Genomic DNA, 118088 nt, shown 5'->3' on the forward strand with positions numbered 1-118088 from the left:
AAATATAGACCGGAAGTCAAAAGACAACGAGCGCAGCGCTGAAAAGGGGCGGGGCTACATAAGGTCGGCCTACTACAACTACAGTTACTACCCTATTTTTTACAGTCTATGGTTACTACACAGACTGTCAACATACTCTCATCAGGTAAATTATTTCTTTCTTAAAATGTCTATTAATTATAACTTTAAAAATTGTAACAATCATTTCCTAACAATTATGTATTTTTCTCTTTTTAATTTAACAGAACATGTAAGTGTGAGCAGCTCTGTTCAGTTAAAGGATAGCTACTCATCTTCTCTTCTCCACAAAGTAAGTAACAAAGATATGGATTTTTTTTAATTATGACTTTATGCCTAAACATACCCAGTCACAAAAACAAAACAATAAAGCTATACCATGAGTTTATATCACTTTTTCCTTTTAACATGGTAAGGGGCTAATACTGTCCATTTTTGCAAATTCTGGCCTTCATGAACAAGTGGAAGAGACACGATGTAACTCTAAACTCAACTGTTTATTTCAGATGCTGTTACGTATCATAACCTCATCATCTGCAGAGAGAAACTGCCCACTCAGAATAATACACATAATGAAGGACGTAAAGACAAGCGGATTGTGAAGATATTTCACTGGAACTTGGTCTTCATTACATCTAAATCGTGTTCAATGTCAATTTTTATTTATTAATGTATTCAGCTAACCTCTGTTGTTAGAGCACTGTCATTTTTGCTATGCCAATAAAAAATAACAGTAACCTACCTATTTGACACAACATGCTGTTTTTTTTTTTTTTTTATGTAAAACCCAACAAGATATAAGACCAGGCAAATAGAGGGCTAAAAAACAATATTAATACATAATTTATATTAAAAATAATATGAAGATACTAATATACTAATAATATTAATACAAATAAATATAATTGAAAAGGTTTATTATAACACCATTAAGGTCCTATATAGCACTTTCAAAGCATGGTTCTTTATGAAACCTTATAAAAAGGGTTCTATTTAGCACCAAAAAGGGTTCTGCTATTGTTACAAGTCGAAGAACCCTAATTTGGTACTGTTTAGAACCATTTTTTATGATCCCATGTCACCCATATACCAGTTAGTCTCAAACAAAACTGTTGCTGCTTGTCATGCTGTCTTTATGTCCATTTTGTTGTATTGGTGTTGTAATATATATGCCCCTCATATTTTTAATGTTATTTTGTCACTCGCTGTCCTGTGTGTTAGGCCTAGGCTATATTTAAAATGGTTTTATGTAAATTATCACCAAGACTTGTTGAGAAACGCAATTAGTACAAAAATGGTCGAATGACAAATGTAGGCTACTTGACTTTTTTGTGGTGTAGTAGGCTATGAAAGCGCTAAATGCCTCATTCGTAGTTACAGACGCCTTTGCGAATCAGTTCGAATAAATAATTTAAAAGAACCGGTTCAAAAGAACAATTCGCGAATCGGACATCAGATAACGGAGAGGCGGATCCTTGAGAGAGCAGGGCTTCATAAACCTCCTCTCGCTGTTTTTCCAATGGGGTACGAGTCAGCCTTGTGACTGAGCTACAGGTCGTTCTCTCCGCTATCCTGGACTGTGTGTGAAACAATAACTGCATTCACTATGTTATGCCACATAACTCGTCCGGACTCGGTGGTTCTGGAAGTGGAGGTGGACCCAAAAGCAAACGGAGAGGACATTCTCAATAAGGTGAGTGTCTAGAATTAACGAGTTTAGGTTGCGATAGTTATTCAATCATTACATAAATACATTTGTACTAGGACTCATTAGCATCATATAGCGTATAGAAAGAAAAAGTAATCATTGCCATGGCAAATTAGCCTACTGTATAAAACTCTTCTTCTTTTTTTGCTTTATCAATGTTTCATCAGTTGTTTAAAAAAATAATTACGTTTATTGTTTTAAATAGTTATTTTCCATTATAAATTATTTGAACTACTGGAATATTTTGGCTGTTATTACTATAGTATTTAGTATTTTAGAAAACTCTATACACAATTTTTTTTTAGTTACTTATAACCTAACTACACAACTTTTTGTCATTCTTATGTTTCAGCAAATTACTATAAAAGCAGGTGTTCTCTCATACCACATTACCACTTCAAAAGTCCCTCTTATGTAATACTTTTGTCTTTCTAAAGGAGGAGGGGTGCAAAGAGCCCAAGTCCCAGCATTCTTCGGTTAAAAGCACACACTTATGCATGACAAAAAAAAAAAATGACCATGGTTTTGTTTTTAATTTACAGATATGCCGGAAAATGGGAATCATAGAGGTGGATTATTTTGGACTTCAGTTCACCGGTGCAAAGGGAGAGATTTTATGGATGAATCTCAGAAACAGGATTTCTCAACAAGTGGACTGCCTGTCTCCCTGCAGACTGAGGCTGCGAGTGAAGTTCTTTGTGGAGCCGCATCTAATCCTGCAAGAGCAAACCAGGTGAAACTCCTCCTAAGTGAATATAAGTTGCAATATTTTATCATAGTGCTCAGAGTTTGTGCAAATCTGCGCAAAACAGTATTTTTCCTTTTTTGAAAAAACAGGATCCCTCTGTGGCTGCAGAATCTTTGAGGTTTCACATTTTTGCTCAGTCTGGAGAACTTGAGGCACGTGGATAACAGTTCTGTTTTTTTAGTTGTTTTTCTCATGAGCTCAAACAGGAAGCAGCTGCTTAAAGTGACAGCATATCAAAATTCTGTTTGCCTCTGCGGTTTTGTGCTATTACCTTTGTCCCATATCTCCATACATCTTTTTATATATCTTTCTGGCTCTGTGGCAGGGAGTTGCCAGTGTTCATGTTTGCACTTGAAACTGGCACTCTTTCAGTTAGGGAGTGCCTCATGTAGGCCTGCTGAGATAAATAATATTTCTCTGGAGGGTTTTTACAGATGTTTCTTAAAGTTTAAGAAAAGTGAAGCTGTTCGGTCATGTCTGACGTCTGACACGTCTGTTGGTGGGGGTGGGGAGGTGTCAGTTTGTCTGATTCTGAGTTGAAACATGTTGTAATGTGATTCTGCCTCTTACATAATCTTATACAATGGTGGGACAAGATCCAGCGCCCTCTCCATCAGCCTTTGTTAGTCTTTCTCAGTCTTTAAATCCATGATAATGACAACAGATTATGGTGGAGGCTGTGTGCTTGATTGTTTTATATTGAAATACATATTGGCTAATATACTATTTGTCTTTTTGTGATGCAATATCCATTGTAGTAAATACACCAATTGCCAATAGGTTTGATCTGCATTAGTGCCAGAAATGAATTACTAAATCAAGAATAAATTACAAAATGTATACTATTTCTACAAGTGATTTATATCAAGTTGTAAAAAATATGTGCCAGAAATCCCAACTCTGCTTTTGTTACCTCAGTTCACTGGGTTTAGACCGCTGAGTAAACCTGGCTCCAAGCCAGCTCATTTTTTAGATAATATCAGTGGGCTGACAGTGCATGAAAGTTAGAGAGATACAACTAGGCTGTATATTATAGTGTGACGATTGAAAAACGGTTCAATATTCATGGTATTTACACAAACAAGTATCTCAGTTAACCATGTAAAGCCTAAATAATAGTGGATGGAACAGTTTATTGAAACTTTAGACAAAATATAAAACAAAAAAAGTTATGTTTTGTATCATATTTGATAAAGCAGGCTTTTGTGGCCCATATAGTATATGGCATAGTGAGAATATGGTGCTCATACCCGAGGAGGAAAAAACATCAGTTTTATTCAGAGGTCCAAACTGACCAAAAATGTGAGCAGATGATATTATTTAAATGGCCAAAAAGTCAAATGAAATTCAGATTTCTTGTAATGTAATTCAATGAGATTATTTATTACAGCACAACAGACTACTTCCATAAAATTCATATAAATCCATTTTAACATGATTTTTCAAAAAAAAAAAATTCAAGTTGCTTCAGTCAAGTAAATGTTCATCTTTAATATTATTAACATTATAAAAGTTATCCTTACGAGGCCTTTTACTTGCTAAAAAGTATGAACTATCAAGCAGAGTGCAAAAAAGCACATAGAATATTGTATAAAATGTTTTTTTCAGCAAAGTTTTGATCATGTTGATAATTTAGAGGCCTTAGAAATTCAGGCACTTAAAAAGTGCACTAAAGAAAACTGTACCGATGATTCATGATTCAGCACATTTCAGTCAGAAGCTGTTGCTTGCTTTATGATTATGTCCACATTTCTAGGGTTTCAGCCAAATTGGACAATTTTTGCCTTTTTTCTTGCCTTTTTGTCTCTATTCTATACATCATTTATCATATGAAAACAATTTAGGTAAATAATATACATTCGTGTGCAAGACTTGATTAATGTGCTTCTGGTTCCTCATTCAATAGACTTCAGTGTTTTGTTGCAAAATGTAGATTTATTCAATGTTTTAATGTATTTTTCTGTTACTTTGCAGACATTTGTTTCTGATGCATGTGAAGGAGGAGCTTTTCAAAGGAAGCTTGCGATTGGACGCAGAGCAGGCGATCAAGCTCTGTGCACTACTGGCTCAGGCAGAGTTTGGAGATTACAACCAAAACACAGCCAAATACTGCTACTCACAGATCTATGGTCAAGAACCCAGCCATGACACCATCAACAAGTAAGAACACTGGGAAGTGAATATTCTCAGTCAGAATAACATTTGTTCTTCCTCCAAACAACACTAGTTCTTTCTCTGAATGCAGTAGAAAAAAAAGGAAGTGATTCAGATAGTTTTGTGTAATAACAGTGCTGTCTTTCATGTTTTTACAGTATTTGTTTGAGGCATAAGGCATTGGAGGGTGTAAGTCAGGCTTCAGCAGAATATCAAGCCCTGCAGCTGGTTTCCTCCCTCAACTACTATGGCGTGGAGTGGCACTCCGCGCGTGACTCTGAGGGACAGGAGCTGCTCATCGGGGTCGGACCAGAGGGCCTGTTTGTCTGCAAAACAGATTTCACCACTATTGAAAGGTACGACAAATATAAGAAATATTAGTTAAGTATAGGTCATTTAAAGATTTAAAATAAATGTTTCTATACCATGATTTCTGATTCAAAATCTGAATCGAATCTTTTTTCCCCAGAATCGTATACCCAGTCATTCAAATGGCCACTCAGTCTGGAAGGAATGTGTATGTGACCATCACAAAGGACAGTGGGGACAGTATGGTTCTCCTTTTTAAGTTCATCAGTCCTTGTGCCGCCAATGGACTATATCGCGCTATCACGGAGATTCATTCCTTCTATAGGTGAATACTGTTATAATTCTATTAGACTTGCTAGAGTAAAGGGATTTTCATTTTTGGATGAAATAAACCTTTAAGCGTTTAATGTTTCTGTTCATTCTGTTCAACCAGGGTTGTTCTAGTTTTGAATTTCGAATTTTTTTCTATTTTGTTTTTAAATTAGCATTTTCACTTTAGTTTTTGTTGGTATTCACTCTGTGAAAGTTTATTCTAGTTTTATTTTATTTATTTTAAATTAAGTTTTAGCATTTTTGTTGTAGCATGTTTTTTTTTTTTTTTGAGTCATAGAAAACAGAAAAATTTCCCAGTTAAGCTACTTTTTAATTTTATTTCAATAAACAAAAATATTTTAATGTTATTTAATTTTAGTTATTGCTAACAATAATTCAACTGTGTTTAATTACTGAATTTGCTTCAATTTTGAACTTGATGTAAGGAAGCAATACCTAAACTTTATGGGCTCCGTTAATGATCAATACATATTGTACATTTTTAGAACAATAAAACAACATTAAAACAATTTAATACCCATGTTTTATTTAACACATTTTGAACTTAACTCTTCAGGTGTGACACTGTAATGAGCACGGTGAAGATGCAATATAGCCGTGACTTCAAGGGTCACCTGGCCTCCCTCTTCCTCAATGAAAGCATTGACCTTGGTAAAAGGTACATCTTTGACATTCAGCGCACATCCAAAGAAGTGTATGACCGTGCCCGGCGAGCCCTGTTCAATGCAGGGATGGCTGTGAATGGATGTGGGAGCCCAAGAGACAGTTACAGTCACTCGCCGCTGAGACAGATAAAAGTTGAAAGGGAAAAGCGAATGTGTGTCGGCTGCAGAGAAACTCACATTCTCAAGGAGAAGCTCCAAATGCTACAAGATGCCCTGACCTGCGCTCTGTGCTGCGAACAGGAGATCAATGCTGCTTTCTGTCCTTGTGGACACATGTTCTGCTGCTATAAGTGTGCCAGCCAACTTCAGGTGATTATTGCATCATTACTATATATATATATATATATATATATAGCATATTCAACAGTCATGACAATATAAAATCAAAGTGTGATTTTCTCATGCTTAGGAATCGTCATCTAAATTGACCAGTTAAGTTAATGATTAAGAGAACTTGCACTATTAGGTTTACATAACCTCTGGTTACCCTCTTGGCATATTTCTCGACATGTGTCATCGACCATTAGCGGCTGTTCAGGCTGAAGATCTTGATAATCAGACATTTTCGTTACGCAGCAGTCCTATGACCTTTTGAATTTGACATTCTGACATCACAGAAGTGTTATATCAGTTCAGTAAAACTGGCACATCACCCAACTGCATAATTAACAAGAACAATAAAGAAAATATATAGAGGTGACATTCGTGATATTTTACCTTCTTTCCTCTCTTATCAGTGTTGCCCAGTTTGCCGCTCAGAAGTGGACCGTGTTCAGCATGTCTATTTACCCACCTGTGCCAGTCTACTTGGCCTGGCAGAGGCAAAAACCACTACCTTCAGTGTGCCCAGCGGGACTGCCATCTCAGAGGATTGTGCCAATAAAGAACACACCTGCCAGCTGTAGGATGGAGAACATCTACACATGGACACTATTGGCCACAGACTATTTTAAAAATACAGAAGAAATGTTAGGAGAAACTATTTAGTGGTTCTATTAAGTAAGCTGAACTGCACAGAGTGAGGCTTGCTATCCAGAAGTACCTCAAAAAATTCTGACTACTGCTAATCATACTGTTATTTTTCATAGTGTGCACATTACAGGCCTAAAAATGAATAAACCGTTTACACTGGAGGCAACTGTTGTGCACGGTACACAGTAACATTTCCTATGATTGTTTTATGTACTGTATCAGAATGCACAAGTCAATACAAATGTAGTTGTTAACACTCCACATCATCAACTATATTCTTTATCAGAAAGGATTTTTAAAGGTTTATTTTATATTTGTCTTTGTTTGTGTTTGTGTATGCAGTTTTATTGTACAAATATTTCGAACAATATATTTCATTTAATTACATGAAATGGGTTTCTTTCTAGTGCTACTGCAGTATTCACAAAATAAGCCTTTAATGCACTATATTACAAAAAGGTCTAAATAACAAAGAGTTATGTCCTCTTTTATACTGCATGTATTTCATCCGTATCCAAATAGAATAAAGAGCTTTTACACACCTTTTAATACCTGCCTGGTATTATTATATTTGTTTTGTTTAATTAATTCTAGTATAGATTAATTCTCCAGTATACAGTAATATATTACACCTTTCCATGTGTACCCCTTGGTCATGCAAACTGTAATACTATAGTCAAACTCACAAACTCAGACTTTTTCTCTTGATCCACTCACTCATATTTAGCTGTATTATATTTTTTTGTAAATATAAAAATGTTGAACAAGCAAACATTGATGAAACTTAACATTATCTAACCAGGCAATATCAACAAAACTCTCCAACAGTGGTCCAGTCTATGAACCATGCTGTACTGTACAGTCCCATTGTAAAGTTATGAGACTCACGTTTTGCACGTATAACTTGTATGTGCAACTAGCGATATATACTGTATGTGTTACAGAACTGATATGTACAGTGGCTGACGTGTCAGAATTGATGGCAAAGGTTATAACTAATATAATGTTATCATGATTCTGAAGTGGCAGTACAGTAGAGTACAGTAAAGACAACTATTGAATATCAGTAAAGCAAATACCTGACAGTGTTATGCTTCTTTTTACAGAGCATGGCCAGTTAAATACAATGTTGTGTTAGAAGGGAGGCCCCACTGTCTTAGACTTTGAAAACCCCTGCCATAGAGGCTTTTAGTCTGTCCATCAGAGGTGGTTTAAAGGGATAGTTCACCCAAAAATTTGAATTCTGTCATTAATTACTCACCCTCACGTCGTTGAATTGTCGTTCCATATGAACTGATTAGTTTAGTCCAAATTTTCTGAAAAGACTCAATTGCTTTATATGATTAACAGATTGAATGTAAGCTTTTATTCAAATACAAATTTCAAATATTTAACAAAATCCATTGTGTTAAAGCATGTTCACTTGACGTACAAGAACCAATGAGGTTCATTCTCGTGTGTTACGCAGCACATTTAAGCTTCCACTAGAACCAGTGAGGTTTGTTCTCACATGTCAAGCAGGTTCGGTTGAGCTTCTGTTTGTGTTTGCTTATTAATGTTTAAATGTGAATAAAAGCCTAAATTGAATCTGTTCAGCATACAAAGTGATCAAGTCTCTTCAGAAAATTTGGAATAAACTGCTCAATTCATATGGATTCGTTTTACAATCTCTTTTTGAACTTTTTGAAGTGTCAAAGTGGTAGTTGTGTAGCTGTCAATGGAGGGACAGAAAGCTATCCCTTGATGATGAATGAAAAGTCTTACGATGAATGAAAGACTTATGGGTTTGGAACAATATATGGGTGAGTTATTAATGACAGAATTTTCATTTTTGGGATCCTATCCCTTTAACTCTTTCTGCAGATTACATCAATACACCAATAGGTGGCGAAAAGTCTTTATGAGTGAGTGATTGAATCATTCACTTAACCGATTCGTTTAAAAATAATGATTCATTCAGGAATGAAAGTGAACAGCATACTTGCATACTAGTACTTTTACTTTTTTCTGCCATATGAAGATGGCACAAATAAAATGCTAAAATGCAGTTCCTTAGTCATTCACAATCTTTATGAGGGAGTCATTTTATCAACCGATTAGTTTAAACACACCGCTTTATTTAGAATCAAAACAGTGACTGATTGTTGCTCTGAGATACTGAGCGGTTACTTCTGACATGGCTTCATTTGGAACAATTTTTTTGTGGAGAAAAAATTAATTAATTGTCAATATTGTGTCTCAATATTACTCAATATTTAGGCTACATTTTGTTCATAGAAATGTTGTAAATCGTTCATACATTGCTAAACAACAGAACTCGTGTGATATTGCTTATAGTAGATTGTTGCCTATGCGAAATAAGAATCTTATTTTGTTGAGAAAGACTATTATATAAGGTAGTAGTAAATGTTCAGGAAATACAAAATCTCCTCAATGCCCTGTCTCTGCTGCCCCAGATTTGGAGGGTCTGTCAGCTGCAGGCCTGGAACAAGGTACAGAATGTTCTGCTACGTAAAGAAAACTGCTATGTATTAACTATATATGCTTACAGACAAACCTATAGCCCAAAGTTCATAACTCTTGCACAATTTTCATGTCAAGCTATACTTCTGGTTCAAGCTTGACATCACTATTGAGAACGGGTGTTCACATGTGTTATGTACTGGGTGGCTGGAGTTTTATGTAAAGTAGGTCTGTCACATACCAGAAGCTTAGTGTCTTAGGAGAGTTCATATAAGCTGTGACACAGGGTCCCTCTTTCATAGTTTTATTGAAAGTCATAGTTTTATATTGAAAATAACATAGTTTTATTGAAAGTCAATCCTCTTCAGTTAAATTCTGAGTCCTGTGTCAATCTTTTAGCATCTTTTCCCACACCATGTGCGTGTATGAGGAATTTATGTAGTCAGAATGCCAATATCTGAGGCTTTCGTGGTCAAGCACAACCTTGTCTTTGCCATTGAATAATTCAAGGCATCTATATGAATGTGGCCTGACCGTCAAAACTCGTCACTTACAGAACTTACCTGTTTCAGTTTCAATTTCAGGTTTATTGTCTCAAATAAAATATCAGTTCATCAAAGGAAAGAGGCAAGTAAAATTGGCACAGTATTTTATTAGAGTGATTATACTGATACAATAGATTTGTACTATACAGGAAGTTATTGACATATTCGCCAAAAGTCGAGTCCGATGTTTCTTTCCATTTCACAAAAATCAAAACAGCTACAAAAACTTGCAAGCACCACTAAATAAATGATCACTGACTTCACTGAACAGTCTTGGATGCTCTGTTCACATAAACACACTACAGTTAGAAAAGTTGAGGTTGACTTCTGTCTTAATTGCTTTTTGTCAGTTTGTAGAAAAGGAGCTTTTCAAAGAATGAGAAAAATATCACAGGTACAACGAATCACACAAATATAGTCATTTACATCAAATATATAAGAAAGTGAGAAATCAGTTATGTGCTTTTTTTTTCTTCTTTTTTTAAAGATAAGTGTCACTCTGAGGTTTAACGGGAGGTAAAATATCTAGAACTTCCTTTAAAATAATATTTAAAAAAAACAATGGGATCAGTGACTGTGTATTTTATAGGTCAATCTCTAGATGTCAGGTTTGGTCTTCCAACCCTTAATGAGGCCTTGTGGTATTGCTAGAGCTAATCCTGGCTATGGACCATTGAGGCGTATGCATACAACAAATTCTGACTGTCTTTGGACAGCCATATAAAGCCATATTGTTGATGCCCAACCTTGTACATTACACCAGACTGTTTTATTTTCTCATATGAACACATTTTCAATAGCAAACATGTGAGCTACACTCACAACACATCATCATGCTAGCTAAAGTTAGCCTTCTTTATACATTGGGTGCATGTACAGTGATGGGCTGTAGAGGGCGCAATAGTCAGCCAGTGACTTCCCATGAGTCATAGCACTGGAGCTAAAATAAACTCAGTTTTAGTTGTAACGTTGTTACTGTGTGTATACAACAGAGTGTTTTTGCAAAAAGTAATACAGGAAACAGAAACAGTCTTCGGGCCAGTTTCTCAACCTGAGAATTCAGTTTCACTATAAATCGCTATAACGCTTTTATGCCTTCAAGTGGTTGACAGCCTTCTTTTTTTAACAACAAGAAAAAGGTTTTTATTTTATGCAGATGATAATAAATCACTATTGTTAGATTGAAACAGAAAAGCACACGCTGGATAAAAGAACATTGCCAAAAACCTGACTGACTTCAAAGAAGTTATCCACACAGTGCGCACACACACACACACAAACGCACACACACACACACACACACACACACACACACACACACACACACACACACACACACACACACACACACACACACACACTGAGGTTTAAATGTACATAGCTACACAGGGAAAAAGAGAGAAAAGAGAGAACAACGATACATATGAAACAAACAACAGTCCAGAAACATTGACAATTTCGTAATGGTTTCTATTGTCATAGCACTAAGTCTTCTACTGCCTTACCAAGATCACCATTACAATAGACTGTATTGAACAAATTGTAGCTATGTGAGGCTACTAATCAACCATCCCTTTCATTGTCCTCTCTCTTCAAAAGTGCATAAATTCCAAATCCAAATTGGACTGAATGTGCAATCAAGCATTACGTCTATAATATGAGGTCTATTGTGATTCCATCTGAATATAACCCTCGACACAACAATACCTTTACTTAAGTCAGTCAACAAACTCACGCTCATGACCACACATATCCAAATGTATAGGTTTAGGTGACCTACAGAGCTGGCAATATGAAGTGTTAACTATAACACTCCATACATACTTGACTTTTCTCTTTAACATGTCTGTTTGTGCAAATAGCAAAATTCTTATATGTATTCCAAGATTTTTTTCTGAATTTATAACAGCAGTTAATGGAGTTAGATAAGAATTATTTTGTGACTGTTTTGCACAAAAAATAAAATAAAATCTGAAGACAATCCCATGTGGCTTTTATTTATGGGATATAGCAGTTATATTTGTCATATAAAAAAACTTTGTCTTATTACCTTATCTCTGTAATTTGTCATTGCAGTGTACTAAATTAATTTCTTTAAATTTGTTTAGCTTGTCTAGCACATCAAAAATAAAGACACAGAGAAAATAGATAAGGTGGATACTAAAATCTAAATTAGTGTCTCAATATTCATCATTTTCTTTCTTTTTTTCTCTGCAGAAAACATACAAAGACTGTCCATGTTTAGGCCACTAGTGGCATACTGCTAATTATGATGAAATCAAAATTTTAAAAGAGATCCACAGTGGCTGACATACATTAGTCTGAGAACTATATAAATTTGATGCAAACAAAAATTAGCCTGTGAGGGATTGAGGCATAGTCCATTAAAAATATCCAAGATCATGTCTAATTTTCACAAACCATATTTTCCCATTTTTTGCCTTCTGGAAAATGTGATTTTCAATAGCAGAACAGATTGAACAAAGCACAGCATCCTCCTTTGACTCACTGATTCTTGCTAATTAAATTATTATATCTGGATACATTTTATCTACATAATTTTGTTAACTTCATTAGATGATGACTTTCTTGTATAAACATGTTTTGATACAAAAAGGCCATTTCTATTAGGATAAACCTGTGAAACGTCGCTTGTTTTGAACATCAAGAATGCGGAGTCGATTTAGTTTTCAATGTATGACGATTATATTGTGTCTTTAACAAAGAGTTCATTATTGCAGATGGACTGAGAAAGGCCCACATTACTTAAAATAGTGTAAAGAAGACATCAGCAATTTAAAAATACTAAATGAGAGGTGCTTTGCACATAAAATGGATGGTAATGCACAAAATGACTAACAGAACTCAAAACTGTCTGTTGTTGTTGTAACAAAACAGAAGTGGGAATGGTTCCAACCTTTCATTAATTCGACTTCCCTTAACCTTTCTTTAAAGTGCTAATTCTGACTTGAGCGGAGACCTTTCTATAGCCAGTTTGACAATGTGAAGATTTCTTCAACGCTTTCTCACTCACAGATTCGATGAGGCAATCTGATTGGGTTATTTGCTAAATGCACATATGAGGTATGTGAAAGCTCAGTATTGCATATCTAGAAGACTATCAGCAATTTAATTAAAATATAAGGATAAAACATTCAATGTATCTTGATGCTATACTTGACTAGATATGATTCAAAGTAGTCACTTGAGCAAAGCCTGTCATTCTCAGCTGACATTATATAAGCACAGGATTATGGGGGCAGTAACAAGTAGAAGGTGGCTTCTGTCAAGATAAACGTGCTCGCACAACTCCTCGAAATCTCTTGTAATAATACTCACACAAATTTCATATCTCACTGTTCACCTTTTGCCATCACTCCTTGTAACGGTCCTTATCCAGTCAAGGCCCTGATTATGAACGAATTCAGTAAACACAACAGTAGACTAAATTAGACACTAAATGTGTAACAAGCTAATTGTAGCAACAAAAAAATAAATGGTCAGGCATTGCAATATACAACCCAAAATTGTCATGTCCAGCTGATTTAAAAGGAAAGTCTCAAGATTAATATTACATATGAGACGACTCAAATGATCACACACATTCTTGTGTAAAAAGATATAACATTACAGTAACCTGGATATGAATGTCATAGGAAAGCAACACAAAGTAACAAAAAGCAAAGTAACAAAAAGAAAATCTGCTCTTCCTTGTTCCTCTTTGAGTTCATGGCAGTGATGGGGAAAGTTTTGTGAGTCTTTGTGGTTGAAGCAAAAGCATTGGACACCAAGCAAAAACAAATTTTATTCAGTTGATCAACTTTATGTGATTTCTCAAATTAATTAAGTAAGGCTAATTGATGTATTTCTTGGAAAGAAATCAACTCCCTATCACTGCTCTATGGTGTTCAGAAGGCCCTCAGCAACCTGTGCTGGAGCGGCCCTCAATGCTGACCTTCAGCTGATGTGGGAGGAAGGAAAATTTGGGTAAAATCTGAGGGTCCTGTTGTGACCTCCACATTTCTCCTCTCTCTGGGGCAGACCATCTCCTCTTGCGGCTAACTGCTCTCTCTGCACTAGATGTGTATGTTTTTTCTGCCTGGTTGTTTTGGTTGACCATTGTCTGAGGATTTATGCCCCCGTTCTCTGAGAGGGTCAACAAATTTCTTTGGTTGGAAGTCTCAACCACTGTTCCTTCGACACTATTCTCCACTCTTGATGTAATTTTGTGTCCTTTCTTAAGATCCTCCATTTGGGTTGGTCTTTCCTCAATGGACCCATTGTTTTTGGCTGATTTCAAAGGGTTGTTGTGTTTCATCGCAGACGCTGAACAATTATTTTTCTTTTGAATGCTATTTTTTAGGCTTTTAAGGGTGAGAGAGATACAAACATCACCCACAGAGAGTTTGGCACAGGATAGAGCTAGCAACTGGGTGGTGCGGTCAGGGAAGCAGGATGACCAACCTTGACCAAACACAAAGAAGGGGTATTCCACCAGGACTTCTACACACACCTAAAATAGAGAAAAAATATATTTATATTTTAGTTCCAAAGGTACATTCAGCACTACCGAAGATTACCGCTAACATAGTAAGTGAGTTTGATTTAAAAAGAAACGGACTAACCTGGGCTTTGTTCTCTCCCACCGAGAACTGTATGATGACAGCATTGGGTGTTCGGCTGCACTCTATGCGCTCTACAGTGCTGGAGTCAATCTTCAGTTCTCCACTCACCTCTGCACTTTGCACAAAGTCCTCTGTTCGCAAATCCTCCACACGCTTCAGCTCACCGTCTGCCAACTGGATAATAGAGCCCTTCATGAAGAATGGTGGTAGACCCGCTGATGGTGATGATGGCGAGCTTTGAGGACTTGTAGATGTTGGAGGTGTTACAGGGACTGGAGATCCCACTACACTGGCTGAAAGAACAGGCAGCTGTATTTGGCTTGGACTTGGCATGGCACAGGGGGCATGACTTCCATCAGACCCTGTGATGTCTTTACCATTGGCTAGGACTGAAACTGCAGGTGGGGATGTATTAATAAAGGTCTGAGGCAGAGCTGTTGATGCATTGGCTACACTAGGGATGACAGAACAGTGGGTGACCTCTGGCTCAGCAGTAGATGGATTGATGTTAGTGGCACTAACCGGAATGAGCAAGGAGGGGTTGCCTGAGATCACCACGTGCTGTGGCAGGTTGCTTTGATAACCAGTTACTGCTTGCTGGGGTCCACCAGAAGCACTAGTGATGTAGCCAATAATTGGGAGCTGTGTGGCAGGATAAAGACTGGTGGAGAGCTCCTGTTGGGGAGTGTTGTGAGGAGCCTGCAGGAGTGTGTGCTGGGAGATGGTGGAGGCCGGAGAAACTTGGCTGTCTGAGGAAGTAAGAGCAGACACTCTGGACATTGGCTTGCCTAGGCAGATACCTCCTCTCTCAGCAAGGTGCAAAGATGAGTGGTCCTTGGCCAAGATATTTTGGAACTCAGAGTTACTGTTTGCTGCAAGGTGGCTACTGGATACCAACATCAGCGATGTCTGCAGTCCTGCTCTGTCATGAGCGCTATAGTCTGCTGGGAGCAAAACCTGAGCTTGGGTCTGGAGGCCCAGGTTATGATTTTGCTTGTGGCTCTGGTCACCTTCTGGTTGGCTAGAGATCCCTTTGGCCATAGTAGTACTGTGCTTGACAACTGTAACCTCTCCTAGTGCACCATTTTGCACCTCTCTGGGATGGGAGTCCAGCTGCTTTGCAATGAAGCCATCGGTGTAATGTAGAACCACTTGAGAGGGGGTGAGAGCCAGGGCATGAGGGGCAAGGACAGTTGAGTGTGGATGGATTTGAAGGGGAAGTTGGACAGAAGGGGAGGAAACTGTCAAACCCAAAGGAGCACTCTCTACCTGAATGCATTGACTGTGGGAAACATTTGATATAGAAGAAATCACATGATGACTCTGTGAATCAATGCTGGATGCTTGGGAGATGACAGCTGTTGTGGCCAAGACGTCTTGTGGTGTCCTCCGTGGCTGTGTTGGACTGGATGTGGATGGTACAATCTGTGAAGAGATATAACTTGTATAGGGCCCTATGAGCTGGAGATTTGGGGGAAGTTGTGTATATTGGACGGAGCCTATGGTTTGAGGAAGGCTTGTGGAGAGAACCGTAGGATTGGCTGTTAGCACGGTAGGCCCGGAGAAGACTCCTCTGTATGTGGAACTATTGGAAGAGAATGAAAAGCCAGCAGATGAAGTAGCTGGAGGATATTCTGTCACCACAGTGAGAGCCTTATTTGATGGTGGGGGGCTGTCAGGATCTGCCCTGTTGCTCTGTAATGGGCCTGCATTGTTGGGGATGTGGGCCATGCTAGCCATGGTAGCAACACTGGCTAGCCAAGCCAAATTCTCTCCACTCTGGCTCTCACTAACAGCAGCTGATACCAGCACCTGCTTCTCTTCCAGAGCTAAAATCTCCCGCTTCTTCGGCGGAAGACACTCATTACAGCGCTCCTGGTTAGACTTCATGGTCTTGGAGTTTTTCTTGTATTTTAACCCACTTGTCTTGATCGGGATTTTTTAGAGTGCAAAATAGAACTCAATTGTCAAGATTTTCATAGTTGTATTACTTTGCTCCGCTTTTACCTTGGTCTTGCGTATTGTCAGGACTCTTGTAATGAAAGGATCCATGTGCTTCATGTGGAATCATCTCTCACTGATGGTCATAAGTCCGTACCTTCATCAGACAGACAAAAAAACAAAAATTAGAAACTGCATCCTTTATGCACTGCCTTTGAGTCATCTGCCTAAAAGTAGCATATTATGTTATTTTTTTTACCTTAACATCCATTCAGTTATGAGTGCCAAATAAAAAATAGCTTGAAATGGCACATACTTGAATTTGATTAGCAACAGAAAATTGAGAGTGGTGAGTGGTGCAGGTATGACATTACTTTGTAGGCCAACCAGCAGTTAGCATCACACTGGTTCCCTCGACAAAAACCCAATAGGATTTTCCTTATTTCAGCCATTTAACCAAAACCCCATTTAAAAAACCCATTGACTTCGGGACGATGGAACCGGAAGTGCTAAAATGCGAATTCGCTTCCGTGTTTTGGCCTACAAAGTGATGTCACACCGGCACCACTCTATAGCTAACTGGCCCATTCTAACCAAGCCATAACTTCAGCATTTCTACTGACAACTCTGACTTCCTTTTCAATTCCATGTGTTAGCAGTGTAAACCACACTTTATCAGTTTAGTGAAAAAGACAACATTAATGTTGAAATTCATTCAGTGAGTAGAATGGTAATACATTTTGAGTAAAATTCAAGTGATAATTTATAGTTCTATCAGGGACTTCAGATAACACATCTCCATCATCAAATCTGAATCCAAATCCTCCTCATGCTTCAAGGGCTCAAGCTCATAATGTTTGCATATACATAATGTCCATCTACATACATCAGTGAGGATAAAGAGAGCACAGGGTTCAAACTTAACATGCAGTGAGAGTGTGTGGACAGGAAAAAGATGAAGGAAGAGAGAGACAGAGAGAGAGAGAGAGAGAGAGAGAGAGAGAGAACACTGGCTCTCCTGACCCACATTGAGCTCTGCCTGCAAGCGAGCAGGGTTATTGAGTTAGAGTGTAACAGCGGAGAAGACAGAGAGAGAGAGAGAGAGAGAGAGAGAGAGAGAGAGAGAGAGAGAGAGAGAGAGAGAGAGAGAGAGAGAGAGAGAGAGAGAGAGAGAGAGTGCAGGAGGGGGGAATAGAGGCAGGGAGGGAGGGTGAGATCCCTTCACCACAGTAGATCTGCACCAATCACTGTCCTACTTTCCCCTGCTACAGCGTACACCACACACAGCCATTAAATGCTTCAGTCTATTGTACACAGCTCACAATACACACACGTACACATCAGCATATCCATTGGACTGATACGCACTTATGCATATGTGATTTGGTGCAGAGTGCTCATGAATCAAAGAACAATAGAATGGTAGTGATCACTAGATCACAGTTTCACACTGTTCAACACATACAACGTAACAAAAATACATAAAAAACATTACATTTAGATATAACTGCAGCATTCCCCTGTACCATTTCATGCAATCACAGGGATCCATAACAAACATTTGTGAGTGACACATCCTAAAACTGGAGGAAAAACACAAAAATTCACAATGCAGGCAGACAATATTGTTTACCATTAACCTCACCAGACAGACAGCCATTCATTGGATTGTACAAATGCTTTAATGAGAGATTGAATCTGTGGATATCAAGCCCAATCGACTAAGAATTATAATAAAATAAGACTAAATATAATAAGAATTCTGAATGCAATATATGAATGGGCTTTGTGTTTCTAAGATGTAGCCTACTACAGCCGTCAGTATACTTGCATGTATTAAATTGCTGGTTCCTTATATATACAAGGAGAAATCATATTTCAGCTTAGATGAGAACTTAAAAGGAAACATTTGTGAGAAAGTTTCAAGAATACGTACATTTCACACATTATTTGTGTGTGTCTGTATGTCTACTTCTCTCTTACTGGGTGTTATATTTGCCTGTCTATTTGCAGGGAGGTTCAAAGAGCACTACTGAAATACACCCACAATTCAAAATAGCTAACTTAAACTAAGCCTGCAAGGCAATACAGCTGCACAGACATAAAAGTAATGCTTAATTTCTGTTTTCTTTCTCCTTTCAGTGCCACAGAGCTGTAGTCCATGACAACAACAGATGGGTTTTTTATTGAAAAAACCTCAATGAGAGTACTAAATTGAACTAAATATATTTTATATCCCTTAAACCTACATTTAACCCTCGGAACCCTTTAGAGCTTTATTAAGACATTGTTTAATTTCTTAAATAAATCATAGTGATTTCAGTTGTAGGTTTTACTATCCCTTATAGGGACATCTAGTGGCTGGCCAAAGAGCTAGATAGATTAACAACTTGCAGAATCCTTCTAGTTCTTTAACAGCAGATCTCATACTCTGCAGGCCCACTGCAGATCAAATGTCATCAACGCAACATATTCACACCAATAAACCCGTGCAAACACATTAACACACTAATAGTAAATAAACCGACACTAATGTAAGATATCTGAATAATTGACACAAAACAAAGACTTCAGAATGTAAATATTCCTATTTCACAAATGATCTGCTATACAAACAAATAGGTAACCAAATGTTGCTATACGTATTGTAACACAAAGTTATTTCTATGCATGCAAAATCTTCAGGAAAACATTACTTGCATGGTGCTGTGACACCTTTTTCAATGATGTCATCTCAGAGATGACTGAGCCCGTGCCAATGATAATGTATACAAATACAAACATAACTTCTCTAAAATGAAATGCTCATATTAACGTCTTTCCTCAAAAAACATGCCCATCTACTAAAACGGCTTTTTACTCATGTCCATTTAAGCGCCCGTAAGCAGCTTCTTTCTGCACTTAACGACCTTTTATATGGGCGCCTGTCCCTTTAAGAGGCAGTCTAGGGAGTCCTAAGCTAGACATGAATCCAAACAGAGCTGTTGCTGCCTTTACAAAGGCTAAAGCCTGTTTCTCTACTCTCACCCTACAAGCAAAAGAGCACAACATGCAGAGTAACACTGAAACATTTGCACAGAATTGCAATTATTTCTGCAAAGCCTATTGGTAATTATACTACACTAATAATATACTATAATAATACAATAATTTCTCAGATACATGCACATTATATCTTCTTCTCTTCTTGGGATTGAAGAATAATCGTGCAATAAGCATGTATGATTGAAAACCAATCAAACATTCCATCTAAGGGTGATGCCTTACCTTTCTTTATAGGGGAGCCTTTAACAACTCTCTCTCTCTCTCTCTCTCTCTTTCTTTCTCTCTGCACTACGAGTGTAACTCACTCTACCCACTGGCAAGCTGTCCTTTGTCCAGGTTTAGCTCTGCTATCAGGTCACACACGCCGTCCTCTGATTTATGTCTTCTTCCATGTCCAATGTTCCCCCTGCCTTCACTCTCTTCCACTTCCTTCGACAATTGCTCGGTGGGCCGAGGGTAAAGGAAGTCCCCTTGTCTGCGCTGTTTCACTAGCCCTACGTGTGAGAGCTACAGCGTATGTTATGCAAGGCACACTGACTGCCAGCTCTCTCTCTCTCTCTCTCTCTCTTGCTCTTCACACATACACACACAGTGCTCTAGAGAACACGGCTCCTCCTCCCCCAGTCAGCCTCAGCAGCCTCATCAGGTATTCATTCAAAAAACACACTCCACTTGGCAGGGCGCCCAGACTACACACACATGGAGAGACAGAGAAAGAGAGCGAGAGAGAGAGGGAAGGACAGGGAGAGAGAAAGGGAGGGAGGGAGGAAGAAAAATTGTGAGCAAGGGACCGAGCATACTAGAAGGAACACGTACCCTCACGTAGACCACTGCACTCGCGAGAAACACAAACACACCACAGACCATGAAATTCTCTTGAGAGAGTCTTAGTGAGGGTTTCTAGGCGTTTTCTCACTTTCTTTCTACAACTAATTAGTTTCTCTCGGTGGAAAACTAATTTAGTGCCTCACCACCATTACGTGTGATCAGAATAAGCACATTTGCATTGAGCTATATAAGTCTGCCCTGAAATAAACCCAGGTTTCCCTAACGTTAGTGTATGCAATGGTTATTTCTTTGGAAACCAATTACTGATGGCACATATACTAACATTGCAGGGAGGTTTTGTGTGATAACATATAGAGAACCATTGTAGCATGTATACTAAACGTTCTCTAATTGGATAAATTCATGTTTAATGTTTCATTATCATTAGCCTAGGCCTACACTTGACTCCCAGAATTGCACAATTACTCACATATTCGACTCAAAAGCCCCCTATATTGTCCAACACAATATTCAAAGGTCCATTATTAAATATTAAGTATAGAAGAATACACCAAAAACAAGCACATTTTATTATAATGCAAATGCACGCACCAAAATAAGCACATACACAAACATATGTCTCTCACATTAAGCATGCAAAGTAGTTGCAATTCACCCTCGGGGGAACCACATGCAAATAGTCACTTGTTCCATCACACACACACACACACTCACATACAAAAATGTTATCTTCACACACAACCTTGAGAAGATCTGAAAACACCCTGTGTTTGAAACATGTGCTGTCAACCAGGAGAAATGCTGGGAACATAGAAAAGCCATCAGCAATATGTAACCTCTAATATTAGCCTGGCCTGGTTTACTCTCTCCGAGCAGATCTTAGCACTGCATTGGGTGTGTTTGCCAAACCACAGACAGAAAGCCATCATATAGTATATAAAAGGAAACTCCTTTTTGGACAGCTCAACACACTAAACTTAGACTTCTTCAAAAATGGACATCTCTCAATGTGTCGTCTTCTTGATCTTTATGAGGAATCCCAATCTTCTTTTGTGTCATCGAGGTTTTAAAATCTTAAACATAAACTTATAAATATTATTAGTTTACATGAGTAAAACACACACATGTAAAATTTAATGGCCATAATAGTTACATATAATATATATACTGTTCAAAGGTTTAATCAGCAAGGATGCAAAATTGATCAAAAGTGACAGTAAATACACGATACAAAATTTTTCTGTTTTAAACAAGTCTGTTCTTTTGAACTTTTTATTCATAAAATGTTTCTGAAGGAAAAAGTATCACAGTTTTCATATAATTATTAAGCATCAACTGTTATAAGACAATTCTATACATTATTTCTATAAAATTTTTCTTGCCAGAGGCAACAGGCGTCCAGCAGCTTCGGCTGAGACTGTTAAGAAGACTCAGAGAATACCTGTACTATTTTCACTCTGGATGGCTCAGTGTCTAAACCCTAAAAAGCCCTACAGAGAGACAGTCTGTGATATATCTCCATTCTTTCTAATAGCAGGAGATTTTGGGAGAGTTGCTATGTTACTGTTTGTTGAGGTATTGCCTTAACCAGTCACTAGGGAGATGAGATGAAAGAGCGATGAAGTGTTCCGTCTTAGTTTCTCTGTTTCTGTTTTCTTCTTATTATTATTCTTATTCTTTTAATAATACAATTACTATTGTTATTGTTAATTTTCCCATGATGCAGCATTTTCCATCTAAAACTGATCGGGCAGACCGAACCATAAGCCGTAGAGACTTTAAGGGCTGGTAGTACTCACACCGCCTACAACGTCACCAAAGGCGCCCCCCGAACTGCCTGACGGGGGCGCTACAGCGGTCAAAAGTACGAAATGGCTCATAACTCCTAACTGTTAGGCGTAGGCTCAAGTGTCTTATATCGTTGGAATCCTTGGCTTAAGGCGGACAAACACCCTGCTCACCCTTTAGGCACCATTTTCAAATTGAGGTTTTTTGAAAAACCTACTTTTGCAAACTACTCCTAGGTTGTTGGCCTGATCGGAAAGGGGATCAGGCCAACGCTAAGGGGAACCAAAATGTTCGATGTGACCGGGGCCACTTTTACTAAAACAGCTATAACTTGTGAACGGAAAGAGATATTTTCGCTAAACTTGGGACACATGTTTATGAGCTCAATATGAGGTCACATGAAAAAAAATTATGACGATTGGCCACTTGGTGGCGCTATAACAGGGAAAAAAAATCATGAAAATGGCTAAAACCGCACCCAACCGTTTGTCCGATGAAAGTTGGCATGCAGTGTCTTTGTCCAGGGTGCCATGATAGTCTATGAGAACATTGGCAATTCTCAAAAAACGTAGTATGCATCATCGGCACAATGCCCTAAAGGAGCCTGAGGAATTTCAAGCCAGCGTTTTTCATGGGAGTGACCTCCTTAGACTTATGGTTTGTGTAACGGTGTTGTTATCCTTAAAAAACATGCGATTATCTTCGAAACCGATCGAGACAAAACTACCAAAGGAAATTTGAAACAATAACCAATGACCCAAATGTCAAAATTATGATAGGAACTGACAAAAAAATCCAATCAATGTCAACCATGGATCATTTTTATGCTCTCATAAATATAATTGTCTAAACTTCAAAACGAAATGAGATATTTACAACAAATTTGACACACATACAGTATGTATGGGCACACTTTGAGGACATCTAATAAAAGTGGTGGAGATCAGGCAAGACATGGTGCTATAACTGTCAAAAAACTTTTTATTTAGTAAATTGCCTGTATTGGCTGTAAATGGTCTTTTCCATCTATGATCTAATTTTATTTTTTTATTTGAATCCCCATTAGCCACTACCTAGGCATTGGCTACTCTTCCTGGGGTCCCAACAAGTCAAAAATACAAAACTACATTTAATCAACAACAATAAAAAGTCAAGTCAATGAAACATACTAACAATTATTCATTCCAAATATCGAAATCAACAATGTTCCTTTAAATATATTTATTTTTTTAACTAATTTATCTTGTTAAATATGTAATATCAATGGTAAATCATTCCATATATTCATTCCTCTGTACATTACAGTCTGTTGTTTTGCAGTTTTTTTCGAAACAGGAAATAAAAAAACATCCCTTTTTATGCATGCCTGCTGTTAAAATTATGACTAGTACTACTATACAAAAGTTGAAAGTACAGGACATTAGGAACTCTAGACACAGAAATATTTCTTATAAAACAAAGCAGAGAGACAATCCTTCACCTGTGCATTTTTATTATATTAGCCCTTCTATTGCAGTTTAAAGTGAGTCGTGTCGCTCTGTTCTGGACTAATTGTAATTTTTCAATTAGTTACATTTTTTGTCTTTACTGATGCACTCGACCACACCACTGGGCAATAATCTAAGCAAGAACCATTGTTTGCACAATTTTAGAAATACAGTGTTGTGGTAAAAAGTTTACACGTCTATTAATAACTGACAAACCTCTTCCCATACCCGTTACCATATTTTATATTTGTTTTGACCACTTCAGCCTACTGTCTAATATAACTCCAAGAAGTCTAATTTCCTCTACTTGTTCAATAGGCACACTCTTTACAGACAGATTTAACTTTTGATGCAATCAACTTTTGATGCAATTTGATGCAAACACAATGCTTTTGGTTTTTATCAAGTTTAGAACCAACTTATTATTCCGTACCTACTTTATGACCAATTGTATTTCCTCATCCACTCTCAGAAAAAAAGGTACAAAAGTTGTCACTGTGGTGGTACCTTTTCAAAAGGTACACCTTTGTACCTAAAGAGTGCATATTAGTCCCTCAAAGGTACATATTGGTACCAAAAGTGTACATATTAGTACCTAAATGGTACATATTAAAACCCTTTTGAAGGGTACTGTCCCAGTGACAGCTTTTGTACCTTTTTTTCTGAGAGTGTCCAAAGCAGTAGACAACTGGTTAATTGATGTTGCAGGTAAATATAATATTTTATCATCTGCATACATGACTGTCCATGCACACTTTAAAACAAGAGGAAGATCATTGGGGCACCTTGAGGCACACCACATTGCAACTTTCACATCTGAATAACTTCCATTATAAAATACACGTTGTCCCATTAGACAGTTAACTTTTAAACCAATGTACAGTATGAGAAGTAAATTTATAACATTTCAGTTTATCCAATTATATCTTTTTACACGTGCTTACAGGCCTTAAACCGCTTGAAACCCGATAAATGCTGCTTGCAGCTTTAATTATTTTTAGTTTTGTCCTCACTCTCAGTTCTCATAAAACTCAGATTAAACAGACATTACTACAGTGAAAGAAAAATGTGATGCCTCGCAAAGAGGAAATGCACTCACAATGGTCCATGATCAGGTCCATTTTCTTCTCAAGGACATCCAGTCACTTTTGCAAACCCCTGGAGCAAAACAATATTGCATAATTCCATAATTACTGTTCTGTTTGCTGTGTTAAGTACTGACACCTGTTCAGTCTTCACACTGAAAGAACATTCACCCTACAGAACCTTCCTGAAATGTCTCAGAGATACTGAGACATGTCCTAACATGTCCAGACATGTATGAGGGGGACAGGACTTTGCAGTGGACACAAGCTAACATAATATTTGATGTAGTAGAGGACCAACTTAAGTTAACAGAATTTAGGTCGCAGAATTTAGAAAATAAATGCATTTAATACATAATATTTAAGACATTTTAAATGATTCTGTATGGTAGGCTATATTTCTAATTCAAAGCCAGCGAAGATAATGATGAGATAGTTATGTCATTTATTCATATAATAGCTGTTCCACTTGGATTAGCAAGACTAGCCATAAAAATACATTTTTTGGCATGAGTTGCTCAGAACTAGCTAAATTTATGATGCCATTGTTATCTAATTTTATTTCTAATTGGAAACATATTAAAATGCAATCTTGACAATCAGTTTTAGAGGTTTCGGTCTCTCCCTATTCATGTAGATAGGAGCTATTTTTGTAGGATGTTGCCAATCTGGCCACTGAGAAAACTGACTTCCCCTAAAGGGACTTTTCCAATGGAAGGCAACCAGTCTGGTGCCATGAGTGTTCTGTCTGTACACACTTCGAACTGGAAAGTCCCTTGATTTAGGACGTACTATGCCATCTCTGAGCATGTGGGAAGATTATGCAAGGACCTGTGTTGCCGAGGTAACAAGGACAGGGTCTACAAATTTCTCAAGGCTTCCACCTTGAGATTTTTTCTCTGAGTCATGCGTTATGTGAAATACGCATGTGAACATAAATGCTTTTATAGAATTCACCTTTTAACACTATACTTGTCCAGCAAAAATTGTTGCACCCTTAAATCAATGGACATTTGACATGAGGTACGGTAAAACTCTATGTAAGGTTTACAAGCTGTCACTTTAGGAATAAATAGCTCTTATATTCGGATGATTAATTGACAATATGTTCAGGACATGTGACATGTTTGTGTGCTTGCAAGGCCCAACTGACTGTAAAACAGATGAGCTGTTAAACTGCTAAGAAATCACATAATCAGTTATTTGTAGTACTATTTTGCAGGTACAATGTTGTTTGGACCCCTGACTTTCAAAACTCTTCAAAAGTCATACAGGTTTGGAAGGGCATTCAGGTGACAGATGATGACAAAACTTTCATTTTAGGGTGAACTATCGCTTTCAAGTACTCTATTGACTTCTTAAACAGAGCCGACCACAACAACAGACAGCCAAACCTTTCTGAAAGTAAAATGTTTTTCCATGTCTTTCAGAGCCAGTATTTCAAACATTAAGCCAAAAATAGCTCTGGCCTACACACTTCTGCTGAGAATACACAAGGAGCAAGGACAAGAATGGTTGAAGGTGCAGCTCAACCACTTTACAAGCACAGACATGATGAACATCATCTTTGTTTTCTTTAACCATTGCCAAGGGGTTAAGGAGGCAACATTCAGTGGTCAGAAGTGCTGAATGCCTAATAAAAGTGAAAACCCATACTGGCCACAAGATATTTGAGGCTTCCAGTAAGGAATGCAATAACATTCTCTTTATCAGACACTCAAAAGGCTTAATACTAAGGGCAAGGGAGGGGCACTGCAGCCTCAATAGTGGTTTTGGCAGCCTAACAGAGAAAGGAAACATAAGAAAACACACAAACAGCAATTAAAAAAACCACGCTATTATAAAGCCATTATTAGAGTATCCATCTCTAATCACGGTCACTGCTTCGCCGCAACAGTACTGGAAAATGGTTAATTCGCAGGAACATGAAATGTAGAATTATAGAGCAAACCATGTGAAAATGGATTTCCTCACTTTTGCTAAACAAATATGACATTTGTAGATTTATACAGTTGCATTTCACTTTTAATGCATAATAAATGTTGTCATTCACTATAAAAAAACATTATCAGGAATGAAAATTGTTCCTGCTCCATTATGTCTTAGAGGCTGGCAAAGATTATTTTGAATATAGTTTATTTCTCTCTTGGTGGAAACACTGAGGTCAACATGTGGTTTGGTCATGTCGCTGTAAATCTGTTTTTCCTTGCGTGGCAACATTATTTCTATAGACCAAAGGTGCTCACTCCCACTTTGTACTTTAAAGGTACACTCTTAAGAAACATGGTTAGGGGCGGCAGTGGCTCAGTGGTTCATGTAGATTGTCTACAAACCAGAAGGTTGGTGGTTCAATCCCCGGTTCCACCTGACCAAGTGTCGAGGTGTCCTTGAGCAAGACACCTAACCCCAGCTGCTCCCGACGAGCTGGATCGCCTTGCATGGCTGACACCGCCGTCGGTGTATGAATGAGTGAGTGAATGGGTGAATGTGAGGCAATATTGTAAAGCGCTTTGGTGGCCATTGGGTCTGTGAAAGCGCTATATAAATGCAGTCCATTTACCATTTACCATGGTTCTAAACAGTACCAAATTAGGGTTCTTTGGCTTGTAACAATAGCAGAACCCTTTTTGGTGCAAAATAGAACCCTTTTTATAAGGTTCCATAAAGAACCATGCTTTGAAAGTGCTATAGGACCTTAATGGTGTTATAAGGTTCAACGATATTTATTTTCATTAATATTAGTATGTTAGTATCTTCATAATTATTATTAATATTACTATGATTAATATTATTTTTTATTTAAAAAAGCCCTCTATCTGCCTGGTCTTATATCTTGTTGCCTCTATTTGGGTTTTACATGTTTTTTAAAAACAGCATGTTGTGTCAATTAGGTACTTTTTTTATCGACATGGCAGATTGTAGCAAAAATTACAGTGCTCTAACAACAGAGGTTAGCTGAATACATTAATAAATAAAAATTGACATTGAGCACGATTTAGATGTAATGAAGACCAAGTTCCAGTGAAATATCTTCACAATCCCCAGTCTTTACGTCCTTCATGTGTGTATTCTGAGAGGCAGTTTCTCTCTGCAGATGATGAGGTTATGATATGTGACAGCATCTGAAATACACAATTGAGTTTAGAGTTACATTGTTTCTCTTCCATTTGTTCATGAAGGCCAAAATTAACAAAAAATGGACAGAATGAGCCCTTTACCATGTTAAAAGGAAAAAGTGACAAAGTCATGGTATAGCTTTAATGTTTTTTTGTGACTGGGTATGTTAAGGCATAAAGTCATAATAAATAAAATCAAACAATATGGATCATAAATTGCATATCTCTGTTACTTACTTTGAGGAGAAGAGAAGATGAGGATCCTTTAACTGAACAGAGCTGCTCACACTTAAATGTTCTATTAAATTAAAAAGAGAAAAAGACATGATTGTTAGGAAATGATTGTTACAATTTTTAAAGTTATAATTTATATACATTTTAAGAAAGAAATCATTTACCTGTTGAGATATGTTGACAGTCTGTGTAGTAACTGTAGTTGTAGCTGAGCTCCAGAAAATCAGTAATGAGGAGGCTTTGACAGTTACAGATTTGAAAAACAAAAAGGCGGGAGTAAAGAACCCTAAACTCTAACACAAAGAACCATTTCAGCAAATAAAGGGTTCTTCAGGACGATTGGATACTAAATAGAACTGTTACTGCGTGTAAAGATCCTTTAAAGAACCTTCTTTTTTTAGAGTGTAGGGTAGGCAATTTGTTTTTTTTTATTAACACTTTTTGCTACACTGGTGAATTTGTTTGCATTTTACCTTAAAGACAGAACTACTTCTGTTAATTTGGGGGGGGGGGGGGGGGGACGTGAATTTGACTTGGTTACATGAGACTCACAGACAGCGGTTATACAAACAAAACTAGACAAGATACAATGGAAACATGAGGGCTATTTATACACCAAGACTAATGACTGTGAACAACCATCTCCGGCACAGACACCGTGTCCGGCATGGTCACCGTATCCGGCAGGGACACCGTCTCTGGCATGGTCACCGTCTCTGGCATGGTCACCGTCTCCGGCACGTACACTGGCATGAACACGGACACCGGCACGGACATCGTCTCCGGCGTGACCACCATCTCCGGCACGGACACCAGAACCGGCCCCGTCTCCGTGAGGGACACCGGCAACTAACCAACTGTGTTTATGTAAACCTTGCATGTATTTGACAGTTTTAACCCAAAAAGACTCGAAAGATAACTTAGTCCAGTAACCAGACGCTGTTTGACAGGCTTTTAAGTGCATGTGCGCTTTGGGTATATGCGCTCAGTGTATGCCGCAAGGCTTTAAAGCACATGCAAATAATGAACTTTTGTGAATTCCAGTATCACATGTATCACATCTTGACCTCTGCATTAACATGTGATGTGAATGTATGTCGCATTGTACAGTATGTTGGGACGGAGGCGCCAGAACTGCAACTGATAGAATACACTGTAACACGATACTACTATATTTCTTCAAAAGCAGATTGTGGAGACATTTTAATCATCCACGATCAAAAAATCGTGATATCGCTCACCCCTATGTATACCTTCTGTGTCTCAGGACCAAAACATTTTCGTCCAATCATTGCATTCAGTCCGAACGCAATGATATGTTGTCCTACCTGCCCATCAACTTATGTATTTCCATACCTCCGTACCTTGCTCATCAGCATGTTGTCGACAGTCACCGATGGGCGCCGGAAACAAACAGCAGTTATCTACAGTTCCTCCTGGACCAAAACAACAAAGCATAAATGCTGCGTTCACGACATGTCGTAACCGTTATTAGAGATGGCAACAGGGGCCCGGGAAGATGTTTTAGGTTGGGGGTGGTGTGTTTTTTTTATTTTGGTGGGGTTTTGATATCCAGAGTGGACGAATTATTCCTATGCACACTGCAACGGTCACAATATGACGTCACACTCTACGCGTATGTTTAAAGTCCCTGTAAAGTCAAAATTAAGTAGCCTATGTGTTCAGAGTTTGTCACACCACAGAAACATGTGTTATTAGCCACCCAGCCAAATTTGAATGATAAAAAAAGCCGGCAAGTACATAAAATAAGCTATCAAAATCTTGAAAAAATGAGCAGTAGTCTCTGCTCTTAAACGCTGGGGGCGTGTCCGCTGGCTGCGCTGAAACCACGCCCACTCGCGGGAAAGCTGCATACAGCCGGAATGGATGCTCCTAAGTTTTACAAAGCCATGTTCATGCCTGGACTAACGTTACCTACTATAATTATAACATAAGCACACAAGGCAACTTACACTCATTGGTGGGCTCGCACTGCCGACGATGGCACCAGTTGTCGGCGCGACGGGAGGATGAAGGCCGAGGCGGGAGATAATCGGTTCGGCCCCATTCACAGCGGATTATCTGTGAATCCCAGTTGTCTCCGACGAAAGTTTATAAAACTATCCCGTGTAAAATGATCACTACAGAGGCGGGTTTTGGCGGTGATCCTCAGCTGTCCATCAAGGTGGCTCTTCACAAAATTAATCCACCTCTTCTTGATGTGATAGTTTTTCGTAAAATTAAATAAGGACACCGATCTGTTTTGTACGTGATCGCATCCAGGTAGTACGCATTTCCGTGACGAAGGCATAGCTAGCTAGCAAACTGTAGTCTGTAGTAACTAATAGTACTGACAGTAACTCGCGATCGGCAAACTGATGTGAATGAATGTGCTATATTGTTAGGGGAGGGGCAGCGTCAGGGGCTCCAGTGCGTCATCAAGTAGGGGCGTGTCCAGGAGCTCAGGGTCTTCAGTGCGTCATCGAGCCCCCGTTTTAGCCCCGCCCCAAAAATCCGTAATACAGCAATGGTGAAAAACTGTTTAACGGTCTAACTCCACAATTCAGTACTTCACAGTTCACAGTCTTTGTTATATGTTTTAGCAATACATTTCTAACATTTATAATGTGTTTAGAATTTTTTTTTAGAATTGCCTTTACAGGGACTTTAAAAAAACATAATTCGATATACACGGGTTTCTTGTATACAAACAATACTGGATGCGCGCGCATCCAGGAGGCAGAAAACCGCTATCTGTTATGCCGAGTTCTGTAAAAGAACATTGTAATTAACGTAGATTTCACATTGTTTGTAATTTCTTGTTGACTCAATAATAAATGGCAATTTCAGAGTTGGATCTGTTTGTTTGTGTTTCATATTAATATAACATTATGTAAAACGTCCAACTGTTTACGAATCAAAATCCGGACATACTGTGATGCATGTATGAATTATCATGTTAGACTAAGTTAGTAATGTAATAGCCAATGTTAGCAGTGCAGCACCTATAGAGCCCGAATTTGCTTTTATATAAATTAACCTTGTTTACGTTACTTTACGACCTGCAACATTTCATGACTGCACACATATAACGTTACTTTACTGTAAATCAAAGATTTGACGATGGATTATGTGGGAAGCCTTAGTACCTCCGACCGTGGTGATTATATAAAAAAACTTACTCTCAGCAATGGTGAGATCTTGCCAGATCCCTTTGGATTGTGGATGACAAGAAGTGGCCAGCAATTGTATGGCCTGATATATATAATTATCTTATTCAGACACCAAGTGTGTATACAAGAGAAATGATTAGAGCATACAAATCCCTTGATGCATACAACTACGTGCTATGTGGTCATGTGCAGCTCATCAAATTATGAATAGAAAGAATATAATATACAACTTCCTCCTTCTGTCCCATTCTTCCATTTGCCTAGATTTGGAATTACTTGCAACATGTATAATTTAAATGAGCAGATAAAACACAACAGATAGGCCTGCATGTAAATAAATTACGCAACAACTCCTTGGCATTTTGACTTAGCGACAACACCACCACTATGCTACTAGCCTAAACCCTCTTTACTCCGGTACGAAGACCGCGGTCTTTCTGCCTCCAGGTTGCGTGCGCAAGCAGTGATGACGTCGCCGAGAAATCCATATGTATATAAATAGGCAATACTTTTTTATTAGCTCACTTAAAGTGTTTATTACAAATAAATTACTAAATGCTAAAAATGAATAAATGTAACGTTATATGAACAAAAATTTGACGTTGCATTAACAATCCGGTGAAAACAGCACCCCTACTTTCCGCGCCCCCGGATGGCAACCCGTGACGTACTGCTCGAGCTGTTTTATGCGGATTCATGCGTTTCTATGTCAACACTATCAGCGCCGACATGAATCTGCAGCAGTCAGGTGGTAGGCCTACAAGTCAGAATTCTGTAAGTTGTTTACGTTCATTATTGTTGTAATGTTATGTGCTTTGAGACATGACATGAGGTTATTATTTAACACCGTCTCTCGTGACGCTTGGCAGAATCTGTTGTGTGCATTCATGTGTTTTGAAGGAGGCGTGGCTTTGAAGCGCACTCTAAAGGGAGGGTGGGATCTCATGCTTAGTTTCAAAGCTAGCTTGCTATTACCTTTCCCTAACTTTAATTCTAAGTTATACTGACATATTAGTAAAATACAATGAATAGTCTACGTTTTTTTGATGCGAAAACAAAAAATCCCTAGTGAAGTGTAAGTGGCCACTCTTTCAGAACAGGAAAATCTCTATTCCTCCCAGTTATTACAGACAGTACCCCCTTCAAAAACATACATTTCCAATACAAGTTCCTGGTTTTGTGAATTTGTCAGAATTGAATTGTTTAGCAAACAATGATACTGTTGCCGGGCAGACACTTTCGCTCTTGTACAGCTTACTATAGTTGAATGAATGTGGACCAGATTCAAGAATGACTCATGTCAACAAATGTCCATTCAAACATGTGGTCATAAATGAGTAAGACTGTAAGGTCAAGGAAATTATCTTGTGGGTCACTTTTTCCAAACCTACAAGCACAACTTTCCAGTGGAATGGACTATTTGAATACATTAATTCAATCGTGCTGTTTAGCCAAGCACTTTATCCCTGTCCCCTATAATCTTGTAACCTATCTTTCACAATACCATAAATGTATTCTGATGAAAAGCATTAAACTTATATGCTTACACTGTTGTATGGCAAAAAATATGTTATGTTTCTTTTTTTGGAGGACTAAATATGCAAAATGCACTGCTTGTTCTAGCTGCAAGCGAAGAGGAAATCTCGAAAGCACTAAACAACCACATTGAGCTACAATATGCTGCAGTCTTGAGGTAATAAAGACAGGATAATAGTGTAGAAGCCCAAAATTCCACTGAGGGTTTTATCGGTTTTTGAGAGCGCTGTTCGTTGCTATTGTTGTTTTGAGCATCGATTTGGAAAAGCAGACTCGTTTTGCGAAAGCTCAGAGTGAACATCAGTCTTGGATGATGAGAAACCCAACCCTATCTTATTTCCAGCTGAATAGCCAATCAGATCACACCAATCACAGTCACCATGGCCTTTGATTGGCTACCGATGACATCATTACTACAGAAAGTAAAACACATCACCAATTAATGACAAAATGCTGTTCAATCAGCCAATCAGCTTGCTGTTTGGAAGCCCCTGACAACATGCCTTCCAGGCTGACTGTCCTTTCTTTCTCTCATCCTTCAGACAACTCAAAAACACAAAATATTACACTAACATGAATACAGCTTTTTGAAAAGACCAGATCAGAGACACACCTGATGAGCTTGACATCCTTCTACATAATGATTCTGGGATCTTTTTTTGTTTTGTTTTTCATATACAAGTCAACATAATTATAATAGTAGCATGAGGCTGACCGGTGTCCCCTACTACACATAGCCATTACTCACAATGACGTTATATATTTGGCACTGCATATTCAATCTGACTTGCGAGATAAAGTCAGGTTGAGCGTGGCTGAGCAATACTCACTGATAACTGCAATGCAACATCAGTTGTACCAGTCTGATATTAAAAGGAGTTTACAAGGTATCAGGGTCAACGAGATAGAAAAGGGAAAACATCTGAGTGAGCGATGAGGGTCTGTGTTGGAGAAAACCATTTGTAAGGTCCTAACACAATCAACCTTTCAAGATCACTGGCAAAGCAAGCCTATGCCCTGACCAGGTTTTTCAAAGGAAATGACAAAAGCAAGGTTTGAACAATATAATCAACAATAGACAATTAACCTATTATTTATTTTCCAACATTGCTGTAATTAACCTATGGATTTCATGGCTAGGACATATTCAAAGGTGTTTTTTGGTCCATATCTAATTCACAAAAACATAGGAAGTTTTACTTTCACTAAAATGCTATTTTATTATGCTAATCCATTAAAGGAATAGTTCTGTCAGAATAAAAAAAAATCTGTCATCATTACTCACCCTCATGCTGTTCCAAACCTTTCTTTCTTCTTTCTTTTTTCACAATATCCTGCTTTGTTCCACAGAATAAAGAAAGTCCTAAAGGTTTGTAATGACGTAAGGGTGAGTAAATGACAACAAAGCTAAATCGATTTTGCACCTGCATTATTGATTTTCAAAATATAAAAATATATTTGTATGTTACACATACAAAAATAAAGTCCTAGAGGTTGGGAACGACGTGAATGTGTGTATAGGATTACAGAATTTTCCTTTTTGGGTGAACTATCCCTTTAAGAGGAATTCTAGAAGAATTTGTTGTTTCCATGCAACAAAAATAACGAAACGCTATGGGAACTGCACAGTGATATAGTGTACAAAAATTCACAGCTGTTCCTATACAGTGTATTTTACCATAGCAAGAAATTCAAGCAACTTAACAGAAGCCATACCATGAGAGATGATTACTTCACTATTTGACACGTTTAGAATCCACAGGCAGTTTACATGGTAATTCAGCAGCTCTCCCACTCCATCTACTGGTGACTCATTTCAACGGATGAGGTGCCAGATACCACAAATCCTTCCTCCATGCAAGACTGTGCATTCTTCTTTTTTTATACACATTATCTGTCTTCAGTTCAAGGATGTGACGAATACAATACAAATGGTAATCGCCCAGCTTCAGTTCATGTAATCTAATACCAAAGTGAGATATTTTAGCTTTTTTTTAAAACCTATTTAAATAAAAATGCACAATTTATTAGTACCATATTGAGTCTTACAGTTTTTCTCAATTGCTAAAACACAATTTCTGAAACCTTGCTCCTTTTTCTGAAAACATTAAACACAAAACCTCATCTTCAAGCACTCTTTACAAAACCTCTGACTCCTCTTGCTTTCGCCTCAAAACAGTTTTACCTGTGTTCAAAATCAAACACTGCTCTCAAATTATAAACAAAGTGATCAAAAATGATATACAGTATCAAGCAGTCAGTAAACAATACACCAAAAAAATAGAAAACACATTGTTTAAAACATATAGTTCTCGAAAGATATCTATGGACTGCTATTCTGTTTGTAGACTTACCCGTGACACCTTACTGTCCCATCAAAAAGTTCATTTGTGACATACTGTATGACTGGACTTAAATAAAAAGAACAGTAAAACAAAAAATCATAGTTCTCAGGGAGAAGTAAATTTTTAATCTCAAAACAAATTTAACATTTTTCGTCATTGTCTTTTGATGAACGAAAACATGTTCTATCATAGTAGCTCAAAATTGATCAGAAATTACTACTCTGCTTTGCTCTTTGCAAATTTTTTTTTGTTCTTCCTCCTCCTTGTACCCCTATTTTTACATCTCACAAAATTGTCCTTTGTCTCCGTGATACTGTAATTCTTGTTCTTTGTTGATATGAGCCTGCAACCAGTCAAAATCTATTGAGCAGTCAGTACTGTTAACAAATGTTCAGGGCCATACAATTTGTTCATTGTACATTATACAGCCTACAATACACTGTACTACAGTATACAATACTGAAAGAGACAAAAATCAAAGGAGTAACCATGTGATCAATGTGCTTCTTCTTGTCTTTGTGCATCATTTGAAACAGGTTAAATCAATTTTGAGTCGTTGTGTTCAATCAATGACATGTGCTCTCTATTTGTATTTGATTGTTGCCACTTGTGTTTACCAGTATGGATGACGTGCATTAGAGCGCAGAATATATTTTGAGAATGAGAATGTGTTTAGAGTTTTGCTGAAAAGTCTAAGTGAGATCTGCAAATTGTGTTTTACCATGTGAAATGGTTTAAGGTATTGACAATAGACTGCACAATTAGCTAAATGAGTTCAGGCAACTGAGAACTTTGTTCAGCCGATGGGTTTTAGTGTTTTAGCAATCGAGAAAAACTGTAATAGATTAGTTTTTTTTTAAATGTTTAGTTGAGTATACGTTTTTTAAATCTGTTATCGGCCAATAAAAATGTAACTATCTTTGTTGGTTATCTTTATATGTCAGCACATATAAAGATCAGCACTGCTCAGAATTTTTAGATTTTGCAGCTCTATGAAAAACAAAACAAAATAAAAGATATTTGCTGACAGTTTGTCCATATTCACCAAATGCACTATATTATCATTTTGCCATTTTTGTGTAATTCAAACACTGACTATGTGGCTTCTTTGGAATCATTACTTTAAAAACGTACATATGAAAGTGTTAATGATTAGAGCTTTTTATAGCGACTCATAGGACTATTTGGAAATTCAATTTATATTCTGTGTATGTAAATGTGATTTAAGAAGATCAATCCCTTTTTCATGTGCTGTAAAACCCTTCTTATAACATGTCTATTAAAAAGATTGTTATTGGTATAAACAGTCAATCCATAAACAGAGACAACACAGAAGGCTTTCTCTGGGACATAAGTGAATTATTTCGATTTGGCCATATCTATACACTCCAAAATGAATAACACACTAACAACAGATTTAGTATGAGACTATTTAAAGTTGAAATAATCAACTCAGCAGCTCAGGATAGTGCAGAATTAGCTGAAAAAGGCATGCAGTGAAAATTACAGTATGCAAAACAGCTCAGCTATACAAATAAAATGTTTTTCCGGCATTTTCAAACTTTTAAAGGCCATAAAATAGAGAAGTAATTGGGAACAAAACATTCATCTGAAATACAAATGCAGCGAGTAAATTAGGATCTATAACCAAACTATATTGCGTTTGGAGAAATAAGTTAATTCGTGCTCAATTTCCATTAGTCAAAGAATATTCTAAGTAATAATATTCCAATCAATATTCCACAGAGAGAGAGAGAGAGAGAGAGAGAGAGAGAGAGAGAGAGGCATGAAATGCATGTACCAGAGGAAGTTCAAGTATTATGTGGCAGCACATTTATAAATTATCTTATTTTGGCACAAGAAAATATATTCAAAGATGTCAACAGAGATGATTAAAAATACTTCTGAGAAAGCAATTCATGTCCAGAGGAGATGGGGGAGAAATACTGGAAATACCGTGTTCAGCTCTTAAAGTGTCAGTTCTTCCAGAGGCCAATAGCTTTAGTTCAGTTCAGTATGTTTTACTGCAGCTGGTTTGCTCTCCTATGAGCTTGTTTTTGCATTACAAAGTCGGGTTGATAATGACTTCAATGACAAAGTCATCTAAGCCTGTTTCTCTTGACCACAATGGTGCCAGCCACAATGTCATACACAGTCCTGTTGTGCTGAAAGAATAGGAGTGTGATGAATGCCGGAAAAAAGAAAGCGATGGAGAAGTTCTTGTTTAACGCTCTCACCGTAGACCTAGAAGAAAATCATAAAACAAGAAGTTTCAATAGAAATTTTGGAAAAAGGTCTAATTTTTTTTTTTTAAATGACAAAGAGTGACATTAACAGCAGCACTGACGCAGAAAGCGTGACGTTTGTCGCTGGTACCACAAGAACTCGGTTTGGCTGAACCAGAACGGAGCTGTCACACGTGACCACTCGTAAGCCAATGAGAAACTTCCCTGGTGTCGCCCCACCAGCTCCCCAAATACATATGATCTGAAAACAATCAAAAACAGTTATGCAGGTCTTCATGAATTATTTCGGCAGATTAATTCAATTGTTTGAACTAACCTCATAAAAGCAAACTAATATCCTGTACACTAGAGCCACAAGCATCATCTTCTGCAATTCCTCCATTGACGTGTCCTCATCAATCTCCTCTACTATGAAGTGCATGGCAAACTTTGAGATGTCCCTAAAATTTGATTTTAAATGGGCAATGATTTGGTTTAATGAAAAACAGCATGAGTGATATGTAAAAAATTGAAATAAAAGATTCCAGACTCACTTCATTCCACTCAAGTGCACAATACTAAGGATAATTGTGGCTTTAATGAAGAAAAGAATGAAGAAATCCACCATTTCCGCCAAGAACCTTTGCAGAGGAGAGGGGATATAATATTCCCTACCTAGACAAAAAATAATACAAACATGAACTGCTTTTGTAAACTGAATCATTCTAATTACGAGGTACAATTTTATGCACCATCTTATATGTCTTAATATATTGGATATAATATTAAACTCACATAAAAAAAAAAAAAGAGATGTAAACAATATTAGTTTCCTTTAATAACAATTAAGTGAACATAGGGGTGATTTCACTACTTTAATATGAGCATAAATTTCCACTTTTGCCATGTCTCATAGATCCATGCACAAACTTAACATAAAACTGGCAATTATAAGGAAGAAATGGTGTTTCTTCATCTCCCCTTTCTCCAATAACAATGTCTCAAACAAAACATTTTCATATGAATTTTGATGTAATTGGTAATCATTTCATAGGTTTTGTTTCACTATAAAACACTATATCCTGTTAGATAAAACTACAGAAATAGGCATAAAAAAAACCCCACACATTAATGTAAATGTCAATGCATCACTGAACAAATTTCAGCTGACTTTCTATCCAATTAGACACCATGTTAATGTCAGTTTTTACATAATGAAGCCATAATAATAGACGTTGAGCACCTGAGCTTGAGAAAATCATATTTCTAAGAGTCTGGCATACCATGTTAAAGAAATGGTATTTAATTTAACTTAGACACTCAATCACATGCATAAACTAAACACAGTCCAAGAAGGCTCGTTTACATCTATACACAAAGTACTGAGCTGTCATATCCAACGCTAGCGATGAATATAATATTGCAGCTGGCAGTTTTAACAACAAAGAAAGTTAATAAAGGATGTATTAATTATTATGTATAATTACCAGGCTGTTGAGCATTTCCATTGGGTTGCTGTTGTTGTTGTTGTGGCGGCAGCTGCGCAGGCGCTGTGGCAGGAGCTCGAGAACTCTGTCCGCTCGCGTCAGCAGCAGCACCCGCCGCGTTCGCACCTGCAGCTGGAAAACCAAACGGGCTGCTAAACCAATTCCGAAGGTCTCCATTAGGCATATCTGTACCCCATGTCATCGCTCCTGGCGTTTCATTTGTTCCTTGTGTTGGGAAACACGGTGGGAAGGAAAACGCAGACATGGCTATCCAGCTCTGCCAGTTCATATAGCTGTAGTAGTACTGCCACATCCACTCTTGTAATTTTTCGCAGTACTCTGTGGTGGTAACAGCGGTGGAGGTGTCTTGTTTGCCCTGGGAACAGGGCTTGTGAATATTTGTTTTCATGTTTTCGCCGTCCCTAGTTCTACTGTTTTTTGCCAACGATTTCTCCTTATCACCAGCGTTTTCGTCTAACTCCGCCATGACACTTTTGTTATGTGACGATTTAATCAACTTCCGGCAATATTTCGTAGTGCATAATAAAAGTAATAGAATAGAGGACATGAGCAAAAGCGCAACCTCTTCTGTTGCCTAGAGGTGTTTCTCTGTGGTATGCAATTGATGGATTTGCAGTTGTTGCTATTTACACTTAATAAGAATATAATCATTTATAAATATATATTTGGGGAGAGCGGGGTAAGATGTGCCATCCCCCTTAAATAGCATTTGTTCTAGCATTTTTAGTGTTCTCAAATGATTAAAAATCATATCAAATGGATAACAGTAGACACTTTAATGAATTTAACTTAAAGTACATTAAAGTGAACATCTATTACAACATATTAGACATGATGGAGTCATGTTTATAAAAAATGGGGGTAAGAATATCTGTCAAAACCCATACCATGTAGGCTACATTGCCCTTCTTTTACTTTGAAAATAACTCAGTCACAGCTATGTAATATCTATTTGACTTAATTCAATGGCTATTTCATTATTAAACTGTTAGCTATTTTACTGATTTAAATGTAATATTTAAATTCTATTATATAATTAATAATTAATTTATAAATATATAATTGGGGATAGCGGGGTAAGATTTGCCACTCCCTTAAAATAGCATTTGTTCTAGGATTTTTAGTGTTCTCAAATTATAAAAAATCATATCAAATGGATAAAAGTAGACACTTTAATGAATTTAACTTAAAGTACAGTGACATGACAGTGAACATTTATTACAACGTTACAGACACGATGGAGTCATGTTTATAAAAATGGGGGTAAGAATATGTCTCAAAAACCATGCCATGTACATCACATTGCCCTTCATTTACTTCTAAAATAACTCACAACTATGCAATATCTATTTTACTTAATTCAATAGCTATTTTATTATTAAACTGTTTGCTATTTTACTGATTTACTGTTTTAAATTCAATAATTAATTTATAATATGGTACAGAGACACAATGGAGTCATGTAAAAAAAAAAAAGAGGGTAATATTGTGTCTCAAAACCCAGAGCCAATGTGAGACAGGTGTCGAGTGGGACAGAAATCATGATGATCCTAAACCGCATCAACGACAAAGTCCAATTAATTGAAGCAATAATAAGAAAATTGTGATAATATCAAGGTACAAGTTCAGAGCAGCAAAGATGTACTCTTCTGGACTGATGCTGTATTTGTGCTTTCCACCCAGTATGAGCTGCGTGTCCATCACCAGGTACTACATATAGATAATGAAAGGGAGAGACAGTAAGATAATGACAGCAGTAAAGTGGTATTATTAAGACAATAACTGATTGTTGGCAGAACATAATATTGATACTGTGCCAGCTTCATTGCACACACTATACGTCCAGTGACTGACTCATAAGGATTATTCATCTTTACACACAAAGCTGCACCGTATAAAGCAAGAAAGAAGTGTATTTACCACAGAGAAGACCAAAGTTCCCAACGATGCATAAAGGATGTACAAATACTGTGGAATATGAAAGTTTGCATGAATGAATATAAACAAGTAAACATTTTTGATAAGAGAAGGAATTTGAGGATTTACCTGCGATCTCAGAATTGCACAAAGCAATGCAAATGAAAACAGCGTCCAGCCCATTGCCCATATGCTTCCTGAAGCAGCTGTGAAATCCCACTAAAAACAAGCAAAGACTGGTTTACGTACTTTTTATAACTTAACAAATCGTTCATTTTAATTATGAAACTTAGTAATACAGTGCATATGGTCTGATGTCACTGCAGTTTTGTAATGAATGTACGTACTTTAGACTGCAATGAAAACAAACTCATTGCAAGAGACACCAAAGCAGTTGCACCCACTGCCCAGAGCACTGCCTCTGCCGAATAGTACCTGAAAAGATATGTCGGTTTCTTACTATAACACTGGCTGTGTAACTAAATTGTTCAATTGTTGAAGTTCAATTTCTTGGAGTAATTGAAGTGCATTTAAATCAGTTCCAATGATGCTTTTCACTCACACTACAACTGATCCAAGGAGAAGGCCCTCTGCAATTGTCTGTGTGAGAAAACAGCACTTAGCATTTACAAAATGATTCCATTTGATGCTCACCACAATTAAATACTACAGTTGTTCTGTGATTTACTTACAAAGAGCCCTAGGAAGATGAAGTTTAAGGGAACTTTCCGACGGATGTCACCACAACAGATGAGCACAATGATTAAAGCAAATGTTACACCCCTTGTGAAATTTAACCAGACATAAGAAGTCAGTGTAACATATTCAGTTAAACACAATTTATGCATATTATTTAGGACACACAAAAGAGAAGTGCTCACATCATAGTGTAGGTAAACCAGTATGTGCCTCTTACCCAGTCACTGAGTGTCTCCCTATAAGAAAAAGGCACGAGTGTATTAATAATAAACACACAACTACTGTCCAAAAAGTTTGGGGCCATACTATTTTTATTTTATTTTAAAATACAAGTCTAAAATGCTTAAGCCTATGAAGTAACACTTAAGTACACTTCATTATCTGTTCTTTGAATTGAAATTAATTGAAGTAGGTGTGGCAAAATAAATACCAGTCTACTTACCAATAAAGAAAAGCACAGATGATTCCAACAGTTATTATTAGTTGAACCATAAGTGTCAAGTACACTTTTCTTATGAAACCTACATGAAGCACATTTGTAGACATGACACAAAAAAATCACAAAAAAACACAATTCTAATTTAGCACATCAAGAAACATTGAGCGTATTATGTTTTTATGTATTAACATAACCAAGAGACGGAAGTAATTTCAAGAGAGCACAGCTGACCTCTTCTTATGGCTGCATCTGAAAAGCAGTTCTCGTTCTCAAAGCCCAGGGTGTACTCTGGGGGTGCGCTGTCCGGAATCCCCATATTGACATGTTCAACAACGGGGGGCATCATGCCAGCGGTGGGCTGCCCAGCATTGTGCTGCGTTGCATTAGGATATTGCGGCGGGTAATAGGGGTTGTACGGAGGGGGAGACTGCTCTGTGTTCATATTGTGTCTTTCAACAAACCTAAGTGTATGTATAGACACACTTAATTTAGAAAATCGAGAGTAAATATATAACAAACTCTGAAACTGATGCTTTTATAATAGATGTAATCCACATAGACAAAGAGGCCTATATGCCAGCATTGTTATCTAATGACATATGACTAAGATTTAAAAATTTAGGGTGCCAAATTCTCCTTATGTAAAATTGTTACAATTTCCATCTAATACACAAATGTGGCATTATGATATTGTTCAATTTTTTACATTAAAACTGCCACTTACCTTTTAGTCTGGCACCACCGCTTCCTGTTGTGAGTTGTGCAGGGCAAAGTCTGTTCTCGATCAGTTTGTCTCCTGGGGGACGGACTTTACCTAGCCCATCAAATCAATACACAAACATTCATGAGAGCCAAGTTCATGTGTGTGTGTGTGTGTGTGTGTGTGTGATTTTTTGTTTTAAAATTCAACAAAGAATGAAAGATATTTCACAATGAAATGTACAATTTACAGTGATGTACCTCTACTGAGTGATTTTTGTTTTTATCATTTTAATTCATTTAAATTCATTTATATCACTTTAACTACATTGTCTCTAAAATAAAATAAAAATGATGCTTTATTTTAGAAGACAACCTCTTTGTGATGTAATTTAAGGGATACTTCACCCCAAAATTATTTTTTTAATTACATGGCTTGGTTGAATTCTAATGTAGAATGCAGTCTGTTATTAACAGACCGCTGCGAAGTATAACACACCGTTGCCATGAAAAACAGAGCATTGCTATGGACGCAGGATTCTAACCGTAGAGACGGAACGGACTATTTTCTTTAGCGGAAGCAATACAATCGTTTTTAAATCAATAAACTCCTTTTTAAATCAATATTTTGTGTCCAATTATTGATTTATTTGGTGGGTAGCCATGTAATAAGCGGGATAATGTAGAGCGAGGCGGTTGTTATAGCGAATACAACCCCGACAGGCTAATCGGGACCCCGACGCGAAGCGGAGGCCATACAACCGCCTCGCTCTACATTATCCCTTACTTATTTACTCACCACCATGTTCTCCAATTCAATACAAGTGAGCAGCTTATGACAAAAGGCACTATAAAGCATCATAAAAATAGTTCAGTTAAATCTGGACATATCCCTCACACAAAGCAATTGTGTAAATCTTTTATCACTTGAAATATAGAGCATAAGTAGTATGCACTACTGTTATGATACAACCCCAAATCAGAGAAAGTTGGGACACTGTACAAATTGTGAATAAAAACAGAATGCAATGATGTGGAAGTTTCAAATTTCAATATTTTATTCAAAATACAACATAGATGACATATCAAATGTTTAAACTGAGAAAATGTATCATTTTAAGGGAAAAATAAGTTGATTTTAAATTTCATGGCATCAACACATCTCAAAGTTGGGACAAGGCCATGTTTACCACTGTGTGGCATCCCCTCTTCTTTTTATAACAGTCTGCAAACGTCTGGGGACTGAGACAAGTTGCTCAAGTTTAGGAATAGGAATGTTGTCCCATTCTTGTCTAATACAGGCTTTTAGTTGCTCAACTGTCTTAGGTCTTTGTTGCATCTTCCTCTTTATGATGCACCAAATGTTTTCTATGGGTGAAAGATCTGGACTGCAGGCTGGCCATTTCAGTTCCCGGATCCTTCTACGCAGCCATGATATTGTAATTGATGCAGTATATGGTCTGGCATTGTCATGTTGGAAAATGCAAGGTCTTCCCTGAAAGAGACGACGTCTGGATGGGAGCATAATGTTGTTCTAGAACTTGGATATACCTTTCAGCATTGATGGTGCCTTTCCAGATGTGTAAGCTGCCCATGCCACACGCACTCATGCAACCCCATACCATCAGAGATGCAGGCTTCTGAACTGAGCGCTGATAACAACTTGGGTTGTCCTTGTCCTCTTTAGTCTGGATGACATGGAGTCCCAGTTTTCCAAAAAGAACTTCAAATTTTGATTCGTCTGACCACAGAACAGTTTTCCACTTTGCCACAGTCCATTTTTAATGAGCCTTGGCCCAGAGAAAACGCCTGCGCTTCTAGATCCTGTTTAGATATGGCTTCTTTTTTTACCTATAGAGTTTTAGCTGGCAACGGCGAATGGCACGGTGGATTGTGTTCACCGACAATGTTTTCTGGAAGTATTCCTGAGGCCATGTTGTGATTTCCATTACAGTAGCATTCCTGTATGTGATGCAGTGCCGTCTAAGGGCCCGAAGATCACGGGCATCCAGTATGGTTTTCCGGCCTTGACCCTTACGCACAGAGATTGTTCCAGATTCTCTGAATCTTTGGATGATATTATGCACTGTAGATGATGACAACTTCAAACTCTTTGCAATTTTTCTCTGAGAAACTCCTTTCTGATATTGCTCCACTATTTTTCACCGCAGCATTGATTGGGGGAATTGGAGATCCTCTGCCCATCTTGACTTCTGAGAGACACTGCCACTCTGAGAGGCTCTTTTTATACCCAATCATGTTGCCAATTGACCTAATAAGTTGCAAATTGGTCCTCCAGCTGTTCCTTATATGTACATTTAACTTTTCCGGCCTCTTATTGCTACCTGTCCCAACTTTTTTGGAATGTGTAGGCTAGCTCTCATGAAATCCAAAACATTTGATGTTATCTATATTCTATTGTGAATAAAATATAAGTTTATGAGATTTGTAAATTATTCCATTCCTTTTTTACTCACAATCTGTACAGTGTCTTTTTGGAGCTTTACCTTTTTAAAAAAAAATGTATTAGGCTACGCATTGTGTTTTAGGGTTAATGGGTTTTTCTCTAAAATTCCTGGATAATGTCCATGGCAGAAAATTACAAGTAGCCTACATTTTCCGTTTTGTCTGTTACAGTGTAACCACAATCCATTAAACATTACATTGCATATCCTGTAGATGGCGTTAAATATATTGACAACAACTAAATGTGCAGGTGTGCTACCTAAATCATGAATAAAACATGTATCCATAAGTTAAAATGAACGGTAAAAAACAACGATCAAGAAAATGGTCATTAATAATTCATTAGCTGCTTATTTGTATGTAAATATACCCAAACACTGGCGGATCGGTCCTGATTAATGAATAATTCATAAGCTTCTGCAGCAGGATTCATACCCACTGCTGCATGCGCAGGTTTCAAAAGCCAGGACACTCGAGCATTTTTCCCAAGAAAGAAGTTGTCTGTTACTATTTTCCACTTCCAGTGTATTATAGTGTTTTCGGTTTTGTTCGTTGTATGACGAGCTGCCACAAACTTGGGTGAGAAAACGTCTGCAAGGTAGGTTTCCATAGCAACGTCGATATTCTTGCACGAGTTTCTTCAAGTGTCTCGTTTTAGAAGTTGCCCTGTTTGTTTTGATGCACAACCATAGCAAGGCTACAGGCAAAACGTGGGAGGGGATGCGAAGAGGGAGGGCGGGAGAGAGGGGACAGAGGCGAGGATGGGAGGAGAGAGAAGAGAACGAGAGAGAAAACCGTTCAGCCACTGGCCTTCGCCAGAGTGCTTAATATTCAATGACCTGTGATCCAAACTCACGCAGGGGACGTCAAAACAACAGTGGTTTAATCATCTCAAAGAAGGAAGCACGGGGCGAAGTGAACTGCTGCTCTTGCACTCGAAGCCAGCGCTTGTCATTGGCGATTTTCAAACTTTTTGCTTTTAAGAATTCATTCCCAAAGTCGGGATGGAACGGCGTCTTGTATCGTATGCAAATACGTCTGCTGACGTAGTTGATCATGTGGGTTTTGGCGTAGATCCCCCTGTGATCGCCAATTTTTTTCGGCTGTTGTCTTTAGGATTCGGCAGAATCATTACAATCGTACGCTTCTATTGGCCGTACACGTGGAAAAGTACGCAATTTTGGACCCGAGCTGTCATTAACCCCACATCCCAGCGTTTTCCGTTGGTGATAGGCAGGTAAGAATGGCTGAATTATTTGTGTCGGTTGGGAAAAATAGCAAACAAACCTTAAAGTTGCGTGCGCGTTTGAATACACACAATAAGTAGTTGACTGAAACATGCTGTAAAGCGCTTCTGATGTCAGTTGTTTATTTCAGCTGAACTTTGTTTGCTCAAGGTATATCGTAGAAAGTGAGCACCAGAATAACCGCATCGACCTGACCCGATAACCTCAGTTTTAACGTTTCCAGCGCTGTGATTTGGTGTGGCTTGCGGAAAGTTTCATAGAATGGTTAAAGTTAAGAGGTAACGTTAATGGGCGCGAGAACATGTCTACTTCTCTGCTGTCGAAATAAGCAGCAAAATATGGCTACCAATGTCGACATGGCGTTACGTCGGTCCAAGTGATTTTTTTTATTGGAGTCTGTTCTGCCTCAATAAAACCCTCTTTTCCATTGGAAGCCACGATCGGAGTGCTATTTCGAACTGAGAATGGTTAATTCAGGCACTTGTATGAAGTGAGCATGGCACGCAACTACTTTGATTTCGGCTTGGTGTCGTATGATGTAGGCAGTGGTGACGCCTTCCACGACCATACTGCATGGCACACGCATCAGACGCGAGCCACATTGCAGCACTGTGTTCTTCACATCTGTGATAGTTCCCAAAATTGTCGCATCCACTCTACTTGAGGGCCACAGCACCCTATATAGAGCAAACGTGCATTTCTGAAAGCTGAATATACTGATAAAAAAGTGCAGATCTGAGTTGTTTAAAATTCTTAATATAGCATGCCATTGATGTATCGTAGCCTAAACCATCTCGGCGAATATTGTGATTCAAGTGTGTAAAACTAGCGGCCTACGCGTGATATTTGCTTCAGTGCTCAGTCAGATGGAATTCCAGATTATGGACAGTGACCGATTTCCCATCTGTCAGTCATCCCGGGCTGTTTACTCATGACCAGCAGGTCTTTCCTACTTTTCCAGGTAGTCTGATGTAGCTTGAGGTTTAATGGGGGATTGGAAAAAGAGCTAGCAGTTTTATCAGAGGGGTTGCTTGAGTTTGATTAAAGTCAAATCGAAGAGAGAATGGCATCTGCATCTTTAGATCTAGCAGCAACATTTGTGGGGCCCAAACATCACATGTAAATAGTCTGTGTAAAATACACTGCTTGTGTTTTTCTCACATGCTTCTGTCATATCATGGACAGTATAATCAGAGATGTTTTATTTAGTTTACAGCATAATGTCAAATGAGAGAAACCCACTTTGGTTGCTCTGGTTTATTGACTAGTCCTAAATAACTCATTTGATGATCAGTTAGCACCATGTTTCACTATGTTGTTTATTAATCCGAGTAGATATTTGTCTTAACTTTAGAAATTGGCTTAGTAGAACTAAACAGAATATTTGTAATATGCGCACTAGAAGAAACAGCTATTCTTATGTGTTCGTTGGAAGGGCATTCTGATACATTTTCATTATTATCATCACAAGTGTATTCTGCATTGATGCCATTTTGAAATAACTTAACATTCTCACTACGCCTGGCAAAAATAGACTCGTGTGCACCTTGTGGGCCGTAGTATGGTAACATCTCCCATTACAAAGTTTTATTCATGGAACCAATACTAAGACAACTTTTGCAAAGTAGTGACACGTATCATCAAAAGTACAACTCTGCCTGAGTTGCTCCGGTGCAAAATGCAGTTTGTGCCAGGTGACTGGCTGGATTCAAAATGGCTGCCCGCGTTCGTGAGGAGCTGACGTCTTTGAGGAGGTGGTTGCTGCTGCCTCTGCCTCGTAGCTCGTGCTGTCGGTGACTAAGCCGACAGTCGCTGATGTCACAGCCGTGGGCTGGGCTCCTTTGAAAGCTGTGTGTTCTCTGTCGGTGCTGGTGGTGACTCCACTGAAAGCAGAGCCCTCTTTGTGAGGGAGTCTGGCCTCAAATTGGAGCCAGGTTATTTATTAGTCATCACTACTAAAGCTATTAATTTCCTTCTGCATTCATGTCCTGGAAGAGAGAGTCAAAACTGATGTGTTGCTACCAGCTGAAGTTGCAGTTCAAGGCGGCATACTATCCTGCTCTGTTTTCTTATTAGAAATGCTGCATAATGAGTACAACAAATCATGATTCATCACTATGCATGATCATATTCATGTCATACCTTGCGCTCATACTCGTTTATGATTACATATTCGAGCATGTTGAGTGGCAGTGAAAGCAGCCGGGCTTCAATGCAGATGTGCCTCAGCATAGCAGATTCTTACTTGAACTAAAGAAAATAAAACAATCAGTTTGAGAAGGTTGTTTTCTTGACGAGAGAAGAGTTCAACTTTTTGCAGTCGCTCACTGTTGAGCAAGCCTCTCTGTTGCCAATATTCTGCCCTACTTTTACAGTCGTGACCTAGCTTTTTGGAGGTGTAATGGAGAGAGACTGCATATAACTGTACTGACCATAATATTGAGGAGTAGAAGGATAAATATTTCTAACAGATGACACAGAAGAGTGTTAAAGGTTATTTATTTACATGTGCTAGCTTCGCTTGATTCAATCAGCTGCGTTATGAAGTCCTCGGCTGACTTGAACTACATTCACCTTGTCTGGGCTGTTGTATAATTTTTAGTTCAGCTAAACTGTTATAAAAACTGTGAAAGATGGTGTTGCTCCATCAGGGACATGACAATGTTGAGTTTATGTTCATGTTTGTTAACTGTCATATCAATCCACTGACCTGTAACTTACAGTTAGGAGAAAATAAAATAAGAGTCTGCAGTCAACAATATCTGTCATGTGTCACTCGGGAAAGATTATTATTTTTGAACCAGTGCCTCTGAGGCCTTTTTAAAAATGATGACATTTAGATTGACCTTTTTTTTTTTACAGGTGAGAAGAAGCTGGGTAAAAAAAGGTGTCAGAGGACGAAATCTTGCCACATAGGACCTTACAGATATTGTGCTCTAAAAGGCAAGACCATCATTGACAGGTGGGTTGCTAATTTAAAAAGATTTGTGACGATACAATGATATAGAGTCCAAACTGAGCATTACAGTGATGTTTGTACTGCAGTGATAAACCATGCTTTGAATAATTCAGTCATACTATGTAATTAAATAAGCTTTCATCCTTTACAGGATTTCAGACTTTGAGATAGACCGATAATAGCTTAGGATGTGCTTTTACCAATGAAAAGAGACTCGCTAGTCAGTGAAGATGGTCCATTTTAATGCAAAATGATAACATCAAAGGTGAAGAATTTACCCACTCCTCATGTCTCACTTATCTTTCAGTTCTCTGCTTGTAATATGTTTTTTCCCCACATAAATATAAAGAAAATAAGGACAAATAATCAAGCAACAGCAAACATAAATACAATAGAGCAAAGATACAAATAAAATAAACTGTGCTTTTCAGGGAGGTCTAACATTGGTTTTCAGGTACAGAAATTGAATAAAGTAATCAAATGTAATTCAACATTGCATATAATCCTTACTATAGAAATTAAATAAAGATTAATCATTATTAAAGTTTCAAAGCTATTTAAAGTGATTTCCTTGTCTTTTGTTGTTTGGTTAACATTAAAAACACAGACCGCAGGAATACACATGTATATATACACACACACACATGCACAACGAACTTAAAGTGATTTGGCTAGATGCAAATGACCTAGGGATATTAAAATTATGACTGATACAGATAAACGCTAAATAATTTTATTCCTGATAAGCGATAAATTCCTTGTGTTTTGTCTAAACAAATAAAAAATACTTTAAAATTAAAATCAATAAATTAAAATCCGACAAGTGAATTTAGGCATCACGCCATTATAATTTGTGTTTTGAGATATTTTCTAGATTAACAGTGTTAAATGACTAAATTATTAATATTTTTAAAGTTTAACTTTAATTGAGTATTAGAAGATGGCCAATATAATCTAAACGTAAAAATAGGGGAAAATGATTGTGTATAAATAAATATTCAATATCGACCGATACAGAGCAATTAAAACAATCATCGTTAATAACTGATATGGTAGCAATATATTGTGCATTCCTAAAAAGAGCTCATGTCAGCTGTGGCATTCATTTCATGACAAGACAAGATCAGATGGGGAAAGCTATAAACAAAAAGAGACCCGAGTTCATTCACAGTCAGTTTTCTGCCTCCCAGTTTTCTACTCATCCCTAAAATGGTTGTGTTGGTGTCATTGTGGAGTCATGCAGAGCTTTAGATCTTAGTGTGATGTGTTATTCAGCCCTCTTGTGTGTTGTGACTCAAACTCACAGATGGCTGACAGCAGTGATCAGTGTCCAGTGGTATGAGTCTGATAAACCAGTTGTCGACCACATCAGAGGCGTAGAATCTGCCAAAATGTCTTTTTTGTTGTTTTATGAGGAGTATTTCAGACAAAGCAGAGAAGACAAATGTTGCCATTCATTTCAGAACTGGCAGCAGTTAATGTTGTATAAATGTTATCAAGTCATCAGATCAATAGTGGCTGTTTAGAATTATTAAAACCTGTTTAATGTTGCTCAAAGAAAACATTTGCCAGCTAATGTAGTGTAGATACACAGTCATGTTAACCAGCCGGTGTTACCGGATTAGCGTTTTATTTAACAAAGTATTTCATCTGAAGCTCATAGACTCAGTGCTCACACATGACCCTGATCTCTTGATCCTCAGTGTGACCCTTTCCATGAGTATTTCATAACTCTCTGGGGCAGCAGCCATATAAGTTAGTGGTTGGCTACAGAGATTTAGTTTCTTTTGAAGACACTGTATGCTGCTGATGAGTCAGGCCTTTACAGCAGAAATGTCATGCCCTCTGTCTCTGGTTACTTAGTCAAAATTAAGCATGGTTTTCCCTGCATAATAGTGCCCAGTTTCAAACCGATGCACTGTGATTCATAAAAATCCTTTGTTTTGTGTTATTTTTATGGGCAATTGATTTCAGATCATGTTCTTTTGAATGACACTTTTTATGGCCTCTTAGAAAGAGTCCCTCTTTTGTGGAACTACACAGGGAAATTTCCACAAATAGGGTGTAGTTTGGTGCCCCGTTACTTTTTTCAAAACATAGAGGACATTTTTTTTACAGAACTTGCATGTTAGACAATAGGTTATTTCAAATGAGCTTAACCTAGAATGAAAAGTTTGTGGTTTTAAATGCATCAAATGTCTGTACAAATAGTGATCCAACAATTAAAAACATACAACTGTGTCATTTTGTCCTAATCACAAATTAAATTAAATTAAAGCTGCAGTCCGTAGCTTTTTTGGGTTAAAGATTATCCAAAATAAATTCTTGAGCAAGTACATAACCAGCCAGTGTTCAAAACTATCTGCTTGCCTTAGCTCAATTCAAAATGGTAAGCTTGTAATAATGTTTTTAATTCCAGTGCATTTCCGCAGGAAATTCAAGCATGTCTTTGCGTCATTGCGTCACATAAAGAAGGTGTCTCGGCTAGTAGGCAATATTGCGGGTGAGGATGTTGGAGGTGGAGATTTATAGCCTATTCTCGCAGCACTTGATATAATTAAACTTATCAATTTGATGGCGGATCCAGAAAGGTTCAAACGACAATCACCAGTGACAACTGGAGATTCACGCGTTGTAAAACGTGAAAGACTTCGGACTTCGGACTGGCTACAGAAAAAAAGAGACTGCAACCGGGCCCATGCGAAAACAAGGATAAATATCGGAACAGCATTAAATGTAGTCACGCAATGCTGTGACAACAAACAATTTGAGAACAAAGTATAATTTGCTCGGTTTGACGTGATATAAACGATCGCTAGATTTAATCGGCGTGATTTACTGCAATGCCTTTTTCCTCTTAATTGGTCAGAACAAAAGTGGATGTTAGTTACTTGTTCAGACAAGTTTTTTCTGTGAAAATTCTTATGTTGGTCATACTTCCAAAAAGTAGAATCTGTCATTGCGAATGCCAGTATCCATACCGGCGCGGCAACTGACAGCCGCACATTCTCCTCAAAGCATAGGATTCATCCGTGCTGTGTCTTCCCGAGGCACAACGCACGTAAAGTTGATAATTCCGCGAATAACTGCAATTGCAGATTTCGAACAGAGATGGCGACAAAGAGGAAAAACTGCGGACTGCAGCTTTAATTTAAAGGTGCATTAAGCAACTTTTCATGTTAAAAATACCCGTTTTTCTAACCCATACATGCTTAAACAATTGCCTGATGGGCTGAATGAGCCCTTCTATGATCACTGCGATTGCCTCTATAATCCTGTACAGTAAAATAAATAAGAGGGATTCGGGACGGAATCGACTGGGCGTGACGTCATGCGCGTTCACGCTCACCTGGCTATGTCTGGCAGGTTTGTGTATTCGCCGCCATTATCCGCATCAGCGAAGACAACTCAAGCGACTTTTGCAAAAGTAGAAGATGGATTCAAAGAGACCGGCTTCTAGTTCATCCCAAACCCCAACGCAAACTCCACGTAACCGCGTGCACAACTCTGGTTGCAGTTTCGCGTGTCGCCAGAAGGGGGCATAGTTCTGCAAAAACTCAGAGACTTGCGCAATGCACCTTTAAAGCAAAATCAAAGCAATCTGTAAATTAATTATAATTCATAAAGGCTTAATATTTAGTTGTATCCCATATTTTGTGTCCAACTCTGTTACTGCATGATTTATTTTTTTGGTCCCAAACATACTAGTCCCTTCTGTGAAAAAGCAAGCCACTGTTACTTTTTACTCTTTCTGAAATTGATTGTTAATTTCATTGATGCTTCATTTTGATGTTGGTTTATTCCATATTTATTACTGGGGGAAAAAATGGTAACAGGGTTGAAAAGGCTGAATTTTTTTCTGCCTGAATGAATTTGACGATCAATGTTCTTTTTCCCGCAAAAATGAACACCCCGTTTTACTAATCATTTGCTGAAAAAGATTTTTTAAAAGAATTTTCATACTAATCTATTTGCTGAAAGTGTCAGGAAATTAGGCGTTTATTGCAACCAGACATTTATTTTTGTTTCTGTGTTCTCAGTATCTCAACAAGATGCACATGTTAGCTTTTTTTTTTTAAGTTTAGTTTTGCTTCCACTCAATAAGCATAATTAATGCGCCCACTCATACTGATTCATGAAAAATGTATCAGCAAATACACAAGTATGCAAATCTAGAATTAATAGGATGAATACAATCTCTCAGTGTGGGTTTCACCCCGAAAGAACAGACTCGGCCAAAAATAGGAATGCGGAACGTTCCTCATCTGGATGTCTGTGGAGAAAATCCCTCCCACCTGCTGCTGGGCCGTTTCCATGGCAACGCATGAGTTCAGCTTTTTCAAGGCCTGTCCCTTGGTACCCCAAATCACTGAAAGCCTGGACACCTACCCAAAGGACTTTGCTCTGAGCTCTGTGTCATTCTCCTTCTGTAAAACTACTTCATTCTCGCGTGCACCTACATCCGTCCTCATTTAGCCTAACTTATACATATATCTATTTGTTAAATTCTGTTTATAGTAATAGCCATCTGTATATTATGCTCACATTCTGTTTATAGTAACAGCCATCTGTATATATATTCATAGTACATATCTATCTGTAAAATTCTGTTTATAGTAACAGCCATCTGTATATTATATTCAGTACATATCTATCTGTAAACATTCTGTTTATAGTAATAGCCATCTGTATATTATTATATTCAGTACATATCTAGCTGTAAACTCTGTTCACAGTAATAGTTATCTGTATATTATATTCATAGGACAATCTATCTGTAAATTTTTGTTTATAATAGTATTCAACTCTATATTTATTCAGTACATATCCATGTTCTGCACTTATGGAACCACTGTATATCCTGCACTTGCTGCTATTGCACTTCTGGTTAGACCTAAACTGCATTTCGTTGCCTTGTACCTGTACTTGTGTAATGACAATAAAGTTGAATCTAATCTAATCTAATCTAAATTTAGACAAACTATTTTTTTCTCTCTTAAAAAATGTTTAGTTCTTATTACTACAGTCTTGAAATATAATCTATGATGCTACTCTTTATAGATTAATATATTGTTCAGCATCAGGTATACATTTTGCTGTGTTCTCAGAGACCTCATTCTAATATTCAAAAGGAGTCAGTAGTGCCCACATTTTGAGTCTAAAATTGTTGAAGGGGGTGTGATCTGTACCAATTACACTCAACACTTTTAGTCAGTATTGTCATGAAAAATAGCACTCGGTGTACATCTGTGCAGTGCTGCAGGCTTCTAGAGCCCCATTTGATGAGATTTAAATTAATTCTGCCTCGATCCCAAATTCAGCCCCCCCTACTGTGCTCCACAGTATTAACAGAGCTCAGTCTCCGCCCCTTCACAGAGGCTCCGCAGCAACATCCTCTGCTGGAAACATGCATGTCAATGCATGTGAATCCATACAGGCAACAAACAGTAGTGTTTTACAGAAACTGTAGTTCATGCTAAACACCATTGCCAGCCTGTATTAATGGTTTAGTAGTAGTAGAGATGCCCCGATGTAATGGCCGCCGATATTTATTGGCCGTTTTTTGATCAATTTAAAACCATCTGCATATCGGCTAGCATGGAAAATGCTATAAAAAAAACAGATGGTTTATTAATGAAATAATTTATTAATTAGTTGTTAATGTCTGTTGCATAATCCAATGTTTTTCTCTGGGTAAAATAATTAATTACTTGCTAAAACAAAATGAAATCTGTACAAAATACAGCAGGACTCGACAATAAGGAGTTTATCTTTGCATGTGTTTTTAAGCCATGCGAATTTAAATTTTCAAGTGCAAGAAGACGTGAATGAGAACTCAGTTCTACTAACTGTGTGAGAAGTTTTGTGTGCGCACACATCCAAAGTGCGTGCCCGGAAAGACAGTGCACAAATCACTTCTTGTAATTCACAGAAAATTTTATCAAAATGCCCTTCTTGGCAAGTATCCTTCTGTTTGTGTCTTAAATTGAATGTTAACAGTTGAGAAATGAAACGCTTGTGCACCAGTATCATGGATCCATGCAGCTCTTAAAGTAACAGCAGCCTAATATTCCTGCTGTGCTGCTGTCTGTTTAAATGTTAATCAAACAACAAAAGACAAAAAATCGCTCACTACTCTTGACTAAATATCTTTTGTAAGTTAAATATAATAAAGATTCATCTACAGTATATTTAATTTATACTATATATATATATATGTATGTATGTATGTATATATATATATATATATATATATATATATCATATGATTTATGTACCTGAAATCTACTGTTAGACCTACCTAAAAAGCACTGTTTAATATGCATCTTTGTTATGTTGTATTTACAGTGAGGAAAATAAGTATTTGAACACCCTGCTATTTTGCTAGTTCTCCCACTTGGAAATCATGGAGGGGTCTAACTTATGATCACAGTGTTCAATGTAAAGCCATTTAAAAAGAAACATTACTTGGCCTCAAGTCACAAAAGTCATTATTGACACAAGAAAAAAAATACTGATTTTTGTGTACTTGCGATTAAAACCGCTAAAGGCAAATGACAAAAAACAATAAAAAAAATAAAATAAAGAAAATTCACAACCTTAAGGTCCTTGCGCACCGAGTCCGAAATTTTGGCACGTTAAAAAATAAATACGACCTCATGTTTTTTCAATCACGTTTACACACTGCCTCCAAAACTTTTGTCCGTCATAAAAAAAATTCGGATCGGGTTCGATTTTCTGTGTTTTTCGCATCAGTAAGCAAGCATTTTGACAATGACAGTGTTTTGACAATTCAGAGCCACCGAATGACGAATACGAAAAAAACGCATATGAAAATTTCGCACTCAATGTGCAAGGACATTTGGAACTTCAGTGAAGGGATGTGATTGTCTGCTGACTACTGAAAGGGACCTCAATATATAAGATTTTGTTTTTGGCCGATACCGATTTTAACAAACTATTGGCCGATTTCAATACAGACTCTCGTCACTTGCTCTCTTATTCGAAACTAAAATTTATCATGATTTAAATTGAATTGATCATGTTTTAAATTAACAGAGTTAAAAAATTCATGCATTAAGGTATACTAGCTAGTTTATTAATGCATCATCAAATAATTTTTTTATTGAACATTGATTGGATACATTCAGCAGGCCTACATACAGTGAGGAAAATAAGTATTTGAACACCCTGCTATTTTGCAAGTTCTCCCACTTATAAATCATGGAGGGGTCTGAAATTGTCATCGTAGGTGCATGTCCACTGTGAGAGACATAATCTAAAAAAAAAAAATCCAGAAATCACAATATATGATTTTTTTAACTATTTATTTGTATGATACAGCTGCAAATAAGTATTTGAACACCTGTCTATCAGCTAGAATTCTGACCCTCAAAGACCTGTTAGTCTGCCTTTAAAATGTCCACCTCCACTCCATTTATTATCCTAAATTAGATGCACCGGTTTGAGGTCGTTAGCTGCAAAGACACCTGTCCACCCCATACAATCAGTAAGAATCCAACTACTAACATGGCCAAGACCAAAGAGCTGTCCAAAGACACTAGAGACAAAATTGTACACCTCCACAAGGCTGGAAAGGACTACGGGGAAATTGCCAAGCAGCTTGGTGAAAAAAGGTCCACTGTTGGAGCAATCATTAGAAAATGGAAGAAGCTAAACATGACTGTCAATCTTCCTCGGACTGGGGCTCCATGCAAGATCTCACCTCGTGGGGTCTCAATGATCCTAAGAAAGGTGAGAAATCAGCCCAGAACTACACGGGAGGAGCTGGTCAATGACCTGAAAAGAGCTGGGACCACCGTTTCCAAGGTTACTGTTGGTAATACACTAAGACGTCATGGTTTGAAATCATGCATGGCACGGAAGGTTCCCCTGCTTAAACCAGCACATGTCAAGGCCCGTCTTAAGTTTGCCAATGACCATTTGGATGATCCAGAGGAGTCATGGGAGAAAGTCATGTGGTCAGATGAGACCAAAATAAAACTTTTTGGTCATAATTCCACTAAACGTGTTTGGAGGAAGAAGAATGATGAGTACCATCCCAAGAACACCATCCCTACTGTGAAGCATGGGGGTGGTAGCATCATGCTTTGGGGGTGTTTTTCTGCACATGGGACAGGGCGACTGCACTGTATTAAGGAGAGGATGACCGGGGCCATGTATTGCGAGATTTTGGGGAACAACCTCCTTCCCTCAGTTAGAGCATTGAAGATGGGTCGAGGCTGGGTCTTCCAACATGACAATGACCCGAAGCACACAGCCAGGATAACCAAGGAGTGGCTCTGTAAGAAGCATATCAAGGTTCTGGCGTGGCCTAGCCAGTCTCCAGACCTAAACCCAATAGAGAATCTTTGGAGGGAGCTCAAACTCCGTGTTTCTCAGCGACAGCCCAGAAACCTGACTGATCTAGAGAAGATCTGTGTGGAGGAGTGGGCCAAAATCCCTCCTGCAGTGTGTGCAAACCTGGTGAAAAACTACAGGAAACGTTTGACCTCTGTAATTGCAAACAAAGGCTACTGTACCAAATATTAACATTGATTTTCTCAGGTGTTCAAATACTTATTTGCAGCTGTATCATACAAATAAATAGTTAAAAAATCATACATTATGATTTCTGGATTTTTTTTTTTCTTTTTTGGATTATGTCTCTCACAGTGGACATGCACCTACGATGACAATTTCAGACCCCTCCATGATTTATAAGTGGGAGAACTTGCAAAATAGCAGGGTGTTCAAATACTTATTTTCCTCACTGTATGTAGGCCTGCTGAATGTATCCAATCAATGTTCAATAAAAAAATTATTTGATGATGCATTAATAAACTAGCTAGTATACCTTAATGCATGAATTTTTTAACTCTGTTAATTTAAAACATGATCAATTCAATTTAAATCATGATAAATTTTAGTTTCGAATAAGAGAGCAAGTGACGAGAGTCTGTATTGAAATCGGCCAATAGTTTGTTAAAATCGGTATCGGCCAAAAACAAAATCTTATATATTGAGGTCCCTTTCAGTAGTCAGCAGACAATCACATCCCTTCACTGAAGTTCCAAATGTCCTTGCACATTGAGTGCGAAATTTTCATATGCGTTTTTTTCGTATTCGTCATTCGGTGGCTCTGAATTGTCAAAACACTGTCATTGTCAAAATGCTTGCTTACTGATGCGAAAAACACCGAAAATCGAACCCGATCCGAATTTTTTTATGACGGACAAAAGTTTTGGAGGCAGTGTGTAAACGTGATTGAAAAAACATGAGGTCGTATTTATTTTTTAACGTGCCAAAATTTCGGACTCGGTGCGCAAGGACCTTAAGGTTGTGAATTTTTTTTTTTTTTTTTTTTTTATTGTTTTTTGTCATTTGCCTTTAGCGGTTTTAATCGCAAGTACACAAAAATCAGTATTTTTTTTCTTGTGTCAATAATGACTTTTGTGACTTGAGGCCAAGTAATGTTTCTTTTTAAATGGCTTTACATTGAACACTGTGATCATAAGTTAAGTGGTCTCATGCTTTATCATTTTTTATTGGCTGCAAGCCCTTGGCAAACACTTAAAACTGACAGTGTGCATGAGTGTTTCCTTTCCTAGTGATTTTCATGGGGTAATAAATGTACTGGCTGGTTTAGATGAATTATTTTTTTTAATGCAACCATCTTTTTCCCTCAGTGTAGCTGCTTATACCCTGTTTATTATTGCTTGTATAGCAGAACCTCTTTTACCAAAATATGAAGATAGTTAAATGTTTATGTTTCTGTATCATGTTTTACTTTTTTGCAATGATGAGCAAAGGAATCAATATAAATACTAATAAATTATACAATCTTGTTGATTAAATTTTTTTGCATAATAATTAAATGTAAAAATTCAGAATTTTTTTTTTCTCTTCTGTGAACTTTGGTTGTTCTTTTTTGCCCTTTGCACAGTTTTCTCAAAGAAGAAAAAAATAATTGCCAGGGTTACATTATACTCATGTTCTCACAGTGAGTTGAGGCTGTGACATGAGATGCTCAGGGTCCCATCCATATTTAATCAGTCTCCAATGTACTGAGATCTGCTGAGGGCACCACAGGCCTGAGGAAGGCTATTATTGGACTGGACAATTTCGGCCTAGCACAGGATGTTTTTGCCCTTCCCATCTGATTCTGGACTGACCGCCCATATTGCTTGATGACTCTAATTTAATACATAGTACTAGGGTGTTTGTGTAAAGGCTTTCATGCAGGAGCCTTAAGACTTCAGCTTAAATTTTAATGAGGATCTGTAGTCCTGAAGTGACAATTAACAGTTAAAAAGCTGATACCTTTTGTGTTGATAGACATCTATCTAATCACATTGCAATGACAAACAGTGACTTGTAAGCCTTTATTGTTCAGCTGTCGAACTGCATTTTCACATGAAGTGTCTAAAGGCGGTCACACACTAGATGCGGCAGACATACAACATGCAGTATCCTAAAATCAAAACTTATTTACTTTTTTTTTTTTATGAATCTTTGCACACCGCAGCTGATGTTCGGCATCTATCCTGATATGACTTTGGGGACTGCTCAATTTTACTCTGAATTCGGCTTAAAATTCGGCTTAAAATTGTAGACGACACCTTGATTATAGCCAATGTTTCAAGAACAAGTTTATCTATTTGTGGTTTGACAGCTCAAATAAAGCCCAATTATAGAGTATCTTTGTTTTCTTCATGAGCTGTGTCTGCACCAGAGTGATTGTTATACATATAGGCTAGTTCATACCTAGATTATACCTTAATTCTCATGCTTGATAATCTGTCCTGCTTCATTTGTATCTTTTCTTGTTTTAAATAGGCTGTGTGGTCTGGGATGAAGTCTCATGAAGTCTTCCATTGGAGCTGACATTCACAGTCAGCTGAAACATCCTTTACCGATCCTCCACCAGACAAAGACCTGCCCATTGCCCATCACCAGAGTCCCCCTGCACTGTACCGTCTTACTCCCTGACCATGGCTAGTCGAAGAAAGTCTACAATCCCCTGCATGATCCGACCGGATGACTTGGTGACTGCAGACGATCAAGAAGAAATGGATTCTTGTGTGGACGGTACAGAAGAGAATGGATCATCACATGTGTCTTCTAGTGAGGACTGTACAGAGAGGAAGAGTTCTGTGAACTCTCTGCAGGAAGCAACAGAGATGGAGAAACCTGACGTGAAAACACGACCACAGAGGAAACTCCAGGGAGGCTATGAGTGCAAATACTGTCCCTTTTCCACACAAAACCTCAACGAGTTCAAAGACCATGTTGATTCCAACCACCCCAATGTTATACTCAACCCACTTTACTTGTGTGCAGTATGCAACTTTAACACGAAAAAGTTTGATTCTTTGACAGAACACAATGAGAAGTGCCATCCCGGGGAGAGCAACTTCAAGTTCAAGAGAATCAAATTAAACAGTCAGACCATTCTAGAACAGACAATCGAAGGTTCAAACTGTGCAGTTATCTATGATACAACCAGCCCTCAGTCAGGAGAGGACTTTACTGCTTTTCCTTCAAACAAATCCACTACTGTTAAGCTGGCTAAGTCCAAAGCAGACAGTTTACGGCTACAAGACGATAGTCCGCTGGACAAACTCGCTCAAGATCTCCCGAAAAAGCAAATCACTGCAGTGAATGTGAACGGGACTGTGATAATCCCAGATGCAACTCTTAAAGATGGCCTCTCTCATATAATGCCATCTCTGCAACGCCCACCTAACTACAACTTGGTACCAAAAATCGCCGTCCCCTTGAACACTTCAAAATACAACCCCTCGTTAGATGGCAACTTGACCCTCATCACCTCCTTCAACAAGTTTCCGTACCCTACTCAAGCAGAGCTCTCTTGGCTCACTGCAGCCTCCAAACACCCCGAAGAACAAATTAAAGTGTGGTTCACTACCCAACGGCTAAAACAAGGTATCAGCTGGTCTCCTGAGGAAGTTGAGGAAGCACGAAAGAAAATGTTCAATGGAACGATTCAGTCTGTTCAACAAGCATTCACTGTCTTTCCTGCTCAGTTAGCTCAGTCCACTAAAGCTTCACAGCCCCTTATCCAGACCGTCTCTTGCCATGTCCTTGGACAATCTGGCCTAGTGTTGGCACCAGTTACCAATGGCTCAAATCCGACCAGTTCTCCTCTCACGCTAACAGTCACAAATCAAATAGCACAGGGTGTCAAGAGGCCCCATACAGCACCACTGGTTGCCCCAGAGATAAAGAGGCCTTCAATAATCCAGTCCGTTCAGAGTATTCCGAAGTCGGTCTCTCCAACACCAAGTCTTTCTTCAGATTGTGAGAAAACCCCTGATCAGATCAGAGAGCTGACCACTAGCTATGCTCAGTGCCAGTTTCCTGATGATGAAGAAGTGTATCGTCTCATTGAGACGACTGGCCTCTCCTGGGGAGAGATCAAAAAATGGTTCAGCGATCAGCGCCATGGAAACCATAAGGCAGTGCAACAGATTAAAACAGACTTCTCTTCAAAGGACAGCCAACCACATAAGCCTGTCGCCACACAGTTTCCACTACTAGAGAGAGTTAAAGGCAAATCCTCTGAGCAAATGAAAAGGTTAGAGGAGAGTTTCCAAAGGACTAGCTTTCCAACCCAGGCTGAGATAGAGCACCTTGTAGCAGACACCAGGCTCTCCAAAAATGAAATCGATTGCTGGTTTGCAGAGCGCCGTGCACTACGTGACAACCTGGAACAAGCCTTGCTCAACTCGATGGGTTCGAAAAGGTTTGAGCATCACCTTCAAAGGGGTACATTGAATGGAGTCCATGAGCAGGACAGCAGAGTCAGGGACTCACCTCTTCCCATTCTCACGTCCTCAGTGTGTCCAGAGGCCATTGATGGCAAGTCACTCTGCCTCCTTAAAGACGTGTTTGCACAAACCCAGTGGCCCTCACCAGAGGAGTATAACCAACTAGAAATCCAAACAGGGCTAGCTCGTACAGAAATTGTCCGCTGGTTTAAGGACAACAGATCTGCTCTGAAGAATGGAACTTTAGATTGGATGGAGCAATTTCAAAGTCTTAGCAACAAAAGACAGAATGGACAAAACAACTTGTTGATCACGGATCAGACACAGAGCGTCCTACAAAGACACTTTCAAGAGGCAAAGGTACAAAAAGAGGAGGGTTTTGAGAAGCTTGCAGAGCAACCAAAACTAACCAACCAGGACATAGTAGAATGGTTCACCAGTAAACTGGGCCACAACATGCCTGATATCAGCAAGAGCAAGGAACATGGACAGGGAAGTGTAGATGGTAAGAGGTGGGTTTCCTTGGCAGCTGACATTGACAGCAAAGACTATGATGCACAGAAAGTGGCACGAGACCTTGAAGTGCTGTCAGCAGAACACCGAGTGACGGGATGAAGTTGTAAAGGTAATAGTCTTATTTTATTGTAACTAGCTGGTTGATGTTTTGAATGGAGGAGCAAGACAGTTGCTTTCACAGAGTAATAGCTGTTTCTCGTGATAATGCCGCAGATGTGGCTGTAAGACACCCAGGATGTCGGCAGTCTATAATTTAGCCTTTAGAGCTAAACAGCTTAGCATTGAGCAGAGCCCAAATTTTGTGTTAGTTGGGAAGGGGGCAGTGTCAATTTTCGTTTTTCTTTCAAGCCTCCATCCATAATTTATGTGAGTCAAGTGGCATTTGTTGCTTGTTCTGTTGCAGAAGAAAACAGGCTGCTATGACTAAACTACATGGGCCTGATGATTAAGGAATGACCTTTGTCGTCGTGTATGGAACCAATGATCTCATATCTGGACTCTGAGGTTATCAGAGACAAGATGGAATGAGAGCATCTGTGAAACACTGTCCGGAGAGTGACCATGGAGTGCCAAAGTTTGACTGCTTTGTTGTTATTATGTGTTTGTTTTTTAAAAGGGCCCTTGTAAATATTTTTTTCTGTACTTCAACAGATTTGTAAAATTTTTTGAAGATGAGACTTTTGTTACATTTATAATAGGAGTCCCAAGACATTTCCTTTGACCCTTATTATGGAATGTTCAATCATTTTTGTGAGGACACAGAATCAACCCACCTGCTGGTGAAGCTGTTATAAAACACAGTGTGGTCCACGATGGCACTTAACATTTCAAGTGGACACACACACACACACAAGCGGTGCTTCAATAAAAACCATCTCATTCCAGAAAACGAGGTGATATTATGGACTTTTCTTTGAACCATAAACACATTGCCTGCACTCTCATACTGTACCTTATCGCCAAGGGGACAGAGCCACATGGTGGACATAATCAAAATCGAAATCAATACAATACAGTGATGCACAGCATATGTTTATTTGTAGTCATAGGCTAATTTTTTGGCAATATTACAGTAACTGCAAAATTATACTTATCATGTTGGCTTTTCCTGGTATTCAAGGCATAGTTCCATTTTCCACTACTCAGCTGTGAACTGCTTTCAGCTCGCTTAAGTGTATTTCTTTTTTTCCTGCTGCTGCTTTTAGTGTCATGTTCAGACATGTATCAGGAATACTGTACTGCTACCAAGAATCCTGCTTGCTCTTTATAAGAACCAGTCTGCTGTAATTCAATAAAACACAAATGATTGAAAGCCTGTTCTGAGTTTCATTGTTAACACAACGGTAGCATTGCCAAAGTAAAACATTTAAAAACAAACTAACAAAAAACCCCGCTACACTTCTTCGGGAGCTGCTAATTTTCTTACATTAAGTTTCCATTCAGGGTGCTGCAAATTTTAAATGCAACTTTAAGGCGCCTGTATCCTGAGTGTGTCCCTCAAGACACTGAAATCAATGTACTCAAATATTGAGCACAGTTGCTGTATATTTGTAGCATCAGTAATCAAAAATGCACTCAATGAAATGGCAATAATTGAAGCACTAAAAAAATGTAAACTGAACTGACATTTTAGTAAAGCTTGTAGATTAGAACAGTAGTAAATTTTATTTGACAAGGATTTTGGCAAAATCACCATGTATAATTTTAATGTGACTATCACACCATTATATACCATATGCACACAAAGGTGTCTGGATTTTGTAAAGCACCTTTATCAAAACAATGTGTTGAGGGACATTATAATATTAAACCAATGTGTTAAGTGCATACTAAATCAAATATGATAGTACTGAAAGCCTAGTGTACAAATAATAATAAAACGTAGGTTTCTATTGGCTAGTCAGACTGCACATGTATCACAGGATAACTTAACTTGGTTTGATCATCAGTAATGTGTGAAATGCATGGATGGCAGTTTTACTTTAAATGGATTGATAAACTACTCAAGGCTGGCATCTAAATGTATAAAACAGATGGAAATATGCATCTGAATGTATGTAACAAACAGACTGAAATATGCACAGCACTTTCATCTGCATGTTCAGATTCTGATTGGTAACTCAGTTAATTGACAAATGCAAGGCATAAGCAATGCTTAAGAAACATTACAATAAATTTAGACAAATGAGGTGATTTAAAAAAAAAACATTTGATATAAAATCCATGGCCATTCCTAAACAATCATGCTAACAGACAATCGACACTGAACAGTTCATAGAGAAATTAATCGGCTACATTTGACTGTGAGCAAGTAACATGAAGCCTGCATATGTTGAATGATGTTGTCATAATATGGGAAACACAATCAGAGTCCCCTGAATTTCCTACAATTTCACCAACTCTGCTACAGCACATATTTTTGCAGAGTTTCTGTACACACTGTGAAACTCAATAACAGTGTGATATGACATCGAGAGTAAGAGGACAATGTAACGCTGGGAAAGAGTCCCCGTCACTTTTCCTTTGCGGGTCAGAAGAAAAGCAACACAAATGAACCCCAAAACATATAAAATCCATATTCTGCAGCATTGATGGTAGAAGTTTCTGTATTTATCCATTGACGCAAGAGTCAAAGGCTTTAGTCGTCCCCCAGACGAAAGCCTTGACCCCAGTTGTGGCGACCACCACCGCCGCCGCCGCCTCCTCCTCCTCCTGCCTGCTCTTGGGGTAAAGGTCTCCTGCTCGGAGGAACGCCGAATCCAGACACCCCTCCTCGTCGATTTGGGAACATCTGGTATCTGAGGGAAAAAGGAAATGATAGGAAGAATATGACAATAAAGCACCATAAGAGGCTTTTCAACACTTATCACTTTCATTCAGCTATGGATTCATAAATTAAATATTTAATAATCAGACACCAGCATTGCTTGACTCAAAATAGGAAATTGAGGCCAGCTGTGCAGCCAATAAACTCACAGGAACTGCGGGGTGGACAAGAAGGACCTGCCACCCAGATCCATGGGGTATTTGAACATCAGAAAGAAGTAAAGGTGGCCAACCAAGTTCCCAATCAGCTCATTGACAACACTGAAGAAAAGAAAAAAAAGGTTATTGTTACAATAATTATTATGCCACTGTGATGACTCATTGTTATGCAGCATCTACATCAAATGACTGTGATATTTAATCATGAATCTGTGTGGGGGGAAAAGATTCTTACGAGCCACCGATGATATAGTTGAATCCCAAAATTACCCAAGGGAGATAACAAGCCTGTGTTAGTGTGAAAATTAAAAGGTTTTAGTGTTGAGCATTAAAACACACATCAGCATTTCATATAAAACATACTATAGTAATGTATTGAATACCTTGAATCTGGTTCCGAACCAGAAAGATACAACCGTGTCGCGATTTAGCTGAGCCCAGACATACAGAACCGACATGATCAAAGGGATCATCAGGAGCTGCAAGATACAAGCAACCCGATATTCATGAACAAATAAATAGGGAAATTAAAAATTAAAACAACATAATAGAATTTCTCTCACACAACATAGATAAAAGATGCTTTTAACTGTCATGCAACGGTCCCTTAAATAACTAATACGTTACATTAAAAAGCTTAATTAACTGCGAATTCCAGGAGTGCAGAATAATGGTGATAGATCACGAAAGGTTGTCGTTCGATAAAGTAGCACATTTTTAGAAAGACAAAAACATTTTTAAATGTATTAATTTAATGACCATTTAATCAATATAAGATGTTTGCTTTGATTAAAAGATTATGTAAGGGAGGTGACAGTTTACTGTCATAACTGACAGCTCCAAATCTACAAATCTTGTTTCGCTATAAGAAACATATGGCCATAGTTTAATACAGATCTTAAGACTGGAGACTGGAGTAATGATGCTGAAAATTCAGCTTTGCCATCACATATTACTGTATTTTTGATCAAATAAACGCAGCCTTGGTGAGCATAAGAAATTTCTAATCTTACCAACCCCAAACTTTTGAATGGTAGTACATACTAAAAATATGCTTTAAAAAAGATATTATTACACTCAGAATCAAATAAGATTTTTTATTTTCTTTATTTGAACTACTAGCGTGAAATTTCCATGAAGTTACAGCAAGTCTACGGTGTTAGCTTCTGTGATTTATATCAACCTTTAACTGATATAATATAATAAAATAGTTTAAATTTAAAGGTATCAAAACTTTACACGGGTAAAAAAATGCATACTAACCTGCATGTCCATCATTAGGCCTGTTATCTGAATTACTAATGTTAAAGGGAAATGCACATGCTTCCAAGAAAAGCTTTTGCTTGCTGTGTGGAAGTTAAAAAACACCCTTAGAGAATATTAAATCATTTAATGCAATATACTAAAATGCTGAATTCAGCATGACACTTTCACTGACTGAACTCATTTACAGTGATGTGTGTATGCGTTGCACAGATGCAAATCGTTTGATGACACTGAATAATATTTGTGCTGCACTGAATGACCCGTTTATTCTTTTCAAATATAACTGTATAGTGTGTACATGGCAGAAAGGATACAACAATGCAAATCCAGTTGAAAAGAAGCATGAACATGTAGTCTGCTGGTCTTCCATCAAAAGCTCCTGTGAAAGGGAGAAGAGATGATGATTAGTATCATTTCATTCACTTTTATTAAAGGTGTACTCACTCCTTTTTCCAGTTTTACACATAAACATAATATACCTGAAAACTATGTTTAAAATGAATTGAACATGAAGACTGCAGTCATATCAGAAGCCTAATTAAAGCCATTTTATTTTACATGGAGCGGATCACCACAAGGGGGGCGCCATTTTGAAATCCCATGACCAAATAAAAAATTCCTCCCTTTATTTTGGTAATCCCCCAATTATTGGACATGTAATTAATCATGACAGTGATTAGAGCATTTTTACAACGGCATCAGTTAAGTGAAAACTTTTGTGAGACGTTGCATCCACGCCACAAGGCATCGGTATAAAAAAGGCTGTTCACACCAAGAATGATAACTATAAAGATAACTATATATCAGCATCCACATCAATTGATTATAACATTATAATAATATATAGCTATCAACCTTGGTGTGAATGGGACTTAACTTTAATGATAATTTTAACTATAGGTTTAATAACTGTACTATTTCTATGAGAACAGAAAATCCACACCACAGCTACTGTATTACACTAATGACACAGAGAAACTATTTTTGTAATCACTACGAGAACAATTTTTTCAGCATTTACTGACAATCAGAATCCATCCAACTTTAAAAAGCTTGAGCATTTAAAGCTGCAGACGACATAACTGCAGTTAAAGGGATGGTTCGGAGTAAAATCAACCTAGGGTCCTTTGCACCATGACCCCGAGCCAAACACCCCCCCAGAAGCCTTTTTTCAGTGGGAGGTTACTTCAGTGATTTGGGAAAAAGCCCGTAAAAGTCCTGGCAGAAAGTGATGCATGAGGATGTAGTGTAATGTGTGTCTGGCTCAAAGTCATGGTGCAAAGGACCCTAGGTTGACTTTACTCCGAACCATCCCTTTAAGATGACTGCTGAATTAACCAGCGCAACTTTAACAAAAAATACTATGTGCACTTTTCAGTCCAGTCACATGCTATTCTTATTAAAATAGGTTTAATATATTTAGGGACACAGAAGCTACCTGTTTCAAGCCTCGAGGAGTACTGGTAGAGAAAATACAAATTAACCAAGTAGAGAAAACCTGTCCCTGGGCCAACTGGGAAATACAGCGTTGCAGATAATGGTCTCCATATCTGTTGAGAGAGCAAAGAAAAATGATTAGTGACTTGACGCAGATCACCGTTGGACATGCCCATAGATTCTGGCCTATTAAAACAGACGTATCAAGGTAGTCATTAGACGCAAGACACGTAAACTGCAGTAGAGGTATAGAAAACCAACAGGCACACACATACTCAGCAGTCACAATTTGTAAGCACTGCCTATTTTATGATAAAAGTGGCATCCATGCTTGCACTGCAGATTTGATTCCCTATCCATGTGCCTGAGCATGATTAAAGCTATTACACCAGACATCATGCTCTGAGAGGAACACACACTCATCTGGTCTATTATCAAGAACTATTCTGTAATTCCCAGTCTAACTGGGTTAGTAAACAACAAACACACACCCCTGCACAATTTTTTTTTTTTTTAACTCTCCGGTGTTTAATTTTCTCTCAACATGCACATGCACACTTTATCCCTCTCTATAGTCTCCGGCTGTCACGTCCTCCTCCCTTTCCCCGTATCCCTCCCTCCCTCACTCCTAGTGCTTTCGCTCCTCCCTCCGGCACACACAGAAACTCTGAGCTAGCAGGGTTTTTGGGTCTGGGGCACTGTGAATCCGCTGAGCAGCAATGCTTTGATGTTGGCTCTGCGGTAGCCAGGCAGTCCAGCGGCCCCATCGCGCACTGCAGCATAAATCACGCCAGCTCGCTTGTGTGGAGAGGTGACCTCTGTGCACTGCAGCGCAGAGAAAGTGGGTTAAAAAGCACAGCAGGATTGGTATGCTGAGAGAGGACGGGAAGAGGTTTATTTGGCCTAAATGGTTCCTTCACAAGACAAATGTGCCAATGTGAGCACTGGTTCACTTTGACAGAAAGATTTGTGTTGCCCTTAGCTTAAACGTATCTGTACTATCCTGTGTTATTCCTCACTCTATTGCGTCTATATCTGCACAGAAACACCATATGAATAGGACCTCAATGTCTACGTACCTAAATTCCAAAAATTAAACAGAGGTTAATTAGCCATTAGCAGAGGTGCCTGGATTTCAGGTGCGTCACTCACAAAAAAAGGTGTCATAGGAAACATATTAAAAGCAATATTTGTGCCATTTACAAGCTGCATTAGCCAACAACTGACAGTAAAAACTCATTGTTAAGGACATAGAGACGTGACATATGCTAAATGCCACAAAAATGACTAGATAGTGTAATGTGAGTTTCCACAATATAAAATAACTTCATAAGGCAGCTATAATTTTCATGCATAAAGATCTAATTTATACGGTGAAAAATTAAGATTATAATTATGTGTAAAATATTATTTGGAAAATATTTGGGATTTAAAAAAAAATACGTCATTATATATATAGGCTATATATTATTTTTTAAGAAAAAAACGTTATATATATATATAACGTTTTTTTCTTAAAAAATAATACATATATATATATATATATAATGACGTTTTTTCCTACTCACTATAGTACTGCACTGTTAAATGTAGTATTTAATTGTACATTTTAATTAAATATGTCTTTCATGAAATTATTTATTTTAATTAAGATTTTATTTATTCCACTGTTTTACTTTTAACTTTTCCATAGACCCCATTCTTACAAACACCCATCACATTGTTTTACTCTTTTAGCCCACAAACAAATAGCTTTCCGCCACCTGGTGGAAGTAACTGGCACCGAAAACAATAAATATTATATTTCTAATGATTAATAAGCGACCATGATTAATTACATATTTAAAAGCTTAATATTTTACAGTTTAGACATACTGTTAGAATTGGACATTAGAAAAGCCGACCTCCACAATGTGGAAAATAGATACACTATTATTTATATTATTTTCAAAGTCGAAAAACTCAAATATTTTCTAATCAGATATAGTAAACATATCGGTTATTTTTTTTGGCATCACAGTAAGAAGAAGGGCTTTTCAAAGAAAAGAAAAGAATAATTTAGCAGTCATAATGTCCAGGAAGTAGTCTCCAGACGCGTACTCAGCTGTCATTGGTTGAGCACAGATCAGGCTGAGACAACGTTCAATGTTACGGTGTTTGCTTTTCTGTAAGTGCGCAACTTTTAAATCAAACTCCGTTTTCTGCCTTTCAACCTTATAATATAGCGCCAGTATAACAATTTTAATGCTGACTTGACAGTTGGAGGGAGGGATTAAATATGTTAGAATATTGTCGATGCACATATTGCCCATGTGTTACGGTTTTGCCATCTTTTACGATTCTTATTCTGCATTACCGTTAAACATCGCATGAACTATTCGTTTCGACAACTTTTAATGTCTAACATGCAAGCTACCTAATGTACAACTAAATATTATAACACAAAAACATGTAATTCAGGCAATCATGAGTAGTGTGTACGCAACCAGACTTCATAGACAGCATTATATGCTAATCAAAAAACCGTCAAGCATAATCATCATCAACCATAGACATAATATGTCTATGTCATCAACAACAACCGCTTAATGTTACTACAGCACTGTAGCGGCAGCCCATGTGTGGGCATCTGTGAAACGTTACTTCAGATGAGGCCTACAAGGCCTTGTCATCGCTCATGTTGTCTAAAGTTTCTGTAAGTTTCTGTTTAGTTTAATCTAAACTTACCTGGAATTTATGAAAGAATGCCTCCGGCCATAACACAAGATACATAGGACCGATTAATCCCAGCTTTCCTATTAGCGGCACAGCAATTGAGCCAGCAAACCAGTAACGGGTGATGAAAGGGATGTTTTTAAACCAGTCCCCGATATCTGACATCTTGCCATATGATTTAAGACCCTGTAGATTCTCTGTCGGTTATCCGCCGATGCAGGTTTGGAAAACGAGCAGGTGCAACAAACGAAACTGTGATCACAACGCAGAAAGGCTGTTTCAGTCTCCTTCTATTTTGGTTACCCTGGTGTACGCAACTCCTTCCCCCGTTTAGTTTACATGACGTGGCCGCGCACAGACGCGTCCTTGCTGCGAATTTCCGTTCAATTTGACTGTCAAATTAACAGTCACGCAAAGAAATATGGACTTTATACGAAGTCGAAAAAATGCTGATATTTAAAATGTAGCGTTTTGTCAGCGATATAGTTTTTTTTGTTATAAACTCTGTCACAATTATGTGCAACGTAGTGGGTATTTTAAGAATACGTTATGATTATAAAATCGTTAGAAGTCTTTTATATTGACGTGTCATTCAAAGCGTTTTGAAACCGGAAACGACTAGTGGCGCTACTTTTGGTAAAGCGAAGGTTTTTTAAAATTTATTACCGGTATGTTTGTATAAATGTCGCAGATAAGTCATTTTAATGTGTCAAAATTCTATTACCACTTAGGTCAATAAGTTGCTAATAAGTTTAGTCAAAGAGTTGACTAAATAATACAAATAATGCCATTATTTAGCTCATCATGTTGTGCTAAACCTGTATGACTTTCTTTTTCTCTGATGTTTGTTTGGGACTGCCAGCCTCAATCACTTACATTTTTCCATGTAAAAAAATAAGAATGGTGATGACTAAAAAGCTGTCATTCTGTCCGTCATCGCTTTTATGTCCCGTTCAAAAAAGAAAGTCATACAGGTTCAAAGAACTGGAGAAATTAAATTTTTTTGGTGCACTATCGATTTTTAATGTTCATTCCAGTGCGCTTTTGTCAAAGTAGGTGAAAGTGAATGATAAAGCTGCACTTGTGTGTTAGTTTCTTTTCCAGCAGTCCCATGCCTTCTAGAGATGTCTCTGAGCTCAGTACAGTCCACCGTATCCACTCTGAAGTCATGTCAAACAGATATTGGAGCTTGTATGGACATGATATCAGACGTTGCGCTGGGAATAGTCGAAGCACAAGGTGAGCAGCCAATCTACAATTAAACCGTATTTTTACATCAGCACTCAACAGCTATATATATATATATGTCATTTTGTTCGGCATGGATACATACAATTGATCAAAATTGCAGTAAAGACATTTATAATGTTAAAAACCGTTCTGCTGCTTAATATTTTTGTGAAAACCATGATAAAAAGATCAGGATTCTTTGATAAATACAAAGTTCAAAAGAATAGTATCTATGTGAAGTGAACATTGTAACATTAATAATGGTTCTTGAGCACCAAATCAGCATATTACTGTGATTTCTTAAAGATCATGTGACACTGAAGACTTGAGTAATGATTCTGAAAATCTGAAAAGCTTTGCTTTCAAAAGAATTAATGTATAATCAAATAGAATACATTTTTTATATATATATATTTCACAGTATTGCAGTTTTTACTGTGTTTCTAGTCAAATAAATGCAGCCTTGGTGAACATAAGAGGCTTCTTTCAGAAACAAAAAACTGTTGAACGGTAGCGTAAATCCCTGATTTTGATAATATCCTCAAGATATTTGTTTTGAGGATTTGTTTTTCAGACATACTTTTCAAAATGTACCTTTTTTATTGAATTTCAGGTATGGATAACAGTTCAGCTCTAAAGAAACTGGAGGACATGATTCTGGAGTGTTCCAGACTGGACAGAGAAATCAATTGTTTTGTGGAGTCTGTTGATGAGATGACTGCCCAGGTTTGTCTTGCTGACTACTGCCACAAAGTCTTTGTCAAGACACCCACTGAGCCACCCTTGCTTTCACTCGTATGTTCTGCAGGTCAGACAAGAACCTCCGGAGGCCATGGTTCATCTGAGAGACTCTGTAAAGGGCCGTTTCACCGAGTTAATGTCTGGAGTTTCAGACGCAGACCTGCAAAGGCACAGCAAGGTGGTTGCCTTCAAAGACAGTGTCAGGAAATATGCCATTCAAGGTGGGACACAACACTTCTTGCAGCACAGCATTCACAAAAAAACGTGTCATAAGTGATGCCATTCCTCAATGTATATTTGTACATATATGTATATGCAGCAGGTCAAACTGCAGATGAGAACGAAGGGGAGGAACTGGATGAGGACATTGCTGTTACACAGAGCCAGACAAACTTCATCTGCCCTCTCACCCAGGTAAACATACACTTGATCAAGTGCACAAGATGTTATGGCTCTTGAGTTAAAAGTTCACATTTGTGGAGGTGTTTTTGTGTATTATTTGTATTGCATGAATAATAGACTTACAGAAATGTTATTTTACCTTATCTTGTTCTGACAGGTTGAGATGGTCAATCCAATGAAAAACAAGATATGCAATCATTACTATGACCAAGCGGCTGTACTTGAAATGATTAAGGCCAAGCACAAAAATAAGAAGACATTTCGGTATGTAGCCACTGCTCAGTTCTGTCTTTACCTTGTCCCAAATAAGTATACAGTTAATTCATTTCCATATCCTGCCAACAGCCAGTGTCAATGTAAACTTTAATTGAAAAAAAATTACACTTAAAGTGATAGTTCACCCAAAAATGAAAATTCTGTCATCATTTACTCTCCCTCAAGTTGTTCCAACCCTGTATGATTTCCTTTCTTCTGCTAAACACAAAAGAAGATATTTTAAAGAAGGTTGGTAATTAAACAGTTGCTGGTCCCCATTGACATCCATAGTATTTTTTTTTTCCTACTATGGAAGTCAATGGGGTCCATCAGTCGTTTGGTTACCGACTTTCTTCAAAATATCTTCTTTTGTGTTCAGCAGAAGAAAGAAAGTCATACAGGTTTGGAACAACTTGAGGGAGAGTAAATGATGACAGATTTTTCATTTTTGGGTGAACTATCACTTTAATACACTGGCACTATCATTCAAAATGTTGGGGTTAGTAAGATTTTTGAATATTTCTGAAAAAAGAAAACTCATTTTCTTTTTTAATGAATTTATTCTTCAGAAATCATTCCAATATGCTGATTTGCTGCTCAAGAAACATGTTGAGCTGCTCAATAGTTTTGTGGAAAATGTCTTGGATTTTTTTAAAATTGAAAACAGCATTTATTTTATATAGCCTATAAATTTGTACAAGTGTAAAATGTAAAGTCTTTACTCACACTTTTGAGCAATTTAATGTATCCTTGCTAAATGAACGTTTAGAAATGAAATCTTACTGACTCCAAACCTTTGAACAGTAGTGTATAAAACAGCCACTGTTACCCACTTTTCTGTCATTTTTCACAGCTGTCCAAAGGTTGGCTGCGATAACAAAGATGTTCAGCAGTCGGACCTCGAGTTGGACTTGGTTATGAAGAGAATGATCCAGAACCACAAGAGACAGAGCAAAAAAACTTAATCGGACTAAATCAGTCCCGCAGATGTTCCTAGTTGTTCTGTTTAAAATGGTTTGCCTGAAAATTGAAATCTAGAACTGGAGGCTTTTTTTTTGTGTAAAATATGGTTTGTGTTATAGTTAATATATAACACATTTGAAGTTTTTTTTTTAATAAACAATAAATATTTGTTCCTTCTCATATTGCCTCACTGTCAAACCACAGATTACCTATACATTTTATCCTGCAATCCTTAGTCAATGAGAGTAGGACTCTTCATCTTCATCTGTCAATGAAAATAAAACCTGCTTCCTTTCAAAACCCAATTCACAACCAGATGTTTATTCAACAATTGCACTGCAAAATAATCCATTCGAATCAGGACAAAAGCCTGTTTTATATTACTCCACCAATGTCACAAAGACATGAAATCAGCATGAGACATGAAAAACCACTGGGCATTAAAACCAGCTTAAATTGTACAGGTTTATTATAGTATCTTCTCCAACTCTTTGACTGCCCCAAAAACCTTAAACTGTGTACAACTAACTAAAATACAAACTTTGGAAATTTGTCTATGTGGAAAATTCAGAGACACATCGAGACATAAAAAGGACAGTCTGATTGGTTACGCCCTGTCAATATGAAACCAGCATCCGAATTTGCCCCAAAGACCCTAACAGACATATACAGGAAAAGGATCTCATGGTCAAAAGTCTTAGATGGTTCTGTGTGACTAATTATTTCATGAGACTAAGGCCCGGTTTCACAGACAGGATTTAGATTAAGCCAGGAGTAATCCATAGTTAAAATAGGACATTTAAGTAGCTTTTATAAATGTGCCTTAGAAAAAAATCTTACTGATGTGCATCTCAAGACAAAACAATGGCACTGACATATTTTCAGATGTGTCAGTGCAAGTTGCTTTCAGTTATGACAGCTCAAACATGCATTTTAGGCTCAAGCCTTGTCTGTGAAACCAGGCAAAAGGGACACAGGCATTGACTTAACCCATCACTTAAGTCTTAAACCAAGAGCTTCCCATGCATTGAATTTTCATAATTTTGACATCACAAACAGCATTTCATGGAGTATATTATTGAACATTAAATCATTTTAATTCGTACATGAAAACTGAGCACTCAAACCGTATGACCACATTTATACAGACCAAAACAAATGGTTTATGTTTATAGATCAAAACATTTTGCCCTTAAGAAAACAGTCTTGTGTAAAAGCCAAAAGAATAATTGTCTCAACAAAGGCAAAAAAAAAAAACGCAAAGGCATCTCCACATTAACTGACTGTGTTTGAATGAAGTATATTTTGAATACGGATACGTACTTTCTTCCAAAACACCTTTAATGTTACATGCATTGCACATTGTTCTTCCACGTGATGTGCATTTAAAAACAAACCTTATGTGACTGTCTGTTTATCAGATAACTGAACATTTATGTTGATGAGAGCCCTGTTGGACAGCCCTGCGAGCTCTTTGTCCTGGTCCATCCTTGTGAAGGTTCAACGCACTAATACTGGGAGTCTCTGAGTCTGTTTCAGTGTTGGTCCATGTCCCCATGTCTCTTTGCACCAGTCCAAGCGTGGTGGAGGGTTGTATCTGTTGTGATTCTGAAATCGCCACGGTGGTTCTATCCAATGGTGATACCAAAGCCACACTGAAACTTGTTCTTGCGGTGGTTAAGGAAGGCGCCTAGAGCTAATGATAGAGGAAGGGGAAGCAGCTTCTTTTCCAGCGTCGCTCCCACCACCCAATTGCTATCTAAAGAACCTGAAGAACAAGGTTGAAGAGGATAGGCAAGTTTAACAGTAGAACAAAACTGGAATATTCATGGAATAAGTAGGGCTGCACGAGATTATATATACACATATGAGCAATATCACACAAGTAGCCTTGCAATATTGCTCTATATCAGCACAGCTGTGATTGGGCCGTAGGCAATCACTGCCATGCTGCCAAGTTGACAGTTTAACAGCCAAGCCTGTTACGAAGCAACACTGAGTTGCTTTATTGAAGCTTATTGTATTTTGTATAGTAGAGTATTATGAGAGACGTACTCAGTGAGTTTTTACTGCTTTGCTTTAGCTGCATACCTGCTTTTATTCATAATCACAAAATCAGTTTGAATGTCCGCTGAGGAAAGCAATATCTTTGTCCTTTGAACAGTTAAGGGGATTTCCCATGACAGCACAAGGCAATGCATTTGTAGGTTTTATAAGATGTTGTTTAAAGTAAAAACAACATCCTTGTTTACAACCTTTTCAATACAAAAGTCGTTGCTACTGACTCACTCATAAAGACAGTCTTTGCTGCAATCTAATGGCACACAAAATCAGAAAAAAACTCTAAAAACTACCTTCAGTCACACAACAATATTAGGATTTGTAAAATTAAGGTGGGTTTGCTCGTCCGCCATGACACTTGCTGTGAGAAATGCTGCAAGTGGAGTGAACCAAACGGTGAAATGGTTTCCATGTGATACTGGTAAAATATCCAGAAATGGCTCTCAGCCAATCATATTTGAGAACCAGAACTCAACTTTTAAAACCGTTCAAGAAAAGCCTTCCAATACCTTTAAACAGCAGATTTGCTTTGGGTACATCCAACTGATAACCAAACGACATGCTTGTGTCCTGCATCCGTGTGCTAGCCTCAAATTCCACCCCAACCTGGAGCTGTGGGAGGTTTTCAGATTCAGAAAAGTGAGTTTAACAGACAACGGGTCTTATCTTGAGTAACAGATCTGTCATTTAATTCAACTATATATGAAGTACCTGGTCATTGGCTTTGTGGTAGTATGACGCATGTGCACCAGCTCCTCCAACAGTCAACGTGGCGACATAGTTACTACCTGAGGATGAAAAGGTAGCAGGTCCAATTAGTACATTTAATCAAATTATGATTTTTGCCAGACCCTGAATAAAATGTGATAAAGAATGATCTGGAAATGATTACCTGTGTACCTGCCCACTAATGATGTGACAGTGCCCTCCTCTCCTGGTCTCTTGTGATAGACCAGCTCGCCCCCCAATACCAAAGCAGGAGACAAGGACTGGAGGTAGTGTGCAACGATGATACCTATCAGACGAAACATGAATGTGAACGTGAGCTCCTACTAGGGCAGGGCGTTATGATGATATATATATTGTTACCACAGTATAAAAAGTCTATCCTTAAAGATTTTGCTATGTTGTGCATATCGCAGTATGTAAATATACAGCGCTATCAACACTTTAGAATGATGAAATGTATGAATAAGAAAATAAAGAACGGGACGCACACTCCCAAAGTGCGTGCACGGAAAGCACCCCTCTCAGCAGGCGATGGCAAATTTGGGACGTGTTTGATGTTAAAAAATGTTAAGCACAATAAGCAGTGAAAAAGAACTCAATGCGGTGCACAGCCGCGTCTCTCAGCATGCGATCGGGAATTCAGTTCTCTTTCACGTTTTATTGCGCTTGAATGGTTGAATACACACGCAATTATGTCAAATTGCCCATCGTGTAAACACTACCAGTTTTGTCTCAAGTGAAAGTAAAGGGATCGTCATTAAAGGGATAGTTCACCCAAAATTTTACATTTTGTAAACATTTACTCACCCTCATGTTGTTCCAAACCTGTTTGAGTTTCTTTCTTCTGTTGAACACAAAAAAAGGTATTTTAAAGAATGTTGGTAACCCGACAGTTGACAGTAGTAATTGACTTCCATTGTATTGTATTTTTTTCCTACTATGGAAATCAATGGCTACCATCAACTGTTTGGTTCCCAACATTCTTTAAAATACCTTTTTTTGTGTTCAACAGAAGAGAGAAACTCAAACAGGTCTGGAACAACATGAGGGTGAGTATGTGATGACAATTTAAATTTTTGTGTGAACTATCCCTTTAATGTGAAGCAAACAAAAGAGAATATAACTTACTGTTCTTAACTGAATAGTTTTGTTTTTAGCTTTAATAAGAATACATTTATATTTAATTCATACAGTGAAGACTATGTCAAGTTAAGTCAAGTCAAGTATATTTGTATAGCGCTTTTCACAATACAGATTGTATCAAAGCAGCTTCACAGTATTAAATTAAAATAATACAACAAGGTTTGTTTCTAGTGGAATTTATTGATTGATAAAATTAAAATTAAATATCCCCAACTGAGCAAGCCAAAGGCAACAGTGGCAAGGAACCGAAAAACTCCATCAACTGACCTAATGGTGACCTGAAACTCCATCAAGTGACCTAATGGTGACCTGAAACTCCATCAGGTGACCTAATGGAGAAAAAAAAACCTTGGGAGAACCCAGGCTCAGTCGGGGGCCAGTTCTCCTCTGGCGTTTTGAACTATGCAATATCTTATTTTTATATTAGATTATTAAATTAAGTTTTTTTTTTAAACTACATGTTAAATAAACCTATTACCATCACAGGAATAATAATAATATTATTTTATTTTTATTATTTTTAATAATAATAATAATAATAATAATAATATTTCACAATATTCGTTTTTTTTAATTTATTTTTTATCAAATAAACGCAGTCAGTGAGCATAAGAGACTTTAAAAAAATAAAAAATAAAAAAATAAAAAAATAATAAAAGAATTTATCTTTCAGACCCAACATTTTTAGCGGTAGTGTATTATGATTAGCATACTTTTTTTTTTTTTTTTTAAATGTATATAGTAATTTTTGGAGCTTGACAGTCATGGTCAATAGCAAATGCAAGTTTGTTACCAGATCCAACAAGAACATCTGGGTTGCCAAGGGTAACAGCAGCTGTGAAGTCATCGCCACGGTATTCTGCATCACATTGCCAGTTTACAAACTTGTGTTGCTGTGTCTGTAACCCATCATTTAGTCAGGCAATTAATAACAGAACACTATGCAGCACTGATTTTCTGAACAAGTTTAAAAAATACATTAAAAAAATAACAGAATTTAAGATTCATTAGGCCATCTAAATTCTTAAAGCTCAAGAAAGAATACAATTCTTCTCACCAAATTATAGAAAATTTTTTCACAGCTATACATGCTGTACATACCTGAATGGCCAATTTAGAGCGAACATTGTTGGTCAGCTGATGGATGATCTGTGCGTTTAGACTGCCTGTGTTGTCCATGTCACCTACCATAACTGGAAAAGACTGAGGGGGGGCAGACAAAAAAAAGAAAAGGGAAAAAAAGTGTGAACATCACATTCTACTATTTTCATTCTGAAACAATAATGGTGTAGCAAGTTGACAGAAAATCAAAAATCTAATTTCTGTCATTTCAAATGCAACTAAGACGCTCACCTCTGCAGGTCCTGTTTGTTTGCTGCCCACATATGTGGCTCCAAATCTGTAACCCGAGTCCCCCAAGGTGCTTAGAGTAATTGTGTGACTAACCTGAGGAAGCAAATTAAGATGTTATACACTATCAGTCAAAAGTATGGAATGATTTTTAGAAACAAGTCTCTTATGTTCTCAAAGGCTACATTTATTTGATCAAAAATACAGTAAAAACAGTAATATTATGAGCTATTAAAATTTAAAAGAACGGTTTTCTATTTTTATATATTTTATAAAATGTTTTTAATAAATTATTTTATGAATTTTCAGCATCATTACTCCAGTCTTCAGTGTCACATGATCCTTCAGAAATTGGTGCTAATTTATTATTAATGAATCTTATTATTATTACTTAATGTTGAACACTTTTTTTATGCTTTACATCTTTGTGGAAACAACGATAAATGTTTTCAGCATTCTTTGATGAATAGAAAGTTTAATGAACAGCATTTATTTAAAACAGAAATATATTAACATAAACATATATTAACGCATTTTAACACAAGTGCCAGTACTTTTCACAGTACTGTAGCTTTGCAGGAAGGTTTCTTAAAGCATCAAGTTTGTCTCAGTTTTTTCTGTTTCTTCAGCAAAAGGGGGGTACAGGGGGGGTATTAACATGCCTAAGACTTTTGCACAGTACTATATATATATATATATATATATATATATATATATATATATATATATATATATATATATATATATATATAGTACAGAAAATGGTTCATTTAAATTGTTTGAATATTTCAAAACATTACTGTTATCACTGTATTTTTGACCAAATTAATACAGCTTTGGTGAGCATAAGATACTTTTTCAAAAACTTTAACAATTCTTAATTACTCCAACCTTTTGGCTATGTATATATGTTGTTGTCCTTTGATCTTTCAATTCTAAGAAGAACAAATAAATTATTCAAGAGCTTGCAAATCCCATTCACACTGTGGTGACTGACCTGGAAGTGATTGCTCAAGCCCTTGTTGACAACCAGGCGTACCCCCTCCATCTGCACAGGGAAGAGCTCTGAGAAGCAGACGAAAAGACGAAAAGACTAAGTAAACAGAACATAGATTGTGGGACCACAGGAGCAATGCAAGCAAATGAGCCTTAGACAAACCTTTGCATTTGCGATGACATTCTTCAAATGTGCCGGGGTTGGGGCGAGAGGCCTCTGCATCTGTCCCGGGCTGCCCTAGTGTGCCTGAGGAGGGTGGGACTGCAGACACTGGGGGCATAGTGAAACCTGGTGGTACCGTCACTAGACCTGCGCCCCCTGGGGCACTGCCACCCCCTGAGGCCGGAGGAGGGTTTGGGGAGCTGGCAGCCAACACACTGCCCATGCTGAAGGACAAGTCAACAGTATGATAACATTGAAATAACATTAAATGTTATAACACTCTCATTAACTTCAGGATGATCTACTTCCACTGACAACAATCATAGGGCAAAAGGTCACGTTTCTACAATCGAAAGAATACCGACAATAAACAACATAGTTCTGCTTCTAACAACTGCCAACTGAAAACCTTGATCTCTCCAGGTTTAGACAACCAGCGAGTAACGGTAGTCTGCTGCGACTCACTAAATATGAACACCAATTCTGTGTGCACAGCAACGACTAGAATCTGGCTCACTAGAGAAAAGTAGTGCACTAGCATGTGGATCTTCATTCACGCCTCATTGGCTAAATAGCAGGTAAGCTAAGGTTAATGCTAGCTAACTAGCTAACGTGTGAAAAAGAAAGACTGGCACATTTCTAAATGAGTCGCGCGAAGAAGCTGTATTATATGCTAGCTGGACAGTCGTTTCTATCAACACATGACGGACTAATTATAGCAAGTGTATGACTATAATTTATGTAACTATTTGCAGGCCTCGTGCTATACTCACGTTTAGCAATGCAGTCCAGTTATACGGCTGAGAGGCACCGGTAGGATGACAGACTACGTAACCGACGTCTTGGCCCGCCCATTCCGGCTATATTGATAGATCATTGGATAAAAGACACCACAACTCTCTGATGATTGGCTACTGAATATGGCGTCCTTGTGAGGTAATCGGGGAAGGAAATACGACGGTTCGTGGCGTGTATTCTACACTCCTCTGAAGTTACACTTCAAGGGTATGAGGGGCTGTACATTTGCATTTTATTCATGCATGGTTTTTGTTGTAAACATTGACATTAAAAATAGACGACAGGATGTTCTTTACTATAATGCAAGTGTATGAGTGGTGTCATAGGATTCTTTATTATCTTTAATAACTGCCAGAACTGCCATTCAGATTTTAAACAGTTTACATTACAAATAAATAAAGTTTTTAATATAATATTATTATTATTTTATTCCAATGAATGTTCATTTTATATAAAGTAATGAAAATGTTTTTTATATGGTTTTTAGATATCCCTGATTTAAGTTTACACCTGGACAAATCATAAGAATTGCGAGAAAATATATTACAATTATATATTCATCATGAATTAAATTATATTTTTAAAAGTCTTCTAGTGATACTGAATTAAACTGATACACTCTCTTTGATTTTAAACATTGAGAATGTTCCTCCATACATAATATAAATACAATACATACATGTAATATATTTACATTAAAATATTTTAATCCTGAAAATTAGTTTCTCTACAATGAAAGACTAATAAATCCTGCACAAAAACCAAAGCTTTGCCTATAATATTGCTTTTGACGGCAACAAGATTTTTAGCTCTAACTATTGTTCTTACTTTTTCCCCAATCACATCACAAAATTAGTTTTCCAAAGTGTGATATTATAACTTACCGTACATGGCCTCCTCAGACAGGGGCTAATATTGATCTTTCACAGAATTGGCATTTCTTTAGCCTCCCAAAGAGGCTGAAGTGCTTAAGAGATTAATGTCTGAGAGTTTCTTCCATTTCAGCCAAAGAGCCCCACAGTGCTGTTTGTGTTGTAATTGGCAACTTGTTCACTTTTCTAAAACTTGCCTTGTTTGGTTGTTCAGTTTGTTGGTATTGTGTGGGCTGAGCCATGTGGCTTTTTCCATTCTGTTCATAGCCACGTTTTATAACGTTAATCTCAAGCTTCACTGAACAAGATGTAAATTAAAGCGTGCATGTAGTGTAACCTTTTTTTTTAATTTGTGACTCTAAAAACTATTTTAACATTATAGAAAAATGCTTGTGTGAAAAACTTGCTTGCTTACCTTATTTTAAATAACCCATGTAGATTAAGAAGAAATGTGATAGCATGCAGCCATTTATACAAATGAGCTGTGAATTTATCTGGTGGTGGTGAGATTCAAGGCACAAAATAGAAAATAGCTTATAACCACATCGACCTAAAACAAGGTTGAAAAAATATTGCCTATACTATAAAAATAAGCATATTTATTCAGTACCAATACCAATTAGGTCACTCATATGACAAAATTATAGTTTCCTTGATTTAAGGTATTTAGAAAAGAACACAAACATCTGGAGAATATGCTGGACTTTATTTTGTTTAAAAGAGAAGGGACAGAATAGGCTGGCATTGACATTTGGAGCAAAAAGCTTTGGCCATTATCCCATAAATCCTCGCAGTAAAACATACATCTACTTAATACAACACATGGCAGAGAGCACAATTCAACACGTACAACAGGGGACAAAGTGTACACTTCAAGAGCTACCAACTTTATTACAGCTGCCATTTCATCTCAGCATGTGTGCTGATATGTTGTAAAGGACATTACTTCAATTATTTCTGTGCATTAGACGCCATCGGGGAAAGATTGAATCTGATCAATCACATTACATTGTTTCAATGAAATAAAACCTGACTCTTTCATCTGGGGAAAATGAACAACCTAAACTGTCTGTCAGTTTTAAAAAGAAATGCAGGCTGAACTGTTGAAATTAAAAGTCCTGCCTTACCAAACATCTGAGCTGGGATACCTGGTTGTCAGACACAAGCAAATCTATTGCTCACCCAGCCAATGCTGAGGTAGGTACTGTTCACTACCAACAAACCAGTGGGTCAAATAGAGAACAAGTGATTTATGGGTTTGAGGTATTAGACAAGTCTAAATCTAGCTGGTAACAATTTCTTCCACTAACAATCCTGACCAAAGCAGATTTTTTTTTTTGCACTGCACACCTAGAGCGCTCCCTCCTACCCAGAGGAAGTATATAGATTAAGGCACTTAGAGAGATAGAGATGGCTGAAGTCAGAGTGAAAATGCAGAGACTGAATTTAAAAAAAAAAGAAAAAAGTGTTGGATGCTTTCAAAAACTTTTGGGAAAGATGACATGGTGATGAGACAAATTAGCCAAAGAAAAAGTCTCTTTGCATTTGAAAGCACAAGCCTCTCTCAAGATAATTACACACACAAGGCTGTAAACAACCAACAGAAGACCATTATGAATGTGTCAAACCTCCCTAGTTTTCCCTGATCAACTGTAAAGCTCTAAGTAAATCTCATCATATAATGCGCAAAAACCTTTCACATTATGCGATGGATAGATAGCACTAAATGTACTCCTAGTAAAGCTTGGGAATTTGTTTTTGGCACCAACTCTCCTTCCATTATTTTCTATTTTTATTTTTCTGGTAAATAAAAGAGGGGGCAAAATCCTTATGAACAGCAGTTATGGATGGTAAATGGTCTTTGCCAATGCTCTGGGTCCAAAGAACAGTGGCTTATTGTGCTTCAAATGGAAAAATGGTAAGCTGCCTCAGTGAGTCCATAGAGAACAAGCCTAATGACTTTATACCGGCCCCTAAACTTGTGGCAGCTGATCACATTTTACCATGGCAGTTCCAGACCACTGAAGCATTTGGTGAGAAAATAAACTACAACAAAAAAACAAAGTCATCTTTGCGTCTGTCTTCAGTAGAAATTGTGCAGAATGCCAAGCATTGGTCCCTTTATTCTCCTGAAAGAAAGGGAGATATTGGTATGTCTGAATAATCACATCTGTATAAACAAGTTGAAGTGCTTCCGATCAGGTCATTCAGAACATGGCCTTCTTACCAGTAAGGGTTAATTAAGCTCGCCTGCTTTGTGAGCAGCCTCCTCCTCATCAGGGTTCAGGGAGTGAAACTCTGCCACATACAGGCTCTTATCAATGCTGCTGGGTATGGGCTTTATGTCAGTCATCAGCTGGTCCTCAATGCCCTTTAGATTGAAACGATCTTCTGAGGTGATCAGGTTAATGGCCAGACCCAGGTGACCGTACCTACCTGAGAACAGAGAGAGAAAACTCAATTCAATTAACAAACAGATCAAAAAAAAAAACAAAAAAAAAAAACACAAATGATAAATGGAAACCCTACAATAATAATGTTAACTTCTGATGTTGATGGTTACCTGATCGACCAATACGGTGCAAGTACGTCTCTGCATTTTTGGGGAAGTCAAAGTTGATGACTACATTGACAGCCTGGATGTCAATTCCTCTTGTGAAAAGATCTGTGACAGGTAAAACACCACCAAAAATGTTTCAGAAACATTTAGGAAAATCCCTTAAAAACAGGAAGAGTGCTGCGAATGTGGCTATCCATACCTGTGCAGACCAGGTTTCTACACAGTCCATTTCTGAAGTCATGGAACACACGATTTCTGTATTCCTGTGATAATAGAAAATAATTTAGAAAAACAAGAACACACTAATTTTCAAAAGTAGTACTGTTTTGAAAAGTTCCTTATGCTCAGCAAAATATTTCAAATTAAAATAAAGTTTCTAATTTAATTTACTTTCAAATGTAATTTAAAAATATTACTCCATTATTCTAGTCTTCAGTGTCACATGATTGATTCTAATATGCTGATTTGGTGCTCAAGAATAATTTCTTAATATCATTGTTGAACTATTGTGCTGCTAAGTATTTTTGTGGAAACCAACCATGATAAAAAAAATTCAGGGATAGAAAGTTCAAAAGAACAGCAATCTTTTGAAATTTAAAATCTTTTTAACAATATACATGTCTTTACCCTCACTATTGTTTCAATGTATCCTTACTGAAAAAAAAATATATCTCTATATATAACTCTTAACAACTTTTGAATTATGTAGCTGCCTTCTGAAGCTGACCTGCATCATCTTGGCATGGATGTAAAAGCAAGAATAGCCAAGCTGTGTGATCTTCTTGGCAAGGAGTTCCACCCTTTGAGTGGAGTTACAGAAGATGATGGACTGGTTGATTTGGAGCTAGGAAAAAGTGATATCAAATAAATAGAATTAAAAGAGAATATGAAACGACTTTTTCCCTAGGTGAGAACAATTCATTCAAAAAGGCTTTAAGATAATACAGTTACTCAAATGTAGTATGCCAAAGCAGCTTTGGAGTCATACAAAAGGAAACCAAGCAAAACACCAGTTGAATCTAGAGCAGATGCTGGAGGGAATGTCTGCTTACCCTTGAGAACAGTGTGTTGAGACAGTGCACTTTCTGTCTTTCTGTCACATAGGCATAGTACTGAGTGATGCCTTTCAATGTCAGCTCATCCATCAGATTGATTTCATATGGCTTCTGAAGGTGTTTGGACTACACAACGGGACAGGAGTCATTAGCATGATTAAAGTAAATTTATATGAGACATAATCTGGATATAGTAAAATGTTTTACACATTAATAGACATTCGGCTTCAAAAACTCTAGGATGATTATAAAAACAGTATCTCTCACCATAAATTTCTGCACACTGGTGGGGAAAGTGGCAGAATAGAGAAGAATCTGACGGTTTTTGGGCAGGAAGCTGATGATGTCCTCAATAAGCACCACAAAGTCTTGAGAAAGCAACTTGTCAGCCTGTGAAGAACGAATCGGATATTATGAACTCATTGAACTTATGATTCATTTAGAGAGGATGCTTAGTTGGAAATTAACTCTTTTTGCATTATTTTTCTCACCTCATCCATCACAACCATCTGAGCTTTGTCAACCTTGGCCACACCTTTCTTTATCAAGTCAAGGATTCTTCCTGGGGTAGCTATTATAACATGTACTAGGGAGAAAATATATTAAGCTTAACAGAAGGAGAAAGAGGGATTGTATTTAAATTCTTTTAAATACATACAAAAAAAAAACTGCCATGATGACTAGGCCCCATATGTAGTTTCAATCCTGGTCCTGGGGACCCAACGCTCTGCTCATTTAGCATGTCTCCCTTATTTAATACACCTGATTCAGATCATCAGTTCATTAGGAAAGAGATCCATGAACTGAACTGAATTCAGTGTCAGATAACTGAGACATACAAAATGTGCAGAGCGGTGGGTGACCAGGATTGAAAACCACATTATAAAAGGGGTGTCCAATCCTGCTACTGGAGGGCCACTATCCTGCAGATTTTAGGTCCAATTTAATTAAACACACCTAAACCAACTAATGAAAGGATGTTTCTCAATTCCAAGAACGTCGCGTATTTGCGATCTTGCAGCGGCAACGAGAAGTTTAAAGCTTACAGGCCATCATCCGTACATACATCATCGGTTCGATTCTCTTAAGGACAAGTATCTTTAGCAGCGATTTTTGTGTGAGCATATCAATGAACACCCTTGACCACTGAGTTTCACATCTTTGTAAACGAAAGTTTAATGCGTTTTAGGAAGGATTGTTCCAGTGCACCTATGCAGCCATTGTGGAGGTGGGGGGGTGCTACCACAGAAACCGAAAATACTCAGGCCAGCAGCATGTGTCCAAATTTCAATCTTAACCGTTCTATTTCATCAGAAACGATCTGAAAACAGGGCTTTAAGTGTAAAATACCGAACTTGTCCTTTAAGTTTGCATTGGATGCATCCTCGATATGAAGAACAAATCCAGGTACTTCCATGCGTCCTCTTGTATTTGCATTCTCGAGTACTGGAATTAAACTTAAGCGATTGTGTTCTCGTACTATGTCATCAATCGTCAAAGAACGCACATTGAGAAATGGCCACGGTCATCAGGAATGCTAGAAACCTACAAGCAAATGTGTGTAGAGGGAGGTTAGAGCTAAACTGCAGGATATTGACCCTCCGGGAACAGGATTGGACAACCCTGCATTATAATGAAGTGCATTTAATTATGAGACTCCTTATGAAACATCATTGCTCTTTAAGGAACAAGGAAGCACAACTTAATTGCTCAAATGTCTGTGGTCTGGCAAGACTTCAGAAAAACAGTTGGTAGGTGTGACATCCCGATAAAACAAGTAATTTAAAGCGCCGCCTTAGGGCAAATTTCCAGCTCAAACTGAAGAACTCACTGAACTTTAATGCTCAATGAAGAATTAACCATAAGATTGCCTGCAAGGCTGCCATTTGTAAGTGTTAATGTAAAGGTTTTTTCTTTTTTGACTTAAATTTTATAACCCTTTCTTTAATTCTCAAATCACAAGCATTTTAAAACTTGGGAAACTCAAAGGATGGTAGAGAAGTCCAATTACCAGTCTCATCAAGACGCATGATGTCATCCCTCAGGTTGGTGCCACCTGTTGTAGCCATAACCTTGACGCCACCAAGGTGCTTGCTCATGTTGATACTTATCTGGCTCACCTGCAGAGCCAACTCACGAGTTGGTACCATTACTAAGGCTAAAATAAAGTTATAAAAATAAAAATAAATGTATACACACACACACACACATACAAGAGTATATAAATGTATATATGCAAAAGTTTGGGGTCAGCCAGATTTTTTGCAAGGATGGATTAAATGGATCAAAATTGACAGTCATAGACTTTTACATGGCAACAAAAATACAGTTCAGTTTAAACTGTTCATCAAACATTCCTGAAAAAAAAAAAGGTTTCCATAAAAATATCAGGCAGCACAACTGTTGTCAACAATGATAAGAAATGTTACTTGAGCAGCAAATCACCATATTAGGATGATTTCTTAAGGATCATGTGACACTGGAGTAATGATGCTGAAAATTCAGCTTTCTATCACCGGAATAAATAACATTTAAAAATATTTTAACTTGCAATAATATTATTTCACAATGTCACTGTATTTTTAATCACATAAATAGAGGCTTTGTGAGCATAAGAGACATCATACTAACCCCAAACTTTTGATGGCTAGTATATGTAAATAATGTAAAGAATTTTATAAATAATTAATTCAATGCATGTCAAACCTTGAACATGGTCCTTCTTCAGATCAATCCTTTCCAAGAGGGGGATGAGGTAGGCTCCACTTTTACCTGTGCCATTTTTAGCTCGGGCGAGAATGTCCCTCCCTGACAAGACAATGGGAATACTCTCCTCCTACAGAGACAAACAATGAGGGATATAAATATATGGACAAGCTCATTTGACAACCATTCTGAAAGGCATAAGCCAAGCAAATAGACCAGTTTATTTTCTAAGTGTACACAGGTTAGACTACCTGGATAGGGGAAGGCTTCTCCCAGCCCATCTCGAATATACCCATCAGCAGTTCCCTCTTAAGGCAGTAATCTTCAAACTCATTCCCCTTTGTTGCAGTCACATCCTGTCAAATATTAGGGCGTACAAATAAATTAAAAAAAGGGACACCAGCAACCCATTCCAATATAACCATCTAATAAGAAACCGGTTTCATTACTTACTGTGGTTTGCACTCTCATGTCTTTCGGTGGAAGTTGCAGGCACTTCTTCCAGTCATCTCCAAACCTAAAAGAAATGATTTCGACTTTATACAAGACTTAATTATTTTATTCATAAACAGCTCAACTAACATGATTAATATGAGGCATCAATGTCAAAAGGTACCAGACTCTTCAAATTGTATTAAATAAAGACTACCTGATACCGCCACTGCTTCGGGGTATACTGCTTCCTTTCTGGGGCATCACAGGTATTTTTCCTGACTGTGTTGAGGAAGTGAGTGATCCTGACTGGAGGGTCATAGGCTTGGACTGTCCATTCTGTTTGGTCATTTGCATGACTGAAGCAGGGATCTCTGTTCTCGCTGTAGCCATTGTCAGATGTTTTCCTCAACGGTTTCAATCAAATGTATCTTTTTGTTGTTGTTGTTTTTTTTGCTACTTTTGAGCTATTTGTCAAACTGTGTTACTGTTACGCTCAATGCGCTTTTGTGTAAACAGTTTCCGGTACGTACAGACCTCTTAAAAAAAAAGAGTGTCTGGCGTATAACAATTATTAATAATAAGCTCTCCCAAAATAGGAGAAAATTATATTTATATGAATAAATATATCACAAGCCTAGAGTCAACGTACAAAACAACTAGCAAACAAGTACTTGTAAAATTCAAGTCTTGCACAAGGATTTCAAAAATGCAAGTGAGCAAAAATCTATTAATGCCTTTCAAAAGTCACTTTTACGTTATCCCTGAAAAGTGACAAAGTATTCACTTTTAATTTTTTTCAATTTTTTTTTTAACAGCTGGATTGCAGAAATCCTGAAGTACCCTCTGTTTTCCTTTTGGTATCCAAAAAGTATAAAGTATTTACATTCAAAAGCACGAGGCTCAGCTAAGGGTTCTAAATGTGCTCTTAAAATTCTAGTATTCTCTTCGTCACAAGGAATTTCAAATTTTGCTCAGTGTCACTCGCTCGTATTTTAACCTGCTGAAAAACTCCAACGACACTGAGGGATTTCAAACTGAAAGTCAATGCAGGATTACGAGTCCAAAATTAAGTTAACAGTTCATTAATGTTTCCACTCTTGGCTTCGCGATGTCTCGTTTCTCCTCACTTTACTGTCACAGTTCCTGAACACTTTAGTGGAGGAAATCCTGGAACACCTGCCAAATATGAAAGTTATAAAAAAAAAATTAGCTTCATATCAATGACAGGCTATTTCTGACATCAAGCAAAGGGTTAGTTTCGCAGTTTCTCTTTAAATACACATGAACAGTTGTGTTCAAATCATATTAAAAAGAACCGAGCATATATATCTTAGTACAGTTCTGCGACAATACCTCACTTTCAGTACACAAACTGTGTAACGTTACAAGACACCCGCGTTTAGCTAACAGTTTCAAACACTTGTTAAAAGTGTGTAAACGCCTGGAATTCGTATGCCCATTTGGATTAATATCACATCTGTTTCAATTTGAATCTGATTTAAGGTCCTTCACTAATTAGCTAAAGGTTTAACGCTAAGCTCTGAAGCTAAAATTGTGCGCGAGGGTCAGGAGTTGTTAGCGGAGCTAACTGAGCTAGCCGACAAGCACCACAAAGGTGGTTTATCGACAAAGTTTTTTTCGTTTCCGATTCAACGAAAGAGTTCGCGAATATAGTGCAAACCATTATATAAGAACAACTCAGCGCAAAACGTTTTTTTTTCTTCTGGGGACAGAGTGAACTTTGTGTCCTGGGTTGAGAGATCGGTTAACTATATTTAAAACATACTATTAAACAGCATGCTAACTCAACCTACCAGCGGTACTTTGTTAAGACAGGATAGCTTAGCTAAATGCTAATACGAGCGCAAGAGAGAGACGCTGTGCACGTTGGGAAAGATAAATGTCTATTTTAACTAAATTCATGTTTGACTATGTTTACCTCCTAAATTTGAAGGAGTTGAATCTTCGTGGATATGATTATTTCTTCGAATGTTTCTTGAGAAATTATTTGTTGCTGTGGCTTTTGTCTCTTCCGTCTAGAGATTTAACATGGCCGTGCGCTGAATTGATCTCGGAGTACGTAAACGCATCGAAAAAGCGACGTCGACCAATCAGGTGACCGAGTTTGAATTTGGTGGGCGGTACCGTAATCAAATCCACCCACGTAGTTCTTATATGGGCACTCTAGTGCCTGTGGATTTTCAGAAACATTTATAACACATAAAATCATCACCCACCTCAACTTTTATATTTCATATCAAGCATTCCCAAATATTTAGGTGTGGTGATAATGTTTCGTCATGTATGAAAAATGATCACATTAACATGAGTATTAATATAAATAATACATATTGACGAAATATATTTATATCATTAGTGTTAAACATGAAATTGAAAGATTGAAAGCCTATGTCTGGACAAAAGGTGGATAAATAAATACATCAATGCATAAAAAAGAATTTGAAAAGTAGTAAAAAATATATAAAGGCAGGGGAAAAGTGAACTTAATATAACAAAAAGCATTGGATTTGTTGATGTTTGAAGAAATGTGCCTACTGTATTATACAAATATTTGCCATGAAATGCATAGATATGTATAAAAATATGTATTTTTTTATTCAAAGTAAACTAGGTTACTTTATATTGCTGCACTTATATTCACACATTCATATGCAAATCAAAATGTACACATTACTGTCAGCAATATCACCATTAGGTACCTATTTTGAAATTCATGTCAAAGCCCATGTCTGTATCATGTTAATCACAGTTTCTTAAGATTCTGGCAATGGTTTTAATTCTCCTGTTACCACAGATACCACAGTGGCTTTCTACAAGAGTATTCATTTTAAGCCAGTGAGTCAAAACTCATAATTTGTCACATAACTTCCTCAGAAAGAGATTTCAAGCTGCCATTCAAAGATTTGCACAAAAATAAAATTGGCACGAGTAACAATTTTGGTGTAATCAACAGGCACATAAACAATATAACTGCAAAAAATCTCAATCTCAAAATGCTTTCTTTGACAATAGTTGACAATGTTCATTGTAGATAAAACTATCCTGACCTCTATATGCATTCTACTTGGTTGATATTGGCTGTCATGTATGTACCCTTTTGAGGGCCTCACAGTGTGAAATACAATTTCTGACCATTTTTTTTGTAAACACGAATGCGATTAGAGATTTTCTGTCATATGAATTAGGGTAACTTAATTCTGGAAAATCTGTACATGGGAAAACCAAAATGCTGTCAATAAATATACAGACTCCACAGTAAAAAAAATAAAATAAATGAAAACAGGAAAAAAGAAAAGATCAGTTCCTTGCAATAGAAGTATAAATATCATAGCTCTTTAAAATGCATGACAAAATCATCATAATCATTTCAATTACATAGCAAAACACTTGGTAACACAAATATAGAGTTATGTTATTGATTTAGCAAAACGTCATAACATCAGCATCAACTTATAAACCTTTGAAAAGATTTGAAAAATGTTTAGATACACAGATATGCTATAAATCAGTCAGTATGTTGTCCAACCACAAATAACATTCAAACACCCCTTACAAAGGAATCAGTTCACCCAAAAATCATAATTTACTCACTTTGGAACCTTACTAATTGAAGTCTATGGTCACCAAAGCCATTTAGTTACTACATATGTTCAAACAGGATTTTCATTTTTGGGTGAACTATCCCTTTAAGAGGGCCAGCTGTTTAAATATCTAGCAGCTATCAACTCACACCTCTTTCTTCACTGTTTACACTCACAGTAGACATGTCTGATTGGTCACTGCTGCGACTGGATGGCCGTGTTTGGTTACCAGCACCCTGTGAGGGAGAGCCATATGCGATTGGCACAGGGATACTGGGGAGTAAGATTATCTGTGTATCTGAGTAATATGGAGGTCTTTGAATACCAGGGGGATAGTAAAGAGGGGAAGCGATTAGAGTCCTTCTCTGGATGTGAGAGAGAGGCGGCTGAATTTGGTCGTACCCAGACGGTGACAGATATGGGAAAGGATGGAGTGCCATTCCGTAGCCTGCCCTGTTGTCTACTGCTATATTATGGTGTGTCCTAGGCAACACTTGCAGAAGGCTTTTTTCATTGCTGTTCATCGGTGATTGACGTTCTGAAATGCTCTCCGCTGACTGACTTCGTGGTAAATTTGGAGTCACAGGAGAATGCGACGTACTGCGCTGAAAAGTGGGAGTCATCCGGGGAGAATGGTTGGAGCTGCCAGGGGACAAAGAGCCTAAACAGGGGGAAAAAATGACAAAAAAAACTTTAAATGGCCTACTTGAGGTGTTTAGAGATACTTTCACTCTTGTAATTTCAGAGAGACTCTTACCATTACTAGGTATCGGTTTCCCGTTGCATGTGCGAGTGCCCCTCCCACGCAGCACATCAGACACCTTAAGGCAAAAACACATAAATGCTTGTTTAGATGAGTTACAGAAGTTATGGTGACACACATGGATAGATTATGGGGCCAATGTTGTTGTTTTTTAAATTTCAGCGACCTTTATCTTGAGAAGCCTGGAGTGGACTGACACAGGAAATAATGCTTCGCTAATGTAGCATCAACATGATAATCATGTTTTTAATGTTGTTTATATGTCTATGTGGCATTGTTATATGCTTTAAGACAAACCATGTGCAAAGTCGTAAGTCAACACCATTGCTAAGTATTTTCTCCTTAAAACTGCAGTGATCTAAAGACAGTCTCAAAAATGCGGTTTGAAATCGCTGGTGTTTCTGACGTCACAAACTACCTTGTAACCAATCACATCAATGTCCAGGTGAGCTTTAGCATATCATTAACTGCTGCGAAGCAGGGGAGTCTCAAGAGAAGCCAGTTTATCCTGGTATATTTTTCTGCTGATATGAAAAATCATGTACATTTAGCAATATAGCAGGTGAATTAGGTATATGATGTATATTACAATGTTATTATCAACTATGCCTTTCTCCACTGACGTTCTGAGTTGTTCAAAGCGTTTCAAAGGATGCTGTTTTTTAGAAGGCAGACTTGAGATGGCGAACGGCAACGGGAACATTAGCGGGTTTGTGTAACATTAGCAACACATTATTAGCTGTTTGACAACAAAGTCAAACAAAAGGCTAATTAGCAAACTAATGGATCCACGTATACTAAATGAAGCAAGGGCGTTTCATTCATAAGGCATGAAGTTGTTATTTTTCACAGGACAAAAAAAGTTTAAATATGTAATTTTGGTGATCAAAGATGAGTTTTAAGGGATATAATTATTGACTACAGGGGGACTTTATAATGTTTTAATTATGAGAAATAGATTTAAAATTCAAATCACAAATTAAATCACTAGTTGTAATATGAAATGTTATTTTGTTTATTTTTTTCTTAGAAGAAATGGTCTCCACGAGGCTTCGTACAACAATAATGTATCTTTGATGACACATCTGACTGGTAATTAAGGTGTATGGTTAATATGCAATACAACTGAGCAATGAAAGTTTTGTGAATCGCCACTTGTTGGCAGTGTTCATGTACTATATATATTCTACTGACTTTATATAACTATTATAATGAAAGACTTTTATTGAAAGATATTTCTAAATATGATGTTGATAAATCGAAAAAAGCACTTTATTTTGTAAATAAATACATAACTAGGCAAGACTAATAAATATACAATACAAATGCACTACTGCCATTCTTTCAGTTCTTACCTTTTTGTTTTTTGCTACCATGATGGCGGTGTCATTGTGGTTGTTTTTAAGACTACTGTCAGCTCCATTCTTCAGCAAGACCCTGACAATCTCTATCTGACCTCTGCCACAGGCGCTGTGTAAGGCTGTGTTCCCACTATAAGACTGTGCGTTCACATCACACCCACTCTGAATTACACAGCACACAGAAAAAAAAAACATTAATATCTGCTTCTCATCCACTCTCATACAAACACTGAGTAATAATGATTAATAGTTAAAAATTTCAGCCTCATAGTTATACATGTTCTTTCCTGTGCTCACCAACAGAGATGTACAAGATAAAAATGAAAGGAACAGACAAAAGTGATGATCAAGAAAATGACTGGCTGGATAGCTGACTCATTGGATTTGACATCACATGTGAAGTGTGAAAAAAACTCAACAGAAAAAAAGATATGCACACACACCTCGATCAGCAAGATGACCATGTCAATAGAGTTATTTTCTACAGCATGAATCAGTGCACTGCGACCGCTTTTATTATCCTGTGTTAAAAGAGAAAAAGAGACATAATAAACAATTGAACCATAGAGATCATAATACACAACTAATTGCACCGATACTGCAGGGATAGTATCACATCTGAAAGCATAAACGCAGTGGATATGACAACAAATTCACTGACCCCAGCGTTGATTTCAGCTCCACTCTCCAATGTGAGTCTTGTCAATGTTTTATCTCCTTTCTGCACAGCCAGGTGGAGGGGCGTCAGACCTTAAATTAAACAACAAAATATTCATGCAGTGTTCTAAATGATCCATTGAAGCGAGTTTTGGCATGTTTCAACAACACACTAAAACTCTGTGTTTCTAAGGACTTTTTGAATCGTGACAGCAACAGGAAATGTCTCATCTTACATTTCTTACACATGAATGAAGCCAATATCAACTGCAAGTACTGTTTAGGACAAATGATAATACTCTGAAAATAAAATAAGATCAAATAATACTAACGGTTAAGTTCAGCATACTTAAATTTCAGTTTTCTTTAGTAGTACATAAGTGGTTACAAGTGGGAATTATTGTGTCAGAATCCACAAATAAAGCTAGATGGCGATATACTTCCCTCCTTCCTGATGAGCAAAAATTTTCCAAAACATAATCATACATTCATGCATGAAAATCCATGACAAGAAGCTCTTTTTCTGTCTGCCCCCCAGTGGAACACAGAACTTCACCTTCTGAAGATGGCATGTATATTTTTCCAAAGTGTTGGATTATGACACAAACAGGATAAACGCTCATTTCCAGTTATGTATTTGCTTATATTGCTGTACTAAACAGGACCATATAGTTAAGAGAGCTGTAGTGTCAGGCAGCACATCCATTCAACTGGTGCTCACTGCAGAGCCAAATGGGTGGACCTTGACCAAGTCAAGCTCCACCTCTGTGGATTTAAGGCGTGAAGCTTAACCTTATTTTTTTACTATACATTTCCCTATGCTTATGCTACAAAACAATATGTATGTAATTCAATAAATATACCATTTTAGATGTAGGTCCAGCACTCACCCTCATAGTTCCTGATCTCCAGGTGGGGCAAAGGGTTTTGGGGGTAGTGTCTGAGGATGACAGAGAGGCAGTCTACATCTTTGTGCTCACAGCACAAGTGCAGCGCTGTCTGTCCATTACGGTCCAGAGCTCCAGGGTCAGATCCTGCATCCAGCAAAGCTTCCACCAGAAAAGGCTGATGGGTGATTACAGCCAAATGCAATGGTGTCTGAGAGAGTGAGAGAAAGAAAGAGAGTTTACTGATTCAGTTAATCAAATCCACAGTATATTTAAGGGCCAGTTATATTTAGAACACATGATCAAAACTCTCACTAACTCTTATTGCATGTTAATATGTAAGGTGCGCATCAAAAAAATCTACTACTCTGATGTCTGATAAGGTGTTAAGGTTCATTTGGACTAATAGGTTGAGTCATATCCTGATGTGGATTCCTGTAACTGTAGCTGCTAACCAGGAACTTGTCTAACAGGTTAAAGGTCAGTTCCACAGATCTGATAAGATAAAACTGGGCTAACGCCCCTTTGTAAACAGCTATGCGGTGACTTACCTAACACACAAACAAACCACTACTAAGAGCGTAAACACTAAAGGGATTTAAGGAAATAAAGAAAAGCAAAGAACAAGTAAAGCAGTAAAAGAACATATTTGTGAATAATATTTTGGTTTAAATATGCACATATTCACTCTTTATAGTATGCAAATATGCTAAAAGTAAATTTGTAATGTTTCTTTTCACTTCAGTTATGGAATGCATGAATCTCGTAAATTATTGCTTATATTTTAATATAGTAGTTTGCATCACTGGATATTACTGTCAGTCATTTCTATTGCGTTTCTATTGCAAAACAATTGTAATTCGTGCTCAGCTTCTGTGAATAGTAAAGCCCGCCTTCTTTGATTTGATTGTTGATTACAATGTCTATGGTGGTGGTTACAGCCCTATGTACTATAAACTGATTAAAGTAGAGTGATACATTTATAGAAAAACATACACTTATTTAATATTTAATAATAAAATAAAACATTCACCTATAAATTAACCAGCATACCTGTAACATACCAAAGTTTGCGTGTCTGCTTGGTGTGTACACATTAGTGAAACTTTAAAAGTAATCTTGGTCAAACCAGTCACAGAGAACTTTATTTTCGTTTCCTTCACCTGAGGTAAATTCTTGAGAACTAGCATTGTTGAAAGCAGTTAAACAATAAAGTGAAAGAAAAAAAAGGAAAAAAAAACGTCAAGGCTTACAGACAAGAACTGAGAGTCAAGATGAAAACACACAGCACTAGTTCCTTCAATGTAAGCATATACAGGCAAGGAAGCAAAAATAAAGCATTACATTAGTCACTTGACAGTTCTTGAAAATGTAAACGTTCAATCTTGCATTCAGACGTACAATAAAATCATATATCCATTGAAAGTTAGCATTTCTGCTAATATAGGAAGCTAAAACTGCATAGTAAGTCAAATAATCTATCGTGTGTGTTTTGTTGACAGAGAGGAAGATTGAGAAAAAGATAAAGAGAGGTTTGTGGTTTTTAATGATACCCACTAAAGATTAGCATCAGTTCAGGCTTGCTAGCAGGTAAAGTTGGTTATCTGCTAGCACACAGAGGGGGGGACTGGTTTGTCACTGGAGGAAGGATGTTCCAGTAAGGCACAGTAGAAAAAAAGTACAGCGAGAATGAAGACAGAAATTCCTCTGGTGTCACAATGCCTTTGGCCCTCCCTTCCTATGAAAACAACTCTCCTATTTCCCTGAATCCTGTCTGACTCACCAAGCATCACACACTCGAGTTTTGTGTGTATGTGCTAAAAGAAAAGTTACCACACACATAAAATTTGATGGGTTTTTCTTTGTGCCCAGATCAATTACTACAAATCTAATTTAGAAAAAGTGATGGATAAAACACACTCACATCCTCTTTAGACAAGGCCTGAAACAGGAAATTGTATAAGAAAGGACGTCAAATTACATTGAGAAGAGAAGTTTTAGTGCAATAGTACCTTTCTCGTTTTGCATCCAATGAACCTGCAATAACTGACCAATAAACCACCAATAAAGGTTTAAAGAGAAAATGTAAGTGCTTGGAAGAGCATGAGGGGAGAAAAGGAGGGACGAGAGAGACAGAGAAAGGGAAAGGAGGAGCCGGAAATGATCAGGCAAAGGGAGCGATGAAGGGAAGAGATAGATCAGAGAGGGAAAATCCCTTTCCTCTCCCCTGCAGTGAGTTCTTAGACTCACATTCCTGTGTGTAAACAGGAAAAAAAAGAAAGAAAAAAGGGGAATGTTGGATGAATAAGGAAAGTGATTGAAGGGAAGACTCATGACACATGCATGAGCCAAAAACACGCTCTAGTGAACTGAAACTAAATCTTGCATGATTTAGCATTGATGACTGGGCTGAAACAAAAACACACAAGGACAAGAAAAGAAAGGAAAAATAAACAGTGCACTCAATCCAAGCAACAAAGATATGAATGCTGTTTTATACATTCATGTCACACTTTTGAAATGAAATGAAACCCATTTTAATTCCATAATGTGACGTATGTGAAGCAGATTATTTAATGCAAAATAAATATTACATGGCAAAATAGAGCCAGATGTAAATAACTGAAAAATCCAGGATAAAACAGCATAAAATGTTTTGCCTGTCTTATGTGGTTTAAGCTGGTCTCCCAGCCTGACCAAGTTTGTGGTCAGCTGGTTTTAGACTGGTTGGCCATCTGGTCCCCCAGCATGACCATCTGAAAAGTGCCCAAAATGCCTCTATAACCAGTCAACAGAGCAGTGTGACCAAGCTGGGCAAGGTGGCTATTTGGCTATTGTTTAAAGTGCCCCTATTATGCTATTTTAAAGGCTAATTTTGTTTTGGAGGTCTACTACAACAGGCTTACATGCATCAAAGGTCAAAAAACGTTACATTTTCTCATAATATACATTTTTCAATGATTCTTAAACGACTCGATTGATGAATCAGCCTCTCTAAATCCCTCCTTTCCGCGAGCCTACTCTGCTCTGATTGGCCAGATGGCCCAGTCTGTTGTGATTGGTCTACCACGTACAGCGCGTGTCAGAACCTAAACGTCCATTACCATAACCGACCGTCAGCAGCACCGGAGGCTTCCTCAGTCCTCAACGATTGTACACACTTTAAAGACAGTAACAATGAAATCGATTTCACCATATCAATCCGAGCGCGAATCCGATGATGAAACGCTGGAAGAACTAGTTATTCAACCTGAACCCCCATCGCAAAGATGACTTGAGCAGGACGTTTCTCAGTGATACGCTACTCAGTTTGAGGTACATTATTAGATGTTGCAACTGTAATTCCTCACCATTAGCATTAACAAGTGTATGTTCATCAACAAACCGATGTGTATATTTCAAATTTATTGTGGTGCACATGCAGGAACTGAATCAATAACAGCGCATACATTCGCCGAGCACTAACGTAAAGGGCGGATGTAACATTGTAAAACAAATCTTGCTCCATCCTTTATCTTTACTCAAAGTAGTAAGAACGATAGATAATCTGCATTAATAGACACAATTTTAGGTAATAGTGGTCCACAGCTGATTAGCAGAACCATTTCGGTAAGACAGTGATAACGTGATTTAGCCGTTAGCCGGAAACCTACACAATACAAAACACAAAACTACATATTTTGAACACCAGGAAGAAAATATATACATCAATGGTTATTTATACTTACAGGTTGTGATTCTGAGGAACACGCTGGTCCAAATAAACTGAGAACTGATCTTTCAAGAGCAAGCGTTTTGAACTCCCGCGAAGATTTAAGAAACAGTTGTCAGTAAAATAACCCGGGCAGACAACGTGCAACATAGGGGGCATTATGGAAATGTATCTTCTAGTGACGTAGAACCGCAGGTTTCGAATGAAAAACAACTCGTTAAGGGGGTTCAGAGTCGATTCTTTCTTTTGGGAGACAATAACTTTATTTATTGTGCACTTTCGACTTTACAACTTTGCAGAACGTTTACATTCACAAACAGCTATATTACACACTGCAAGAAAGGGAATATTCGAAAAACCATAATAGGGGCACTTTAACATTAACATTAAATGACACAAGTTGACAGGAGGAAGTTTTAACTTTAAAAATCAAAAATAGACACTTTTTTTAAGTAACATGCACTAATGAATCATTCACAATAAGACCAGGAACATGCATTAAGGAAGTCAACAGGCACTATTGATGATATGCTTTATGCTTGAAATGAAAGCTAATATAGATATGCATAGTTAACTTATGGGTTAGTCTTTCTGTGAAGATTTCTCCGGGTCTCTTACTTGTAGTAAAAGCAGACAGGAATGTTTTACAATTCAGGGTAAAAAATAGATAAAAAGATAAGCATGTTACAAGAGTGCAGGAGAGAAAGAGAGACAGAGACAGAGAGAGAGAGGGAGGGAAAGTCCCTTTTAATACCCTTCAAACCTCAACACAAGGTATGTTGAGAAACAACCCAGGGTGTGAGAGGGGGGTCATGTGACTTCTCGGAATAAGGATACTTAAGTTCAGATGCATACAGCAGCCGCTTTAACTGTGTTTGCACATACACTCATACTAGTATAAAAACATACATACTCCAGTAAACTGAATTCACTGACAGGCCATGCAAACAACTCATCAGCTGCAGTCTTGCTTGACTGATAATACGCAAAACACATTTGTCATGTGCACATACACACACACACACACCCACACACACATCATGCTTCTTCTCATGTGCATTTAAAATGTCAGTGTCAGTGTTGGTCATGACAGACATGTTGGAGGACAAGATTTACAAAAGAGTGGAGCTGAACCAGAGACATGGCGATACAAGTCATTCTAACATGTACAATTTCTAGTGATAGTAATAATGATAGCTGTAGTAACACTTTCCTCTTTATTGTACCAGTCAGCTGTGTGTGTGTCTGCCTGCCATTATAACATCACATTAATCATTGTATTCCCTCACTAATCTTGGATTTGGAAACACCAAAACAGTAATTTTCTTCAAATGCTGCAATAAAAGTTCATCAAAACTCCATCTAAGCTTCAAAGACATGCTAATGTGCAGTTCACATTTCTGGGGAAATAAGAATTGAACACAGGATATAACACAAATGTTAACCTCAACAATCTGACAGAAACAAGTTTCAGCCCGCGGCTAAGACATACACGCAGCTTCTGGTAACTGCTGGCTGCCTGTGAATATACAAGCATTCGTGTTTGTGTGTGTGAAAGAGTGCGTATGTACGTCAAGTGAAACCTAAATGTGAACTTGAGGTAATTTTTGATGGCTGGTTAGACATGCAATGGCGGTAATTGATAATGCGGTTGAGTGACAGTGGTGGAAGTAAGGGTTAACGCAACTAAGGAGAAGAGCAGGATGTGAAAGCCTGGGAACAGTCTGACAGGTCTGTGCACTTACAATGCTGCTGACACATGGAAGCAAGATGCAGCGAAGCACACAGTGTGTTGTGGTGGCCATGTGGTGAGCACACAAGTGGGCAGGCCAGTGACTACTAAAGGTGCTCAAATAACCGCAAACAGTACGGTGGCACTGCCTGAGAACAACAGTGCCCTAGGAGTAATTTCCTCTTCTGTTTAAACCTAAGCTAAATGTATCATGTAACAGTTAAGAACACTATTGTGGAAATTTACAGTTAACCAACATATGCCCCACAGGGACAAGAACTCAGGTTTAACTAGCCCGGTGTTGTTTGTTAAATCCTCTCAATCCAACAATCACTAACATTGAATCCCTTCTTTTCTTTTACACCCTGCTGCAAAGGCCAATGTAGGTAATAACACTTTACAATAAGGTTCAATTCATTAATTTTAGTTAATGCATTAAATATCATGAACTAACAATACAATTTTATTTTACAATTACAATATTACAATATTTCCTCCAGTATTTCTGCTATAATTATGACAAAGTCGCTTGTTTTTATAAACAGAAACTGGAAAACAAGCAAAAACAATTGTTACTGAGAAGAAAAATAAACTTTTAAAAAAATATATGATTTCTTGATTTTTTAAGTGTTTTAATAGTATTAATAATAATTTGAATAATTTAAAGGGATAGTTGTCACTAAATTCTGACTTTATATCTGCAATTGACCCTTCTCAGGGAATTTGATTGACAGGCGATCTGACTAATCATAATCCGCCATTCGCCGAATCCGCCATTTGCCGAATCCGCCATTTTTGTCCGACAAAGCAGTCAGGAGCAGAGGTGTCAAGTAACGAAGTACAAATACTTCGTTACCTTACTTAAGTAGAAATTTGGGGTATCTATACTTTACTGGAGTAATTCTTTTTCAGACGACTTTTTACTTCTACTCCTTACATTTTCACGCAATTATCTGTACTTTCTACTCCTCACATTAAAAAAATTGGCCAATTACACAAACGGTTTAGATCTGAGTCCCGCCTCCTGAATAGACATCGCTAAACTGATTGGCTTTGTGGTGTCTTTCTAACTTGTGAGAGGCTGTAGTCATATTTGGTTGTGTGAAGCGCCAAAACTCGTCCGAAGGAAACATAGTAAGTGAGGGAGAAATCGGGGCAAATCACGTCAAATATTGATTCAGAGAGAGAGAGAGAGAGAGAGAGAGAGAGAATTGCTTTTTTTTTCCTACATTACTTTTACTTTTATACTTTAAGTAGTTTTGAAACAAGCTTTTTACTCAAGTGAAAGTATAAAAGTACTTGAGTTGATACTTCAACTTCTACAGAAGTCTTTTTAAACCCTAGTATCTATACTTCTACCTGAGTAATGAATGTGAATACTTTTGACACCTCTGGTCAGGAGAGTTAGTAGATTAACGTTGGAGGATTTGAACTTGAAAAACAAAGTTTTCCGCGGTTAAAACACCATTCTTTCTTATGTTCTTTAATGTTTATTTGATGCTATAAATGAACTAGAAGGAAGAGAAGATCGGTTCACAAGCAGCTTTAAGAGGCTCTGCAGCGATCTGTCAGACACATTAAAGAGCCACAAAACGGTATTTATTGTTTAAATTTCTTTAAAAAAATGACCAGATTTGAAAGTTGAGACTTGGTGTGTGGCGTGAGAGCAGCGTTGCTTGTCGGACATAGCAACAGTAACTAAAGTCTTTGCGAACGGTCAATTGTGACTTTACATCACACAATTCTGAGATTTGCAAGATTTCTGAGAATTGCGAGATTTAATCTTGCAATTGCGAGAAAAAAAGTCAATTACCTTTTTTATTCCATGGTGGAAACAAGCTGCCATATCAAGTTGTTTCATACCTGTATGAATTTCTTTCTTCTGCTGAACACAAAATAAGATATTGTGAAGAATACGGGTAACCAAAAAGTTGATGACTTCCATATTGACTTCCCATTGACTTCCAAAGTATAAATATAAATCAACTGTTTGGTTACCAACATTCTTCAAAATATCTGCTTTTTTGTTCAGCAGATGAAATAAATTCATACAGGTTTGAACAACTTAAGAGGGAGTGAATGATGAAAGATTTGGGTGAACTATCCCTTTAACAAATAAAACCTTATTGTAAAATGCTACCTTTTTTGCTGTGTTTGTATACACCTTACCTGTCGTAGGTTATTGAAAATGTCCAGGTCTTTGTGGGCCCGTCGAAATATTTCAATAAGCCAACTGACCAGTTGGATGTTCTCCTTGACCACAGCAATGTGAAGAGGTCTGCAAATAATACACACATGCATTAATTACATAAACACAGAAATAACAGCAAAAGCAGCATGCATAGTCCTGTAAATTCATTAGCATTTAACCACACAAACAAAACTAGTACCATCAAAATGTATTGTGATGCATTTCTTGTAACCACACAGGGTTGACTGTCTTTTCTAATGGCCCGCACAAGTCAGCCAATGAGTTCAAATGGTTGACTGCATGACACTTCACCTGGTGGACTAAAGGTTTGTAAAAACAATCATGTGTATGACTCATCTTGTACACAGTGGCTTTTAATGCAGCCAGTGTTGGTGAGTACAGGGAAATGCTTATCTCCCTATCATTTCACAGAAAGCCTCTCTGAGGTGAGAGTGTAGAAGTCAAAGTTTGGGAAGAGGAAGAAAACATTGTGTGAGAAAGAGAAAGGGACTCTCATGAAATCTTTTTAATAATTTTTTTCTTTTTCTAAATCTGCTTCCAGTAACAGCTACTTTGGTTTGAAGTCACTTCCTGCCCTCAGGGACAATGGCACCGTTCTTTCTGTTTTGAATACTAATTATCATTATATTTACTGTTGCATTAGGGGCTTTCTGTGCTTTTCAGACTCCTCTAGCAGAACTTCCCATGAAACCCTGAGAAATTTACAAAGAAGAACCTTGCACTGACTTAAAACACAAGCACGATATATATTCACAACTTATCTGAAGAGTATAACATGCACAATTTGCATACCAATTGATCACTATAAAATGCAAAACAATATTAAACCAGTGGAATCAATACTATGTGCAGAGTGCAACAACATATATGGGCACAGAATATTGCATATTATAAAACAAATATCTGAAGCATTGCAAACATACAGAAGTCATCAAGATAAAATATATTATAATTTTTAAACACTTTTTTAGCACGACTAACACTTAGGGTTGTTATCAATGCAGACATCAATGTAGAATGTTCATTTCTTGCATTATGAACTATAAAGCAGTTCTTATGTCAAGAATGTTAATAGGCCCTGATGGGAAGTCATACTGCAACAGCTGGAAAAATGAGAGAGGGATAGAAAAAAGGGAACAGTGAAGAACAGGGGCTCTCATTGTTTATATTGTCTTTTGACTTGTATATTGAGTCACTGTGGGATGAAACAAGCCGGAACACAGACAGTGGGAAAGCCAATGATTTGAATTATGGAGATGATTCATATTCCTAGTGATAAATGTAAATATTGTCCTATAATTGGCTGTTGCAATTGCCTCATGTGGGTTATTCCATTGTGGCAAGATTTTGGAAATAAAACAGAGAGAAGGAAATCAAGTACTGCACATATAACCACAAGTGTATAAGAACATGTATAAGAACAGGTGATATAACATAAGATCAAAGAAGATTTTCTGTTTGGATCAACAGTCACCATACAATCAAATTCCTCCATGAAGCATCAAATCAAAAGAGGAAGAGAAGAGCAATCTAGTCAAAATGAATACAAGCTGGTCTGACTCAGGCTATGACCCGCCTGAACTGCCTGTTCCTTGCTTTTGATAAGAAAGCAGAAGAGATTATTAGTAGCTTAATTCTTTCTTTATTTGCCTCCTTTCCTGTAAGTGAGCTCAATGTTAGCGTACTTCAGGAAATCTCATGCTTTTTCAGTTCTGCCATCAGGGCCATGTGTTCAGCCCTTGTGACAAGACCCTGTTTTGGATCAAGGAGTCTTTATCAGGTTTGAGAATTGTATGTTGTTTACACAAAACAAGTAAAACTGGCCTGTGTCATGTAGCAAAGGCCACATAAGGCATATGGGGCAGATCAAAACTGCAAGTAGAGCAGCACGAAATGAATAAATCTCTGCCTATTGCATTTGCAGTAAGCGTTGTAATAGTACAATAATACATGGGTCTTCAAAGTCGTCAAGGAACGGAAATGGCAATCGCTTTCTCTATTGGGACTTATATTTGAGTAAAAAAGCTTCTCAAACAAGACAAACTGTAGGGCAGGACTTGATTTTGTCAACCAGGAATTGATTGGTTCATTGTTGTTTGCTAATTTCTGCGATCTAATCTGAGTAACAGGTTACTGGAGGGGAACTGCACACATCACCAGAGAAGAGATTAAAGTCAGCATGAAATGGAAGTTGTGATAGTCTTTTCTTCCCTATTATGATGTACAGGGTGGGCCGTTTATATGGATACACCGTAATAACATGGGAATGGTTGGTGATATTAAAGTCCTGTTTGTGGCACATTAGTATATGTGATGGTCACCACCCATCTTGAGGAGTTTGCCCCCTCACATATACTAATGTGCCACAAACAGGACTTTAATATCACCAACCATTCCCATGTTATTACGGTGTATCCATATAAATGGCCCACCCTGTATATCAGAGTGAAACGGCTTCCCGAACAAGAAAAAATGTAGGGTGGGACTTGATTTTGTCCTTTGGGAATTGATTGGATCGTTAGATGGTTGTCGTTTACTATTGCTGTGATCTCATGTGAGTGACAGGTTGTCCCGCCCCTCATGCCAATAAACACATCATAAGAGAAGAAATGAGAAATCGCTGCAAGATTTTGATGAAAGATTACGAGGGCACATGAATTTAACAACAAAAAAACAATGTGCACGGATAATAATTATTAGCCAGAACGGCAATATTACATAAAAAAATAAGGATTGAATATTTTAACATGCAATTTAAACCTCATAATAAAATTAATAAATACATTAAAATGGTATATTACTGTTATTACAGGTCAGGCTTAAATACAACACAATTTTATACAACATTTAAAAGACCCTCCTCCATCTGTATTCACCAAGGGGTACTTGGGCTGAAACCGCAAGGGCTGAGATTGTCACGATTATTCTTAGTTTCACCATCATGGACTTTTAGTTTGTTTTCACCAGTTTCCTGTCTTCCTTTGTTCAGTTTTCCCACCACTCTTTAGTTGTCATGGTAACAGATATGATTAGTTTTCAGTTCAGCTGTGTGTCATTAATTACCCTCGTTTTCCTTGCTGTTTAAGTTGCTGTGTTTGTTCACCCATTGTCTGGTCATGTTTCCGCATAGCGGTTGGTTTTGTTTGCTTGTCTTGTTTTGTATTACCTTGCGAGTGGATTAAAGACGTAATACCTGATCTTCATCTTCATTGTGTGTTCCTTGCAACTGCTGGTAACACTGATATAGTCAACCCGATCTCACGGCAATTTGTACGAATTTTACGAAGTGGCTAATTCATACGAATTCATACTTCCTCACTCATACGATTTTTACTAAATCGTATATATTTTACGAGTTGCCCAATTCGTGTGAATTCGTACGAATGACCTACCCCTGACCCCGCCCCTAAACCTACCCATCGCTGGGGTTTAGATAAATCGTATGAATTCGTACAAGTGAGATCGTGCAAATTCGTACGAATTAGCTACCTTTTACTCACTCGTACGAATTTGTACAAATTGGTCGTGAGATAGCGTTGGATATAGTGCATACAGAAAAAAAAAACAAAAAAAATACAAACAGGTAGCCTTTCATTAAATCTGTCTGCAAAAAGATACTTTATATTTTATATAATTTTTGTGGCTGACAAAGAAAAGCCAACTTTGTGTTTTGGATAGAAATAATGTACATAAAGATATTTAATGTACATACTAATGTTAACTAACTGGCCATTTATCTTATGTTCTTGTCACATTTGATGGCCAATTAGTTTTACATTAGTATGTAAATTATAGGCCTTTTTTTGTCACATATCTGTCTGTGTGATAATCACTGGCATTGCTGTCACTTATACTGCAGGTCAGAATTTAGTTTCTCTCTCTCTTTCTTTTCGACAGATGAAACTCTCTGGGTTCCTGGAAGTGACTGAGAGTTAGTTAGACCGCAGCCCCAGATAAGGCTCAGGCTGAGACTGACGTAGGAACCTGAACATCATCAGAAGGAGATGAAGGGCTCATGGCGGGGCAGTGGCGCATGTGTGGCATCCTGTACAGCCCAGAAACACAAACCTCTAACATCCCCTGTAGCACACAGGCCTGCTGCTGCTGTAGCAAACAAACTCAGAGGCTGAGACAAGACATAAACAGCCTGAGCCAAACACATCGAATCGAATCCAAGAAAACTTTGGCATTACTAAGACCATACATTACTGTTTGTGAAACAGAAATACGCGTCGATCCAAGTCTGTCACTTTGTTTCTCATGTGAAACACAAATGAAGATATTTTGAAAATTGTTTTTGTCCATATATGAAAGTCAATGGGGTCCAAAAAATATACATTGGACCCCATTGACCTTCATTGTAGGGACATTTTTCAAAACATCTTCTTTTGTGTTCCATAGAATAAAGAAAGTCATACAGGTTTGAAACTACATGAGGGTGATAAATGATAGAATTTTTAAAGCATGCATGACCTGTCATGTAATCTTATGATGCTTCATACAAATTCGTAGACTACAAGAGAGGAAAAAGGAGGAGAAAGTGGGTATGAAGAGTTGAAATGGACAAATTCGTACACAGGGATGTAAGCTTACAGTACAGAGTGAAAGGGGGGAGAGAGAGAGTGATAAGCAACAGAGAAAAAGCGGTAAAGGAGGAAGTGAAGAGCGGATGTTTGGGTTTTTGAGCCCATTCATTTTAAACACACAAGGCAGTGAAAAAAAAGATGAAAGAGAGAGAGAGAGAGAAAGACACCTGAAAAAAACCGCAGTCACACAACAGACTCGCACTCACATCAGGCTTTCCCGAAAATGAGGGTCTGTGAAGTACTGAGAAGAAAACAAGGTGAGAGCACGAGACACCCTTTGACGCAAGAGCCAGGACAGAGCACACACAAGGGGGAGGGCAGTGTGTGAGAAAAAAGATAGAAAAAAAAAGATAGAGATTGTTGTTTTTCGGTTTGTGTAAATGCAGTTGATTTAATAGCATGATTGACATACAGTATGTGCATGCAAACAATAGACAGAAACCAGGAAATAGGGATCTACTGGAAACTAAAACTTTGCTAAAAATGTAAGCAACATATCAGTTCAGGGAGGATATGTGGTTTAAAAAAAAATCTCACCAATTAGAAAGCCAAACAAAATATCAACAACATTTTATTGAGAAAACAGATCACCCTAGCAGGTCACCTCATCGTTTGCATGTTATTTTGGGGTGGTGTGGCGCAATGGATAAGACACATGCCTTTGGTGTGAGAGACCCGGGTTCGAATCCAATGTGAGACACCAATGTGTCCCTGAGCAAGACACTTAACCCCTAGTTGCTCCAGAGGCGTGCGACCTCTGACATATATAGCAATTGTAAGTCGCTTTGGATAAAAGCGTCAGCTAAATGAATAAAATGTAAATGTAAATGTAAATTTTAAACTTGCACATGAATTGTTTTTGTTCTGTGGAACATAATAGGTGAAATTCTGAAGAATTGTTCTGGTGGCTCTTTTCCATAAAATTACAATGACAAGCAAAAGCACCACAAAAGTGGTACATATGACTTGTGGGCTGCATTACATTTTATCATGCATTTCTTAGGAATCTAACCCATGACACTGGTGTTGCTAGGCATGTACTATTGCTGTACTATTTGAATGTCAGGAACGCTCTATCTTCTTTATAAAAGAAACAAACATCAATTTAAGTTGTTATTCACTGATATTCTTCTAGGGAGTAGAAGAAGAAGTTCAATCAAGTCAGTGATTTGAACTTTGAGAACAGGAACAGTGTTATTTGAGACTTAAACCATTCAGACAGATTTTGTGAATCGGACTAAGTGATTCATTAAAAGATTTGATCTGGAATCACTGCTTCTTCAATGCACTCTCATTAAAGGGATATTCATTTTAGTTCACCCAAAAATTGTCTCATAATTTACTGACCCTCAAGCCATCCTAGGTGTATATGACTTTCTTCAAACTTTCGCCAAACACAATCAGAGTTATATTAAATAATATCCTGGCTCTTCCCAGTTTGTAATGGCATTGAATAGTGGACAAGTTTTTGAAGCTCCAAAAAGCACATTCATTCATCATAAAAAGTCATCTGTCTCCAGGGGTGTAATAAAGGCCTTCTGAAGCGAAGTGATGGGTTTTTGTAAGAGAAATATCCATATTTAAAGGGGACATATCATTAAAATCAGACTTTTTCTGTGTTTAAGTGCTATAATCAGGTCCCCGGTGCATCTACCAACCCAGAAAACGTGAAAAGTGACAACCCAGTATCTTTGTTTTGGTAAGCCTTTCTCTGCAAGCATGTCACAAAATAAGCTAATCAGATTTCGCTCTCCTTCTGACATAGGAAGGGGATCTTATTATAATATTACCTTCCCTTAAACTGCACGTTTCCACCACGCGCCGCCATTTGGTTTTTGCAAGTGACAACAGTGTAACCAGTTCTAATGCAATGGCAAAAGTTTGAGCAAAGCATGCAAACTGTTCTGTCGTTGGTTGCAAAGAACCAAAAATTGTCACAGTTGTCTTATAAAGACCTCAGGGAACTGTGTCATCTTGTGTAAAAGTTAAACATGACGGAACATGCAACTCGATGAGATGAATCAATGTAATTCCACAACAACTGCATAAATGTATCCAGTATCCACTAATCATTCATAAACGTCCAGGACAGGTGCAGTCTAAAAGTTGCAACCTCTTCCTGAGTCTCTCCATAAGGCTGCACTCCGCTACTAGTTATTTCTGAGATTTTGGATGAGTGAGATTATTTGTGTGTTTTGTTATTGTATCCGAAGCTCGTTTAAAGGATCGGCCCTCTTCTGAACGGGGGCGGGGAGCAGCAGCTCATTTGCATTTAAAGGAACACACACAAAAACAGCGCATTTTTGCTCACACCCAAAAAGGGGCAAGTTTGGCACGATATAATAAATGATCGGAGGAGTATTTTGAGCTGAAATTTCAGAGACACATTCTGGGGACACCATAGATTCATATAATATCTTGTGAAAAGGGGCATAATATGTCACCTTTAAAACTTTATAAACTATAATCACTGGCTTCGGGCAAGTGCCGTACACGCGTTGGAGCTTCAAAAACTCAGGCACTATTCAATGCATTACAAAGCTGGGAAGAACCAGGATATTATTTAGTATAACTCTGATTGTGTTCGGCTGAGAGAAGAAAGTCATATACACCTAGGATTAGAGTTCTCAACGGGTCGGGTCAGCCCGACAAACCCGACGGGACCCGCGGGTTCGGGCCGGGTTCGGGTCGAAAATATAATCAAATGACTCGGGTCGGGTCGGACCTCGGGCTTAATCTTTTCCGCTCAGTAAAAAAAAAAAAAAAACATTTATTAATCATCGCTGCTGTTCACCGTAAAGAAAGTCTGGCTGCTGCGTGTAACGTGCATCATGGAGAGGGGCGGGGGCAGACCTGACGCCTCTGCGTGCGCGCCTTTATTATAGCCTGGAGAAGAAGATGGAGTTGGTGAGAAGTAAACTTGCCGCAGGTGAATTTACCGTCGCTACTACAGCCTATTTATATATTTAAAGTTTATTGTTTCAGTTGTTTGTATTGTTAAAAGGCGTGAACATTAAAGGTTGATTTGAATTCCCATCAACTGGTCATGATAATACGTGTATGAGAGAAAAAAAAAATCTGACGCGGCGTCGGGCCGCGGGCCGGGTTCGGGCAGATAATTCATGTTTATATGTCGGGTTACATCGGGTCCGGGCTTTAAAAGCCACGGGCCGGGTCGGGTCGGGTTGTAATTTTCAGGCCCGTTGAGAACTCTACCTAGGATGGCTTAAAGTCAGGGTTGGCAATTTTGAGCGTCTAGCAATAGCAAGCCAGCTTTGAAAGCATGAGATCCCACCCTCCCTTCAGAGCGTCTTCAAAGCCACGCCTCCTTCAAAACACATGAACGCACACAGCAGAGTTTGCAGAGCGTCACGAAACGAGAGACAGCATTAAATTACCTCATGTCTCAAAGCACATGAACAAAAAAACATTACAATAATAATGAACGTAAACAACTTCAGAGCTCTTATTTACCACCTGACTGCTGCAGTTCATGTCAGTGTTGATAGTGTTGACATAGAAACACATAAATCCGAGTCTGAGGACGTGAACAGCTCGTCTGAACAGTAGAAAGTCACGGGTTGCCATCTTGAAATAACAGTTATGACACGTTGTGAACACAGCATAAGCTCGTTGTTTTGGTTTAGAAGGAACTGTAAGACTGCGGTTTGTTTACGGCACCCAGTGACTGTGTCTACAACGCGGTGATGACCCGTGATGTCAGCGCGAACAGGATGTGCGGAGGTATGGAAATGCATATGTTGACAGGTAGGACATTGTATCATTGCATTCGGACCAAATGACTTACACAGAAGATACATGTACATGGTTTAAAATTTAGACCACTTCTATTATTGATTGCTTTCAGGATGTGAAGAGAGTTTCAACCAATAGTATAGAAAAATGTTTTATAAAACAAATTTCCTACCTTTAAGGGTGAGTAAATTATGGGATAATTTTCATTTTTGGGTGAACTATTCCTTTAATACATCATAAGAAGCTAGGCCGGGTTATCAGTGAATAAGGACTTTTAGTTTATTAAATGTTGGTCTGTTTCTCATAATATGGCTTTAGAATATCTCTAACAAATCATATGAACCAATTTTATGATACTTTTGTGCCCATTTTAAAGCTTGAGGTCCCTGTTCATTGGAACTACATGGAAAAGAGCATAATTTACTCACTCAGTCAAAATATTTTCATGTGTGTTCTGAAGATGAATGAAAGTCTAAAGGTGCAGTCACATTTTCATAGGCAAAATCCATTCATTTCAATAGGAATCTACAGTATGCAATTGGGAATTTTGTGTAAGGGCAAAATATTTCCCCATGCAGATTTCGCAATGGGTTCAACAGATTCACCCTATTGACCAACTGAAAGTTGCTTTGTTTTAAAGTGACATTTGTGTGTGCTGTGCTTCATACATCAATACACTATTGACAATAGACTGTGGACCAATGATCTTTTAAGTGGTATAGGTTTTATGGGATGAGTCAAATCAAATCTGGTTAGTAAAAATACGCAGTGCTCCATATATCATCACATTTCTCAAAAAGGGAATAGGCTTCATTTGCTTACTAAGCATTAAATGCTCATAGCAATGTTTTTAACAGCTGCTGACTAAACCTTGATATCAATATTGCGTGACACCAGGTGTCATTTTTGGAGAAGTTTCACTCACATAATAAATTATATTTTCATACTGAGTGAAGGTTCAGATATTACAGTAACACGTACATGTATTTGTGTTCATGCCAAAGCCTGAGGGAACCAGAATGTTCATCTCTGGCATCCCCATGACCTACAACACTCAACTAAGCCCTGAAACAGCAGCACGTGAAATATCGAAAACCAGTTTCTCTCAAATACTCTTACTCATACCCACAAGCCATACCCTCCTCTTGAATCAGTCTCCCTTTCTCTCTCTCTCTCTCTCTGTCTCTCTCTCTCACAAAGAACAGATAATCTCTTTCTTTGGAGTTGATCATTACCAGATAAGATGATTTTGGTGGGCTCAGTGATCTAGTTGAACAGGAATTGTAACAACAGTGATGAAATGTACTGGGTAACAGGGGTCACAATGACTCCCTACTAAAATCTTGTCTCTTGTGATTCAACATAAACAGTAGGCACGTCTACATATATTTTTAAACACACTGGATCTATGACTTTTTTGTTTGTTCTGGATGACTAAGCAAGAGTCAGAGTGATATATCAAGGATAATCTGGAATTTCCAAAAAAAGCAAACAGAAAGTACATGTCACTGATACTCATAATTTACCTAAAGATACTAATAATAAACCCATGTGCAGTGTAACAGTGAATCCGACTATTTAAATATACAGTAAAAACTATAAAATATGGTCTGATCTACTTCTTTACCTGTTTAAAATTCTCTGTTGGAATGCATGACGGCCCTGTGACAGTTTTGAGGGATGTTGTTTAAGCTTAATCAGTTCTTAGACTACACCATACCACAAAATGAGACCTCATGAAAGGGTGAAAGACTCACGTGTCACCATCTTCATCCTGACATGTTGCCGCAGCAATATCTGCCAGCAGCCGCTCTGTGCTTTCCAGCGGCGGAGGAGGCGAAAGAGTGGGAACCGGAATAGCAATGGATTTCTGTTGGCTGTAATGCCGAGACCACTGCAAAAATGGATAGCCTGCTATAACTACAGAGAAGAAAAAAAATATTAATATTAACCAAAACAAACATGCATATCAAACCGACACTAATGAAAAAGAGTTAATTGAAAAGTTGGCCAGGTCATAATGAAAAATTAACCTTTTTACCAGGTCCTTGCATTTTACCAGCTAAGAAGAAGTAAAAAGAGATGTTTGCTAATAAGTTGCTAATGCTTGAGCTCAATTTTGGAAAGATGCAGTGTGGATACATTTGGTTTAGATGATCTTTATGACAAAATAAGATTGTTCTGCATAGCACACTATCAAGAGCAAGAAATAGACCAGTAACAGGAATGTATTCATACCAGTGTGTGACGCTTTCAGCATACTTATGTAGATTATTATTTGTATGTTAGATTAAATGTATAAGGAGACCGAGGAATGTTGTAACACAAGGTAGGATGTAACACTCTCAGTTAAATGAATGAGAAATTGGCTAAAGGGGTTATCATATGGCCACCACCACCATCTAGGTTTTAATCAGAGCTGTGAAGATAGACTATACAACATCACACCTAAGATAACAGCACTCAAGCTTTTTATCAACTAATAAAAAAAATAATAATAATAATAAAAAAAAAACTTTTGGAGGGTCTGGGACAGGTCATTGTATTGACAAATTAATGCACATAATTTATTAAGTCTATGTTTACTAAATAATAGGCCTATGTGGATAGTATGTTACGATTTTGGTAACATAATAATAAAAAATAAATAAACATTATATATTATAATACTCATCGGTTTCACCTGCATACATGTTAACCCACTGACACGTTTTGAAAACAGCTCAACCAAACATCCTGCTGATTAGCTCAACGGTTTCGCGTTGACTATGGTTCGAGCTTGGACTGACCATGACTGCGCAATCATATTGCGGACGCACTCGTTCCACCCGAACGCACATACTTTCAAAATGACACAAACCAATGACATACACCAAGTAGTATGAACAAGCTAAATTACACAAAGTCATCCAAGTTTTGCGCTTAAAATAATAATCAGAGATCAGTCAAAATAAACATATTGTAAACTTACGACATGGTGTTACGAACTGAGAGTCAACGCTCGGGAGACGACGAAATGAGTTGATTATCAGCGGTGCATCTGTGTGTATTTGACCCACGGCAGAGTCCTTCAACTCTTTAGCACCCGGGCTATGTGGAATATTTCTTGGACCACTGGTGTCATGATCCACATCCGGAGGGAAAGGACGTTTCTTTATCGGACGCGTGTTGCACTTAGGGGTTATAGGTCCGGTTTGTGTGGGACCCTCACGCGTCCTGTTTGCCCTGACATCCCCATCATCTGTTTGAGTTGTCTGCGAAACTGATCCATCACAACTGTCCCGTGATTCAGGGGGAAGAATCCCGTGTCCATTGCTGAACTTGTGCTTCGGTTTCACCTGTCTTTCTGGAGTATGTTTAGGGCGACCTTGGTCTCCCGGTTGCGCGCAGCTCCCACGCTCTCTGGTTTTGTTGGTAAGATCCAGTGGCACAGATCGCACAGTGTGGTTACTGCCGCTCATTGTCATTGTCCTCAGGTAGGCGATATATGGGTCCTAGACGAATCCTTTTATTAACATTATGTCAATATGACTAACTTGACTCGGTCCCAAGATGAGTATCAGCTCTTGCTGCCCAGATTAAACAACATACTTACATGCTTTGCTCAAGATGTTTTAGCACAGCTCACTGAAGCATTTAAATTCATAGTCTTCGCTTATGCACAAAGTTTTCTATTAAATGGTCAGTTAAAAAAATAAACCTGAATAAACATCCTAATTAATTTCACATGCAATTAGAAGAATGCCATTTTAGGGCAATGACAATATGTCATGTGCATTATTATTATTATAGGCTATTATTGATCACGCGCTGCAGTCATGATGATAACCTCTGCGCTGTGCTGCTCGCTGGCTCTATGATCTGAACTGAATTCAGAGTCTCCCTCTCTCATTCACTCAAATTAGGAAGTAGGTGGGTGAGTGAACTGGGGTTTTCCCTTGCAGCTGTAACTGAATCGTTTGTATTACTACCCATTTGCGAAACGATTAAGCGCTCTGCAGAAGGTCTGTGCAGTTGAGATAAAAAAATAAATAAATAAAAACTAGTAGCATATTTATTAGTAGGCTACTTTGTACTTGGCATTATTATGCACATTGTTATCACTTTTACGCGTCGTATGAAGTGAAAGGTTTCATGGAATCGGTTTCGGTTTAATTGTTCGACGACGGTGTTTGGCATATTTTGACGTATTGTCTGGCTATTGATTTTTTGTTTGTTTTTTTCATCAGTGCAGCTGAATGTGTCGCGAGCTGTTGGATAGCAGGTGTGCAGTTTTGCTTTCCTTTTAGCCGTAGCTATACTCTTTCTCTTTTTTCGCTTACTCTGGTGCCTGGTAGGAAGCGGGCTGGATCTCCGGCGGGGATCTCCCTCACAGCTGTTGTCGGGAAACCTGCCAGGCTCGACCTCTTGTCTTCCTGTAGCCCATTTCAGCACATTCACATTGGGATCTCATTAGTGACTGATTGATAAGAACTGATAAGATAGGGTCATTTTCTTACATTAGAGATTTGATTTATGACTCATATATCGATGACAACAGCAACTTACTGTCTTTCACATGCTATCTCAACATCTTATCTGGAAAGCACCCCCATTTTGATCAGATCCCTTAAAGATGCATAGCCTAGCTGTAGCTAGTGATTTTTGGTTCCTAGAACCAAACCAATTTTTGGTTACAAAATAGAACCTAAAGAGAACATTAGAACGATAGGAATTGGTTATTTTAGAGAGAGAGAAAAAGAACTGTGATAACGTAAAGACAATGTTCGCTTTCACTTTATTTTGATGGTCCCTTTAACACATTCTGTTGACTATAAGTAACATTGCACCTACATGTCTACTAACACTTATTAGAGTGTTAGTGGAGTATTGGTAGACTGGTAGGGTTAGGGTCAGAATAAGTTGATGTACTTGCAAAGTTACTTATAGTAAGTAGAATGTCTATTGGAGGACCATCACAATAAAGAGTTAGCATATATTAAGCAGACAGTGAGCCTAATGAGAGTTAGTTGACAAGTAGTTGTAAAGTTATAGTCAACAGAATGTTCAAAAGGGACCATCCAAATAAAGTGTTACCCAATGTTCTGTTAGCTATGAATTTGATATCATTAGCATCAGCCTTCTGATCCTGCTCTATGTAGAATCAAGAGACCTTACAAAAACACACTTGTATCAGATTATGCTTTCCACCTACACCCCATAGCCTTAGTTCCTCCTCACACCAGGGGTTTGGTGTTACCTGGGCCAGTTTGGGACTTTCCTGCATTGTGGGGTTGAGTGGGTATGGAACGGCAAACGGAAAGTAGGTGTTTAAAGTCCCCAAAACACCAAGAAGAGTCCACGGTGGGTCTGAACTTGTCAGTTGGTGACAATACCATCCAAATGCTGAATCGCAGCCAGTTTAGTTCCC

General features: G+C 37.8%; 10 protein-coding genes across 15 annotated transcripts; 3 read left to right on the plus strand and 7 right to left on the minus strand.

Moving 5' to 3' along the window:
* The first annotated feature begins 1458 nt into the window (after positions 1 to 1458).
* Positions 1459 to 7456, plus strand: mylipb (myosin regulatory light chain interacting protein b). Its single transcript, XM_084386009.1, has 7 exons — positions 1459 to 1711; positions 2269 to 2459; positions 4449 to 4634; positions 4787 to 4984; positions 5098 to 5262; positions 5827 to 6244; positions 6673 to 7456. Exons 1-7 carry the CDS (start codon positions 1625 to 1627, stop codon positions 6838 to 6840), a joined length of 1413 nt encoding a protein of 470 aa, XP_084242135.1. The 5' UTR covers positions 1459 to 1624; the 3' UTR covers positions 6841 to 7456.
* A 5570-nt stretch (positions 7457 to 13026) lies between these two features.
* On the minus strand, positions 13027 to 20114 carry atxn1b (ataxin 1b). Its single transcript, XM_084435317.1, has 3 exons — positions 19749 to 20114; positions 14541 to 16638; positions 13027 to 14428 (listed from the first exon to the last, which is right to left on the minus strand). Exons 2-3 carry the CDS (start codon positions 16428 to 16430, stop codon positions 13835 to 13837), a joined length of 2484 nt encoding a protein of 827 aa, XP_084291443.1. The 5' UTR covers positions 16431 to 16638; positions 19749 to 20114; the 3' UTR covers positions 13027 to 13834.
* Positions 20115 to 35184: 15070 nt separating this feature from the next.
* fam8a1b (family with sequence similarity 8 member A1b) lies at positions 35185 to 39409 on the minus strand. Its single transcript, XM_084384924.1, has 5 exons — positions 38792 to 39409; positions 37859 to 37979; positions 37642 to 37765; positions 37427 to 37566; positions 35185 to 37323 (listed from the first exon to the last, which is right to left on the minus strand). Exons 1-5 carry the CDS (start codon positions 39357 to 39359, stop codon positions 37179 to 37181), a joined length of 1098 nt encoding a protein of 365 aa, XP_084241050.1. The 5' UTR covers positions 39360 to 39409; the 3' UTR covers positions 35185 to 37178.
* Positions 39410 to 39970: 561 nt separating this feature from the next.
* On the minus strand, positions 39971 to 42675 carry LOC311276532 (protein lifeguard 1). Its single transcript, XM_084386233.1, has 10 exons — positions 42592 to 42675; positions 42099 to 42328; positions 41871 to 41949; positions 41611 to 41664; positions 41422 to 41512; positions 41292 to 41329; positions 41077 to 41164; positions 40859 to 40948; positions 40733 to 40780; positions 39971 to 40522 (listed from the first exon to the last, which is right to left on the minus strand). Exons 2-10 carry the CDS (start codon positions 42307 to 42309, stop codon positions 40373 to 40375), a joined length of 849 nt encoding a protein of 282 aa, XP_084242359.1. The 5' UTR covers positions 42310 to 42328; positions 42592 to 42675; the 3' UTR covers positions 39971 to 40372.
* Positions 42676 to 45792: 3117 nt separating this feature from the next.
* Positions 45793 to 62657, plus strand: zhx2a (zinc fingers and homeoboxes 2a). Its single transcript, XM_084384935.1, has 3 exons — positions 45793 to 46269; positions 49142 to 49241; positions 60078 to 62657. The coding sequence occupies exon 3, from the start codon at positions 60233 to 60235 to the stop codon at positions 62645 to 62647; it is 2415 nt and encodes an 804-aa protein (XP_084241061.1). The 5' UTR covers positions 45793 to 46269; positions 49142 to 49241; positions 60078 to 60232; the 3' UTR covers positions 62648 to 62657.
* Positions 62658 to 63559: 902 nt separating this feature from the next.
* derl1 (derlin 1) lies at positions 63560 to 71374 on the minus strand. Its single transcript, XM_084384946.1, has 8 exons — positions 70964 to 71374; positions 68238 to 68349; positions 67114 to 67178; positions 66797 to 66823; positions 65917 to 66012; positions 65769 to 65821; positions 65525 to 65635; positions 63560 to 65346 (listed from the first exon to the last, which is right to left on the minus strand). The coding sequence occupies exons 1-8, from the start codon at positions 71114 to 71116 to the stop codon at positions 65187 to 65189; spliced, it is 777 nt and encodes a 258-aa protein (XP_084241072.1). The 5' UTR covers positions 71117 to 71374; the 3' UTR covers positions 63560 to 65186.
* On the plus strand, positions 70331 to 74845 carry nsmce2 (NSE2 (MMS21) homolog, SMC5-SMC6 complex SUMO ligase). Of its 6 annotated transcripts, none has more exons than XM_084384948.1 (7): positions 70331 to 70403; positions 72056 to 72190; positions 72795 to 72907; positions 72990 to 73143; positions 73242 to 73336; positions 73482 to 73588; positions 74433 to 74845. In XM_084384948.1, the coding sequence occupies exons 1-7, from the start codon at positions 70382 to 70384 to the stop codon at positions 74542 to 74544; spliced, it is 738 nt and encodes a 245-aa protein (XP_084241074.1). In that variant the 5' UTR covers positions 70331 to 70381; the 3' UTR covers positions 74545 to 74845. The 6 variants fall into 6 exon arrangements, with proteins under 6 accessions (XP_084241074.1, XP_084241073.1, XP_084241076.1 ...); XM_084384947.1 differs by having other exon boundaries at positions 70369 to 70403; positions 72044 to 72190; XM_084384950.1 differs by lacking the exon at positions 70331 to 70403 and adding an exon at positions 71357 to 71587 and having other exon boundaries at positions 72044 to 72190.
* Positions 74846 to 74847: 2 nt separating this feature from the next.
* tomm40 (translocase of outer mitochondrial membrane 40 homolog (yeast)) lies at positions 74848 to 81843 on the minus strand. Its single transcript, XM_084384945.1, has 10 exons — positions 81758 to 81843; positions 80985 to 81208; positions 80823 to 80890; positions 79829 to 79921; positions 79577 to 79678; positions 79269 to 79374; positions 77496 to 77618; positions 77315 to 77391; positions 77113 to 77215; positions 74848 to 76310 (listed from the first exon to the last, which is right to left on the minus strand). Exons 2-10 carry the CDS (start codon positions 81205 to 81207, stop codon positions 76171 to 76173), a joined length of 1035 nt encoding a protein of 344 aa, XP_084241071.1. The 5' UTR covers position 81208; positions 81758 to 81843; the 3' UTR covers positions 74848 to 76170.
* Positions 81844 to 83341: 1498 nt separating this feature from the next.
* Positions 83342 to 91490, minus strand: ddx61 (DEAD (Asp-Glu-Ala-Asp) box helicase 61). Its single transcript, XM_084384941.1, has 14 exons — positions 91350 to 91490; positions 89625 to 90586; positions 89429 to 89492; positions 89227 to 89331; positions 88976 to 89105; positions 88281 to 88427; positions 86761 to 86855; positions 86537 to 86659; positions 86267 to 86395; positions 85942 to 86058; positions 85414 to 85477; positions 85218 to 85319; positions 84882 to 85090; positions 83342 to 84783 (listed from the first exon to the last, which is right to left on the minus strand). Exons 2-13 carry the CDS (start codon positions 89798 to 89800, stop codon positions 84891 to 84893), a joined length of 1452 nt encoding a protein of 483 aa, XP_084241067.1. The 5' UTR covers positions 89801 to 90586; positions 91350 to 91490; the 3' UTR covers positions 83342 to 84783; positions 84882 to 84890.
* A 545-nt stretch (positions 91491 to 92035) lies between these two features.
* On the minus strand, positions 92036 to 116541 carry bcl3 (BCL3 transcription coactivator). The gene is made up of 9 exons (XM_084384936.1): positions 115650 to 116541; positions 114436 to 114598; positions 104294 to 104402; positions 96684 to 96891; positions 95798 to 95886; positions 95580 to 95657; positions 95131 to 95298; positions 93770 to 93833; positions 92036 to 93673 (listed from the first exon to the last, which is right to left on the minus strand). The coding sequence occupies exons 1-9, from the start codon at positions 116143 to 116145 to the stop codon at positions 93153 to 93155; spliced, it is 1896 nt and encodes a 631-aa protein (XP_084241062.1). The 5' UTR covers positions 116146 to 116541; the 3' UTR covers positions 92036 to 93152.
* Between the last annotated feature and the right edge of the window lie 1547 nt (positions 116542 to 118088).

This window comes from Rutilus rutilus, assembly GCF_951802725.1.
Source record: "Rutilus rutilus genome assembly, chromosome: 17".
Classification (NCBI taxonomy): domain Eukaryota; kingdom Metazoa; phylum Chordata; class Actinopteri; order Cypriniformes; family Leuciscidae; genus Rutilus; species Rutilus rutilus.

Bases quoted from the DNA above. Each gene is read 5' to 3' on its own strand.
- tomm40 (XM_084384945.1), bottom strand. From the start codon at position 81,207: ATGGGCAGTGTGTTGGCTGCCAGCTCCCCAAACCCTCCTCCGGCCTCA. The intron at 77,216-77,314 runs GTACTTCATATA...AACCTCCCACAG, and splicing joins ACCACAAAGCCAATGACCAG to CTCCAGGTTGGGGTGGAATT. The intron at 76,311-77,112 runs GTATTGGAAGGC...CTTGTTCTTCAG, and splicing joins AGCAAATCTGCTGTTTAAAG to GTTCTTTAGATAGCAATTGG.
- LOC311276532 (XM_084386233.1), bottom strand. From the start codon at position 42,309: ATGAACACAGAGCAGTCTCCCCCTCCGTACAACCCCTATTACCCGCCG. The intron at 41,665-41,870 runs GTAAGTAGACTG...TTTTTCTTATAG, and splicing joins ATCTGTGCTTTTCTTTATTG to GGAGACACTCAGTGACTGGG. The intron at 40,523-40,732 runs GTAAATACACTT...ATCTATATGTAG, and splicing joins GAACTTTGGTCTTCTCTGTG to TACCTGGTGATGGACACGCA.
- mylipb (XM_084386009.1), top strand. From the start codon at position 1,625: ATGTTATGCCACATAACTCGTCCGGACTCGGTGGTTCTGGAAGTGGAG. The intron at 1,712-2,268 runs GTGAGTGTCTAG...TTTAATTTACAG, and splicing joins GAGAGGACATTCTCAATAAG to ATATGCCGGAAAATGGGAAT. The intron at 4,635-4,786 runs GTAAGAACACTG...ATGTTTTTACAG, and splicing joins AGCCATGACACCATCAACAA to TATTTGTTTGAGGCATAAGG.
- bcl3 (XM_084384936.1), bottom strand. From the start codon at position 116,145: ATGACAATGAGCGGCAGTAACCACACTGTGCGATCTGTGCCACTGGAT. The intron at 104,403-114,435 runs GTGAGTCTTTCA...TATTATTTGCAG, and splicing joins CAGGATGAAGATGGTGACAC to ACCTCTTCACATTGCTGTGG. The intron at 96,892-104,293 runs GTAAGGTGTATA...TCACTCTCTCAG, and splicing joins TTTTCAATAACCTACGACAG to ACACCATTGCATTTGGCTGT.
- derl1 (XM_084384946.1), bottom strand. From the start codon at position 71,116: ATGTCAGATATCGGGGACTGGTTTAAAAACATCCCTTTCATCACCCGT. The intron at 68,350-70,963 runs GTAAGTTTAGAT...CTCTCTCAACAG, and splicing joins CATTCTTTCATAAATTCCAG to ATATGGAGACCATTATCTGC. The intron at 65,822-65,916 runs GTATTCAATACA...ACACTAACACAG, and splicing joins GGTTCGGAACCAGATTCAAG to GCTTGTTATCTCCCTTGGGT.
- nsmce2 (XM_084384947.1), top strand. From the start codon at position 70,382: ATGTTACGGTGTTTGCTTTTCT. The intron at 70,404-72,043 runs GTAAGTGCGCAA...CTTGTGTGTTAG, and splicing joins GTTACGGTGTTTGCTTTTCT to TTTCTTTTCCAGCAGTCCCA. The intron at 73,144-73,241 runs GTGGGACACAAC...ATGTATATGCAG, and splicing joins CAGGAAATATGCCATTCAAG to CAGGTCAAACTGCAGATGAG.
- fam8a1b (XM_084384924.1), bottom strand. From the start codon at position 39,359: ATGTCCTCTATTCTATTACTTTTATTATGCACTACGAAATATTGCCGG. The intron at 37,567-37,641 runs GTTAGTTCAAAC...GATTGTTTTCAG, and splicing joins TATTAGTTTGCTTTTATGAG to ATCATATGTATTTGGGGAGC. The intron at 37,324-37,426 runs GTCAGTGCTGCT...ATTTTCTTCTAG, and splicing joins ACAAACGTCACGCTTTCTGC to GTCTACGGTGAGAGCGTTAA.
- ddx61 (XM_084384941.1), bottom strand. From the start codon at position 89,800: ATGGCTACAGCGAGAACAGAGATCCCTGCTTCAGTCATGCAAATGACC. The intron at 86,660-86,760 runs GTGAGAAAAATA...CGTTCTTCACAG, and splicing joins AGATGGTTGTGATGGATGAG to GCTGACAAGTTGCTTTCTCA. The intron at 85,320-85,413 runs GTATGGATAGCC...TACCTGTCACAG, and splicing joins TAGAAACCTGGTCTGCACAG to ATCTTTTCACAAGAGGAATT.
- zhx2a (XM_084384935.1), top strand. From the start codon at position 60,233: ATGGCTAGTCGAAGAAAGTCTACAATCCCCTGCATGATCCGACCGGAT.
- atxn1b (XM_084435317.1), bottom strand. From the start codon at position 16,430: ATGAAGTCTAACCAGGAGCGCTGTAATGAGTGTCTTCCGCCGAAGAAG. The intron at 14,429-14,540 runs GTTAGTCCGTTT...TCTCTATTTTAG, and splicing joins TGGGAGAGAACAAAGCCCAG to GTGTGTGTAGAAGTCCTGGT.